The sequence below is a fragment of the Trachurus trachurus genome (genome assembly GCF_905171665.1).
Source record: "Trachurus trachurus genome assembly, chromosome: 16".
NCBI lineage: Eukaryota > Metazoa > Chordata > Actinopteri > Carangiformes > Carangidae > Trachurus > Trachurus trachurus.
In genome coordinates, this window is record NC_139902.1 from 33,049,652 (window position 1) to 33,171,998 (window position 122,347).

At 41.6% G+C, this 122,347-nt stretch overlaps 6 protein-coding genes across 9 annotated transcripts in view; 2 read left to right on the plus strand and 4 right to left on the minus strand.

Moving 5' to 3' along the window:
• Positions 1-9,681, minus strand: part of tmem116 (transmembrane protein 116) — a gene marked incomplete at both ends in the record, with an annotated part of 19,625 nt that extends 9,944 nt beyond the window's left edge. Inside the window, 4 exons of the mRNA XM_083990386.1 lie at positions 6,433-6,564; positions 7,450-7,513; positions 8,166-8,212; positions 9,619-9,681. Of these exons, the coding sequence (XP_083846512.1) occupies positions 6,433-6,564; positions 7,450-7,513; positions 8,166-8,212; positions 9,619-9,681 (306 nt within the window). The remainder of the gene's footprint in view (positions 1-6,432; positions 6,565-7,449; positions 7,514-8,165; positions 8,213-9,618) is intronic.
• Positions 9,682-11,624: 1,943 nt separating this feature from the next.
• LOC310999821 (uncharacterized protein) lies at positions 11,625-23,506 on the minus strand (the record flags this gene model as incomplete). Its single annotated transcript, XM_083990387.1, has 10 exons — positions 23,336-23,506; positions 20,870-20,989; positions 18,835-19,742; positions 16,520-16,687; positions 16,309-16,444; positions 15,219-15,517; positions 15,075-15,134; positions 14,386-14,566; positions 11,865-12,547; positions 11,625-11,738 (listed from the first exon to the last, which is right to left on the minus strand). Exons 2-10 carry the CDS (start codon positions 20,961-20,963, stop codon positions 11,625-11,627), a joined length of 2,643 nt encoding a protein of 880 aa, XP_083846513.1. The 5' UTR covers positions 20,964-20,989; positions 23,336-23,506.
• Positions 23,507-25,752: 2,246 nt separating this feature from the next.
• mrps12 (mitochondrial ribosomal protein S12) lies at positions 25,753-28,288 on the minus strand. 2 transcript variants are annotated; one of them, XM_083990218.1, is made up of 4 exons: positions 28,082-28,278; positions 27,985-28,044; positions 26,996-27,046; positions 25,753-26,183 (listed from the first exon to the last, which is right to left on the minus strand). In XM_083990218.1, exons 3-4 carry the CDS (start codon positions 27,042-27,044, stop codon positions 25,786-25,788), a joined length of 447 nt encoding a protein of 148 aa, XP_083846344.1. In that variant the 5' UTR covers positions 27,045-27,046; positions 27,985-28,044; positions 28,082-28,278; the 3' UTR covers positions 25,753-25,785. The 2 variants fall into 2 exon arrangements, with proteins under 2 accessions (XP_083846344.1, XP_083846343.1); XM_083990217.1 differs by having other exon boundaries at positions 27,985-28,288.
• A 2,532-nt stretch (positions 28,289-30,820) lies between these two features.
• On the plus strand, positions 30,821-40,753 carry LOC310999822 (ectonucleotide pyrophosphatase/phosphodiesterase family member 7; the record flags this gene model as incomplete). The annotated part of the gene is made up of 6 exons (XM_083990388.1): positions 30,821-31,076; positions 33,514-33,659; positions 34,577-34,936; positions 37,094-37,357; positions 39,517-39,955; positions 40,683-40,753. The coding sequence occupies 6 exons, from the start codon at positions 30,821-30,823 to the stop codon at positions 40,751-40,753; spliced, it is 1,536 nt and encodes a 511-aa protein (XP_083846514.1).
• Positions 40,754-41,760: 1,007 nt separating this feature from the next.
• On the minus strand, positions 41,761-112,730 carry LOC310999002 (sodium bicarbonate cotransporter 3-like). Of its 3 annotated transcripts, XM_083989286.1 has the most exons (26): positions 105,279-105,427; positions 99,799-99,880; positions 99,085-99,234; positions 98,178-98,316; positions 92,441-92,601; positions 91,158-91,346; positions 78,227-78,348; positions 75,497-75,637; positions 75,387-75,403; positions 74,732-74,819; positions 73,361-73,507; positions 71,829-71,932; positions 70,926-71,100; positions 69,194-69,327; positions 55,499-55,744; positions 54,778-54,883; positions 53,281-53,442; positions 53,068-53,181; positions 51,758-51,919; positions 49,744-49,995; positions 48,542-48,610; positions 47,353-47,526; positions 45,655-45,786; positions 45,437-45,501; positions 43,782-43,889; positions 41,761-42,389 (listed from the first exon to the last, which is right to left on the minus strand). In XM_083989286.1, exons 1-26 carry the CDS (start codon positions 105,333-105,335, stop codon positions 42,308-42,310), a joined length of 3,378 nt encoding a protein of 1,125 aa, XP_083845412.1. In that variant the 5' UTR covers positions 105,336-105,427; the 3' UTR covers positions 41,761-42,307. The 3 variants fall into 3 exon arrangements, with proteins under 3 accessions (XP_083845412.1, XP_083845413.1, XP_083845411.1); XM_083989287.1 differs by lacking the exons at positions 75,387-75,403; positions 105,279-105,427 and adding an exon at positions 112,518-112,730 and having other exon boundaries at positions 75,480-75,637; XM_083989285.1 differs by lacking the exon at positions 75,387-75,403 and having other exon boundaries at positions 75,480-75,637.
• Positions 59,541-65,440, plus strand: LOC310999149 (complement C1q tumor necrosis factor-related protein 4-like; the record flags this gene model as incomplete). Its single annotated transcript, XM_083989473.1, has 8 exons — positions 59,541-59,688; positions 62,388-62,438; positions 62,519-62,647; positions 63,742-64,021; positions 64,474-64,562; positions 64,661-64,711; positions 64,856-64,984; positions 65,157-65,440. The coding sequence occupies 8 exons, from the start codon at positions 59,541-59,543 to the stop codon at positions 65,438-65,440; spliced, it is 1,161 nt and encodes a 386-aa protein (XP_083845599.1).
• Positions 112,731-122,347: the final 9,617 nt, after the last annotated feature.

Here is a 122,347-nt window from a genome sequence, read left to right on the forward strand (position 1 = left end):
ACAGTTTGACCAATCAACTGTCTGAAGACTGAGATCAGTTGATTAAATGATTCAGGTCTGGTGCACTTCTGCTTAGCTGGAACAATAACCTGCAGCCACACGCACTTTGTGAAATACTTGCCCACGCTTGTTCTATTCCCATACCGGGAGTTGAACCTGGCCCATCTGGGTGAAAACCAGGAATCCTGACTGCTAGACCATATAATACACTGAAGGAACCAAGTGTAACACGTTACACCTTCAGTCTCCCATATGGTCTAGCGGTCAGGATTCCTGGTTTTCACCCAGGCGGCCCGGGTTCAACTCCCGGTATGGGAATGTCTGTTTAATACAAAGGCGTTACTTCTAGTTAACCACAGACAGAGGTCTGTAAGAACAGAACCACTGAGAGCTGTTTCCTACAACGGACAATATTGTTGCCGTATTCCATTGTCCACATAACTGTGGCAGCCGTTTGACATGGAACACCAAAGATTGACTGGAGGGGTTCTGAAAACCACCTCTACTATAAGTAAATTTGTGTTTGTGTTCCCATACCGGGAGTCGAACCTGGGTTGCCTGGGTGAAAACCAGGAATTCTGACCGCTAGACCATATGGGACACTGAAGGAACAAAGTGGAACAAGTTTCCTCGGACCACACAACTGAAACCTTTGACCAGAGTCCTATCATGTTCTAAAAAAAGTTTAAAGGTTACTCAACACAATAGTAAAATCGTTTGTTTTGTTACACTTCTTGCCTTATTAGAACATGATAGATATCTGCTCACTTAATTAAAGCCTTTAGACTTTTGGACCCAAGAAACTTGATCCACTTAGCACCAGCAGTGTCCCATATGGTCTAGCGGTTAGGATTCCTGGTTTTCACCCAGGCGGCCCGGGTTCGACTCCCGGTATGGGAATGCATGTTTAGTACAAAGGAGCTACTTCAAGGTCCTTGAAACAAGCACAGACAGAGGTCTGTAAGAACAGAACTATGATGAGCTGTTCCTCAGGACAATATTTGCGTTGTATTCCATTGTCCCTGTCTTGATAATCTTGTGGGAGCCACTTTGACATTTGACATACCAAAGATCAGATTGGACTGCATCTGAAACCTTGCTCCAGTATAAACTACTTCAAAGGTTCTTGTTCCATTGACGAGAATCTAACCCTGGGTGAAAACCAGGAATCCTGGCCGCTAGACCGTATGGAACATGAAACCCAAACTTAAGGTTTTTCAACACCTCTTATCTTATTAGGACATCATAGCTCATTGGTCAGTTACTTAAATCCTCCAGATGAATCAGTTTAAGACACTTGTTCCACTGGCATCCTTCAGTGTCCCATATGGTCTAGCGGTCAGGATTCCTGGTTTTCATCCAGGCGGCCCAGTTTCGACTCCCAGTATGGGAAAGCAAGTTTAGTACAAAGGACTTACTTCTAGTTACTTGAAACAACCACAGGCAGAGGTCTGTAAGAGCAGAACTATCATTAGCTGTCTCCTCAGCCAATGTTATCTTAATATTTTGTCTCCTGGTAGCAGCTTGTTCTGAGGAAACAGCTTTTGATTGTTCTGTTCTTACAGACTTCTGTCTGTGGTTGTTTCAAGGAACTATACAGTCGGTAACTCCTTTGCACTACACATACGTTCCCATACCGGGAGTTGAACCCGGGCCGCCTGGGTGAAAACCAGGAATCCTGACCGCTAGACCATATGGGACATAACTCTGGCTATGAAGGTTTCTCAGCACTTTAGTAAGATCACTGACCACCATGGTACACTTCTTGTCTTATTAGAACATGATTGATCTCTGGTTAGTTACGCAAAGCCTTTGATCGTTTGGACTCAAGGAACTTGTTCCACTTGCTTCCTTCAGTCTCCCATATGGTCTAGCGGTTAGGATTCCTGGTTTTCACCCAGGCGGCCCGGGTTCGACTCCCGGTATGGGAATGTATGTTTAGCACAAAGAAGTTTCTTACTTGAAACAAGCACAGATCTCTCTAAGAACAGAACTACCAAAAGCTGTTTCCTCAGGCAATGTTATCTTAATAGTGTGTCTTTATAATCTTGTGGAAGCAAGGTGAGATTGGAATACCAATCAGACTCGCTCTAGTATAAACAACTTCAAAGGTTCTTGTTCCCATACCGGGAGGTGAACCCGGGCCGCCTGGGTGAAAACCAGGAATCCTGACCGCTAGACCATATGGGACATAATGCTGGCTATGAAGGTTTCTCAGCACTTTAGTAAGGTCATTGACCATGGTAAACTTCTTGCCTTATTAGAACATATTAGATATCTGCTCACTTAATTAAAGCCTTTAGACTTTTGGACCCAAGAAACTTGATCCACTTAGCACTAGCAGTGTCCCATATGGTCTAGCGGTTAGGATTCCTGGTTTTCACCCAGGCGGCCCGGGTTCGACTCCCGGTATGGGAACATATGTTTAGCACAAAGACGTTTCTTGTAGTTCCTTGAAACAAGCACAGACAGAGGTCTGTAAGAACAGAACCACTGACAGCTGTTGTCCTATGGACAATATTGTTGCCGTTTTCCAATGTCTACATAATTGTGGCAGCCGATTGACATGGAACACCGAAGATCACACTGGAAGGGTTCTGAAAACCATCTCTACTATAGGTAACTTTGTGTTTATGTTCCCATACCGGGAGTCGAACCCGGGCCACCTGGGTGAAAACCAGGAATCCTGACCGCTAGACCATATGGGACACTGAAGGAACCAAGTGGAACAAGTTTCCTGGGTCCACGCAACTGAAAACTTTGACAAGAGTCCTATCATGTCCTAAGAAAAGTTTAAAGGTTACTCAACACAATAGTAAAATTGTTTGTTTTGCTACACTTCTTGCCTTATTAGAACATGATAGATAAGTGCTCACTTAATCAAAGCCTTTAGACTTTTGGACTCAAGAAACTTGTTCCACTTGCTTCCTTCAGTCTCCCATATGGTCTAGCGGTTAGGATTCCTGGTTTTCACCCAGGCGGCCCGGGTTCGACTCCCAGTATGGGAATGCATGTTTAGTACAAAGGAGCTACTTCAAGGTCCTTGAAACAAGCACAGACAGAGGTCTGTAAGAACAGAACTATGATGAGCTGTTCCTCAGGACAATATTTGCGTTGTATTCCATTGTCCCTGGTCTTGATAATCTTGTGGGAGCCACTTTGACATTTGACATACCAAAGATCAGATTGGACTGCATCTGAAACCTTGCTCCAGTATAAACTACTTCAAAGGTTCTTGTTCCATTGACGAGAATCTAACCCTGGGTGAAAACCAGGAATCCTGGCCGCTAGACCGTATGGGACATGAAACCCAAACTTAAGGTTTTTCAACACCTCTTATCTTATTAGGACATCATAGCTCATTGGTCAGTTACTTAAAGCCTCCAGATGAATCAGTTTAAGACACTTGTTCCACTGGCATCCTTCAGTGTCCCATATGGTCTAGCGGTCAGGATTCCTGGTTTTCACCCAGGCGGCCCGGTTTCGACTCCCAGTATGGGAAAGCAAGTTTAGTACAAAGGACTTACTTCTAGTTACTTGAAACAACCACAGGCAGAGGTCTGTAAGAGCAGAACTATCATTAGCTGTTTCCTCAGCCAATGTTATCTTAATATTTTGTCTCCTGGTAGCAGCTTGTTCTGAGGAAACAGCTTTTGATTGTTCTGTTCTTACAGACCTCTGTCTGTGGTTGTTTCAAAGAACTATACAGTCGGTAACTCCTTTGTACTACACATACGTTCCCATACCGGGAGTTGAACCCGGGCCGCCTGGGTGAAAACCAGGAATCCTGACCGCTAGACCATATGGGACATAATGCTGGCTATGAAGGTTTCTCAGCACTTTAGTAAGGTCATTGACCATGGTAAACTTCTTGCCTTATTAGAACATATTAGATATCTGCTCACTTAATTAAAGCCTTTAGACTTTTGGATCCAAGAAAATTGATCCAGTTAGCTCTAGCAGTGTCCCATATGGTCTAGCGGTTAGGATTCCTGGTTTTCACCCAGGCGGCCCGGGTTCGACTCCCGGTATGGGAATGTATGTTTAGCACAAAGAAGTTTCTTGTAGTTCCTTGAAACAAGCACAGACAGAGGTCTGTAAGAACAGAACCACTGAGAGCTGTTGTCCTATGGACAATATTGTTGCCGTATTCCACTGTCTACATAACCGTGGCAACAGATTGACATGGAACACTGAAGATCAGACTGGAAGGGTTCTGAAAACCATCTCCTAGTATAAATAACTTTGAGTATATGTTCCCATACCGGGAGTCGAACCCGGGCCGCCTGGGTGAAAACCAGGAATCCTGACCGCTAGACCATATAATAATAATAATAATAATTCTTTATTTATATAGCACTTTTCGCAGCACAAAGTCACAAAGTGCTTCACAAAACATAATAAAACAACACAACAAGAGCAGCAGAGACCTTCATGAAACATAATAAGACAATGCAGTATATACATATGGGACACTGAAGGACCAAGTGGAATAAGTTTCCTTGGTCCACACAACTGAAAACTTTGACCAGAGTCCTATCATGTCCTAATAAAAACTTAAAGGTTTCTCAACACAATAGTAAAATCGTTTGTTTTGCTACACTTCTTGCCTTATTAGAACATGATAGATATCTGCTCGCTTAAAGCAGAAGTGAGTGATATATTTGTGTTAATATAAGTCTTAAATAGTTATATCTTCCGACAGCAATCACTTACATAGAGTGTTTGGACTGAAACACGGGTCTCTCAGTCCCTCTGCTCTGCTCTGAGCCGAAGAGAAAACATTTATCGTATCCTACAGTTTTTATCCAATGAGGAGAGAGAACGGCATGCAGGGCTGTGTTTGCAGCCAAGGAACGCCGTGAATGTGGTGACGTAGCGACGAGGACTGTTATGGTGCGTTCAAGGAACCTCGTATTTTTCCGACCGTGAAGTGGTACCAGTTCGATCTGGTAGAGTTCACCGGTCGGAAGTTACGAGTGGCCGTTATAGTGACTTTCACCGGTAAAACAGGTCGGAAAAACACGAGTGGGTTGCCTGGAACGCTACAAAGTCGTAAGTTGTGACTTGAAGCTGTAATTTACGATTTCAAAAGCCTGCCTGGAACGCAGCATTAGCGAAAACGACCGGATCACTCACTTCTGCTTTAATCAAAGCCTTTAGACTTTTGGACCCAAGAAACTTGATAAACTTCTTAGCACCTTCAGTCTCCCATATGGTCTAGCGGTTAGGATTCCTGGTTTTCACCCAGGCGGCCCGGGTTCGACTCCCGGTATGGGAACATATGTTTAGCACAAAGAAGTTCCTTGAAACAAGCACAGACAGAGGTCTGTAAGAACAGAACCACTGAGAGCTGTTGTCATATGGACAATATTGTTGCCGTATTCCATTGTCTACATAATTGTGGCAGCCGATTGACATGGAACACTGAAGATCAGACTGGAGGTGTTCTGAAAACCATCTCTACTATAGGTAACTTTGTGTTTATGTTCCCATACCGGGAGTCGAACCCGGGCCGCCTGGGTGAAAACCAGGAATCCTGACCGCTAGACCATATGGGAGACTGAAGGAACCAAGTGGAACAAGTTTCCTGGGTCCACACAACTGAAAACTTTGACCAGAGTCCTATCATGTCCTAATAAAAGTTTAAAGGTTTCTCAACACAATAGTAAAATCACTTTTTGTCTTATTAGAACATATTAGATATCTGCTCACTTAATCAAAGCCTTTAGACTTTTGGACTCAAGAAACTTGATCCACTTAGCATCTTCAGTCTCCCATATGGTCTAGCGGTTAGGATTCCTGGTTTTCACCCAGGCGGCCCGGGTTCGACTCCCGGTATGGGAATGTAAGTTTAGTACAAAGGAGTTTCTTCTAGTTCCTTGAATCAAATAGGCTACTAGAGCAAAACGTCTGATCTTTCATTCATATTGCCTCCTACAAGATTCTAGAGACACAATATTAAGATAACATTGTCCTGAGGAAACAGCTCCTTACAGATGTCTGTCTGCTGCGTTTTACTCTCCCTGACTTTACAGAGCCAGAAACATGGATTTCATTTCTCTTGTGCAAGTTTCTTTATCAGTTCTGTATGAGCTTTGTTTGTTGTGGTTTTAGGTGCATTTCTCAGCAGGAAGTTGAGATTTTCCAATTGCGTCTTTGAATCAGGAGAGAGTTTATATAAAGGTTCTATTCCCCATTTTCAACTTTTGAGGAAACATCCAGTGGTATTTTAAACGCTCTGAAACTTTCCCTCAAAAAACCAACATTTGTCCTAAACAACCAACATGACTCAGACATTCTCACTGTTTACTACTGAAGACATTCATCTGTAAAAATAACCTCAGACATGTTAAATGTTATGTTTCTAAAGGTCTCAGAGCTGTTGATGGGGGCTATTTGAGTATGTGTGTGTGTGTGTGTGTTAGTTACCTGCTCCACAGTGTGCATGTTGTAACAGTGTGTGTTGAGGCCGTTCCAGTCTTTAGAGAAGACAGAGGCTCCGACCAACCAGCAGAGAGCGAGCAGCAGGTCGGACACACTGAGCAGGAACAGAGGCTGCAGCTGCAAACACACACACAAACACACATACAGGATGTTTAACTCGTTAATTCAGTTTCAGTTTTGCTCTAAAGTCAGACGTTTGTTGTTGCAGCTCCAGAACTACGGAGCGATCTGTCTCAACACATCAGCTTGAGGTCAGACTGTTTTTAAATCTCTTCTTAAAACCCACCTCTTCTCCTTGGCCTTTGTTCCCTAGTAAGATGTTGACTTATTTTATTGTTTTTTATTGTACGGCTATTATTTTTACCTATGTTGTATGCCTTTCAATTTGTTCTACATGTAATTTGATGCCTTATGTAAGGTGTTATGTCTTTTATTTACAGTATTATTCTGTGCAGCACTTTGGTTCACTGTGGATGCTGTAAAGTGCTCAACAAATAAAGTTGGTTTTGGATTGGATCGGTTACTTATTTAAGTTTCACTTTGTTAATCACATGAAAACAGCAAACTGAGACTGTGCAGGTAAAATCAGTGGAAGGGGACGGAGCCACAAAGACGATGACTTCACAGGGTCCAATCCGGCCCACAGGACAAATTTGCCAGTTGTGAAAATTATATAGTAGAGAGAAGAGACATAATGTTGTTGAAATTGCACATATCTTACTCAAGAAATTTCAAGTTGTGCATAATATGTTTTGTAAAAGGATAGTTAATTTAATTTAAATATCTTAATAATGTACTTTTTTGCACTAAAACAAAGGGAAAGGGTGAGAGTTCTCGTTATTTAAGGGTTATAATAAATCCTATTATTGTACCAGTCCGGCCCACTTGAGATCAAATTCCACGGTATGTGGCCGCTGAACTAAAATGAGTTTGACCCCCACTGGTCTAACATCTGGGAATCGAACCTGCGGAACAAAGAGCGTCACACAGCGAGCGACTCACCTCCGGCGTGCGGCTGAGTCTCTGTGACATCAAACAGATGATGATGGAGGCGGAGCCGAGGACGCTGCGGATCGGATGAGACAATAACACATGATGATGATGATGATGATGATGATGCGTGTTGTCATGGTACACTGCAAAAACTCATAATCTTACGAAGAATATTTGTCTTATTTCTAGTCTTCAATGTAATTTCTAACTAATCTCATTCCACTTAAAATAAAACTCATCATATTAAAAGCAGCTTGTTTTTAGACACTTTTTACTTCTTTCAAGCAGATTTTACCTTGAAATAAGTAGAAAAATCTGATAGTGGAGCAAGTTTTTCTTTCTTATTACAAGCACAAAAAACTTGCTTTCACTGGCAGATTTTTCTACTTATTTTAAGTGAAAATTTGTTTGAAACAAGTGAAAATGATCTAAAAACAAGTTAATTTTTAGATGATGAGTCTTATTTTAAGTGGAAAGAGTTTAGTTTTGACTAGAAATGAGACATTTTGACAAGAAATAAGACAAATATTCTTGGAAAGATTTTGAGTTTTTGCAGTGTAATCACATTATTTCATGTTGACTGGAACATTTCCCTCCATTGTCTGAGCGCCGTGACCTTTGACCTCTCACCTCTTTCCCACTGTGCTCAATGAACCCATAGAAGAAAAAAAAAAGCTTCGGATTTTACTGTAAATCTTTACGATCAGAACGAGATTCTCACTGACCTGAGCAGAGCCGCGAGCAGCTGGATCCACCGGACGACCTCGTACACCTGCAGAGAGGGGGAGGAGTCAGCACGTCACCACGGTAACACAGGAGGAGGAGAGGAGGAGGAGGGAAAGAAGAAGAGGAGAAGAAAAAGAAGAGGAGGAGGAGAAGAATAGGAGGAGGAGGAGAGGTAAAGAAGAAGAGGAGGAGGAGATGAAGATGAAAAAGAAGAAGAGGAGGAGAGGGGAAGAAGAAGAGGAGGATGAGGAGAAGAGGGGGAAGAGAGAGAAATAAGAAGTGGAGGAGGAAGAGAGGTAAAGAAGAAGAGGAGGAGGAGGAGAAGAAGATGAAAAAGAAGAAGAGCAGAAGAAAAAGAAGAAAAGGAGGAGGAGAAGGAGAAAAAGAAGAGGAGGAGAGGGGAAGAAGAAGAGGAGGAGGATGAGGAGAAGAGAGAGAAATAAGAAGTGGAGGAGGAAGAGAGGTAAAGAAGAAGAGGAGGAGGAGAAGAAGAATAGGAGGAGGAGGAGAGGTAAAGAAGAGGAGGAGGAGGAGGAGAAGAGGAGAAGAAAAAGAAGAAGAGGAGGAGGAGAGGGAAAGAAAAGGAAGAGGAGGAGAACAGGAGGAGAGGGAAAGAAAAGGAAGAGGAGGAGAACAGGAGGAGAGGGAAAGAAGAGGAGGAGAAGGAGAAGAAGAGGAAGAGGAGAAGAGAAGCAGCAGAGCAGCACCAGTGGAGCTGCAGATGTGAAATGTGAAAGTGGTGAAAAAGAGAAGCAGAAACAAACTGAAAAAACCCAGAGACCAGAAACCTGCAGCCGATCAACCGATCGATCAATATTCATCTGAACATCATGAATGCAAACTGAACAAGGAGTGAATTTCTTTATGCTTTTATACTTTATGCTGCTGTGTCACATTTCATTTTTTCTCTACTTTTTTTTTCTCTCTTTTAGAATATGACTGTTCAGTTTTCAGTTTGCATCATGTGAAACTTTATTGTGCTTTATAATTATAACAAAAATAAAAACAGAAACTATAGAAAAAAAACATAATTTGCACAATGGATTTAATGTGATTATTTATTGATTAATCGATTGATTATCTGTGACAAGCTGCTGTTTTACATAAGAAAGATAGATAGAACGATAGATAGAACGATAGATAGATAGATAGATAGAACGATAGATAGATAGATAGATAGATAGATAGATAGATAGATAGATAGATAGATAGAACGAAAGATAGATAGATAGATAGATAGATAGATAGATAGATAGATAGATAGATAGATAGATAGATAGATAGATAGATAGATAGATAGATAGATAGATAGATAGATAGATAGTGACAGTGCAGCAGCATTACACAGACACACAGTGACGATAACAACGTATAGTATAAGAATATAAAGAATAAACTCTACATAATAAAATATACTGCTTAGTTAGAATAACATGAATATTAATGAGTCACCTCGGTCAGGTCCTGAGCTCCGGTCATGTTCATGGTCTCTGGGCCGCTGGTGAAAACCTCCATCATGAAGCAGAGAGGGTCAGAGTCAGAGCTTCACCTGCTGCAGCCTCACACACAGCTGCTATTTAACCTGCAGTCCGCTGGCCACGCCCCCTCACTCTCACTGGCCACGCCCCCTGTCTCTCACTGACCACGCCCCCTCATCACTGGCCACGCCCCCTTCGGTCAGAGCTGGACTCAACGTCTCTGTGCTGCCACCTTCAGGACAAACGGTGGAACTAAAGGTGGCTTCTTCTTTATTTTACTGTAATATTTTATTATTTTGTGCATCTGAAGAGCTGAGGACTGAAATCTACAAGTGATCAATAGATAGATAGATAGATAGATAGATAAGTAGATAGATAGATAGATAGATAGATAGATAGATAGATAGATAGATAGATAGATAGATAGATAGATAGATAGATAGATAGATAGATATAGATATCTGTGCTGAGCACATCTCTGTGCTGCCACCTTCAGGACAAACGGTGGAACTACAGGTGGCTTCTTCTTTATTTTATTACCAGTTATAAAACTAAAAGATCAATTAATTATTTATTATAGTTTTTGTTCTTCTGTGCTCTTATTGTTCATTTCAACTAGAGAATGCATTTCCTGAAGGAAATACGGGTGAATGCTGCTGAATAAATAGTTAAAACAACGCTGAATTACGTGAAAAAACTGCCGAAGCAATCTTGAAGAGATGAAACAATATCTGAAGAGTAAAAGTTAAACATGCAAGAAGGAGGATGTATGAAATGGTTGGAAATTACTTGAATTGTTGAAGATCAGTATAAAGAAATTGAAAGGCTGAAGTCTACTCAACTGACAGCTTGAAAACATTTTAAACCATGAGTTATATAGATGAAACAATTTCTGAAGAGTAAAAGTAGAAAATGAAAGACGTAGGATGTATGAAATGGGCGGCAATTTCTTGAAATAGTATGAAGGAATTGAAAAGCTTGAGTCTACTCAAATAAGTTTAAAACTGACAGCTTGAAAACATTGTGGAACCATTACTAATATAGATGAAACAATATCTGAAGAGTAGAAGTGTAATAATATAGAAGTAGTTACAATCCTGTAAAGGGAAGAATACGTTGGAATAACTACATCATATCTGACGGCTATAAGAGTATGGAACAGTAGAAATGTAAAAAAAACTAAACTAAACTTAAAATAAAACCCATCGACTCACTTTTTTATTTTTACATTTATTCAAACATGTTCATACATTTATTACCTGGAATATTTAAGGATTTTGTTTGTTGGTTTTGTTCGTTGACGATAAATTAAAATGTCATTTCCTTGTTAGCCTAGCTTAGCATAGAGACTGGAGGTTGCTACGGAGACGCCCTGGACAACAAATCATATGTATTTCAATGTTTGTTTGGTACAAGATCCACAAACACCACTTCACCAGGTCCAGGTCCTTTAGGCCTCTTTAAAGGGATAGTTCAACATTTTGGCAAATTGGCCCATTGCCATAATCCCTATAGTCATAGCAGTAGGTTCGTTACCTTTAATTGTCGCTGCAAGCTATTTTTAGAACGGCGGAGCAGAGCTGTGAGCTGCTCAGAGCTACGCTACGGAGGCTCATTATGGGATTTCTTGGTTTCAGAGACTGTTGATGAAAAACTGTCCCTGAAGGCAACGCGCATCTGGGTTTTGCATGTATTTTATCTCATAGCGTGGTGAATGTGCAGCTCACAACTTGTCCACCAGAGCGTTGTGGAGTTGTTGGATTGTGTATTTGATGAGTTTGATGATGAGGGAAACCAAGAAATCCCATAATGAGCCTCCATAGCGTAGCTCTGAGCAGCTCTGCCGTTCTAAAAACAGCTTGCACCGACAATTAAAGGTAACGAACCTACTGCTATGACTATAGGGATTATGGCAATGGGCCAATTTGCCAAAAATGTTGAACTATCCCTTTAAAAGTGTGGCACTTGGTTCTGTCGGACTCAGTCTGACTCCGGCTCGTGCTGTGGCGTTGCTGTTGGGGACACCGTTGGCGACTCCGGCTCGTGCGTTGGCGACACCGTTGGCGACACCGTTGGCGACACCGTTGGCGACACCTTTGGCGACACCGTTGGGGACTCCAGCTCGTGCGTTGGCGACACCATTGGCGACACCTTTGGCGACACCGTTGGGGACTCCTGCTCGTGCGTTGGCGACACCATTGGCGACACCTTTGGCGACACCGTTGGGGACTCCAGCTCGTGCGTAGGCGACACCGTTGGCGACAGCGACAGCGTTGGGTCCTCGGCCTTGTGCTTCCTCATGTGGTTGCGGTAGACGCGGGTCCCGTGCAGACTCTTGTTGCAGACGCGGCAGACGTGCGGCGGCGCCTGCGAGTGCACCTCCACGTGGTAGGTGAGCTCCAGCGCGCGGCTGAAGCTCTTGCTGCAGACCGGGCAGCGGTAGCGCACGCCGCTGTGCGTCAGCTGGTGGCTCTTCAGCGAGCTCTGCTGCCGGTACGTCTTCTGGCAGACGTCGCAGCGGTACGGCCGGGCGTCGGTGTGCAGCCGCTGGTGGCGCCGCAGAGCGCTGGAGTAGGTGAAGGTCTTGTGGCAGGCGGCGCAGCTGTACGGCTTCTCGCCCGTGTGCGTGCGCTGGTGCTCCGTCATGTGCACCTGCTGCGTGAAGCTCTTCCCGCAGGTCGGGCACGAGAACGGACGCTCGCCCGAATGGATGCGCAGGTGTTTGACCAGCGCCGACGGCTTGTAGCACTCGCGGCCGCACACGGGACAACCGCACTTCCTCTTGACTTGGCCCATGATGTCAAAGCCGTCGATGCCGATGCCGTCGATGCCGATGCCGTCGATGCCGATGCCGCCGACGCCGAGGCCGACCGCCGGCTGCTGCTGAGGGCGTCCGTCTGTTCCTGTCAGAGAGACGCAGAAGTCAGAAATCATCATACAAACACAAACCATGTTTCCATCCACTTGTCGATAGGGCTGGGCCAAAAAATCGATTTTTATATTCATCGCGATTTTTTTTCGATTTCTTTTTATTTATTTTTTTGGGACGACCAATCTTTATTGTACGATCATGTATTCTGTGCCATTACACTCGACAAAGCCAAACCGGCCTGTTGTGTTCGTTTGTTCACAGATATCTATGTGAACAAAAGAACACAACAGACAAACTGGTGTGATGTGTGTATTGTTTTTTATGACTTGTGATGTATTGTCAAGTGTTGGGTTCAACCTGCTCTTGTTTAAGGAAAGAAAATCACAACAATTGAAATATAAAATCGCAATACTTGGTAAAATCGAATCGCAATACTTGTTTAATCAGAATCGCAATTTAAATCAAATCGGGACCCAAAAATCGTTGGAGAATCGAATTGGCACAAAAGAATATCGGCCCAGCCCTACTTGTCGATCAAATTATCTTATGAATGTGAATTATGGGTTGGGTCCGGGCTATTTTTTGGCAAATTTAGGCAAATTCTGAGCAACAAACAGGAGAATAGGAAGACAGGACAGTTAATCTTATAATGTTCACTTTGCACGAGGTGAGGCTTGAACCCACAACCTCTGGAACCAAAGACCTTTGTCTATTGCACTGAGCTAATTGGCAAGTGGCAGTTCAACAGTGGCTTCACAAATTGAGTAAACCATTCACTGTCGTGTAGACAGATTTTAAACCACTGTAAAAAGAAAATTCAGTTTTTGAGGTAAAATTCTGATATGTATAAACATCATCTACTATGACTCTAAGATCTTGTACATTTGTTTAACAAAAACCATCTAGTATTTTGATGTGTTATCATCAACTCCCTTGATGGGTCTTGAACCCACATCCTCTGACACCAGGAACCAGCTGCTAACTCACTGAGCTAATTGTCTGTGAATGAAACCTTCTGTGTGTCTTCTCAAATAGGCTCAGGGAGTCAGAGACCAGGCAGCCGTTGTAAAGGCAGATTTCAAAAATGGTCAAAATGTCACAAATTGTGTTTCTAAACAAAAATCTGATAATACATAAAATGCATCTAGACAGCATGGAAATGTTGGTGATTTGTTTTTAATGATAAGTGTTTTGCTTCACAAGAGAAAATGTGATGTTTAAAAATACCACTCTCTGAGACTGGACCTTTGTGCAAAGTTTGGTGAGCTTTCGCCCATGGTTCGGTCCAAGTTATTTGTTTTAATAAATTTAAAGGCTTGCTGTGTGATGCAACTATCAGGACTATTGTCTTGTGTTTCATGTTGAGGACATCTGACATTTTGATCATCATCATCATCTCCCTTGTTGGGTCTCCTAACTCGTTGAGCTAATTGGCTGGTAGTAAGACCTGCTGTGTAGCTTCATTTATCGACTCAGGGAGTCAGTGCCCGGGCAGCTGTTGTCAAGGCAGATTGAAAAATCGTCAAAATGTCAGAAATTCTGTTATCCGAAAAAAAAAATCTGATGAAACATAAATTGCATCTAGACAGTACACCATGGAAATGTTGGTGATTTGTTTTTAACTCTAAGTGTTTTGCTTCATAAGAGAAATGTGATGTTTAAAAATACCACTCTCACATTGCCTGCAGTTGTTCCCATGAGAGCAGAATTCAAAATGTTCTAGAAAATTCAGTTTTTGAGATAAAATTCTGATATTTGCCAAACTTCATCAACCATGACTCCAGAATATTGTCAATTTTTTTTCAGGAAGATTGAAAATGTATTTAGCTGGAGCTAAGGGACACATGGACAAGTGGTTGTTAAACTCACCGATGACCACAGCTTTCCACGCTTCCTCCTCTCCGTCAGAGTTGATCAAACCACCATTGTTGTCGTCTCCTCCTCCTCCTCCCTCTTCCTCCTCCTCCTCCTCCTCCTGCTCCTTCAACTGCTGTAAACTGCTGTGGTCGCCACGGTTACCAGGACTGGAGGCGGAGGTGCGTTCAGAGACCTGGAGGAGGAGGAAGAGGAGACGCAGGTTCAAGCTCAGAGTTCAAGGTCACAGCAGCTTTTTAAACCCAGGTAAAAAACATTTAAAATATTAAGTACTCTTACTTGTGTTACTACAAATCAATATTTCATATTTCAAAATTTTGACACACCAGAAATATTATATACAGACCAAATATTTGTTCTGAGACCGAATAATGTTACTTTTTTAGTCAATGTATGTTCAAATTAGGGCCAATGGTGGGAATTATTGGGGAAAAAAAGGGGGTAAGATTTCTAAAAAAAAAAAAAAAAAGATTAATATTTTCTAGAAAAAAGTGGTAAAATTTCTCAAAAAGTTAAAAAAAAAATCTTTAAAAAGTGGTAAAATTTCTAAAAAAAACAAACAAACAACAAATAATAATAACAATAATAATAATTTCTAAAAAAAAAAGTCTTTGTGTCAGACTTAAATCTGTTTCTTAAATTTCTTTCTTTCTTTTCATCATAACTTGTGGACGGCTCCTCACCTGCTGCTTCTTCTCCTGCCGACCTTCGTCCTGCTGAATCTTCATCTTCACCCAGAACTCCTGAAAACACATCACACATGAGACCATGACGACCACCACGACCACCTCTGGTTGCCGTGGTAACAGCCGCAGCGCTGCTCTCACCTTGTCCGCGGGGTCGGAGATGAGTCCGTCCCGGATGTGGACGCTCATGTGCCTGCGGAGCCGCGAGGGCTTGAGGAAGCGTTGGGGGCAGATGCTGCAGCGGTGCGGCTTGTCGTCCCGGTGGATTCGCTGGTGCTCACGCAGCCGCGACCCGGACGCGAAGGTCTTTGAACACACCGCGCAGCCGTGGCACCGTGGCTCCGTGGCTGTGGCGGCGTGCACGTTGAGGTGCTCCTTCAGCGTGTAGAGCCGCGTGAAGCTCTGGCTGCAGACCGAGCAGTGGTGCAGCTTCTTCTTCTCTGAGGGAGGAGGAGAGGAGAGGAGAGGAGAGGAGAGGAGAGGAGAGGAGAGGAGAGGAGAGAAGAGGAGAGGAGGAGGAGAGGAGGAGGAGAGGAGAGGAGAGGAGAGGAGAGAAGAGAAGAGAAGAGAAGAGAAGAGAAGAGAAGAGAAGAGAAGAGAAGAGAAGAGAAGAGAAGAGAAGAGAAGAGGAGAGGAGAGGAGGAACCACATGACTGTCTTCGTAACAAAAAGACACACCAAAAAGCTTCTTGAAGCTCCTCTTCCCGGTTTGTCAAATTTGGACGAACCAGGAAGAGGAGCTTCAAGAAGCTTCCGCTACAAACAAGCTTGAAATATAGACTTTTTACATTTTTTTCCTTTTCGGGGCTTTAATACAAGACGGACATTACAGACGAGCAGCATGGAGGTATCTGGATGTTTTTGGGTGTGTCTTTTTGTTACGAAGACAGTTGGTATCCATTTGCAACCGTCATATGGACATGCACTGCTACGCCGAGACCCCCTGTAACTCAGAGAAGCCACGGAGGACTCTGAAACTTCTCCCAGCCCTTAGTCCACATGAGGGGGAGGAGATAATGAAATTTCAATTTTGGCTGAACTATCCCTTTAATGTTGTTTTATATGCAATAACTTACAGGCTTTGTCAGTTTCAGGTTCAATATGTGCCATGAGGTCATTTCAATAAACACTGAACCAGTCCGGCCCTCGACTTGCACCAATTTCTTTTTATTTTGTTCCCCGTGTATTTCAGTTTTCCCCCTGTTGTGATGATGAGTCCAGAGTTTCTCACCGGTCAGTGAAGGCACCGCCTCTTCCTCATCCTCCACCTGCATCTCTTCATCAGCTTCTGACCTCAGCTCCACCTCCTCACCACCATCATCTTCATCATCACCTTTGTCTTCATCACCACCGTCCCGTCTGTGGATCTGGACAGAGCAGCTCGTTAACCTGCTGCTGCGGCTTTGGGTTATTATAAAACCATGACAACAACAGACACTCACCTGGTCGGAGCTGTGGGCGGAGCCAGAGTCGTGGGCGGAGCCAGAGTCGGGCGGCGCGTGGAGCTTCAGGTGTCTCCTCAGGCCTCTCCGAGCCGTGAAGCTCTTGCTGCAGACGAGGCAGGTGTAGGGCGACGCCCCCTGGTGGAGGCGGCGGACAGACGTCTCCTCCTGAGGACGGAGAGAGGGAGTTTAGAGACTATGGATGTCACTCTTACCCCCAATCAGATTCAAGTTTCTAACGCTTCTTATGTTAAATATTCCAATTATACTTGAATTTTTTAATGTTTTTTGTTTTTTTTAGCTCATTATATTCACCTATACCAGCTTATTATTACATCCTACATCCACTAGAAACAATGGTTCTCAAAGTGGGGTCCGGGGACCCTCGAGAGGGTTAAACTTTTTCTTGAAATTTTACCACTTTTTTCTAGAATTTTGTAATTTTTTTCTTTTTTAGAATTTTTTTTAACTGTTTTTTGAGAAATTTTACCACTTTATTTCTAGAACATTTTTAATTTTCTTCTTTTTTTTTATTTCTTTTTTTTTTTAAATCTACCACATTTTCTACAATTCTTAAAAAAAAAACAGTGAGAATTTTTGCCACTTTTTTTTTAAGTTTTGGAGAAACTGTACCACTTTTTTTTTTTTTCGAATATTCTCTATAATCTATCCAAAATTGGCCCTAATTTGAAAGTACATTGACTAAAAAAGTAACGTTCTTCAGGCTCAGAACAAATATTTGTGTATTTCTGGTGTTTGTTTCAAAATTTTGTCAAATTGGGGTCCGTGCTCTTTGATGTAAAAAGGTTTGAGACCCACAAGCCTGAAAAGTACTTTACAAATAAAGCCTGAAAGCCTGAACTGGAAACGGAAAAAAAACAACAACATAATAACATACAATTAAAAAAAAATAAAACCCAAAATACTAAAAATTGGAAACATTAGATTAACAAGATGAACTGTGGCTCTGGCCTGAGGCTCAGAGGTTTCCACGGCAACTTGAGGTGGTTGCCCACGACGATAGGGGCCCCCCAAGCTGAGGCAGACAGAAGCGTGGAGAAAAGGAGCGATTTTCTGCCACGACGATGGTCTCACATTTGGGCTTATTCCAACAAAACGGTAACTCCTATCAGAAGAAGAAGCAGACTGTGGTCGTAGTAAGGACTTCCTGAACGCTTTCATATGAATTTGGTGATTCTACAGTAAATACTTTGAAAACACTTGAGAGTTGTAAACAGTCCCTTCTGCTTCTCTCAGAAAATCTTTGTATTAGAGTCAATGAGGAGCAAGGAGGGACCTGGTCACACTGAGAGACTCACAGTTTAAATTCTGTAAGTCTCTCTGCTTTGTTGAGCACATTGTTAGAGAGAGGACAGGTTTGACCACAACTGTGGAAATAATCATGTGTGTAGAGTGTAAATTGTGGCCGGGAGGACGAAATAAAGAGAAAAGTTTCAGACAATTTCCGACAACTTCTCCCACTCTAGCTGATGATGTCACCCACTCTAGCCCGGACATTCTGTGCAATACACACCCATTATAATCTCTTATTTCTCGAAAAATGATCATGGTCATTGAACAGGAATTAATCAAAAACTATAATACCTATCGAAACGTGAATTGATACATCAATAGAAGAGACTTATATTTACATTTTAAAGTTTAAATGCAGTCTCTAGGTGAAAGTATGCCTGAGCAGTAGACGTTTGAAAAAGTCCAACAATTCTAACCCTTTCTCAGGAGCACCGTGGCCCCTAATTTCAATTTTTAGGGGCATAAGCAGAAGATTAATGGGCATAAATCAACTTGCAATCAACTTCACATTTCCTCTTCATTCATGATCCTCACACACATTGGTCTGACACCTGTGATGACAGATTCCTGATTTTTGAGTAGCCCCTTCCACATTTCACCAGTGTAAAACAAGAAAAAAAGAAAAAGAAGGTAAATTTACTGGGTGCACACATGTGAAAGTAGATGAAAAATGTACTTGCGTTCAAATTTTTGGGGCAAGATGGCCCCATTTAGGGGCAGTCTGGAGCCCTGGTAAGTATGGAAGTATTCGAAATTGAGACACGACTTTGGTGCCATCGCAAATGTGTGTTTTGTCTTACAAATGTATATTTATTAATATGTCTTTGGTATTTTACCTCATTGTTGAAATGCGATGAAAATTAGCTTTTTTAGCTAACTCGGGTGCATTTACATTTGTTTTTTACAATGTTTTATTAATGTACATTGTCCCTTGTCAATAAATTAAACTGAAACTGAAACTGAAACAAAGATGATCAGGGTTAAGAGACGACATCACTCACTGTTGTTTCTCCAGCTGTTTCCCCAGTGGTTGTTTCTCTAGCTGTTTCTCCAACAGCTGTTTCTCCAGATGTTCCTCCAGCTGTTTCTCCAGCAGCTGCTTCCCCAGCAGCTGTTTCCCCTGCAGCTGTTTCTCCAGCAGCTGTGTCTCCGGCTGTTTCCCCAGCAGCCGTTTCCCCTGCTGCTGTGTCTCCAGCTGCCGTTTCTCCAGCTGCTGCTGTGTCTCCGGCTGCGTCCAGATGTTCCTGCTGCAGATGTTTCCTCAGCAGCCCCGGCCGGCTGAAGCTGCGGCTGCACAGCGAGCAGGGGTGCGCCCGCTGTCCCGTGTGGACGCGGCAGTGGTCCCTGTAGGACGACGGCGTGGAGAACATCTTGTCGCACAGCGAGCAGCGCAGCAGCTCCCACTCGCCGCCGTGGAGCCGCTGGTGGTCCCTCAGGCCCATGCGCGAGGCGAAGGTCTTGGGGCAGAGCGCGCAGCAGAACGGACGCTCGCCCGTGTGCGTCCTCTCGTGCTGCACGAGGTGTCGCCGCTGGGTGAAGCCGCGGTCGCACGCCGAGCAGCGGAACGGCTTCTGGGGCGCGTGCTGCAGGCGGTGGCGCTGCAGGCCGCCCATCTGCGTGTAGCTGAGGCCGCAGTCCGGACACGTGTACGGCCGCTCGCCCGTGTGCACGCGCTGGTGCACGCCCAGGTTGGCCTTGTTGGTGAAGCCCTTCCCGCACACGGAGCAGCTGTGGGGTTTGTCGCCCGTGTGCGTGGACATGTGCTCGGCGAGTCGCCCCGGCCGCGTGAACGCCCGGCCGCACACGGAGCAGCAGTGACGCGGTTCATATGTACGGTTGCGCCGCCGACGCCGCTTCGGCTGCTGCGGCTGCTGCTGCTGCAGCGCCGCGGGCGACGACTCCACATCTCCTGCAGGAAACAATGAAACAACAAGTCACCGCACTGAACTCAGGCTCCACCCACTTCTGGTCCGTTCTGCTTCTCTCAGAAAATCTTTGTATTAGAGTCAATGAGGAGCAGAGACAGACGTGGCCGCACTCAGAGGCTCACAGTTTAAATTCTGTAAGTCTCTCTGCTTTGTTGAACACATTGTTAGAGAGAGGACAATTTTGTCTACAAATGCGGAAAAAATCATGTGTGTAGAGTGTAAATTGTGGCCGTGAGCAGCGTGGAAAGAGTAAATTTCAGTCAATTACAGACAACCTCTCCCACTCTAGCTGATGATGTCACCCAACATTCTGCGCAATACACACCCATTATAAACTCAGCACTTCTCCCTAAATGATCATGGTCATTGAACAGGAATTAATCAAAAACTATAATACCTATTGAAATGTGGATTGATACAGCAATAGACGAGACCTGTGTCTACATTTTAAAGTTTAAATGGAGTCTCTAGATGAAAGTATGCCGGAGCAACTGATGGTTGTTGGTTGGTTTCCTGCAGGAAACAACCAACAACAAGTCACCGCACTGAGACCGAGATCCAAACTAGACCTAGCTCCAACCTCCAGGTTTGATGCTAAACTGCTCTGCAGAGATGAATGAGCGCCCAGCGAGCTTTTTTTTTTTTTTTGAAGCTGACGTAACTGCGCCCTCTCAGCCTATCGGTGATCGACAGTGACCATGATCGAACGATCTGAAGATAGGGCCGATTTCCCATCCCTACAACTAAGACTAAATAAAAAATACAACTAAGACTAAATAAAAATTACAACTAAGACTAAATAAAAAATACAACTAAGACTAAATAAAAACTCTAACTAAGACTAAGACTAAATAAAAACTACAACTAAGACTAAATAAAAACTACAACTAAGACTAAAGACTATATAAACTAAACTAAAACTGAAAAAAATATATATAAAAATATATATAGAGGGACACGACCACGAGGAGGAGACTCACACTTCCTGCTGCTGCTGCTGCTGCAGGACTTTTATTGTGAAAGAACAGTTAATATGTTAATGTGTTTGAGGAGTTTTATGTTTTGTATTTATGACGTTTTAATGATGATGTCAGAGTGAACCTGTCACCTGTTTCTTCGTCTTCTTCCTCTTCCTCTTCTCCTCCTCTTCCTCTCGCTACTTCTTGTTCTTCTTGTTCTTCTTTCACTGTCACTCCGTTCATCTCTTCATCTTCTGACGGAGGAACGTCTGAGAGTCGAGAACAAGAAACGAGTTAAAATACTGACGGAGCTGAAGAAGCTCTGGATTCTCACTCTTTTAAACTTTTCTCTTCTCATGAACTCTGTTTTTTTTTTTAATTCTCCAGTTTTTTTTGGTTCTTTCTTATATTTTATCTGTTTTTATTACTTTACTCTTTTAACAGGCTGCAGCCCCTCACTGCAGCGATTCGATTCCCCCGGTGGCCCCTTGCTGCAGGTCATTCCCCCCCCCTCTCCCTCTGCCCCCGTTTCCTGTCTGTCTCTACAGCCGGCCCGTCCATTAAAGGCAAAAGAAAACAAATCTCTTCCTGTCTGTCTCTCCTTTGTTCCTTGTCTCCTGTTAAAACACCACAGTCAGTTATTGGTCTGTACGAATAAAGTTAATGTTATTTTAACACAAATAATAAAAGAACTAACTCGACTTTTATTTTGAAAAGCCAAAAACAAAAAGTGTAGGCGAACTGTTATTTATTTTTTAAAGGTGCATTGTGTAGGAATTCCTCCCATCTAGCGTTGTGGTTGTAGGCTATATCATCAAGCAACTCAGTCGTATTTTTCATGCTGCATTCACGTGAAATTGGGCAGACGGCAGACGGACGACAGCCAAAACAATACACGTGACAATATGTTGTCATGGCGATGTGGTATTGTTTTACCGTCTTTCTCTGGACTTCTGTGACTAAAATGACATCTGGTTTGTTAGCGACGGCCGTCTGCCCGACTGCAGGTGAATGCAGCATCAGTGTAACGCTCCATTCCTCCTCACTGCGTTACCGCGGTGACTTTTCACAGACGCCACCTCCACCTGAGCCGACAGCTCCGGTGTCTCCGCTGAGTTTCCGTGGTTACCTACCGTCACCATGGCAACACGACATGGCAGCCAGCACCGAGCTTACCCGCTCCATGTAGATATGAATGATATGAACGGCTCATTCAGAGCTGAAAGGAACACTTCAGTTTGTTGATGGGGGGATTACTGATTAAAGCCCCAGTATGTAACTTATTTGGCTTTTTATTATCAAAAATCAAATCTGTCTTCCATAAATCCGTATTTCACTGAAGTGGAATCACAGCTGCATACAAATGAAAGCTTTCTGGTACCTTAGAAAGAGTTGTTATAAGTCGTTACAAATACATAAGTGGGCGACGAACCGAACCGAGGCGGCCATGTTGCATCGCCATTTTTTTTAACGTTTTACGGAGGCATTCAGGTGCAGTCAGGCAGACAGCCGTCGGCAAACCAACCGGATGTCATTTTACTCCACGAGAGAAAGACGGTAAAACAATACCACATCACCATGACAACATATTGTCACGCCTGTATTGTTTTGCCTCGTGCTAGCGGACCACTTGTTTACATAGACGCTTGTTTATCCTGTTAGTCTGTCTGACGTCTGCCCGAGTTCACGTGAATGCAGCATCAAGAATACGTTCAGATATGCAACCGCACCGCTGGATGGGGGGAATTCCTACATAATGGGGCTTTAATGAAAAACATAGGTTTTGAACAAAATAATCAATTTTCATGAATAGATAACAGGAGAAGTTACACAATGTCCCTTTAACACAGCAGCTTCAACATTAACTCGACTTTTATTTTGAAAAGCCAAAAAAAAATTCTAACTGTTATTTATTTATTTATGAACACTTGATAATTGTTCACGTGAGATTCACTAACTGTTGGTTCAACAAAAACGAAACATCTGTATAGTTTTAATACAAACCAACATCTTCCTCTGTTTCCTGCCAGTTATCGATTACTGATCAGATGATGAACGGATCGATACCTGCGTTTCTTTGGGTCTGTTCACAACACTGTATGTTGTAAATCTCTGGGCAGGACTATTATGGGCTGGCGTTGCTAACGGGAGGAGTGCAGAGACTCTTCTACTGCAATTAAAGTACTTAGGGGCTATTTGGAGATCATACAACCCCACTTTAAAAAAAATGATACTATCCCTTTAACTCGACTTTTATTTTGAAAAGCCCCAAAAAAATGTAACTGTTATTTATTTATTTACTTGATAATTGTTCACGTGAGATTCACTAACTGTTGGTTCAACAAAAACGAAACATCTGTATAGTTTTAATACAAACCAACATCTGTTTCCTGCCAGTTATCGATTACTGATCAGATCAGATGAACGGATCGATACCTGCTACAGGCTGCTGCTCTGTCTGGGTCTGTTCGCTGCTGTTTGTGTGTCTGTATTTGTGTGTTTTTGTTTATTTGTGTGTGTTAACATCTCTATTTTGTGTCTATGTGACGTCACTGAGCCGTGTCACCGCTGCCGTTAGTTACACACCTGAACCGTTAATGAACCAGAGAACTCACCGACTCGCCGGAGGAACACGGTCCGTTTTTAGTCGCTGGTTCCCGGGGAGACAGACAGGAAGAGCTCCGGTACCGGTCCGGTCTGGTCTGGTTCTAGTTGCCGCCGCTTCTCTCTGGGGGACAGAGGCCGAGGCTCCGCAGCAGCAGCAGCAGCAGTAGTCCGGTGGATGTCCGGTGTCCGGTGGAGAGGAGAGAAGAGAGGAGAGAAAACACGGAGCAGCTGCGGAGAAGAACCGGTGAAACCAACATCCAACATGGAGGAGAGAGAGTTCCTGCTCAGTGCTGCCGCCGGCGGCCGGAGGGTGAACTGCAACAACAACGACTCAGAATCATACAGGTTTATCTATCACATTACTTTTGGGCAAATGCCATATACACTGTTGTAAATGGAAAAGTAAATCCCCGTCAATAATCTGTTTTAAAAATGAACTAAACAAATATTTTAGTTCCTTATATTTACTGGCAGATGGAAATGAAAAAATTAATGGTATGATGGAAATTGCAATACGATGCAATTTGTTTATTTGTGAAGAGTCCCAATAAGTACAATGCCTTCAACTTGTGTTATATCTTTTATTTTATTTTATTTATTTATTTATATTTTTTTCACACATTTAAAATAGCTGTCTTTGAAAAAAAAAAAGAATGCAACAGTTTTCCTGTTTGAGAATTGATGTACATTTTGAACACAATAAAGTTTGAATTTTTTTTTTGATCGACACAGTCCAGAGCTGTAAATATATACAGCTCTGGAAAAAATGAAGAGACCACTCCCAAAATGATCAGTTCCTCTGGTTTTACTATTCATAACTATGTGTTTGAGTAAAATGAACATTTTGGTTTCATTCTGTAAACTACTGACAAAATTTCTCCCAAATTGTCGGTTTTATCTATCACATGATGATCTTTAGGGGTTTTATAACAGTTATTTTTGTATTTTAAATAAATAAATAATTACTTTAAATGTAAAATATAATAATAGATTTTTTTATTACTAATATTTCCCCCTTGATGCAGCTACAGACACTGACAGGATGTTCTCTTATTCTGCCTTTGAGACCTTTGAGACAAACTGTTTGGATACAATCAAATGGGCTTTATGCACAGCTCTACTACTTCCTGAAATAAGCCAGCTCCTTTATTTCCTGTCTTTCATTATTGGACCAACTGATTAATCCATGTGTGTCTGACCTGCCAACAATGGTCAGACACACATGGATTAATCAATCGGCAATACTGCTAAAACTTTTGTCCACTTAAACTCTTTACAAATTATGAAGTCCATCACTCTGTTTTTTTCAATAACTGTAAAACTTTTAAAATGTATCTCCTCCCACAATTTTTGCTCAGTTGACACCAAACTTGCTACAGAGCATCTCCAGACCGTCCTCCACAAAACGTGTTTCTCGGATCATGAAAACGTTTGACTGTAAACCGTACTGTAAACATATACCATCCAATTCCTGCTAAATACATGTTCAATCTTCCTGAAAAAAAGAGAGAATGTTCTGGAGTCATGGTTGATGAAGTTTGGCAAATATCAGAATTTTATCTCAAAAACTGAATTTTCTAGAACATTTTGAATTCTGCTCTCATGGGAACAACTGAAGTCAATGTAAGAGTGACATTTTTAAACATCAGATTTTTTCTTGTGAAGCAAAACACTTATCATTAAAAACAAATCACCAACATTTCCATGCTGTCAAGATAGAATTTATGTTTTATCAGATTTTTGTTTAGATGACTGAATTTCTGACATTTTGACAATTTTTGACAACTGCTGCCCGGTCACTGACTCCCTGAGTCTATTTGCGAAACTCCAGTCAATTAGCTCAGTGAGTTAGCAGCTGGTTCTTGGTGTCAGAGGATGTGGGTTCAAGACCCAACAAGAGTGATGATGATAACACATCAAAATACCAGATGGTCTTTGAGAAACTAGTATAAAAATCTTAGACTCATAGTAGATGTTTGACAAAAACATATCAGAATTTTACCTCAAAAACAGATTTTTCTTTTTACTGTGATTTCAAATCTGCCTGCACGACAGTGAATGGTTTACTCAATTTGTGAAGCCACTGTGGAACTGCCACTTGTCAATTAGCTCAGTGCAATAGACAACGGTCTTTGGTTCCAGAGGTTGCAGGTTCAATCCTCAACTGGTGCGTATTGAACATTACAAGGTCAACTGTCTTGTCTTCCTATTCTCCTGTTTGTTGCTCAGAATTGCCTAAATTTGCCCAAATAGTAGCCCGGACCCGACCCATCGCTGCGCAGCAGCTGTAATTGTCAATCATACTTTTATGATTTGTTGCTGATACAAAGGAAATGACCATATTTGGAAGAAGATTTTTTGGAAGAAAAGAGAAACAGCCCAGAATCTGACAGTGTAACACACATTTATTAAACAGCTGACACACACACACACACACACTCTCTCTCTGTCTGAGTCTCTAATGTTTCTTCTTGACCACGTGGGCGCAGTCGTACTTCCCCCGCACCACGGTCAGCTTGACGCCGGGCAGGTCCTGCGTGCGGCCGCCCTGCACCAGCACCACGTTGTGCTCCTGCAGGTTGTGTCCCTCCCCGGGGATGAACACCACCGCCTCCTTCCCGTTGGACAGACGCACGCGCGCGCACTTCCTGTTGGCCGAGTTGGGCTTCTTGGGCTTGCGGATCATGGTCTTGAGGATGACGGCCTTCAGCTGCGGCCGGCCGAACGTGGCGCCCAGCGACGACTTGGCGGACGGTTTGGGTTTCCCCAGCTGGTGCCGGTGGATCTGGTTCAGGGTCGCCATGGTTCTGGAGAGCAGCGGCCCGGTCCAGGCCGAGGCCAAGGCATGCTGGGAGGCTGCACACAGGGAGGGAGGAGAAAACCTATAATACCTGCTCCTTTCTTAAAGGGATAGTTCAACATTTTGGCAAATTGGCCCATCCCTATAGACCGAATCGCCTTGTTGTTTACAACAAGGATCCACAAGGACTTCTAATCCTGGCTAGTTTTGTTTAAATATCTATGTGCACTGTTGTTTATGAATACTGTAGCTGTGCACGTTTGCGTATTGTGTATGTATGCGCAAATGTTCGTATATGTACATGTACATACATTTGAGTGTGAGAATGTGTGATGGTATGCATGTCTTCTTGTTTCTTGTACATGCGTTGTTTTTTTGTTTCTGTCTCTGCTCTGTGAAGCACTTTGGACAACTGTCACAGGACTTTTTAACTGTGCTATATAAATAAAAGTGAACTTGAACTTGAACAACTACTTCCGGGTAGAAAACCAGCACATAATTTGAATGAGATCAATAGTAACGAACGACAGTTTAGCTATACATATCATATTTTTCATTCCCATAATGAGCCTCCGTAGCGTAGCTCTGAGCAGCTCACGGCTCTGCTCCACCGTTCTAAAAATAGCTTGCACCGACAATTAAAGGTCTGTCTTCAATATAATATAATTTGTATAATCTACATGTCGTTCCTTAACTCAAAACACCAAGATTCCTTGTGAATAGAACATGACAGAAAAGGGATACGTATATCCTTGTGTTTTCCACGAGTAATTGATCAACAACTATCCAGGTTTTCAGGTTTTCCAGGACGTGTTCATGATGTGAGAGTGTGAAGTGTGAAGTTTGCTGCACCTGGACACACACTCACCTTGATACAGTGACGTCAGCGCCGGCCTCAGGCTCCACAACAACGACATGTCTGATACAAACACAATAACAGAAATACTCAATTAATCCCCAATACTATGAAATTAATACTACTTTACTTTTAATAATAATAGTAATCAGAATCACATTTATTTGCCATGTACGTGCAGACAGACAAGGAATTTGACCACTATTAACCACTATTTGTACTTTACTTTATTATTACTTATAATATGCCATTTTGCTTTGTTTTTATTTGTAACTATATTTATTTATGCAGGCTACATATGTATACTTATACTCTCTCATTCTTGTCAGATGTGTCATTTTATTTATTTTAATATATTTTATGGCTCATCACATCCCAGTCACAGACTGAACAGGTTGAATTATGATCAGAAACATCATCATGTGAAAGATAATCGATCATCAACACCGCAGTGAAGTTAGTTTTAAGTTGGATATTTGACAGACATTCGCTCCTTCTCAATACATTAAAAATGTATAGAAAATAAAAGATGTGTTTAAATGCAATAAAAACAGGTGTGTGTCATAGAGGAGGCTTAGCTCTACCACCCTGTGTTGATTTTGAGTCAACAGGTCACATGACCAGGGAGTTATTGAGCTATAAAGGCTCATATTTACTGTATAAAATATATTAAAAATTCATGTGACCTGTTGACTCAAAATCAACACAGGATGGTAGAGCTAAGCCTCCTCTATGACACACATGTCACATGTCTGTCAAATATCCAACTTAAAACTAACTTCACTGAGGTAGATGTGCAGCTCTGGTGAACCAGGACTGTTACAGTTCTCACCGATGACTCTCACCGAGGAGGTTATGTCGCTAAACCCAGCGTTAAACATATGAAAATTACGTGAATTAAAAAGCTGCTGACGTAACACGATCATAACCAGGTAAAAACGAACATTTGGTTATTTTAATAACGTGTTTTAAAGTGTTTTAATGAGTGTTACTAAACTCACCGGTGAGTCAACGGAGCAGCGTCACCAAGGTGCTAACAGCGGAGCTAACAGCTAACAGAGCTAACAGCTAGCAGCTAGCAGCTAACAGCCAGGACACAGAGGTGACAGGAGGTTCCGACCCACAGACCGGCTCACACCGCCCGGTACCGACACCGACACCGGCTCAGAGTCCGACAGAGTCCGGGAGGAGCAGCGGAACCAGAACCTGGTGAACCTGTAGCTGTTTATCGCATTTTAATGGAAAAAACAACAACCAAAGGTTTCTCATTCAACCAACGTGAGCAGCGACGTTCACCTCTGTGACCCGGATGTTGTCCCGTCGACGTCACACTGCTTCCGGATTCTGCCCCACCAAAATAAGAGCCGTCAGAACAAAATCCAACACTTTCTGTTCTGAACATATTGAAACATTTGTTCCATTTGTCTAGAGCCTGTGGATTGATGTTTGTAACTTAATCGCTAACAACGGTGATAGTGGTTTTAAGTTGTTTTGGAGGGATGTAGCTATTGTTCGGGCTCTTTGACTTCAACAAAAACAAAGAAAAATCCAACTGAACATTTATTATCAACCTCATCATACTGATGGCAACATTTCCTATTCATAAATGTAAATTTACATGAAGAAAACATTCTTTTGTTGCCTTTCAGTGAGCTCAGTCAATACATTGTTTCCATTAAATCTTCTAATGACCAAAACGCAATTAAGACTGTTATTATGTGAAAGCAAAAGAAGTATCTTTAAAATAATTCACAGATTTTACCCATCTGAAGTTGTTGTTTTTTTTTATTTTTACAACAATTCAAAAAAGATATAGATGTAAATTGCTCTTTCTGTGAAGGACACCCTGAGGATGTTTTTTCATTTATCTTGGTCTTGCTCTCTCTCACACACACACATTTTTCCTTTTGCTTTGAACATATATTGTTTGGCGAAATTGGCGTCATTGACTATCCATCTGCAGAAAAAAAAAAAAAATTCTAAAGGCCTATCATCAATTTTATTATAGCCTACATTTAACTGAATGGCATATCTACAAATGTTGATACACTAATCAAAAACCACTCCTTTCCATCTTTGAAAATGAGCTCAAACAACATATTACAACTATTAGACATTCCACTAATAAGAAAGCCATTAAGACTTTGGATTTATGTGCGCTTTTTAATGTATTTGTGTAATATGATATATTGAAATATCGCCTCTGAATGTTTGTCGCCCCTTGGCGGTTGTCATTGCACTGTATTGTATTTTATTTCTAGTTTCTAATATTTACAGAAACACTGCAGAAATAAATAGTTAAAGATCTTCTCTGAAGAATTTAGCATTAATTAGAATATATATATATATATATATAAGTATTAAATTAAATTATATATATATATATTAATTTTGTATATTCATTAATTATATAAATGAAATAAAACAAAGTAACATTTCAGAAATGAACGTTCAGATGTGTAATTTATTTTTCCTTGTGTTCATTTCTCACATCAAGTAGCCTACTTTTTTTTTTACATTTGTATCCAACATCTCATACAGTTCAGTTTAGTTCAGTTATCACCATGGTAGCAACATGGTCTGAATACATCAATTACAATAAAAACACAGTAGAAAAAACAAATAAGTATAAATAACACACAAAACGACAGAGGAAAAAACAGACAAGGATATGACAATTAGAAACTCAAATTTCACAATTTTTTTAATCCCATGTTTTAAAATAATATTCTACAGCGGCCCACAGGTTTCGTGTTTATTTATCATTACACACAAATTTATTACAGAAAAAAAAAATCCTTGTGTGAAAATAGCTGAGCATGAAGCAGCGGTTTCTTCCTCTCAGACAAGGCCACGTGACCTTGGCTCACTGACCATGAACCTGTTCCTGCTGCCGGGACACGGAGCTGTTCATTCAATTTATTTTATTTTATCTGTTGATTTATGACTCTGTAATAAACTTTAATTCATTCACAGCAAAAAACAGAACTGACTGGAATGATGCAGCACGTTCACCTGGAGCTTTGGACTTTATTACAGTAGGAAGCATTTACCGCATTTCAGTGGCAATTATGATTTTATTACAACATTTTATCTTTTTTTTAGTTCTGTCTTCTCAGATACTGTTCAAACACCAACATTACACCAGAGATTTCAAACTTTTGGGTTTTGTTGTGTGTTAAATGGTTTTGAAAGCTGCATATAAATCTAGATTCACTCACTGTCTCATGTTTCTTCATTTCAGTTTTGGTAACACTTTATAATGAGTGCATTAGTTTTAAGCAAAATTCTTCATTTATAAAGCATGGGAACTCATTAATATGTAGTTTATAAATAACTACTGTGAGTGCTTAGTAAAACATGTTTAAATGTGTTTATAACTGGGGTGTCAAACATGCGGTCCGTGGGCCAAAACTGAAACTAGCATTAATTCATGCTTAAGTAACTTTTTCACAGATGTAGGCCATAATTGTGTTTTCTGCAGAGACATTCATGTGGTGACCCTTCACATTTCCCAGAGGTCCGACCTCGGACTGGACTGAACTGAACTGAGTCTATGTGACGTGTAGCAGCAGCTGCAGCAGTAACGATGTGATACCGATCAGATACCGATAATCAATAATCAAAGGTCAGTGGTGGTAATGTAATAAAAACCACAGATAACTGCTTAGTGATGATGATGATGATCGGTGGAATCGGCAGATAAGACGCCGCCGCTGCAGTCGAAGGTCTCGTCCTGCAGCCGCCTCAGCAGATCTCTATCAGTTACACATTAACCAGCTGCAGGTGAGAGGCTGCTGTTGTCTTCAGTCTGTCTCAGTCTGTCCTCGGGTGAAGATGAAGCTGCAGCTCGTCCTCTTCCTCGTCCTCGCGGCTCTGAGCTGCGCTGCCTCGAAGCCTGTGAGCCAGGCAGCAGCAGCAGCGGTGAGGAACAAGCTGCTGCTCATCTCCTTCGACGGCTTCAGGTGGGACTACGACCAGGACGTGGACACGCCGAACCTGGACCAGCTGGTGCAGGACGGGGTCAAGGCCAAGTACGTCACCCCCCCCATGCTGACCATGACGGCGCCGTCGCACTTCACCACCATCACCGGTAAAAACACTCAACCGCACCACCACCAACCAACCAATCAATCAATCAATATTATTATCAATATTATAATTATCTTTAGAGGGATAGTTCACCCAAAATTGACATTTCTGCATGTCCATATGACGGTTGAGAACGGAGCTCACTTTTCTTCGTCCAAAAAGACACACCAAAAAACATCCAGATACCTCCATGCTGCTCGTCTGTAATGTCCGTCTTGTATTGAAGCCCCAACATGAGAAATTGTTCCAAAAAAATATAAATAAGTCTATATTTCAAGCTTGTCGAACCGGGAAGAGGAGTTTCTAGAAGCTTCCGCTAAAAACAAGCTTGAAATATAGACTTATTTAATTTTTTTTGGGACAATTTTGCATTTCGGGGCTTCAATACAAGACGGACATTACATACGAGCAGCATGGAGGTATTTGGATGTTTTTTGGACAAAGAAAAGTGAGCTCCGTTCTCAACCGTCATATGGACATGCAGTGCTGCATGGAGCCCCGAAATTTCAATTTTGGATGAACTATCCCTTTAACTAAGACAGAACCTGAGTGTTCAAAACTTTAATCTGATCAGATTCTGGATCATGGATCGGGTCAAATCTTGAAAATTGGTTGTTGATCAAAACTAAAAACTGTTTCTGAGAGAGTTTTCTTTCTTTTCTTTCTTCACTTCATCACAATCACCGGTAAAACACTCAACCTGCATCACCACCAATCAATATTATTATCAATATCACTGTTATAGGCTATAAGATTTAAGACAGAACCTGAGTGTTCAAAAGGTCAAATAAACATTTATTATGTAGTACATTTGCACCAGATTTTTAAACCATTACAATAAAATTTACTTTTTGCACCAATGAAGAACTGTAAATGATTCTGCAGTCCCATTTAACACTCGTTATCTGGATTTGTCAATCTTGAAAAGTTTGTATCTGGATCTGCCTGATCCAATCCAACTGAGCTTTGAACAATTGAGATAAAAGTAAAAACACATTACATGACCCTGGATGGAAAAACTTTAAAAATCTGGATCATGTTGGTCCAGATGAAACCTTTTGAACCTTCAGAGCTGCTTCACCCTGAGCTGGTTCATTTCTCCGATCATAAGTTTTGATCTTTATCTCTGTTGGTTTACACATTAATAGATATCACAGATTTACATATGTATATATAGTAGCCTATATAATAAGAGATGTGATGGAAAGATGAAAAATCCATTAAAGAACAGAAATGAAAAACTGAAATGATTCAACTCGGTGGTTTTTCAGCTCCTGGTCGGTTCAAATGTCCCATCATCGTCTTTAAATACAGGATTTGACTGATTCAAACAAGGCTTTTGAGAAGTGCTCGATAAATAAAGATTGTTATTGATCATCATCATCATTGACACTTTCTGTAGTGAGAGCGACATTAAACTCCAGCTAGAAATCAACTAATGAGCTACAAATTGTACAAACGTGTGAGTATCCAGGCACAGTTATTGACCTCAAACTGAAGTTTAGTGAGAATAGTGACGGCAGCAAATCAAAGAGTTGATGTGCGGAGGAAACTCAGCTCTCTTGATGTCTGTAACCTCGATGTTCTTTTTATTTTTACCTTATTATCAAACTTTTATTGTTTTTTTTCTTTCTTTTAGGTTTTATAGTTTATCTGTCAAGGACAAAATGTTTCTGAACAACCTCTGTTCTCTCTTAATAGACGAGTAATCCAGAAGGCTAATGGAGTATAGTGTTAGTGTACCTGCACGTAGAACAACTCATTATGCAAATTATTTTATTCCTTTACCTTCGGCCATAAATGCATAAAATGCAGAACAAGCAAAACCCACTGATCCTGGTTCTGGCATCTTGCTTCCTTATTGTGCGTCACTGGTTGGTGCTGGTGTTGTTGTGTGGATGATGCTGCTGTCAGGATGCCTGACAGTTGCTGAATTTATTGTTGTAGTCTTTAATTATACCATAATTGTACGTATTATGGGTTGGCTAATTGCCCTTTTGGGAATAATAAAGTATTCTGACTGACTGACATCCTGAAGACTCGGAGAAGAAACATGTTTCACATCATCAGGTTCTTGTTTAATGCTTTATGTGCGAGGACCGACTGTAACTACTGATCATGTTTATGATAAATTGGCTGACTGCTGGGCTCTGTAAGAAAACAGACCATTTTCCTTCTGTACATCGAGTCAGAAACGTTTTGTTGTTGTTTTTAGAAATGACGACTCACCAGATACAAGAAGTGAAGTGTGTTTATTGATTTAATGAATATGCAAATACGTAACACAAATGTATAAAATAATAAACAAAGGACAAGCCATAAAAACATGGCAGACAATATTGCAACAATATGCAAACCAAGTAAATAAGTTACAAAGGAGTGAGTAGAAGGAATGGAAACTTTTACTTTGAAATGACCCGTTGCTTCCTGTGTGTCAGGCCGGTGGGTGGAGGACCACGAAGTCGTCCACAACATGATGTTCGACGCCAAGACCAACCTGAAGATTCCTTTCAGACAGACGCTGAAGAAGTCCAAGTGGTGGGACAACGGAGTTCTGCCGTTGTGGATCACAGCTCAGGACCAGGTGAGTCCACTTCAACCGAGACCCAGGTCGGTTTTTATTGATCTCATGGATTTCATCATTTTAACATGGGAGTCTATGGAGACCAACTCCCTCTAGTGGCCAGAGGAGGAACTGCAGCTGCTAGCGGCCGATGCTAGTTGTTAGCCGAGACACTACAGGCAACTGATCAATTTTGAGATTTTTATGCTATTTTGCTTCCTTAACATGTCTTCTTTCAGATTAGAGGAAGAAATGATAGAAATCCACATTAAGTTTTTTTTATTGAAAAGAAATTGTAAATCATTTTGTCGATTTCTCGTAGATTCACCAAAAGTTATTCTGACCCATGTCATGTCAGGTATCATTGTAAAGCTCTCTCTCTCCTGAACAATGATTCCCATTTCCTTTGTATCCGCAACAAATCATAAAAGTACAATTTACATTAACAATCGATGTAATTTTACAGTCCAAGTCTTTAAAGAGCGTTTACTCAGAAAGAGTTTTTCAGACTCAGACTCTGAGCTAGAAATCTCCACTTCAGCAGCACTTAACAGACACCAAACCTTCCACTTTGATCCCTTTCTATATTCTGAATGCTTCTACAGATGGGATTGTTGATATATCATTCACAGCCTCATTTATACAACATTTTATTACTACAAACATGACAAAATTTAACTAACTAATTGTCTTAATGAGAGTGATAAACTTGGGAAGTTTCATGGCGATGTCTATTAGTTTAATGTTTAACCCTACTCACCTGTAGTGTCTCAGCTTTAAACCACAGATGCATCACGGATCAACAGCTCAAAGCTAAAATGTTGGTTTTTCACTTCTTCTAGAACAGAAGCTAAAGTCCTGGAGGAACCAGGTCTCATCTGAACCACGTTGGAATCAAACTGATCTCTGATGTCTCTTTGTGGTTCTTCTCGTTTCAGGGTCTGAAAACCGGCTCCTTCTTCTTCCCGGGGGGAGCGGCCAACTACAGCGGCCAGGGGGTGAACCGTGTCCGGACGCGGCCGCAGGACCACCAGTACGCCAACGAGACAGAGTGGCGCCACAACGTCGACACAGTGATGAGCTGGTTCTCCGAGGACGACTTCGACCTGGTGACCCTGTACTACGGCGAGCCGGACTACGTGGGCCACCAGAAGGGCCCGGACCACCCGGACAGGAAGATCATCATCCAGCAGATTGACCGGCTCATCGGATACCTGAGAATAGCTATGGACCGCCATGGCCTCACCGACTCCCTGAACGTCATCATCACCTCGGACCACGGCATGACCACCGTCAAGGTTTAGTTTTGCTTTTATGTTTGTTTGTTTTCTTGCTTGTTTGTTTTTTTCATATTGTAACAATGTTGGGTAGCTTTACTTTTTGTTTGTTTGTAGGGTTAGGGTTAGGTTTCTCTGCTATTTACAATATATTTAAATACTAGTCTACTTGCCAACAATGAGTACCCGGAAATGTTGAGTACCCCAAAGTTTTATGTTAGAAATAGATAGTATGGGTCCCCAGTATTCAGAAACTGCTGGATGCTAACTTATATATATTGGGCAATTAGCATAACTGACATAATTAGCATACATTAGCATAATTGCCTATATGGGCAATATTTCAACAAAATTGACTTGGCTAATCTGGGCAATATTGGAGTGGTTGTAGGGGTTATTGATGATGCTGAATCCATTTCTGACATTAAAAAAATTCAACATGGCTGTCTAAACCGGAAGTGACCAGATTTTAACCGCCAGTGGGCCGATTTTGATGGATTTCAAAATCTGGTCACTTCCGGTTTAGACAGCCATGTTGAATTTTTTAAATGTCAGAAATGGATTCAGCATCATCAATAACCCCTACAACCACTCCAATATTGCCCAGATCAGCCAAGTCTGAATACTGGGGACCCATACTATATATCAGTGGCGGCTGGTGACTGAAAAAATTAGGGAGGACAGGAGGAACACCAGTCCACGGCCTCATTTTATTTTATAGCACTACTTCTCCCTACTTTATTATATTCAATGAAAATTAAACAGTAAAACAATGTCTTACAAGATTTCTTAAAAACAACATAATTGTATTAAATCTTACTGTTTTCAGATTAACACAGGCCTAATGAAAAAGACAGAGCCATGATCTTGGATGTGGGATGTAAAAAAAAAAAAAAAGCAGGCCAGTGTTCAACACCTGTAAATGCCACAGTGGGGATTTACACCCTCTGATTTAAAAAGGAAAAACAAAAACCATGAAAATCTGTAATTATTAATAACAAAACAAAGTGTTCCACTCAAATTACATACATATTTGGCTTTTACCTCTTAGATATAGCTATGCTTTTACCTGAGCTGATGGCGGAGAAAAAAAAAAAAAGTCCGGTCGTGTCTTTGTTTACCCGTGCCCAGGTCACGTAACTGAAAACTATTAACAATCTCTCTGACTGCTTCTCTCTGATATCTCCTAACAGTTTATCCAGAAATCTGCTGATATTTCCTTTCAAATCGATGCCAATATCTCTGAAAACTCCGTATTTCTTGTGCTAGGAGCAGCATAAGCAGCACGGCTGGGAGTGAAAGTTTGGCGCACATAGCAACAGTAACCAAGGGGGGTTGGAGAACTGTCATTGGACCAACCTGCTGTCAATCTTGTGTTCTGATTGCTGATTGGTACAGAAGAGCCTCCTCCGTCATGACGTCATTTTACGTGTCTTAGCCAATCACAGGTCAGGATGAAGACATCCTAAATGCATTGAGTCAATGGAAGAAGATCCCGCCCCGAGGCCAGTTAGGGAAGTAAAAATCTTGCCACCTCCGTAGAGCCCCCACCTTCCTGCTCCCTGCTCCTCACACAGCCTGCTCTGTCTCCTGAGCCTGCTGGCGGCGCAGTTGAGCCGTTTTAAGTGGATTTTCTTCCAAAAAACAAACTTTTTTTATGATAAAATACATATATAATATTTTATAAATTATACTGAGATTTGGTAATGATTTATTTCAACCAGTTACTCTTTCTTAAATAAAAAATAAATTTTCCTTTTGCCTCTCAAAAATAGAGGAGGACCAACCTCCTCTGCCTCAATGGACCAGCCTCCTCTGCTATATATTTCTAACATAAAACTTTGGGGTACTCAACATTTCCGGGTTCACAATGGGGCCCTATGGGCTGGCAAGTAGACTATACTGGTAACCTTATTGGTTCCGTTTTTTTTCTTCTGTTTTTTGTTTGTTTGTTTGTTTTTTTTCCTCTGGTTTGGTTTGGTTTGTTAGTTTGCTTGTTTGTTTGTTAGTTGTTGTCTTATGTCTTATTTTGAGTTTGTTTGTTTTTTATATTGTAAGAAAGCTGGGTAGCTTAATTTGGTATTCTTCTGCCTGTGCCTTTTCAGTCACTATTTTGTCGATAATGTTTGCTATTGTGTGATGTAACTGAATAAAGAATTTTCAATTCAATCAATCAAGAAACGGCCGCTGGTGGATGAGATCGTCCTCAGCAACTACGTGAACCTGCTCAAGCTCGCCAGCTTCGAGATCCTGGACTACGGCGGGTTCGGCATCCTGACGCCGCGGCCCGGGAAGGAGCAGGAAGTCTACGACGCTCTGTCCAACGCGCCCAACCTCACCGTCTACAAGAAGAGTGAGATTCCGGAAAGCTTCCACCTCGGCCGGAGCGAGCGGCTGCCTCCCATCGTGGTCGTGGCCGATCTGGGCTTCAACCTGAACTCTGTGAGTCCTCGACCCTCTGACGAAGACCTCCGGTGCTTCGGCTCAGTCCAGATACTTCCATGTAGTACACCAAGTACACTACTTACTTCTGTAGTGCAGGGTAGTGTTGTCTCAAATCGAATACCAGAAATGATGATTCCAACATTTGCCCGTTGAATTGAGTTTTATTAGTAGAGTTGAGTTCTATTATTAGATGTGAGGTCAGAGGCTTAACAAGTTGTTAAATATTAGTGTGGCAAAGTGAAGAGGGCCCGGGCGGGGATTGAACCCACACCTCCCGGGTAAGAGTAATGCGCGCTTACCAGTCACCCAAAGGGACATCCCCTTGGCCAAGTAGCCAGGGCGCATGATCAATTGGAGGCATAGTGACGGGACCCTCAACTGTCACATTAGCATTAGTGTTAGCTCGGTGGGTATCAATCCAAAAAAGTAGTTAGTTTAGTAGTGTGGCGAGTAGCGGTACTGGAAGTAAACTCACTCACCCATAAAATATGTGCAAACCGTTTCGCCAAGTGGTCATTGACCTAAACGGCTTGCATTGTCGCCTGCGGTTCGATCCTCACCTAAAGCAGTCCGAACGGGATCATCCCTATGTTCCCCGGGTCCTATGTTCCCCACTTTGTATGGGACCGGGGAACATAGGACCCGACCCGGGGAACATGCAATTTTTGTACCCATACCTGGAAGTGGACTTGTGGGTGACTTGGCAGATTTTTGCCTATTTTTGAGTGAGAAGTTGAGTTGTGACTTTGAGTGAAAAGTGTAGGCTAATTGTCCCATTGGTTGGGTTTAGGCAATGAAGAAAGGAGTTGGTTAAGTTTAGTAAAAAGACCAGGTAGAGGTTAGACAGGCCAGATTGATGGAGAGAGTCCAGATAAGTAGAGAGAGTCCTTCGACCAGCAACAGTAGGGAACATATGTTCGATGTCCCCCAGTATGTATTGCGACCAGGGAACATAGGACCCTTTTTGGTAAAAACGGGGAACATAGGACCCATTTTCAAAAGAGGGTCCTATATTCCCTATATTCCCTACGCCGTACCGCACAAATGTGTCGGATAAAATAGAAACCATTATTGGGTTCATTTAGCCGTCTGACCTTAATACTGCCGATATGGTGTGTGTTGACTATCGCCAGCTCAACGTTACCTACCAAGCTACGCTAACGCTAGCTGTTGCATTTTGCGAATATTTACAACTTGTTAAGCCTCTGACCTCACGTCTAAAGCTTAAGTCTTCAACAGTGTAGACAACTTAACAAGCACAAACAACAAACATACGCCACAACAAATGCGGTAGCTACGGTTGATCAGCAGGTGATAGTCGGCAGCAACTCGATTCAATGGACAAATGTTGCGAACGGAATTTCTTGTCAAGTGATGATCACGACGACCATATTCGACACTAACTTGTCGGAATTTGCGCACTATGGTGGAGCAAGTACAACAGTACGCTGCGTCTCACTTCAATGCTGTACTATGCACTCATTGATCCGTACTTATCTTACTGTGTTGAGGTATGGGGGAAACACATATAAAAGCACTTTACAAAAGATTTGCATTTTACAAAAAAGAGTCATAAGGATGGTTCATCATGCTGGGTACCTTGCTCATACAAATCCGTTGTTTTTAAAATCGGGTATTTTAAGATTTGAGGACCTAGTCAAATTCAAAACAGGTCAGATTCTGTTTAAAGCCTGGAGTAGGTTGCTACCAATAAACATCCAAAAAATGTTTATGGTCAGAGAAAGCATGTAAAAATGTGGAATAGACTTAAAACAATTTAAAAGTACGTACAAACATACACTCTTGGACAGCTATAAAGAACATGACAGCTAATTTTATTCTTTTTATTTATAATCATGGCCTTATTTCATATTAAAGCAATATGTTTTTAATCTTCTGAATTGTATGGAACTATAGATGTATCACAATGTAAGGGGGGGCTGAACTTGATAAGCTTTGCTTCCTTCAGCCCCTTCTCAAACTTGCACAGTATCATTATTGTTTTTGTTTCTTTTTACATACTGTTTGTCTTTTGATGTGCTTGTTTGAGACAAATAAAAATCAAATCAAATCAAATCAAATACTTCCACACTCATGAGAGGAATGTCACTTCCTTGTCACATGGTCTGACGTCTCCTCCTTCCTTCCCCTTTCAGAGATTCATCGTCTACGTCAACAAAGGCGACCACGGCTTCCACAACGGGGAGATGGACATGAAGATGATCTTCAGAGCCTTCGGCCCCGACTTCAAGAGGAGCTTCCTGTCCGAGCCGTTCGACAGCGTCCACATCTACCCGCTGATGTGTCGGCTGCTGCAGATCCAGCCGGCGCCGCACAACGGCTCCATGGCCGTGACCGAGGAGATGCTGCTGCACGCCGTCCAGCCCACGGGAAAACCGACGGTCGAGCCGACGTGCAAACCGACGGGCGAGCCGACGGGAAAACCGACGGGCAAACCGACGGACGAGCCGACGGGAAAACCGACGGGAAAACCGACGGACGAGCCCACGGGAAAACCGACGGGCAAACCGACGGGCGAGCCGACGGGAAAACCGACGGGCGAGCCGACGGGCAAACCGACGGACGAGCCAGGAGGTGAGTGAATGAGTGACCGACCACCAGGGGGCGGTAGAGTCTCTGACTTATCATAATAATCTCAATGGCTGCGTTTGATGAGTACTTCCTGTGTACTAGAGTAACTTGATGAGTACTAGAGCAGTGTAAAAGAGAGTTAGGACAGCATTGGTCCAATGGAAGCGCCTCCTGGTGGAGGAATATGGGTTTTGCAAAAGCGCCCAAGAACTGACATCTCTGCATTGTTGGTGAATGAGCAAGTGTGGTGTTTTCAATAATTTAAGGACATTTATAGATCACCCACGTTAATAGAATCATTGAGGATCCTTTACAGAAAAACATTAACACATAGGATAGTAAAAAAAACAGTTGTCTACATTAATGTTTCAATCTACATTTTGTAATAAACAAATTATAAGTGTAATTTGATATGACCAAGACACCTAAAAACAAAAACACGGCCGTTTTCATCAATTTACCAGCAAGTGGGCAACACACATACATTGGAGTGAATGGGTTTTCTGGGCGCTTTTGCAATACCCATATCCTGCCACTAGGGGCGCAAAACCCTTAAACCCTTAAACCCTTAAACCCTTAGACCCTTAAACCCTTACCACAGGAGTCAATGGTGGTGTCGTTGTTACTCTCTTTTACAGTGCTCTAATGAGTACTAACCTGTGTATTTGATGAGTACTTCCTGTGTATCTGAGTACTTCCTGAGTACTGACAGTACCTGTGTCTGTTTCAGATGGATCACCCAGAGCAGCTGCGTCCGTTTCTCTGCTGCTGCTGCTCACGTTCATGCTCACCGCTCTGTAACCGGTCAGAACCGGTCCAGGTCCGGGTCCAGCCTTCATCGTCTTGTGTATTTACAGGTTTATTTACTTTTCATGCAGGTGAATTATTGATGCTAATATTTATACACAGTAACTTATGATCTGTTGCTTCTGCTGAATGTGATCTAATCTACTCTACTGGTCTTTACTGGTTTATTCTGGTCTCTACTGGTTTATACTGGTCTCTACTGGTCTTTATTGGTTTATACTGGTTTATTCTGGTCTTTATTGGTTTATTCTGGTCTCTACTGGTTTATTCTGGTCTCTACTGGTATTAATTGGTTTATACTGGTTTATACTGGTCTCTACTGGTCTTTATTGGTTTATTCGGGTCTCTACTGGTTTATTCTGGTCTCTACTGGCATTAACTAACATTAACTTCTCTCAAGTCACTGTCAATACAGCATTTTACTAATGTTTAATATATTTAATCTGTGCAATTTCTTAATCTAAATTTTGTAGCTGTGTTTATTTATTCATGATAACTATTCACTGTATTTGTATTATTGCACTTATTGTATTGAGTATCTTTTATTCTTCTTCAGCCTGACCAGGGACAAAGACTGCACAGTAGCTGAAGCTAGACGTCTCGTATGCATCGCATTTTTCATTCTTTGTGGCAATGTTGTATGTATCGTCCCTGTTAAATAAACATTAAAATAAATAAATTATTGGTTTATACTGGTCTCTACTGGTCTTTATTGGTTTATACTGGTTTACACTGGTCTCTACTGTCTCAGATTCTGGTTTTGTGCAGATTTCATGACATTAAATTAAACATTATTCATGTTTTTGTTCATTTTGTAAATAAAAACATTAGTGTTTGAACTGTTGTAACCCTGCAGCTCGTTGTCATTAACTAATTAAATAAAAGAGTTCAATTCTTCTTCTTCCTGTAAATATAAAATATTATTATTATTGATATTAAACATGAACTCCAGAGCTCGTTGTCGTCATCAAACTGATTTTATTTATTTATTAAAGCTTTGACAATAAACTGTAACGACGACTGTGACATTCAGTCGTCGCCGTAGGCAACACGGTGAGGTACGACAGTGACGGACACATACACACACACACACACACACAGACACACACACACACACACACACACTCAAACAGACACACACACACTGATCAGCATCATGATTAAATAAAACTCTGAGTGACGCTGCTTCATCAAAGCAGAGACTGAAAATTAAAACTAACTCCGACTGTTTTCACATCAGCTTGAAAATAAAAAGAAGAATTAAATCATCAGGCATCGAGTCTGTGCTCCGTTGGCCAATCACAGCGCAGCAGCAGCAGCCGAGGTTAAAAACCCCGTTCCTGTGGGCGGCGGCCATGTTTTTTTTGCTCCCAGAGTCTCCGTGTTTTCACCATAAAACGATGAGAAAATAAAAACGTCCACCTTCTTCGTCGGAGGAGACGATGAGGACGAGGAGAACAGAACGGCACGGCGAGGTGAAGCCTGATTGGTCGACGACCTTTCACCTCAGTTCACAGAGTTCACTCCTCCTCCTTCGCTCGTGGTGGATCATAGCGAAGTCTCGGCGTCCACAAACTTTTTCCCGTCCTCGTTCTCCACGCTGATCTGGACACTCGGCAGCTTCTCCAGGCTGGAAGAGACGAGACAGAAATGTCCAATTCCGAAAAACTCTAACTCCGAAAATCTAACAGATTAATATTTTTTTCAGCTTTTTTTTTTTGCATAAATCTCTTAAACCACTTCTCCTCTGTCCAAAACTACCAAATACACTGCAAAAATTCAAAATCTTACCAAGAATATTTGTCTTATTTCTAGTCAAAATAAATCTAATTATACTTAAAATAAGACTCATCACATAAAAAGTAGCTTGTTTTTAGACACTTTTTACTTCTTTCAAGCATATTTTTCACTTGAAATAAGTAGAAAAATCTGATAGTGGAGCAAGTTTTTCTTTCTTATTACAAGCACAAAAAACTAGCTTTCACTGGCAGATTTTTCTACTTATTTTAAGTGGAAAATTTGCTTGAAAAAAGTGAAAATGATCTAAAAACAAGTTCATTTTTAGGTGATGAGTCTTATTTTAAGTGGAAAGAGATTAGTTTTGACTAGAAATGAGACATTTTGACAAGAAATAAGACAAATATTCTTGGAAAGATTTAGAGTTTTTGCAGTGTATTCAATAATTCTGAGGATTTTAACCCTTGAAATGCCAGTTTGATTCCCCAATGTCACTGTTTTTTTTAAATGAAAAAAAAAAAAAAATCCCATTAAACCACATTTTTGAATCTAATTGTTTTTACAAAAAACAATTTTGCATTCTGTGATGTTCGGGTTTAGATTTGAAGAAAAATTGTCAATTTTTTTTTTCATTGTTACAGTTTACCAGTTTACCAAAGGCTTCATTACAAAAAGATGTGTTACTATCACCAACAGCAGATTTTTTGCTATGGTTGCACACGGAGACCTAGAGCTGTAAACTGCAAAAACCCCAAATCTCACCAAGAATATTTGTCTGATTTCTCATTATCCTTATAAGACTCGTCACATTAAAAAATAACTTGTTTTTAGATAATTTTCACTTGTTTCAAACAAACTTTTACTTGAAATAAGTAGAAAAATCTGTTTTCTTTCTTACAAGCACAAAAAACTTGCTTTCACTGGCAGATTTTTCTACTTATTTTAAGTAAAAATGAGTTTGAAACAAGTGAAAATGATCTAAAAACAAGTTCATTTTTAGATGATGAGTCTTATTCTAAGTGGAAAGAGATTAGTTTTGACTAGAAATGAGACATTTTGACAAGAAATAAGACAAATATTCTTGGAAAGATTTAGAGTTTTTGCAGCGTTACTTATATTAGAAAATGACCAGAATTCTCCTTTAAGATGGCAGCCAAAATTATAATTTAAAATTTTATAAAAACAAAGACATCAAGAAACTTTTTCTGTATTCTGTATCACATTAACACGACTGATAGCAACATTGATCTGGTTACCATGGTTACTAGTCGTCATGGTGTTTTACCTGCTGCAGCGTTTCACTGCTCGGCTGCTGTCACAGTTCATGGCCACCGACTTCCAGACCCCGCTCTTCGCCATTTCATCTGAGATGTTCACCTCCGACGGGTCCACGCTGCACACACACACACACACACACACACACACACACACACACACACACACACACACACACACACACACACACACACACACACACACACACACACACACACACACACACACACACACACACACAGTTAGTGGCTGCAGTGTGTGTGTGTCCTCTGGGATCACTCAGTACGTTTACATGCAGAGCTTAATCGAGCTCAAAATTCGATTTTGGCGTCAAGTCGGACTTCTGTCCTTGTCTCAGTTTACATGCAACTGAGAAAATCTAATAACTGACGGGGTCCATCGCCTCCTCATGCGGCGTCACCGTTGTTTCAGCAGGTTAATACGCCCCCCCCCCCCCCCCCCCCCCCGTCCTGTTGACTTTTCTTTTCTTACCTCGTAAAAAACTGAATGTGAACAACTTAGTAGCTTAATAATACATTCTCAACTGCAGTTCCCGACCAGGCGCGTGCGTTACGTAATTTAATCACAAAATTGACATAATTGTAATCTGTCACATTAGTGTTTTTTGTTTTTGTTTCGGTATATATCAAGCTTATAACCAAAAGGGTGTAGGTTGAAGCCAAAGCTTATATACCCCTACCTCTTTTACCTTAAAAAGTTAAAAATAAAAAAAATAAAAATATATATACAGTATATATACACATTAAAAACTTTCTTTTACTTTTTTGGGGGGGGATTTGACCACTTTTGAGAATTTTAAAAGTTTTTGGGAGAAGTTTTTTACCACTTTTTTTCATTATTGTAATTTTTTTTTTACTTTAACCACTTTTTCTAGATTTTTTTGTACATTTTTTTGAGACTTTATCAGTTTCTTTATCAAGTCTTTAAAAACTTTAGTTTTTTTAAAGAAATCTTACCACTTTTTTTTTTTTTGTAAATCTTACCATTTTTTTCTAGAATTTTTTTCTTTTTTTGGAATTTTTTTTTACCGGTCGAAGAGCTGGAGGAGGGACCAGGACCAGGACCCAGGATTTAATTACAAAATTGACATAATTGTAATCTGTCACATTAGTGTTTTTTTTTTTTTTTTTGAAAACTTTCTTTTACTTTTTTTTTTTGGGGGGGGGGGGATTTTACCACTTTTGAGAATTTTTTAAGTTTTTGGGAGAAGTTTTTACCACTTTTTTTCATTGTATTTTTTTTTTCTCAACTGCAGTTCCCAACCAGACGCGTGTTGCTGGTGGCGCTGTGTGAAATGCATTGAATCGGCGCTGATGTTGGGTTTTTTTCTTTACTTGGCCGGGTTCAGGCGGCTTCTCTGCTCCACTTGGTGCCGTCTCTACTGTTGTGGAGCATGAACACATACATTGTCCAGCTTCAGCCCGACTAAGGCGTATACATGACGGAGAAAATCTAATTCCAATCACATTATCTGGGTGTCTTAATCAGAGTTCTCCAACTCTCCAACGATTTCAGTCGGACTAAGGTGTTTACATGCACTTCAGTTGTGCAGTTATAGTCGGATTAAGGCCATAATTCAGTTTTTTCAAGTGTCATGTAAACGTACTGAGTGTGTGTGTGTGTGTGTGTGTGTCTCTAACTCACCGTCCCTTCAGCTTGAGGTCGTACGGCGCCTCGTCCTCCACCTCCTCCAGCATCCGCTCGGCATCCTGGGAAAACACACACACACACACACACACACACACAGTGATGTCACAGTGATGTCACAGTGATGATGAGGTGGAGCCAGAGTCATGTGTGTGTGTGTGTGTGTGTGTGTGTGTGTGTGTGTGTGGTGTGTTGTGGTGTGTGTGCGTCCTCGCCTCCTTCTCCCTCTTCTTCTTGTCGTCGTCCTTCTTCTTCTTGCTCTCGGGGATGAGGTCGTCCAACCAGCTCAGCTCTCTCTTGGTGAAGCAGAAGTCCAGAAGCTTCCGGATGAAGACCAGCGCCAGGACCTGAAGACGGAGTAAAAGTAGAATGTGTTAAATTATAGTTTTAAACATTTTCATTAGTTCTTATTTTTCCTTTATCCTTTATTCATTTAACCAGGTAAAAAAAACTAATTGAGATTTAAACACAAATATGTAGGCAAAAGTCCAAGAATAGATTTATTTATGCAACCAGTAATAAAACGCAAAGCACAGTGATATATACAGTATCCAGTTTCAACAGGTGCGTTCATAAAAAGCAGGTCTCCATAGTCCAACAAGGGTAAAAAAGTTGTGCTGATCAAGTGTTTTCTGACTTGCAATGAAAAACATGATTTATTCCTAAAAAAGACACCTAATTTCAATTTCAGTTTAGAAACAAGTTTATCGATGTGCAGTTTAAAGGACATAAAAGGTTCTCATCAATTAGAATGCCTAGGTATTTATAGGATGTGACCACTTCAATTTCAAACCCATGAACAGTTGATAAGTTTGGAAGGTCAGATGGAAGCTGCTTGCCATTTGAAAATAGCACGGTCTTTGATTCATCTGCATTCAGCACTAACTTGAGCTGAGTCAAACAGAATTGAACAGTGTCAACGGCTGCTGCAACAACTCAAGAGATTTTAAAGCTGAAAAAGATGAACAGTAAATTACTGTATCATCAGCATTTTTATTTTGTTTGTCAGTTGCATCCCATAATGTTTTGTGCATATAGAGCACTTAGATACTTTGTCATGTGTTTTTACATATAAGAGGCGCCTCTTTGTAGCAGGTCTGAGACAGTATGACGGTTTTCCTGATGTTCGATGTATCCAGACTGCTTCAAGTGTGTTGAATATATTTTTTAGTATGGTGTTTTGATGTGTTATTGTTCAGCACATCTAACACTCACTTGGTGTATATCTTATATTAATTTGAATGTTTATGCTACATTGTAAAAAAAAATTCTTTATTTTTCTATTGTCTCCAAACTCTACAATCATGTGGAAGTGGCATCAGCTGTGTGATCATGTGACCACTCACTCTTTAAAAATGGCGTCTCCCATTATTGTGTATGACCTGAGGAAGAGCAATAGCTCGAAACGTTGTCACCATTAAATTATATTTATAGGAGCCCTTGCAGTGTGCGAGCTTTTCTTCATTTTTTTCAGTCTTGTTTTTTGGCTCTGCACCTGCACACAGTGTTGTCTATGGATGTGCGTGCGTTTCTGCTACTTTGCATCCCATAATGTTCCCATCAGTCCTCATCAGGTCCCATTCACTCTTATCTACCTGTGGGTCGTACTCTTGGAAACACTTTTTTATACATTTTTATTTTTGCGAGAAAAAAAGTCATAACATTACGAGAATAAAGTCGTAAATTTACGAGAATAAAGTCGTAAATCTACGAGAATAAACTTGTACATTTCCTACGAGAAAAAAGTCATAACATTATGAGAATAAAGTCGTAAATTTACGACTTTGTTCTCAAAGATTATGATTTTTTTATTTATCAATGTGGCCCTGATACTCCGTCGTAGAAAACAGACTAAAGGTGAAGTGTGTGTGTGTGTGTGTGTGTGTGTGTGTGTGTGTGTGTGTGTGTGTCACCATCATGGGGAAGACGACGGCGGCGGCCGAGGCCTTGATGGCCCAGAGGACGATGAGGCAGGTGAGCTGCACCACGGTGAAGACGTGGACCTTCCACAGGGGAACGTAGCGCAGGTAGATCAGGTCGGGCTGGTGCTTCGCCGGCATCCCGAAGAGTCTGATCCGGTCGAAGAGCTGAGGAGGGAACACAACCGGGACCGGGTCAGAACCAGGACCGGGATCAGGATCAGAACCAGGACTGGGTCAGACCAGACCAGTGTTGGGGAGTAACTAATTACATGTCACTGCGTTACGTAATTTAATTACAAAATTGACATAATTGTAATCTGTTACAATAGTGGGGGAAAATGTGTAATCAAATTGCAGTTGCTTTTGGAAATTCCCATTATTACAATTTTAGTTACATTTGAAAAATCACCACAAAAGCTCAAATCAGAGGAGGTGGAGAAAAAAAAGTTTTAAAAAAAATTCTAAAAAAAAAGTGGTAAGATTTAAAAAGAAAAAGAAAAAGAAATCTCAAAAACGATTCTAGAAAAAAAAAGTGGTATAATTTCTCAATTTTTTTTTTTTTTTTTTCAAAAATTCTAGAAAAAAGTTAGGGCCCCCCACCTTGAACCCTTTCAAGGACCTGACTTATCGTCATAGGTGACCCATTTCCAAATTAAAATGGCGAATCGCCAAAAAGCGACTTGTTTGCATCCCTGATTATATCGTCTTTGTGTCGTCTAAAGTTGCTGCTGGAGAGTTAAAACTCTCTCAACAGTTGAGAGCGTTCATTCAAAATTAAAGGGATAGTAGCATTTTTTTAAAGTGGGGTTGTATGATCTCCAAATAGCCCCTAAGTACTTTAATTGCAGTAGAAGACTCTCTGCATTCCTCCCGTTAGCAACACCAGCCCAAAAATTATATTCTAGCGAACAATGGAACTGTGTATTTTTTTTCAGGTAAAACCTCTTTTAGGCCGTGAAAATAGGCCGTTTCTTTGGGTCTGTTCACAACACTGTATGTTGTAAATCTCTGGGCAGGGCTATTATGGGCTGGCGTTGCTAACGGGAGGAGTGCAGAGAGTCTTCTACTGCAATTAAAGTACTTAGGGGCTATTTGTAGATCATACAACCCCACTTTATAAAAAAAATGCTACTATCCCTTTAAGAAAAGTGATCAAAACGTGGCGGACGGCGTGACGGACCTGGATGCCTTTGAGCGAGGACGCGCCCATGTAGAGGAAAACGCCGTAGAGAACCGGCATCGGGATGAACTGAAGGAAGAGAGAGAGAAGGAGAAAATAAAACTCGTCAGTTCCCTGGTAGTCCAGTCATTTTATGAGAAAAGGTTAAACTCCTGATAGGGGAAAGTTTAGAAAAACACCCAAACATATCCCATTTATACGCATGTAAAACATTTTTTTCACATGAATAGGGTAAAATTTTTAACCTTTAGATATCTCCATGAAAATTACTGAGTTGATTACTTACATTGAGACAAACAAAAAATGTATTACAAGTTTTTTGAAATTCTTTGTTAACATGGGCAAATTTGCATAAATTTGCACACATTTGCATAAATCCCACAGTTTTGACGGCACATGTCTAACCCAGCATGAAAATTGGAATGAGTTGACTACATTGGTCAACCGACAAGTTAACCACTTTAAATTTCAAGATGACTGCAATTTTTCAAGATAGCCACATCCTTAGTAGAGCAGGTATGACATGAGCCAACAGTGCATAATCCAATTATCTATGGCTAATTTGCATATTGGGTAGAGCAGGTGAAAATGTCTTGTTCAATCTTGTTAACATATTACAGTTAAAAAACTTAAGGAATGGAACCAATTTAGGCCCATGAGCATTAATAGAGACGGAGCATGTCATACCTGCTCTACTAAGGATGTGGCTGTCTTGAAAAATTGCAGTCATCTTGAAATTTAAAGTGGTTTCGTGTTGGTTGACCGATGGAGTCAACTCATTCCAATTTTCATGCCGGTACCACCACAGCAACTTCATATATACATGTGCCGTCAAAACAGTGGGATTTATGCAAATGTATTCATGTTAACAAAGAATTTCAAAACACTTGTAACTTGCATTTTTTGTTTGTCTTAATGTAAGTAATCAACTCAGTAATTTTCATGGAGATATCTAAAGGTTACAAATTTTACCCTATTCACGTGAAAAAAATGTTTTATGCGTATAAATGGGATATGTTTGGGTGTTTTTCTAAACTTTCCCCTAATGGGATTCTTCGGGGCTTTTTTTCCCTCACTTGAGGAGGATACAAAACCAGTTGAATTTGCTTCTGTTGCAATTTGTTTAACGTTGACCCCTTTTTTGGCCTAAAATTACTGGACTATGGTCTTGTCCAGCGTTTCCGTGGCGACCGATGACTGACCTTGAGGACGGAGGTCATGAAGACGGAGCAGCCCATCAGGATGAAGATCATGAAGCCGGTGACGCGCTGCTCCCTGATGCCCAGGAACTTGGGCTGCTCTCCGGGCGCGGCGCAGCCCGACTCCAGCTTCAGGCTGTTGACGTGGGAGATGGAGAGAACCGTCGCCGCCACGAACCACGGCAACCCCATCACCGAGCACACGCCCAGCATCACCGCCACCACCAGCAGGTCCAGGTGGTAGCCACAGCCCTTCTGCACACACACACACACCAAACACACTTATCGTCACGGCGCTCTGACTCATGCAGTATGTACAAAAGGTCGTCCCTCTGAGCATTATTCCTTTAAGTTTGTTGATATTTCAGGGTATATACAGGAATCTTGAAGTTAATTTCAACACCTTTTTAAGACTTTTTCAAGACCTTCTCAATATTTTTTAACACCTCACCGCCACTTCAAGCTGTAACCATTTACATCAGTGACACTTATAACTTAACAGTTCTAGTTTGTGATAAAGACTAGAGACCACTATGATACAACATCATTCATAATAGGCTGGGATAATAAATCAAAGGCAAATTTTATCAAAAAACAAAACAAAAAAACATCGCTCCACTCAAAAAACAAAAACAACAATCTTCTTTTCTTTTTTATGTACCGGTTCATCTTTGGTTTTTAATAATAGTCTACTTGCCAACAATGAGTACCCGGAAATGTTGAGTACCCCAAAGTTTTATGTTAGAAATATATAGTATGGGTCCCCAGTATTCAGAAACTGCCGGATGCTAACTTATATATATTGGGCAATTAGCACAATTGACATAATTAGCATAAATTAGCATAGTTGCCTATATGGGCAATATTTCAACTAAATTGACTTGGCTGATCTGGGCAATATTGGAGTGGTTGTAGGGGTTATTGATGATGCTGAATCCATTTCTGACATTTTCAAAATTCAAAATGGCTGTCTAAACCGGAAGTGACCAGGTTTTAACCGCCAGTGGGCCGATTTTGATGGATTTCAATCTGGTCACTTCTGGTTTAGACAGCCATTTTGAATTTTGAAAATGTCAGAAATGGATTCAGCATCATCAATAACCCCTAAAACCACTCCAATATTGCCCAGATCAGCCAAGTCAATTTTGCTGAAATATTACCCATATAGGCAACTATGCTAATTTATGCTAATTATGTCAATTGTGCTAATTGCCCAATATATATAAGTTAGCATCCGGCAGTTTCTGAATACTGGGGACCCATACTATATATTTCTAACATAAAACTTTGGGGTACTCAACATTTCCGGGTTCACAATGGGGCCCTATGGGCTGGCAAGTAGACTATAAAATGAATAAATTCACACACTTTTACAATGTTTTTTAGGACTCAAACTCTTGGACAGCTAATTCAGAAAAAATACCTTGAAAATTTAAGACTTTATAAAGTCGTGAAAAGACTTTTTAATACTTTTTAAGGGTCTTAATTTTCCCAAAATTGATTTATCACCTTTAAATTTTTTTTCAAGACCCCGCGAATACCCTGTATTTGTTGTGCATGTGAATTCCCACGCTGCTGAGGTCCTTGAACGCACCACATAGGCATTGATCACCTCAGAGAAGACATCGGCTGAACATCCTCTACAGTGTGTGCGTCCATCGAGCCGTGAGTTATGTTGTTGTATTCATATGTTACACTATGTTGATATTTGTGTTTTATTCATGAGTCAACTGATGACTGTAGTAGTTTTTACCATCAGATTTCATTATGTGATAAACACTTAGCCACTAATGAGTGTCAAACAATTAGCCGCTAACTAGCAATAGCCTGAGTGCCTTATGCTAGGCTACTGTATTACTAATCTTTGATGTTTAAAATACTGTATATTGCATATGCTTATTCTCTGTTTATTGAGTAATGATTACTTTAAGTTCATAGTTGTTATCTGATTAGAGATAGATATCTAGCTCAGTATATTTTATATATACTAAGTTGTACTTTATTTCTAAGTCCTCACCTTCAGCTTGTTCTCCTTCCTGTTGACGATGACGGCCGTGATCTGCTGGTCCATGAAGATGAGGATGGTGCAGAGCAGCGCGGGGACGGCGGCGGCCAGCAGCGTCCACCACGGGTTCGAACCCAGAGGAGAGATCAGCCAACCACGAGTGTTGGACGTCGGCTGGAGAGGACGGACACGGAGACAGAGACGTTACTATGGTGACGCAACACAGTCGTCAACACAGTCCGCCAAGGCTTCAAGGGGCTCCCTAACGTTTTATTAAAATTTTTACCAGTTTTTTATAGAATTTTTAAAAAACGTTTTATGTATTTATTAATTTTTTTTTAGAAATTTTACCACTTTTTCTAGATTTTTTTTGTAATTTTTTTGAGAATTTTTCACCAGTTTCTTCTAGAATTTTTAAAACTTTTTATTCATATATTTATTTTTAGAAATTTTACCACTTTTCTAGAATTCTTTAAAAAACTTGTTTTTTTAAAGAAATCTAGAACATTTTTTTGTAAATCTTACCATTTTTTCTAGAATTTTTTTTTACCACTAATTCACGCCATTGAATTAAAAGTTGTCCCTAACTTTTTCTTAAAATTGTATTTTAGTTTTTTGGAGAAATATTGTTACCACTTTTTTTTATTATTATATTTGTTTTAACTTTTTTTTTTTTTTTAAATATTACCACTTTGTTTTGGGAGAAATTTTTACCAGTTTCTTCTAGAATTTTTAAAAAACTTTTAATTTATCTTTTAGAAATTTTAACACTTTTGAGAATTTTTTTTTTGGGAGAAATTTTTACGAATTATTTTCATTATTATAATTACTTTTTCTAGATTTTATTTTGTAAATCTTTTTGAGAAATTTTTACCAGTTTCTTCTGGAATTTAAAAACTTTCTCTTAATTTTTCTTTTGCATTATTGTAATTTTTTTAATTTTACCACTTTTTCTAGGTCTAATTTTTTTTCTTTAGATTTTATCAATTTTTTCAAGAATTCTTAAAAAACTTTTGTTTTTTTTTTAAAGAAATCTTACCATTTTTTTCTAGAATTGTTTTCTTTTTTTGGATTTTTTTTTTTTTTACCACTAATTCACACCATTGGCCCTAGTTTGAATGTACATTGACTAAAAAAGTAACATTCTTCAGTCTCACTGGTGTTTGCTTCAATGGGAGTCTAATTTGTGTCAATTTAAAAAACTTTGTAAACTTTGTAAAAACTTTTGAGAACCATTGGTCAATACAACTCCAAACATCCTCAGAGAGGTCAGGGGTCAGAGGTCAGGGGTCGGGGGTCAGGGGTCAGGGGTCGGCCGTTACCTCAAAGCGGTCGGGAACGTGGAGTTTAGGTGACGGAACTCCGACCAGGTAGTCGACCACCACCATGATCATGATGGTGAGGAAGACGGCGAAGTCGCTGATGGTCGATCGAACCTGTGAACACAATGACGTCATCAGTACTGTCTCAGTGTGTGTGTGTGTGTGTGTAGGTGTGTGTGTGTGTGTGTCTGTGTGTGTGACAGGTGAACACACCCTGGTGGGGAAGTATCTCCGGGTCTTGAACTGTTTGAGGAAGGAGGAGAGGAAGAAGGTGGTGAAGAAGAGGATGACCGACCAGAAGAGGACGTCGGGCACGTAGGGACCGTCATGGCCGCACGCCGCGCCGACGAACTGACCACGGAAATCCACACACTCCTGAGAGAGAGAGAGGGAGAGAGAGAGGGAGAGAGGAAGAGAGACAGAGGATGTGAGGGAGCTGCAGTTCCTCTGATGTCCACCAGGAGTCTCAATGTTTCCATTCAATCAGGATAGAAAACTACGACTGAGTATTAGGGCCACAATGAGAAAAAAAAAACACACACAGAGAATAAAGTCATAAATTTACGAGAATAAAGTCGTACATTTACGAGAATAAAGTCGTGAATTAACGAGAATAAAATCGTACATTTCCTACGAGAATAAAGTCATAACATTACGAGAATAAAGTCGTACATTTACGAGAATAAAGTTGCAAATTTACGAGAATAAAGTCGTACATTACATACGAGAAAAAAAGTCATAACATTACGAGACTAAAGTCGTAAATTTACGAGAATAAAGTCGTAAATCTACGAGAATAAAGTCGTACATTTACGAGAATAAAGTCGTAAATCTATGAGAATAAAGTCGTACATTTCATACGAGAAAAAAAGTCATAACATTACGAGAATAAAGTCGTAAATCTAAGAGAATAAAGTCGTACATTTCCTACGAGAAAAAAGTCATAACATTACGAGAATAAAGTCGTAAATTACGAGAATAAAGTTGTAAATTTCTTACATGAAAAAAAGTCATAACATTACGAGGATAAAGTCGTAAATTTACGAGAATAAAGTCGTAAATCTAAGAGAATAAAGTCGTACATTTCCTACGAGAATAAAGTCGTAAATTACAAGAATAAAGTTGTAAATCTACGAGAATAAAGTTGTAAATTTCTTACATGAAAAAAAGTCATAACATTACGAGAAAAAAGTCGTAAATCTACGAGAATAAAGTCGTACATTTCATACGAGAAAAAAAGTCATAACATTACGAGAATAAAGTCGTAAATTTACGAGAATAAAGTCGTAAATCTAAGAGAATAAAGTCGTACATTTCCTACGAGAATAAAGTCGTAAATTACGAGAATAAAGTTGTAAATCTACGAGAATAAAGTTGTAAATTTCTTACATGAAAAAAAGTCATAACATTACGAGAAAAAAGTCGTAAATCTACGAGAATAAAGTCGTACATTTCATACGAGAAAAAAAGTCATAACATTACGAGAATAAAGTCGTAAATTTACGAGAATAAAGTCGTAAATCTACGAGAATAAAGTTGTACATTTCCTACGAGAAAAAAGTCATAACATTACGAGAATAAAGTCGTACATTTACGACTTTATTCTCAAAGATTGTGATTTTTTTATTTGTCAATGTGGCCCTGATACTCGTCGTAGAAAACAGACAAAAGGTGAAGTGTGTGTGTGTGTGTGTGTGTGTGATGTCAGACCTTCACACTAAGCTCCTCCCACTGGATGTCCCCTGACGTCAGGTTCCTCCGGCTCCAGATCTGCTGCAGCTCAGCGGAGACGTTGGAGGGAGGAGAGCACTGACACCTGCCACGGGGATGACATCATCAACGACATCATCAACCACATCATCAACCGCATCATCAACTAGAGAATGCATTTCCTGAATGAAATACATGGTGAATGCTGAAAGCTGGACGCTGAATGAACGATATCTACAATTTGCTTCTGACTAGTCATAATTCCAGTTCAAGATATCTTTAATTCACCTCAATTAAAGATATCTACATGTCCCTTTTCAGATATCTGTAATTAAGTTTTGACTAGGTGAAATGAAGTTGTAGATATCTCAAACTGGAATTAGTACTAGTTGTAATTCAGTTACAGATATCTGTAATTCACATAGCGGATATCCGCAACTGAATTGTAGTTATCTGTAATGACAAACCCCATACACATGCATGGCAAAAGTGACGTCATTTGTCCTAGGAAGAACGTAGTTGCAGATATCTGAAATGTTCTTTTTGACTAGAGGCAAAACTGAATTACAGATATCTTGAATAAAAAATCCAACTATTCAAAATGTAATTACGACTAGTCAGAAAGACGTTGTTGATATCTACAATGTTAATTCCGGAGAGTCAAACTTAGCTTTTAAATGTTAAAATGGCTTGCCATAAGGTGTCTGGTTCTGGTCCTTACGTGTACTGGGTGAGGTTGTCCAGGTTCTGGTCCATGTTGACCGGGTAGACCTCCCCCAGGTGGACCAGCTTCTCCAGAGCCTCGTAGATGAAGATGAGGCAGATCAGAGCGGCGAACGCCTCCTCGGTGAAGCGCGTGATGTAGCGGACCAGGGAGCTGGCGTCGGTCGCCACCAGAACCAGGCACAGGAAGGCGGTCCAGAGTCCGATACTGGTCCTCAGGGACAGGTAGGACAGGCCGTAGTCGCTGGGGTCAGAGGTCACAAGTAGTTTGTGTTTTTATTTAGTTTTTCAGTTTAGTTTTAGTTCGTTCAACAAGTGATGAACCAGTTTTTATTCAGGTCGCTTTCACACCAGAGATGTTTTATTTCGCCTTCAATATTCAACATTTTTGTCAAACTGGCCCATTGCCATAATCCCTATAGTCATAGCAGTAGGTTTGTTACCTTTAATTGTCAGTGCAAGCTGTTTTTAGAACGGCGGAGCAGAGCCGTGAGCTGCTCAGAGCTACGCTACGGAGGCTCATTATGGGATTTATTTTATTTTTTTATTTTATTTTTATTTAAGGAGGACAATGCACATTAATGGACATAATAAAATGTAAAAGTGCCAGTGTTAGCCAACGGCTAGTTTCCGACTGTAGTCCTCCTGGCAAGGTGTTAAAAGCCATTAAAATAAACACAAGGACATAACAACAGAATTCATAAAACAGGAAAAACACACATGTATCCAACAGAAACCAACAGACAAAAAAACTACAAAGAGAGACAATTAACATGACGCTACTACGACAAAAGAAAAAACAAAAAAAAAGACTGTTTATGGATGGATAAGATGGATGAAGATGCAACAATGCAAGACCAGGACTTTCTTGGTTTCCCTCATCAAACTCATCAAATACACAATCCAACAACTCCACAACGCTCTGGTGGACAAGTTGTGAGCTGCACATTCACCACGCTATGAGATAATAACACAACGTTACCACACAGAGTTGTTTTAGAGGGAAATACAGAGACTGCTTGATGAAAAACTGTCCCTGAAGGCAACATGCACCTAGCCAGGCTAGCGCCGCCTACTGGTTCCGGCAAATTTCATTTGCCTCAAACATGTAGTCAGGACACTAGCAATGCGTTTCGGTTTGCTCCGTCCGCTCCAATCAGCGAACAGACGGGTAAGTGAAGGCGATGACGTTGAACTCAAGCGCTCAAGATTAACCTATGAGCTTAACCGGTGTATAGCACACGTGACCACCAAGCAGCAGCGATTAGTTGAAGCAAATGTAAGCAACCGCCTCCCGGAAGCAAACGAATCCCTATGGCTCGTGTTCAGACGCTTTTTGAAATGTAATGAAATAAGCGGCTGATGCATCAGGCTAACATGCACCAGAGGTTTTGCATGAATTTCCCTCTAAAACAACTCTGTCTGGTAACGTTGTGTTATTATCTCATAGCCTAACCCAGGGATTCCCAAACATTTTCATGGTTCGGTCATTGGGGGTGCGTCAGCCAAGTTGGGAGGTAGAAGGTGGTGCGCGGCATGAAAAGTTTGGGAACCGCTGGCCTAACCCATCCAGATTTAAAACCACTTTTACAAAATGTTTTGAAAGTTTTTCTTCCTCTTTTTCCTTTTCAATTGTTATTGCTCTGGTTTTCTCTAATTTTCCAACAGGACCTTAAACACTTCGTATCCAACACTGAACACTGTGTCGACACTGCAGTGGGTCCATAGAGGCCAGTGACCGTCGGTTGGTGAACTGTCTGGAGGTCACAGATAGATAAGACGTCCTGACCTCTGAGCCAATCAGAGAGCAGGATTTATCAGTGGCTGAACACAGAGTTAACCAATACTCCACCAATCAGTAACCACCGATGACTCAAGTGGCCCAATTCAGATTTTTTCCACTCAAGTGGCGTAGATCGGACTTGGGACAAATACGCATGGAATCAGATGTTGTCAGATCAGATTAGCCCCCGTTATTTGTGGAAATAAATCAGATACAAAGCACCAGACTCTCCTTCCTTTATAATTATTATTCCAATTATAACGTGACCTAATAAATCTCCCGTCTTTAACAAAGTTCACCATCTTATTTCATCTTCAGAGGGTGGGAGCCGGACGGGGCGCGCCATGCCCATTGGTCAATTTCTATGCAGGCCCACGGCTGATAGACTGAATGGATTTTTTTGGTTCTTTTTGCTATTTATATTGTGTATATCGGACCACAGGACCATAATCGCTGTATAAACGATGTTAATAATAATTACCAATGCTCCAAATCGTAGACCATAGCTTTAAACAACTGTATTCTATACATTCACTTAGTCGAATAAAAATTGAGTTCAAATAAAATGCAGCATATAAAAATATCTGAGTGGGCGCATCTTGATTGATGGCCACGAGTCGCCAGAAATTTGTGATGTCAAAATGGGGTCACGAGCCAAAAAAGGTTGGGAACTGCTTTAGTGTTGAAAGAGGCTGTTAGTCATCAATTAAAAGTGACTTCAACCTGAGTGTTCTCAAAAGACTATTTGCAACTCAGATTTATTGATTCTAGTTTGAAGCTATTTTTCATTTGATGTGTTCTTACTAATAGATGTTGTCAAATTAAAGAGCAACTAAACTCCTCAGTTTTGGATGACGTGCTCTAAGCTTGAAATTAAAAAAAATGCCTTGATTATGGGCGGGACTCCAGGAGCACTCTCCGATCCGATCCCCCCTCCCCCCTGCGCCGCAGTTACACCCACAAATCACACGAAGGAGAAAAAAAAGTAATAAACACACATCGACACTTCTGCTATAGCGCTCGGGGCAGAGCCGCTAACGATTCCCATCCAGGCAGCTGCAAGCAGCCGTTAGCCGCAGCAGAGCAGCTAGAGTGCCTAGAGCACTGGAAAAGAGAGTAAGGACAGCATCGGTCCAATGGCAGCGCCTCCTGGTGGAGGAATATGGGTTTTGCAAAAGCGCCCAAGAACTGACATCTCTGCATTGTTGGTGAATGAGCAGTGTGGTGTTTTCAATGATTTAAGGACATTTATAGATCACCCACGTTAATAGCATCATTGAGGATCCTTTACAGATAAATATTAACACATAGGTGAGTAAAAAAAAACAACAAAAAAAAACAGTTGTCTACATTAATGTTTCAATCTACATTTTGTAATAAACAAATTCTAAGTATAATCTGATATGACCAAGACACCTAAAAACAAAAACACGGCCGTTTTCATCAATTTACAAGCAAGTGGTCAACACACATACATTGGAGTGAATGGGTTTTCTGGGTGCTTTTGTAATACCCATATCCTGCCACTAGGGGCGCAAAACCCTTAAACCCTTAAACCCTTAAAACCTTAAACCCTTAAACCCTTACCACGGGAGTCAATGGTGGTGTCCTTACTCTCTTTTCCAGTGCTCTAAGTGCCTAGCAGCCATTAGCCACAGGCAGCAGCCGGTGCCGATTGGGAGCTGGTGGCCGATGACGAAAGCTGCCTCCAAAACGTCATCTGCCTCCATCTCAGCCAATAGAAAAATGTGATTGTAATAGCCGTGTTTCAACCCATAGAGGGCAGTCACTCTGACATTTTTACTACAAAATACACCAAATTGAAATATTTTGACTAAAATGTCAAAAGTTGGACCAGAATCAATCGACAACACTACTTCATACCCAAATATATTTGTTTTCAGCAGAAAAAAGTGGTTTAGGAGTTTAGTTGCTCTTTAAATGGCGTATCATTATACAGTCATTCTGTAACTATGATACATTTGGAATTGGGTGGGGGCCTCTAAATAATATTGTGGTTGGAGCTCTGCCAAGTGGAGTAGAGTGGAGCTGGAACTGTATAGTGGAACAGGGGATCTGATGCAGCTGCATCCCCCCTGGAGGGCGACGGCCTTTGACTCCCGGTTCAATTTCCAGAGTCAACACCGAGGACAAACTCTTCAGCCAATCAGCCGAGGCCATTGATCCAGAGCTGGTGTCTATAAGAAGCAGCTTGCCCCTCCTGTCTCTGTCTGTCTCTGTCTCTGTCTCAGACATCATGCGTCCCTCCTCCTCCCCCGTTCTGCTGCTGCTGCTGGCGCTGGCCGGCCTGGCCTGGCTCGGCTCGGCTCTGCCGGTGGACGACATGTCCGCCGAGCTGAAGAAGGTCCAGACCGTGGTGGAGGAGCTGAAGGCCCAGAGACGAGGTGAGAGACACCTGAGCTGTTCCCAACCCTCTGAGGTCAGGGGGGGGAATTATGTTTTACTGCATCAAGGGTTTCTCCAGACTGCTGAAGGGTAGCCACGTAATTCTCCTTTTTTAAATCGAAAAGGGGACATTTCAGCCTTTCAGACGAGCTCTCCAGTCTTAAAATCCAGGGTCCAATAGGAGATCCGTGCATCAGGATTTTCGGAAAAAATCAGCCATAAATGTAATAAATAAAACGTAGATTTACAATTTGTGCATTTTCCTGAACTGGGAGGATGGATAAAATAAATTATTTCACATTTTGAAACAGAAGTTGAATAGAGAATTGAAAATATAGAAGAAATCTATACTAGGGATGGATCGATTTTTGGCATGGCAGATAATATCAGCCAATATTCGACATTTTTCGGTCGAATCGGTATCATCCATTTTTTTTTTACTGATGACCGATGAAATAAATGTATGTTTTAAATGCACTCCTTTGGCTCTGATGTAGCCGTCTATCTGCCTGAAGTCACCACTCTTGGGTATAAAACAATGTCCCGCCCACTGAAACAAGATCTGTGTTGGAGTTCTAAAAAAATGTAAGGTCCTTTTACCACAGATTTTCACAAAAGAAACAGTTTCCTGTATTCAGTATAATTCCAGGTGTGTTATTCTAAACTCTGACACCAAAGTTTCTTTTGATTTTTACCACAGATGAATATCGGTTCTAATTATCAGTTATCGGTTTCCTTAATTACTAATAATCGGTGCTCTGTTGCTTTGTATGATCGAGATTATCAGACAATCAGCGTAAATGCAATAAAAAATGTGTATATTTACCATTTGTGCATCTTACTCAAGCTAAGACCAAGACATGGGCCTGATATCAGTCCCTCCAGGAATTTGCGATGTTGCGATCGCAAATTCAGCCAATCCCCTCGAATTTTTGCGATCTTGCAATTTTGTACAATCACCGCAACTTTTCCGCAAATTGGACCAATTGTCGGTGCTTTCCGCGAGTTACGCAGCAGAGAGTGCGAGTCTGGACGGAGCGGTGGTTGAAAGTGAGTCCACGGAGGAACAGTGTGGCTGGGCTGATGGCAAGAAACTTGATACAACGTGCACAAAGTGATAAGTAAAGGAACACAAGCTGAGTTGAACATGTTCAGTGTGTGAGTTGTCCTGGTTGACCACCCGAGGCTGTGTCAACCCCACAGCACTCGCCGAGAGGGAATCCAGTGAGTGCGCCACTGCAGGGCCGGAGCGGAGCAGCCGGCGGCCAGGTGCCCCTTCCCCCATCCTAAGGCCCTGGCCCTGGACTTGAGTAGCCACCCTCCCCTTTTTATTCAAAGACTGGACTGTTTTAATGGCATTTTAAACAGTTCTTTTACCACGATTTTTAAACAGACATTTTAATTAAAAGTAAAACAACTTTCAACTCTAATTTTCCTGTGCCTTTCTTAAAGCAGAAGTGAGTGATCCGGTCGTTTTCGCTAATGCTGCGTTCCAGGCAGGCTTTTGAAATCGTAAATTACAGCTTCAAGTCACAACTTACGACTTTGTAGCGTTCCAGGCAACCCACTCGTGTTTTTCCGACCTGTTTTACCGGTGAAAGTCACTATAACGGCCACTCGTAACTTCCGACCGGTGAACTCGTACCAGATCGAACTGGTACCACTTCACGGTCGGAAAAATACGAGTTTCCTTGAACGCACCATAACAGTCCTCGTCGCTACGTCACCACATTCACGGCGTTCCTTGGCTGCACACACAGCCCTGCATGCTGTTCTCTCTCCTCATTGGATAAAAACTGTAGGATACGATAAATGTTTTCTCTTCGGCTCAGAGCAGAGCAGAGGGACTGACAGACCCGTGTTTCAGACCAAACACTCTATGTAAGTGATTGCTGTCGGAAGATATAACTATTTAAGACTTATATTAACACAAATATATCACTCACTTCTGCTTTAACAAGTGGAAAATTGCTGGTATAACAGGACCTAACATTATTTTGTGACATCTCAAAGTTTTCAATTTTCCTTTGATTTTTAATTATTCAGAACAAAACTGCAACTTTTTTTTGCAACTTTCGCTGTTTCCCGCAATTTAATCGCAACAAAAGCACTTAAAACATCGCAACATTCACCGCAATTTTTTTCAAAATGTGGCCGCAAAATCAGGCATTTTAGGCCGCAACAATCACAAAAAAAGCCAGCGAAATCCTGGAGGGACTGTGATATGGAAGGAGAAAGTTTGTTCTCTGCAGGACACAAGACCAAAAAGCCTCTGCACCCAGTGGAAAAGTCAGGCTTGTTTTCTTGTCGGGCATTTTTGTAAATAGGCTAATGTAAATAATATATTTTGTATCAGAGTTAGAGCCCTTATTCTTTCCCCTCTGATCCCCAAGACCTCAAAGTACAGTTATATAGTGTCTAAAAACAAGTTTAGAATAATTTTCTGTGTGAAATTTTGTTTCCGTTTTTTATTTTCCTTCCTTTTTCTGATCATTTAGCTATTCCTACGTTCATATGACAGCACTACATCATGGATATTCTGAAAGCGCAGGTTGTCCTGAATAAAAGGATGTCAGTAACTTGATGGTACATCACAGGGCTGAGGTTTTATAAGGGTTAATACACAAGGAGACCAGGAGAGAGAAATGCAGAAGAACATGTCACAGACTCTGACTGTGGTCTGTCTCCTGTCTGACAGAGATGAGCGAGCGTCTGGAGGAGGCCGAGAGGGAGCTGAGGACAGTCCGAGGTGAGATCCGACACACAAACATGTAAACGGTAAAACAGAACCTCAACGATTGGACGACTGGGTTGTTTTGTTTTGTACAGAAACACCTAAAGTGGCCTTCGCTGCCTCGCTGGGAGGAAACGGCCTGGTGAAGACCACCAACGGGAATCTGGACCTCGTCTACAAGGACATCCTGACCAACGTGGGCGGGGCTTACAACTCCGAGACAGGTGAGGTCACTGCTCTATAAACCAAGATGCCCCATGAGAAGCTGCTCCAATGATATGAAATGGTTCAGCTTCACTTCCTGTCTCCTAAAGTGGGCGTGGTCACTGTCCCTCCACCTCGTGTTGTTAACGTGTGTGGATTTATAAAAGTTGTCAGTAGAGGAAAGTGAGATATTTATATTTTCTTATGATAACATTAAATATTCACACAGCTAAAAGTCATTTTCCACAGTCCTATTTAGCATGACGAAAAGTCATTTTTGTGGGCGTTCGCAAACGTTTGTTTGACGTTGCCTAGGAGATCTGTGCCAAATCTGGCGAGATAAGAGTGTGTTGTTGAGACAGAGACAGGTCTGGAACAAAGTTCATTTTCTCCTGATGTGTCCGTCTGAAAATTGCCATTTTAGTGTCAAAATGGTCAGAAGAGATGTGGTTTGTGAAAAATGAGTCCAATATTTACATAGGTTAGGCTACTATGGGGCAAAAGAATCGACCGTAATCTGTGTTCAGATCCACTTCTCTCATTGGAGTGAATAGAGTCTAGACTACGCTGGTCCCCTAAAGGGGGAGGAGTCATGGTCTGCTGGTCTCCTAAAGGGGGCGGAGTCACGGTCTGCTGGTCTCCTAAAGGGGGCGGAGTCACGGTCTGCTGGTCTCCTATAGGGTGCGGGGTCATGGTCCCCTGGTCTCCTAAAGGGTGCGGGGTCACGGTCCGCTGGTCTCCTAAAGGGGGCGGAGTCCCGGTCTGCTGGTCTCCTAAAGGGGGCGGAGTCACGGTCTGCTGGTCTCCTAAAGGGGGCGGAGTCACGGTCCGCTGGTCTCCTAAAGGGGGCGGAGTCACGGTCCGCTGGTCTCCTAAAGGGGGCGGAGTCACGGTCCGCTAGTCTCCTAAAGGGGGCGGAGTCACAGTCCGCTGGTCTCCTAAAGGGGGCGGAGCCATGGTCTGCCAGTCTCCTAAAGGGGGCGGGGCCGTGGAGAAGCCCAGTGACATAGATACAGGAAGCTGATTCATAGTGGAGCGTCTTGGTTTCATCTTCAGTCACTCCGTCGTCCACATCATCGCCCCCCCCTCACTTCCTGTCTCCTCGTCCCTCCAGGTGTGTTCACAGCACCGATCCGTGGAGTTTACTACGTCCGCTTCACAGCCAACGCTCCCACCGACTTCCCCATGAGCGCCGTGCTCTACAAGAACGACGCCACCGCGCAGCTCATCGTCCACGAGCAGCCGTCAGGAGAGGGCAGCGACACGGCGTCCAACGGCGCCACCCTGCTGCTGGAGCAGGGCGACACGCTCAGGATGAGGCTGTGGCACGAGACTCAGATCTGGGACAACAGCAACCACCACAGCACCTTCAGCGGCTTCCTGCTCTTCCCCATGTGAGGAGAATCAGACCGGACCAGAACTGGACCCGGTCCTGGTCTTTGGTCCTTGTCCTGACAGCTTTAAATGTTCATGTCAAATTTTATTATTGTGCCATTCATACATCCATATGCCCCGCCCACATGGGCTTGCAAAACACCAAGAAAACAATCAAGGACTAGAGTACACCATCAGCAAATCAATGAAACAAACAAACAAAAATACAATCAGATCATCTTTAGAGGAAAGAACGAAGAGAAATCAATACCAAGCTTCAAAGGAGTTGATCAAAGATTAATTAAACAAACTATCCTGTCTTCTTTTCCAGGCTTTAGAAATAAAAATTAGCAGACATTGAAATAAAACAACAATTCCAGTTTTTTGAAAACATTAATCTGTCATCAGTTTATTGACCTGAAAAGGATCAATACCAAGACATGAAAACATCTGTGTGTGTGTGTGTTGACAGGGTGGATGAAGCTCCAGCTAAGTCTGATGCTGAAGCTGAACTCAGATCTCTTCAGGAGTCGGTGAAGCAGCTTCAGGCCCAGAACCTCGGTAAATTCATCTGATTTAATCCCAAGAGTTTTTCTTATATTTAATTTAATATTTACATTAGTTTCATCTTTAACCCGTGTGTGTGTGTGTGTGTGTAGGGGTCAAAGAGCGTCTGGAGTCCACAGAGAGTGAGCTGAAGGCCATGAGAGGTCAGTGACTGTGTGTGAGCTGTGGAGGAGCAGCGCAACCCAGTGGAAATTGCTTTTAAATAATGAGACAGAAACATGGATGTTGTGTTATTTCTAATATCCTTCTTGTTTTGGTAACAAATCAGTTTTTTCTTTTTCCTGCAGAGGTGCCGAAGGTGGCGTTTGCAGCTTCCCTCGGAGGAAACGGTCTCCAGAAGACGACGTCAGGAAGCAAATACCTCATCTACAAAGACGTGCTGACCAACGTGGGACAGGCGTACGACTCTGAGACGGGTCAGCAACAAAACACACTCAAAACCAAACATGTTTCATCGTGTTTAAAAATCGCAAATATTTCCACAAGACGAAAATCAATTCTTTTTTGTTTTGCCTCAAAACTAATTTAGCTCAAATTTAAACCAGAACAGGTTTTATTTCCCTGTACATTAACTCCTCGTCCCTCCAGGTGTGTTCACGGCGCCGATCCGTGGAGTTTACTACGTCCGCTTCACAGCCAACGCTCCCACCGACTTCACCATGAGCTCGGCGCTCTTCAAGAACAACGACATCGTTCAGCTCATCGCCCACGAGCAGCCGTCAGGAGAGGGCAGTGACACGGCGTCCAACGGCGCCACTCTGCTGCTGGAGCAGGGCGACACGCTCAGGATGAGGCTGGAGCAAAACACTCAGATCTGGGACAACAGCAACCACCACAGCACCTTCAGCGGCTTCCTGCTCTTCCCCATGTGAGGAGAACCAGACCAGACTGGACCAGAACTGGTCTTCGGTCTCGGTCCTGACAGCTTTAAATGTCCATGTCAAATCTTCATCATCACTGTGTGAAGCTGTCTGATGTTCAGGTCTGATTAAATGACTAAGCTTCATTGAGACAATAAAAACAGCCTCAGACTTTCTGTTCAAACACAAACTCTCTGAGTCTTCATCAAACCTGGACCGAACTGATCCAACTCTCCACACACACACACAGACAGAGTAGACCAGTGTGAACAGAGCTGCCGACTGTTGGCCGGTCAAAGTACTGCAAGTGGGCCAACCAATCACAGCGCAAAGCTGGTTAGAAACAAGACGATCAGTGACATCATTATCACTGAGGTGAGGAGTCATTGTTCAGCCTCCATACTGTTCTGGGGTCAGATGTCAGAAACAAGCAGAGATGAATATAATGTCTCCTCCCTGTATCCAGATCTACTACACTACTACACTACTATACTACACTATGTTATGCTTTTCATTACTATACTACCCAACCCTACGCTACCCTACACTACACAACCCTTCATTACACTACCCTACCCTTCACTACCCTACGCTTCACTACCCTTCACTACCCTACCCAACCCTATACTACCCTTCACTACCCAACCCTACACTACCCTTGACTACCCTTCACTACCCAACCCTTCACTACCCAACCCTACACTACCCTTCACTACCCTGCACTACCCAACCCTACACTACCTTTCACCACCCTGCATTACCCAACCCTACACTACCCTTCACTACCCTTCACTACCCAACTCTTCACTACCCTTCACTACCCAACTCTTCACTACCCAACCCTACACTACCCTTCACTACCCAACTCTTCACTACCCTGCATTACCCTACCCTTCACTACCCTTTACTACCCTTCACTACCCAACTCTTCACTACCCTTCACTACCCAACCCTACACTACCCTTCACTACCCAACCCTACACTCCCCTTCACTACCCAACCCTTCACTCCCCTTCACTACCCTTCACTACCCAACCCTACACTACCCTTCACTAACCAACCCTACACTACCCTTCACTACCCAACCGTACATTACCCTTCACTACCCAACCCTACCCTTCACTACCCAACCCTACACTACCCTTCACTAACCAACCCTACACTACCCTTCACTACCCAACTCTTCACTACCCAACCCTACACTACCCTTCACTACCCAACCCTTCACTACCCTACACTCCCTCTTACTACCCTTCACTACGCTACACTACCCAACCCTACACTGTTCTTTCCCATGTGAGGAACCACACTCACAACTATACTACTACTATACAAGTACAGTACTACTCCTCCTACTACTAAACTACATATAATACTAGTACTCTAGTACTACTTCTACATTTCTACACTACTACCTGCAGTCTCAGATTTAATTAGTCAATCTTTTTTTTTTTTTTTTTTTTAAATCTCCTTGAATCTTTACTTCACTTGGTTCCTGTCTGCAGAATGCAGATAATCAGGAAATAAACTTGAACCCCCGTGACCTTTGACTTGTGAACTCCTCTCCTGGTCCATTTACAACGGTTTGTATTTCAATTAATTGTCCTCACTATTAAATCACTTTGTGAATTATTTGGCCTAAAAAATATCCAGAGGCTTTCAAATGTCTCAGGACAAAGGAACGTTGGATGTTTAGACTGAAATATTATCTGTCGATCCGCTGATTATCGGTCAGAAACACTGCAACAGCAACTGCATCAGCATCTTCTCCTCTTGAATAACTCTGACGTGTTTTCCTGGAAATATTTGAGTTTTGAAACACAGACCCAAAAATAAAAACCAGTGTGATATAATCAGCTGGGGAAATGGAGCAGGTTAAAAAATAAGGATTTTATGTAAGTGTTACAAAAGATTTTTTTTTTGAATAACAAAAAGCCTTTATAATCCTCAGCCAAAAAAAACAATAAAACAAGACAATAGAAACTCCACTCAAATGTACAGTGGCTCTTAAGCCAATTACACAGCTGATCCACAATAATCTGTGACCGCTGACCCCCCAACAGAACAAACACACCGAGGCCTAATTCTGCTCTTATTTCACCAACTTCCTAAAAACATAAAAACACGCCCGTCTCGTACTCAGGGTCACGGATGACGACGTTGAGGTACAACAGTGACGCCAGAGCTGAGTGTAAAAAAACTGAGTGTTAATCTGTTATGAAATGTTGCCACTGACATGAAACCAGGGGATAAAACACATCCGCAAAAATAGGTGAAACTCTTTGACCAGAGCGACGGAAACTAGAAACTCAACGTCAGGTTTTATCCAGACTGACTGAACTGAGATCAGTCGGGAAATACAGCGATTCACTGACTCAGGTCTTTTATTTAAGGTTCTGCACGGAAACCTTGGAAGGTTTGATCATCTGTTAAAGTTATATGTTGACACATTCACACACTGACGGAATAAAATGATTCAGTTCCTGTTTCAAATTTGATCTTCACAGCAAAGAATAATAATTAATGTCCTGGTTTAAACTGCAGCGACGCTCACCTGTCCCACTGAGGTTTTTAGACCATGAACTAACCACAGATACTCACCTGTCCCATTGTTAATAAGGCAGTGAACTATCCACCTGTGTTTCCCATTAATTAAAGAGACAGTGGCGGCCCGCCACAGTCTCTCACAGAAAAAAAAAAAACGTATTTTTTTTTTTTCAAATTTTTTTTTTCCTCACGTGTGTCTACGTGCGGTGCGCCCGCACGCGAGAGAGGCGACAGTTTGAGAGGCTGACTGGCGGAGATGAGAGCTGGTGAAACACTAGCATGGTTATTTAAAACACCATCTCTGATCTCTGCCTGCACATAGATACACAGACACGGGCGCACGCTAAATGCGCTATATCGCGCTAATTGCTCAGCTGCGGCGCTATATCGCCCCCCCCCCCCCCCCCCCCCCATCGGACCAACGACCCATCACACTCACCTCACGGTAAAAACATTGATTAAAATGCATTTAAATGCCAAAATACATTAAAACGTTCTTTTTGATTGTTTTTGCGTCCTTTGTAATGTTTTAAAGACCCCCTCCCATGAAAATCATGTTTTTCGTGCTTTTCACATGTTCCTGTGGCATTTTTCTTGTGTTAGAGCACATATCAGCAGAAAAGGAAGTGCAAAATTGCATTTCTGAGTTTTTCTGCCTTCAAACTGCTGTGAACCAATGGCAGACGCAAACCGGCAGTTTCAGGGAGACTGGAGCTGACGTGTCACAGCTCCAGGGGAGGGCACTAGTGCTACAAGCTCCCGCCCCGCTCTGCATCTGGCTCAGAGGTGAAAGGCTTGGCAGCTCGGTGTAGTGGTCAAGGTATAACAGGTATAGCTCACCTGGTAGAGCAGCTTGCACTGTGAGCAAGGACTATGCTCCAGTCTGGAATCGAATCCCAGTGTGGAGTTTGACGCTACACGCTCTGAATCTGAATCTGTAATTGTACAATGTCCAGCTCTCAGCGAGCGGGGGGTGGGGTGCGAGGAGGTGGCTGGGCGGGTGCAGAGCAGCGCAGTCTCCGCCCCCTCCAGAGGTGCATTGCTAATGAGCTGGTTTTAAAATGACCAAAAAGGGTCGCGGGAGGGGGACTTTAATGCCTTAACTACGTGAAGTTTTTTTGTAACTGGGTGATTCTGGGAGTTGTGAGTCGAACGCAGCGTAACCACCGATCGCGATGGTGGTCACCGTGGTAACCGGAGCGGAGTGATGGAACTCACCAGCAGAACTTGAAGAGGATCTTCTCAAAGACCAGGACCGGCCCGGTGCTGCCCAGGATGGTGAGCGGCTGGCCGGCGAACAGCGAGTAGGCCACGCCCGTCAGAGACGCCCCGAACAGAGACTCTATGGCGCTCTACCAGAGAGAGAGAGAGAGATCAGCGTCACTATGAGAGCAATGTCAATAGGGGTGTAACAGTATATGTATTCGTCCCGTGCCGTCACGGTACGCGGGTCACGGTTCGGTGCACACGGTCACACGACGAATACGTCTGAATGAATATTAAAAAAAAACAAAAAAACAACCCAGGTGGCGGTAATGAGCCTCGAAGCTGCTGCAACCGTCATAACAGACGAAGAAGAGAAGTGATGGGAGAGTGAAGTTAGAGGAGCTGCTGCCTCGTTTATGTCCCCGTGTGGCTTCTCAATAAAACACAACGGCGGCGACGGCTCGCGACCATAGACTGTGTAGCAGCTCGTGACCGGTCGACCGGACAAAGTCCGTCGGCGATATTTCACGGAAGCGCGCTGCGTGTGTTCAACCCAATCACTGATGCAAGGAAAAAGACAAGTTGTGTGCAACAACTTATCCCGCGGCTTTTAAGCCTCTTGACATGAACACAGAGAGGTGAGGAAAAAAGGAGACCGGACACTATCTAGCTACACATTGTCTGATGAAGGGCTGACGCCCGAAACGTCACATGTGTGAGTGACATTAAACTGTCACGGGAGCTTTTAACTAGTGTGCGGTCTCCTTTTTTCCTTACCTGTGTCTTTCTTAGTGGTCCAGCACCTAGTCTTCAGTTTTTTTGGGATGTGTGTGTAGCTGCCTCTGTTTTATGAACACAGACAGGACCAGAAACATCACCAAAGCAACTGGCATCTAGTCTAAATTAACTGTGTAAACCAACATGTTAGTTTCTTGTTTTTTTAAAGCAGATATCAGCTTCACGGCCGTTTCGGCTAATGCTGCGTTCAAGGCAGGCTTTTGAAACCGTAAGTTACAGCTTCAAGTCACAACTACGACTTGGTAGCGTTCCAGGTAACCCGTAGCTCGTGTTTTTACCATCCTGTTGTCTGTGAAAGTTCCCTATAACGGCCACTCGTAACTTCCGACCCGTGAACTCGTACCAGATCGAACTGGTATGACTTCACAGGAAGGAAAAACACAAAGTACGAGTTTCTTTGAACGCACCATGAGTTAGCAGCCCCCGCCCTTGTCAGGCATCAATTGGTCCTCGTGCTACGTCACCACATTCACGCGCATCCCTTGGCTGCACACACAGCCCTTCATGCCGTTCTCTCTCCTCATTGGATAACACTTGTATCCCACAAGGAAAATTTTCTCCTCGGGTTACAGCAGAGCAGAGTGACGGAGAGACTCGTGTTTAGGCTGAAATACTTCATGTAAGTGATTGCTGACGGAAAATAGGACTATTTAGGACTTATATTAACAAAAACATTCCACTGATATCTGCTTTAATAATAGTTGTCTGTTGTCAAGTGCAAGTTTTTTTCCCTCTAGAATTAATGAATGGCATGATAACACTCCTAATGCACTTGTTTAATTTTATATTCTATTTTTTATTTTTTTTTAAAACTTTTATAACACAAGACAGATTTTAGTTTTACATTCAATTAGTGTCTGTTGTACCGAAACCGTACCGAACCGTGACTTTTGTGTACCGTTACACCCCTACTAATCAATAATCAATAATCCCAGAGAGTCCTCACTATGTTTCCCTTGGTGGCCTCTCCCAGCAGCCCCCCGAAGGTGATGACGGGCGACATGCAGGCGCAGTACAGGAAGAGCACGGAGGCCAGGCACTGCAGGCTGACGGCGTCTCTGACATCACTCCACAGGAACGGCAACTTCCTCCGCACGTCGTTCACCAGGCCGCCGAAGATCCTGATCAACCGATCAATACATCAATCAATCAATCAATCAATCAATCAATCAATCAATCAATCAATCAATCAATCAATCAATCAATCAATCAATCAATCAATCAGTCAGTCAGTCAGTCAGTCAAACTACTGGGTTACACTTTACAATAAGGTACACAACAATTGGAGAAGTTACTGAGGAACTAAGGTACACAACGATAGTAGAGTAGTTACTCATTTTGATGTCTCACTTTACTTTAGGGTACAGAAAAATGGTAACTAATGACTAAAATAGTTAGTTACTCATTAGTTCCTCAGTAATTTTATTAGCAGTTACTGAAGAACTGACCACGTTCATGGTAAGTTCTTCAGTAACTACTCATTAGTTCCCTCAGTAACTACTCATTAGTTCCCTCAGTAACTACTCATTAGTTCCTCGGTAACTACTCATTAGTTCCTCAGTAACTACTCATTAGTTCCTCAGTAACTACTCATTAGTTCTTCAGTAACTACTCATTAGTTCTTCAGTAACTACTCATTAGTTCTTCAGTAACTACTCATTAGTTCCTCAGTAACTACTCATTAGTTCCTCAGTAACTACTCATTAGTTCTTCAGTAACTACTCATTAGTTCTTCAGTAACTACTCATTAGTTCTTCAGTAACTACTCATTAGTTCCTTCTTGTTCCTCAACAACTACTCTAATTGTTGTGAACCAGCTCTGGACCAATCAGCTTCAGCCGTCACTGACCTCCCGGTCCTCTGCAGCTCCGGTCCGGTCTGATGCTCCGCCTCCTTCCCCGTGTCGGCGCTGCAGGCCGAGCCGTTGGGCGCCGACGGCATCTTCCTCTTCTCCTGCACAGACACACGGGTCAGCTGACCAAGAGTCTCAGGGTGCGCTACCAGCTTATTACTGTATACTGTAAATTCATACAAAACTGCTGATGCGTGTTGCCTTCAAGGGATAGTTCACTGCTCTTCCTGGTCCGTCCAAATCTCGCGTGATTTGCACTGACGCCGGCGCAAATCGCGCGAGATTTGGACGGATCAGGAAGAGCAGTGCTGGGAGCTTCCACTACAAACAAGCTTGAAATATAGACTTATTTAATTTTTTTCGAAATAATTTCTCATGTCGGGGCTTCAATACAAGACGGACATTACATATGAGCAGCATGGAGGTATTTGGATGTTTTTTGGTGTTTCTTTTTGTTACGAAGACAGTTGGTATCCATTTGCAGCCGTTACGCCAGGTTCACACCGGACGCGGAAGCGCCATGAAGCGAAGCGGCCGCGGAAATCGCGCGCGAGCCGCGTCCCTCCAGTTCACACCAGACGCTGATTTCTCCGCTGCGGTCGCGAGCGCCTCTGCTCCTCAGCTGTTGTTCACTCACATTCAGAGCTGTGTTTTTTACATCATGGATAAGTAAATAACCTCATATAATTATAACACCGTGTGCTGTGGGTCAAACAACTCCCTGTACTTCACTTCCAAGATTAATTTCACGTCGTCCAACTCGTCTCTGCCTCCTCCCTCTCTCTCTCTTTCCCTGTTTGTTTGTGTGTTTTGACCCCCCCCCCCCCCCCCCCTGCAGCCAGCCCACTCCGTGTCTCCCTATCCTGTGTGTGTGTTTTCATCTCTCTTGCTCTCTGTTGAGAGTCTGACAAATATAAATACGGTCGCATTTGTCAATCGCTGTATTTTATTTTGAAAAGTGTTTTATTTTGAAAATTGACCGGATTCTCTCGTTGTTTCATGTGTGACTTCCTGCCAAGATTGACGCGATTGCTCGCGGCTCGCGCACAAAATAGAACAGACGCCGAAACGATAACTGCACGGCGCGAGCAATCGCAGCGCTTTGCGGCGCGTCGCCTCTGGTCTGAACTACACTACCTGTTAACTTGGGCGCCGAAGGGAAGCGGTCTCCGTTCCGCGGCTATTCGCGGCGCTTCGGCATCCGGTGTGAACCCGGCGTTATATGGACATGCACTGCTACGCCGAGACCCCCTGTAACTCAGAGAAGCCACGGAGGACTCTGAAACTTCTCCCAGCCCTTAGTCCACATGAGGGGGAGGAGATAATGAGGGAAATTTCAATTTTGGGTGAATCCCTTTAAAAACAGTCAAAACTACGCTGACGGACGCTGTTGGGGGGCAGTTACCTGAGAGGGGACGCTCTTGGGGGGCAGTTACCTGTGAAGGAACACTCTTGGGGGGCAGTTACCTGAGAGGGGACGCTCTTGGGGGGCAGTTACCTGTGAAGGAACACTCTTGGGGGGCAGTTACCTGAGAGGGGACGCTCTTGGGGGGCTCGATGCGGATGCTGGGGTCCCATTCCCCCGGGGGCAGCACCGTCACCTGGTCGAGGAACTCGTCGATGCCTGACAGCAGGTCGGTCCGGTCCCGAGCCTTGTAGGCCACGTCATGGAAGATCTGGGGGGGGGGGGTTAATATCTTACAACACACGTATGTATATGTATGTATGCTCTGTCTGTAGTAAGTGCAACATTAAAAAAAGAAAACAAAAGGCCTAAGTCATAATGATGAATGGAGAAGAAGATCTGTCTCTCTTCTGAGGCTGTAGTTCCCTGAGCAGCCTGAAGGAGGCAGCAGCACCACTCTGGTGAAACAGCAGAGGGAGTCTACTCCTCCTCTATCCCTCCGCCCCCCCATTATCTCTCCTTCTCCTCCTCCTTCTCTCTTTCTTTCTCTCTCTTCCTCCTCCTCCTCCTCTCTCTCCTATGCAGCACAGGGAGTCCACTCCTCCTCTCTCCTCTTTATCTCCCTGTCCTAGTTTTTCTCTCCTCTTCCTTTCCCACTTCCTTGTCTTCTCCTCTTTTCTCTCTCCTCCTCCTGCTTCTCTCTTCTCCTCTTTCTCTCTCCTCCTCCTCCTCTCTCTCCTCCTCCTCTCTTTCTCTCCTCCTCCTCTCTCACTCTCCTCTTCCTCCTCTCTTTCTCTCTTCCTCCTCTTTCTCTCCTCATCCTCCTCCTTCTCCTTTCTCTCCCTCCCTCCCTCTCTGCCCCTCTCTCTCTCTTCCTCACTCTCTCTCCTCCTCCTTCTCTCTTCTTCCTCTCCTCCTCCTCTCTCTCTTTTTCTCTCTTTCTCCCTCCATATTTGCCACCTCTCTCTTTTCCTCACTCTCCCCCTTTCTTTTTCTCCACCTCTCCCCCACTTCCTCTCTTTTTCTCCTCCCCTCTATCTCTTCCTCTCCCTCCATCTCTCTTCCTCCTCTCTTCCTATATTTTTCTCCTCTCTTCCTCCCTCTCTCCCTTTCTTTTTCTCTGCCCCCCTCTCTCTTTCTCTCTCTTTCTCCCTCCCTATCTGCCCCCTCTCTCTTTTCTCCTCTCCCTCTCTCTCCCCTTTTCTTTTTCTCCCCCACTTCCTCTCTTTTTCTCCTCTTCCTCCTCTCTTTCTCTCCTTCCTCCTCTCTCTCTTCCTCCTTCTCTCTTTCTCTCCTCTCCCTCCTCCTCTTCTCTCCTCTTCTCTTTCTCTCCTCTTCCTCCTCATCTTTTCTTTCTCCTCTTTCTCTCCTCTCTCTCTCTTCCTGCTTCTCTCTTCTCCTCTTTTATCTCTCCTCTTTCTCTCTCTTCCTCCTCCTCTTCTCTCTCCTCTTCCTCCTCTCTCTTCCCATATCCCCCCCCCCCCCCCGTCCTCACCTCGTCAGTCATCAGCGTGGCGATGGAGCGTCCTATCTCGTGGTACTGAGGTCCTTTACCGAACGGACCGAGCAGCAGGAACAGGAACCTGAACACACACACACACACACACACACACACACACACACACACACACACACACACACACACACACACACACACACACACACACACACACACACACACACACACACACACACACACACACACACACACACAGGGCTGGGACGATATGCTTTTTATCTGCACACAAATACTGTAGGAGCCTATAAATTAACATACTCCATTATAAAGTGAACTTAAACCCTTTTCAAAACCTGAACCCTCTGTATGTAAAAAAGGCTAACAAATGCACATTGCACAATATTTAAAAAAACTAAAAAAAAAAACATTCTTAAAAAAAAAAAAAAACGATTTTTGAAAAAAAAAATTGACTTAAAAAAAATCGTCAAAAAAGATATCGCAATATTCTTAAAAAAAAAAAAATTCTTCAAAAAACAAAAATCGACTTAAAAATTGTCAAAAAAGATATCGCAATATTCTAAAAAAAATAAAATTCTTCGAAAAAAATTAAAAAAGAAAAATCGACTTAAAAATCGTCAAAAAAGATATAGCGATATTTATGTGCATCGATGTTTCCTCCCAGCCCTACTACCTGGTGGGCACGGGGACCTTGGTGAGGCCGGTTTAAATAAAGGTTATGAATGAATGAATTAATTAATTAATTAATGAATGAATGGTCCGGTACCTGGTGGGAACGGGGACCTCGGTGAGGCCGGTCAGCAGCACGGCCGGTGCCAGGCGGATGAAGGCGATGATGGGTCGATCCAGGAAGTCGACTTCTCCCACCAGGACGTTGGAGGCTTCAGCTCCAGGAGGAATCTTCCTCATGAAGCTCATGTCCACCTGGAGAACACAGGGGGGGGGTTAGGGACTGGGACTGGGACTGGAGCTGGACCAGGACCAGGACCAGGACCAGGACCAGGACCAGGACCAGGACCAGGACCAGGACCAGGGACCAGGACCAGGACCAGGGTCAGGACCAGGACCAGGACCAGGACCAGGACCAGGGACCAGGACCAGGGCCAGGACCAGGACCAGGGACCAGGGCCAGGACCAGGACCAGGACCAGGACCAGGACCAGGGACCAGGGACCAGGACCCGGACCAGGGACCAGGGACCAGGACCAGGGACCAGGACCAGGACCAGGACCTGGACCAGGACCAGGACCAGGACCAGGACCAGGACCAGGACCAGGGCCAGGGCCAGGGCCAGGGTCAGAGTTCATTCAGTCCAACTCTACAACCTGAGGCTGTAGTTCCCTGAACAGCCTGAAGGAGGCAGCAGCACCACTCTGTTGGAACAGCAGAGAGTCCACTCCTCTCTCTGCTCTTCCTCTTTTCTTTCTCCTCTTCCTCCTCCTCTCTCATCCTCTGCTTTCTCTCCTCCTCCCCCTCCTCTTTTCTTTCTCCTCTTCCTCCTCCTCTCTCATCCTCTGCTTTCTCTCCTCCTCCCCCTCCTCTTTTCTTTCTCCTCCTCCACTTTCCTTTCTCCTCCGCCTCTCGCTCTCTCCTCTCCCTCCTCCTCTTTTCTTTCTCATCTTCCTCCTCCTCTCTCTCTCTCATCCTCCTCTTTCTCTCCTCTTCCTTCTCCACTTCCTTATCCTCCTCCCTTTTCTCTGTACTCCTCCTCCTCTCTCCTCTTCCTCCACCTCTCGCTCTCTCCTCCTCCTCTTTTCTTTCTCCTCTTCCTCTCTTCTTCGTCATCCTCTCCCTCTCTCCTCCTCTCTCTCCTCCTCTTCCTCCTCCTCTCTCTCTTCCTCCTCTTTCTCTCTCCTCCTCCTTTCTTTCTCCTCCATCTCCTCCTCTTCCTCTCTTCTTCCTCCTCCTCTCCTCTCTCGCTTACTCCTCTTTCTCTCTCCTCCTCCTCTTTTCTTTCTCCTCCCTTTCCTCCTCTCTCTCTCCTCTTCCTTCTCCACTTCCTTGTCTTCCTCTCTTTTCTCTCTCTCTCTCCTCCTCCTCAGCTCAGGTAACAGCAGCCGTCTGACACATCCAACACACATCACAAAACATAAGCACGACGACACGGAGGAACACGCTGCATCACCACGACAACGACAATGACCATGACAACGACCACAACAACAGCGCAGGCCTCTGATTGGTCGACCGGCGGTCAGACTTACGGCGGGCTTCCTGCCGGCCGCCGGCAGCAAACACACGCAGTCGCAGTCCTGCTGAGAAACGACAAACACAGCCTCTGATTGGCCGCCGCACAGGTCGCTCAAACCGACCAATGACGGGCGGCCGGGCGGCTCGGACCGAACCCACGACACCTTCACTGACCGACGGTAAACGTGGGACAAAGCGGCGCCTCAGCTGCACTCACACTACAGGTGAATAGGGTAAAGATTTAAACTAACAGATTTCACCATGAAACTTCCCAAGTTCATCACTCACATTAAGACAAATATTTTTTGAATTACAAGTTTTTCTTAAATTTTATGTTTAAATATGTAAATGAGACTATATCTAATTAAATATGCGCTAATTTGCATATATTTCTAGTACAGAAATCTGAACAATGGATAAAGCTACTTTTTAAAACAGTTTTTAAAAATTATAAAAAATCAAAATAAAAAGTTACAGAATTTCTAGAAAAAAAAGGTAATATGTCTCAAAAAAAAAAACATTTTCAAAAAAATTCTAAAAAAGAAAAAAGTTCCAAAAAATTGGTAAAATTTCTCCCCAAAAAGTTTTAAAATTCTCTTTAAAAAAGGAAAAAAAAAATAAAATAAAAGTTTAAAAAGATTCCGTAAAAAAAAAGTTACAAAATTTCGAGAAAAAGAAAAGTTTAAAAAAATTATTTGTTCTATTTTGTTGACATATTAGAGTCTTTAGTTTTTCCAGAGGAGGATTCTGGATATCTCTTTTTATCACTGTGTAAATGAGAAAATACTGTCAACAGCGCTTTAAAAAAAAAAAAACATCTAATGTCTCCATGTTTTTAGTAATAAAACGTTGTATAAATGAGGCTGTGAATGATATATCAACAATCCCCTCTGATCCCTTTCTATATTCTGAAGGTTTTTACAAAGTGGAAGGTTTGGTGTCTGTAAGTGCTGCTGAAGTGGAGATTTCTAGCTCAGAGTCTGAGTCTGAAAAACTCTTTCTGAGGAAACGGCCTTTAAAGACTTGGACTGTAAAATTACAGAGATTGTTATTGTCAATCCTACTTTTTCGATTTGTTGCAGATATAAAGGAAATGACACCATTGTTCAGGAGAGAGAGAGCTTTACAATGACAATGTGAAATTTAAAGACGAAAGAGACAAAATGAAGTAAAATAAAAACCTTAATGTGGATTTTCTACCGTTTCTTTCCTCTGGTCTGAAAGAAGACATGTTAAGGAAGCAAAACAGCCCATAATGAGAAGTGTGTGATGTCTAGAGCAGCAGCAGCAGCAGTGCATCATGGGAGCTGTAGTCTCTGCCCACCTTGCTGAATCCCACCGTGCTGTTCTCTCTGCTGCCGCTGCCGTTGATGCGACTCTGACTCTCGCCGCTCTTCCCGTTGGTGTCCAGGTTTCCCGGAGCGGACTGGGGGGACGCCAGCAGACCTGCAGGACGCAGAGAGAGGACGTCAGGACGGACACACACACACACACACACACACACACACACACACACACACACACACACACACACACACACACACACACACACACACCTGTCACCTACACAACAACACACACTCCTCCTTGTGTTAGTTCACTTCACTAGGCTTCTGCTCAGCCACGCCCCTTTAGGGAGACCAGAGGCAGCATAGGGTGTATTGACTCCAATGGGACAATTTAACGTGAACACCGATTATGGTCTGTCCTTTCTCCCCACAGTCACTGAAGTAAATTTTGGACTCATTTTTTTTCACAAGCCACATCTCTTCTGAACAGTTTGACACCAAAATGGCAACCTCAACCTGAGACACACACACGGACTACCTGTCCCTGTGAGGACACGAACCCCTAAAACCTAAACCCGGGTCATGAGGCCTGAGCAGGTGTCCTTCAGGTCTATAACTCAAACTGGCGCGCGCACACACACACACACACACACACACACACACACAGAGACACACACACACACAGGTTCCTGTTACAGTGTGGATTTCCAGAGCTGATGTTAAATGTCACTGTGACTCTCAAGAAGCTTCTTCAGTCCCGATCCAAAGCCACAGCCTGAACTCGTCTGCTGCTGGAGCCTGAGACTCGGTAACGAGGCGTCGACCCGTCAGTCACCACGTCAACACACCGATTAATGAACGGGGCATAACGGTGTGAGTTTAACTCGTGGTCTAACGCAGTGGTTCTGAAACTTTTTTACATCAAGGACCCTAAACTTACACAAATTAGACCACAGATGCCAACTGGACAAAACTTTGAAGAAAACAACAGAAACACACAAATATTTGTTCTATGACTCAATAACGTTACTTTCTTGTCAGTTCACATTCAAATTAGGGTCAATGGCCTGAACTTTTGGAAAAGTTCTAGAGACATTTCTGGAAAAAAAAAAGTGGAAAAAACTTCTTAAAAATTCTTTTAAAAAAAAGTTACAAAATTAATAGAAAAAAAAATGGTAAAAAATTCTAAAAAAAAAAAATAAAAAAAAAAGGAAAAAAGAAAAGGTTTTAAAAAAAAATCTAAAAAAAAAAAAAAAAAAGTTACAAAATTTCGAGAAAAAAATGGTAAAATTTCGGGAAATAGTTTTTTAAAAATTCCACCCAAAAAAAGGGCCACAAAAATTCTAGAAAAAAGAAAAACTGGTACAATTTCTCACCAAAAAGTTTAAAAATTCTAAAAAAAAAAAAAAAAGATTTAAAGAGATTCTTAAAAGAAAAGGTAAAATTTCTCAAAACAAATTCTAGAATAAATGGTAAAAAAAAAGAGGCCCCCCCTCTCAAGGGCACCATTGGTCTAACGCAGTGATTCTCAAATGGGGGTACGCGTACCCCTAGGGGTACGCAGTGGTACTGCAGGGGGTACGTGAAAGGACGAGGAATAAAATAAAATAAAAATGTTTTTTTTTATTTTTTATTTTTTAATTATACATATATATTAAAAACATGTTTACACGTGAAATATCGCCTTCCAAAAATCGGGAGTACTCCTGTTATGAAGCAATCTAAGGCCACCTCACTAGTGATGCATGTTGTGAACCACGATCAAGTGCGCATTTATCAACCACCGAAGAAGAAGAAAAAGAAAAAGACGAAGAAGAAAAAAAAGAAAAAGTCTAAACAACTTGAATGAGAATGCAAAACCGTGGGTAAAATATGGAAAAGTGGCTTCTTAAACGAGGGTGTCAAAGAAATGATGAAGAAGAACCAGAAAAAAAGAAAAAAGGGGAATTACAGAAATGCCGCCAGTTCCGTGACGAGTACATCGGGATGGGGTTCACCTGCACATCACAGGATCCCCCGCTAGCGCAGTGTTTTTTATGCGGCGAGCTAAAGGCTAACAGCGCAATGAAGCCATCCCACCTTCAACGACATCTCCGGACTAGACACCAACCATACGTTGGTAACACAATTGACTTTTTTAAGAGAAAACTCAGTGAATTTAAGTCATCACAAGAGAAAATGCAAAAGGCTACAACAACATCAACAAAAGCGCTGGAAGCATCATATTCAGTGTCGTTACTTTTGGCAAAAGCCAAAAAACCATTCAGTCTTGCTGAAGAACTTATTGTCCCAGCAGCGGCTGTGCTTGCAGAGACTATGGTGGACAAAGCAGCGGCTGCAAAGGTCAGGACTGTACCGCTGTCAAATGATACGGTTTCACGGAGAATTGACAAGATGGGGACAGATATCGTGGCGCAAGTTGTGGAGAAGCTCAGAGCTGGTGAGTTTTCATTGCAGCTCGATGAGTCAACCGATATCACCGGACAGGCACAGCTCGTTGCTTTCGCAAGATATGTTGACAATGATGACATCCAAGAACACATTATTTTCTGCAAACAACTAGAAGGGACAACAACTGGTCAGGACATTTTTAACATTGTTAATTCTTTCTTTTTGGACAACGGAATTGACTGGAAGTCCTGCATCAGTGTGTGTACAGATGCAGCAGCAGCGATGACAGGCCGTGTCAAAGGACTCATCGCACACATAAAGAAGGAGAACCCTGATGTGATATGGACACACTGTGTTATCCACAGAGAAGCCCTGGCTTCAAAGAAGATGAGCCCAGAGCTTCATTGTGTTTTGAATGACGCCGTCTAGGTGATCAACTTTATTAAATCCAGGCCGCTAAATTCACGCCTGTTCCGGAGATTATGTGAAAACATGGGAGCAGAACATACGCAGCTCATCCTACACACAGAAGTACGTTGGCTGTCCAGAGGCAAGGTGCTGAACAGGCTGTTTGAACTACGGAATGAGGTATGTTGCTTTTTGTCAGAGAGCGCGTCTCCTCTTGCCGCCTTGTTTGATGACACCCAGTGGCTTGCAAAGCTTGCATACCTCGCGGACATTTTCGCAAAATTTAATGAACTGAATGTCAGTCTGCAAGGCAGGGACAGTACGGTTTTAAAACTATATGACCGAGTCAGTGGCTTTCTCAAGAAAGCAGCACTATGGAAGAGATGTTGTGCAAAAGGTGACTTCAGCTGTTTTCCTCAGTTTGATGGCTTCATCTCCAATGAGCAGACACAGAGAGAGGCAATCAAAGTCGTTGTGGATGGCCACTTGACTAACGTAATTGCCAACTTCAAAACATACTTCCCTGACCTAAAAGAGAAGGCAGAACAGCTAGACTGGGTTCGAAACCCATTTACAGTGTCTGAAAGCAACTCTGGTTTGCTACCTGTTCACGTGAGGGAGGAACTAGTGGACGTGTCCACAGACCGTGGTCTGCAGGATAAATTTAAGCACAGTTCACTAACTGAGTTTTGGGTGTCTGTGAGGAGGGAGCACCCCGAGTTAGGAAAAAGAGCTCTGGGACAGTTGCTCCAGTTTGGATCTACATACCTATGTGAGGCTTCATTCTCAGCAATGACACAGATAAAAACAAAACAAAGAAATAGACTCTGCCAAGGGCTTGAAAATAGCCTAATAACAGCTGTGGCTTCTCTGCCACCGAGAATCTCAAAACTTATGGAAGAAGCACAAGGCCATGTGTCACACTAAAATGGATCTGCAGTGTTAATCCAAATGAAGTTACTGTAAAAAAAAATCCTGACTATTACAACTGTTATTGAATACAAAGCTATACTGGTTTGCTGATATGTTGTGTGAATGATCTGCAAAGTGTTAATGAAGTTAAAAAAAAACCTGACTATTACAACTGTTATTGAATACAAAGCTATACTGGTTTGCTGATATGTTGTGTGAATGATCTGCAAAGTGTTAATGAAGTTTAAAAAAAACCTGACTATTACAACTGTTATTGAATACAAAGCTATACTGATTTGCTGTTATGTTGTGTGAATCTAATGATATGCAAAGTGTTAAGTTAAAAAAAACCTGACTATTACAACTGTTATTGAATACAAAGCTATACTGTACTGATTTGCTGATATGTTGTGTGAATGATCTGCAAAGTGTTAATGAAGTAAAAAAAAAAAAAAAAAACCTGACTATTACAACTGTTACTGAATAGAAAGCTATACTGATTTGCTGTTATGTTGTGTGAATCTAATGATATGCAAAGTGTTAAGTTAAAAAAAAAACCTGACTATTACAACTGTTGTTGAGTAGTAGAAAGCTATACTGATTTGCTGTTATGCTGTTTTGTTTGTAACACAATGACATCAAAACGTATATGTTCACAGAAAAATAAATCTGCTGAGGGCAATAACTTCAATCCTTTCACTCCATTTTTATTTGTAATGTTACATTCTTAAAAGGTCAGTTATTATTCATTGCTAGCTATGATTTTCTCTTGCCGTTTTCTAAGCAAAATATTGTAGTAAAGTAAAGGGGGTACTTGGATTCAGATATCAGGGAAAGGGGGTACTCAAGCCAAAAAAGTTTGAGAACCACTGGTCTAACGCACCATCAGACCCAGTAGAACCCAGTAGACCACAAACTTCTCTAGTTGTAGCGACTTCAGCTCAGACAGCCAGATGGAAACACACTGCTGTCTATGGAGCCACCAGCCAACCTCCATCAAAAAGCTGCTCACAGGCACAGATAATGTTCAGAACAGCATCAAACTACATCAACAGCACAAACAGGGTCCCATCCCATAATACCAGGCAATCGCAATATACGGCGCCGTTCACCGCTAGCGTTTGACGTCGTAGACCTTTATCACTGCCACACGGCGTCATCAGAGTTCAGTGCTTCAGTGGTTAAAAACGTGCCAGGCTAGGATGACGAAGTGTGTAGTAGGTGACTGTGTAAATGATCAATAATCAGTATTATTGGCAGTAATAGATAGTAATAGTAATAGAGGGCCACTATATACGATCTAGCTTACTCATACTTACTCATTTTTTCCTCAGTCTCACTGGTTTTCTGTTTTTCAGTGTCAGTTTTCTTTTCTGAGGTGTTAAGTTACTGGCCGGGTTTTGTGGTGGGGGGAAGGGACTTATAAAGGGACTGGAGTAGTGAGCAAAGTAAATCATAACCAACCTACGAAGCTAACATGTCAACGAGCTAACATTAGCCACTGACTCGTGTTTCTTTTTACTATTACACACATAAGTACAACCGGCCAAATTCTGTTTCCAATGCCAAATTTTACTGTCAGGGATCCAGCTCCATAGATATCAGATGGTTAGAGATTGGAGTTTAAGATGCACAAATATCACACGCATTATTATATTTCAGTACATCACAATTATTCATTGTTCATTTGCAAACACATGCTTCTAATATATATAATTTAATCAGGCAAAACACCGTATTAGAAAACTCTTAACCTTCGTCTTGCGTCAGCTTTCTGCTGCCATCTATGGTGTTAGGATCAGTTTTGACCTGTGTTTTAAATCAGCTGTAAAACACAGTAAAAACTTAATTTTTTTTCTCCATCCAATTTGTTTTTCATCTCTTAGTTACATTATTCGACTTCCTTATCCATGAAAATATTGGACTTAATATTTTTTGGTGTGGTGCCCTGGGACTGTTTTGTCAGTTTACCCCTAGTCATCAATTTAACCTTCCTCTTGTTAGCTTTCTGCTACTGTAAAACACTAAAAACAATTATTTATCATCTCGTTTGTTTCTCATCTCTTGGTTACATTGTTAGGCTTCATGAAAAGGTTGGTTTTGCACTCATGATTTCAGTTTTAACTCTAAGTATTGCTCTTATTGTTACAACACAAATGTCATAATTTTAACCTGAGTCTTTTGAGGAGGAGAGCGCACACAAACAAACAAAAAATGAACAAAGGAAGACATTCCTGATCCCTGACAAAGACCTCTTTGTTGGTTGAAACGTTGGTTTTTAAGCTTGAATAAATATTTTTGCATCCGAGGCTACGGAGTGTGCCACATTTCCCTTTTTTTCCATAATTTCAACCTGAGCATTTTAGAATTTTGTGAAATTTTTTTTGTTGTTTTTTTGGTTTAAATATTAGTTTCCTGACAAAGTCACTAAGCCTTGATGATTTTAGGGTTTTTAATACTTTTATACATTAAAAACGGATTAATGGCATTGGTGACCCTAACACAAGAGGAAGGTTAATTGATGAAGTAATAGTAGTATCAGTCATCGCAACCCTTGAAGACAACCCAACCAGGTTTGTTCAGTGTATTGCGCTCATATTTAACACATTTAACTTGATCCTTTCAATCAAAATATAACGAATGAGCTTAAAACCAGGCTGAAGCGTCCTGTTTAATGCCTGCAGCATCAACAGCCTACAGGTTGTTATGGTTACACACCGACGAGCTACGACCTTCATCATCAAAAACTAAAACAACAACAGAAACCAAACCAAACCATCATGCGGTGTCAGTGTTCGAGCCGTTTCACGCCGTGCACGGATTTGCCTGTTTGAGCGACCTAACCCAAGTTGAGTTGAGTATATAATTAGTAACGTCATTATATTTTGACTATAATTGATTTGTATAATAATTTTGAGTATTTCTCTGACAATAATCGTACCAAGAAACTCTATAATCGTGACATATTATCTACTCTCTATGCTGCGTTTCTCTGATCAACTGAAACTGTGTCTATAGCTCTGGAAAAAACCTCTCCCAAAATGATCAGTTTCTCTGGTTTCACTATTTATAGGTATGTGTTTGATTAAAATTATATTATTTTTTTTTGTTTTACTCTATCAACTACCGACAACATTTCTCCCAAAATTGAAAAAAAAAAAATAATAATCGGTAACACTTTATAATAAGTACATATTATTAAACATTAGCTAAGCATGAATAAATACTGAATTCTTCATTTATAACATGAATACTCATTAGTAGCCTATGTAGTTTATTAATACAGTTAGTGCTTATCAATGATGAGTGAAACATTTTTAACTGTGTTTATAAACTACATGCTAATGAGCAGTGGCGCAAAAAGTGGGTATGCACTATATGCGGCGCATAGGGGCGCCGCGCTAGAGGGGGCGCCAAAGCGATGGGGGAAAAATGATTTTGAGTCGGCATTTTCTGTATTTAACAGCTGTTTGTGCATGTGTAAATGATATGATCAATAACAGAGAGGCATGTCACTAGTTAGGCGCCCCTCCCCTCCCTCACCCCCCCCTCCTCTCAGGGCCGGTTTTAGCTATGGGCAATATGGGCCCAGGGCGCAATGTTTGTGAGGGCGCACGAGCGCTCTCCAAAAAAAAGATTAAAAAAAAACTCGCCAGTTTTCTTAACTACCGCTCATTTCCACGTCAAGTTAGTGGAGTGGGCGCCCTATGTCACCTTGCTGCTGATAGTCATGTTGTGTGTGTGTGTGTGTCAGAAGAGGCAAGGGGTTGGGGGGGCGGGGGATCAACTTGCGACTGCTGAGGTTGTATCAGTCTCACGTCGGATGCTCCGCCGGCCCAGAGGGTTAAGCGCTAAACTCCTCCGCTGAAGTTGGCTTCATTTTGGTAATGTAGCTATGGGATGCCCAGCAGCAATATTCCTCTTCTTCCTCTTCAGTGTCCGGTCTCTGGTCAACAACATGAATAAACTGCAACAGGATCACGTTGTTAAACGGATCCTGGACTGTCATGATGTTTATAATGAGCGCAGTTTAACCGCAACGTCACGCTGTTTCCAAAACCACACCGACTTCAGCAGAGAAGTGAGTTTAGGTACAGTAAGTTTTTAGAGTTAGCCTACAGGTTTAACAGTGGCTCCTGTCATTGCTTTATTTTCAAAATATCATGTTGCTGGCCCTACACTCACAAACAAAACCTATTTTAAATTGTGTATTTTTTTGAGGGTATTCTTGTATTAGAGGTTCAGAGGCTGTAGTCTGGACTGTGAGCAGAGAAAGCTGCCCAGCTTTAATATAACCTAAGCCTGATTGGCTATTTAAAAAATCATTTAAATATTATTTAATTTAAAGGAGCCACTGTAGCCTATAAGATCATGTGTAAGATTAAATTCAGTGTTAAAGGCGCCCAGCAGGGCCGGCTCTACGCAGGGGCAAGAGGGGGCAGCGCCCCCTCAAATAGAAATGTTTTGCCCACTCAAATCAAAATTTTAGAAGTTGAGAAAGCACATTTTTATATAGGCCTACTCAAAAAATGTGTACATTACAAGTTGACAAAATTATCTGCAGTAGCACAAAAATCCGCCGAAAAAGGGACACTGTCCTGTTCTAAAATGTTCTGTTCTTTTTTTTTTTTTTAGTATTCGTAAGACTAGCTTTCCGTTTTGTAAATCTTGACCATAGTAGAACCCCCCCCCCCCCCATCTCAGAGTACACCAGAATGCTTCACTCACATGTTAAAATCACAAAAATTTTCTGGGGGGGGATGCCCCCAGACCCCCCTACAGGGGTTTAGCTACTGACCTTTTTCACCCCTCTGGGTTTGCAATGCATCTTCAGGTATGCACCCCTAACCCCCCATATAATGTGGCTCTTTACATTACGACAGTAAGGACACCCCGGCCCCTAGTTGGACAGGTCTGAAGGTAGAGGCCTGACAAGGTGCAATCCACTTCTCCAGGTTGGGGTTGGACACATAGCCAACAACCCAATTCAATGAAGAAAACACTGTTACTATCAGCACGGAGGCAGGCGGTTTTGAAGTAAGAAGTAATCCAATAAGTAGCCTATTCAGAATACATTACTTTGAGTCATCCAAATATTACCGATAACAGATTTTGTAATCAGTAATCTGTAGGGGAATACATTTTACAAGTAATCCTCCCAACACTGATTGTAGGTTATATAATAAAATAACACAAATAATATAATATATTCTTGTGTTTGTTTGTTGGTGGGGCGCCAAGAGATTGTTCGCCCACGGGGAGGGGGGGGGGGGGGGGGGGGCGCCTGTGATATGTCTGCATACCCCCCAGAAAGTAGGTAGTTGCGCCCCTGCTAATGAGTATTCATGTGTTATAAATGATGAATTCAGTATTTAATGCTTAACTAATGCTTGATAATGTGTACTTATTATAAAGTGTTACCAAAAAATCGATTTAAAAATCGTCAAAAAAGATATCGCGATATTTATTATGTGAATCGATTTTTCTCCAACCCCTATAACAGAGCCTACAGGTTGTTATGGTTACACACCGACCAGCTACGACCTTCATCATCAAAAACTCACAACAGAAACCAAACCATCTAATCGTGCGGTGTCAGTGTTCGAGCCGTTTCACGCCGTGCACGGATTTGCCTGTTTGAGCGAGAGGAACCTGCAGCTCCTGATCTTCCTCCTTCTTCTCCTCTTTCACCTCCTCCTTCACCTCCTCCTCCTCCTCCTCCTCTCCGGGGGGGTCGACCACCACCTCAGGGATGCGTCCACACAGCCGGTCGGGAGCGGAGCTGAGACGAGGCCGGTGCCGGTGCCGGCCGGTTTGATCCGGTCGGAGGAGCAGCGGGGAGTGGGCGGGACTCGGCTCGGACAGGAAGTCGCCGTGGGGATAGAGGGCGGGGGGAGGTGAGGGGGGGAGGAGGTGTCCCAGCGGGTCGGAGGAGCGGCGGTAGGAGGAGGAGAAGCCCTCCCCTGAGAGAGGAGAGGAGAGACGGTGAAGACACGGAGATGACGGCGATGGACGGAGACAACGACCGACCGGATCAAACCAGTTCACACCAGCTTCATGCAGCAGCAGCAGGTAAAGGGTTAAACTTCCTGAACAATGACCCGTCCAGACTGAAGCAAAGATTGTTTTATTTAAAGGGATAGTTCAACATTTTGTCAAATTGGCCCATTGCCATAATCCCTATCCACCACTTTCCAGAGAACGACACTCCATTCATTACATTTTAGATTAGCTGGGCTAACCGTTAGCTGTTTGCCGTTAGCAGTGTCTTAAATAACTCAATAATTAATTAAGTTAATTACTTAATTGATTCATTCATTCATTGTTATTCTCTCTTTCTCCATTTTGTTATTTCGTTATTCCTAATATGTTATTTAATATTTCTATTCTGTTAAATTGAATTGAACACATTCTACATCACGGAGGCGACGTCTTTCCACTTAGGGCTTCCTTCACCTCTGAAACGGGGCAGAGCTCCGTGGGAAACACCTGCCTGACACAGCAACGTAGGGAACCGTGCATGTCCGCGGCGCACAGCTCCACGGACATGCACGGGGCTACATTTGAAGAGACTGTTATCAGTATAATCAGACAACCATGAATGAGTTCGCCTCAGTTTCACGTGATTGTCACTGTCGGCCTGTTAGAAAAACATTTTACTGACCCAGCTGAGCCTGAGATGCTGAGACCCCCCCTCCCCTCAAAAACAAAAACTCTTCGGATCTGAACGATTCACACAAGTCACCTAATTGGTCGTGAAAAAAGCGCTGTTTGCATCCCTGTTTTAACATTTTATTGACCAAACAACTTATCGATTAATCGTTTAAATAATCGACAGATTAATCGATAATGAAAATAATTGTTAGTTGCAGCTCTATATAAGTGTAAACCCTTTGTCCTGTTTCTCATTATGAACATTTTTACTGACATAAACATTTTTGTTGAACACTATTTTAATAAAGCAGTGACCACACGTTGCACAGCTGTGAGCAACTTGTTAACCAAGACACACACACACACACACACACACACACACACACACACACACACACACACACACACACACACACACACACATCAGCAGAATTAAAACAGGATTTGTGAGTGCGGATATTAAAGCGCTGACGCCGACACGACGTTAGCTGCTGATTAGCTGCACTCAGGGGTCAGAGGTCAGAGGTCAGAGGTCGGTGCCGACGCAGCAGGAAACACAGGACACGGCGGGAAAATTATTATTAAACAGTTCAACGTCCAGGTCACATGACTCACTGCACCACATGCAGCAGCAGCACGATGCACGATGCACCAATCAGAGGCCGGGGTCGTCTTGTCACTCTGTTACCTCGAGGCTCTGAAATCTACCCGGCAACAGACGACTCAAGACAAACAGACACCTGGATTTAACATTAACAACAACAACTTATTAACAAAGATAATAAATAAATACTTTAAACGTTTCTTCATCATCGTCTCCGTCGTCAGACAGTAAACAACCTGGAATAAAGACGTTAATAAACAGAAAACACACGTTTACACTGTAAAAACTAAACACATGTTTACACTGTAAAAACTACATCGTTCTGATTAAACTCAGAGTCTGTAACATGTTCTTCTGTATTTCTCGGTCTCCTTGTGTATTAATCCCTGTAAATCTCATTCTCAATCAAGTAACTAACATCCCTTTTTTTTTTTAGGACAACCTGCGCTTTCTAAATATTGACTCTGTAGTGGTGTCATATGAATGTAGAAAAAGATATGCGATCAGAAAAAGAAAAAAAATTGAAATAATACATATATTTGGTGGAAACACACAGTAAATTATTATAAACTTGTTTTTAGATGTCATTATATTTTGACTGTGTTTTATTTTTATTTTTACTTATTGTTTATTCAGATTGATGTTACTTTTCTTTATTTACTTTTTTCTTTCTGGTTTGTTACTTTTCTTTTAATGACATGTATTGACCGAAATAAACTAAACTAAACTAAAAAAAAAACTAAACTATTTTTACAAATTCACAATGTTGTCAAATTATTTAATTAAGCAATATATCACGACATGCCGTGGTATATGCTCATTATTCCATGGTTAACAACCAATCAGATCGCCAGATTTCACCTTTCTGTTTTATAATGCATAATAATCTAGTGAGTATTTCTCTGACAATAATCGTACCAAGAAACTCTATAATCGTGACATCTCTACTCTCTACGCTGCGTTTCTCTGATCGACTGAAACTGTGGCTGTTTTCTAAACCGCATCCTACCCTACTGCCTACTACATACTGCGTTAATACTACATACTGAATGTGGGATTCAGTTTGCTACTTCAGCAGACCGACACCGTGCACACCGCAGTATGCAGTATACAAGTTTCCCAGAATGCATTTCACGGCAACCAGTAGCGGTAGTTGTAGAACAGGCAAAAAGCTGTTTTATTTCTCGCTCTAGCGCTGTTATTATGTAACTTTATTAAGTTTTAATATGTTTTCATGTGAGAAAGTAACTGTTTAGATCCCAAATATACGGCCAGTTTATCCAAACGACGGCTGTTTAGAAGTTTGCTCCGATGTTTTTCGGAGAAGTGAAGCTCCGCAGCGACCGGGACATCACAGAGGCAGCAGCCGGTCTGCAGAGCTGCTCGGCCGGCCAACCTCCGTCGTCATCCCGGGGGGAGAAAACAATCACTAATTAACTTACCCGCAGGTTTTTAGAGGTTTACCACCGGCTGGTTAAATTATTTTTAGGAGATAAATGTTGGTCTCATTGATGAAATCTAACAATTGTGGCAGTAGCATTAGTTTTATGTAAAGTGAAGCCTTTGTGTGTAAGCAGCGCTGCCTCGGGGCTCTGGAGCCTAACGTTACGTACAGAAATCACCACATTTACAAAAAATAAATAAATATTTTACAATGAACCGATCAGTCTGCATTAAGTTTTATTTGATTAAACTATAGTTACGGTACACGGCTACACTACCGTCTTTGGTTCATGCATACTGGAAATATTTTCCGAATCAGTACGACATCCGGGAACTTTTCGCATACTGCAGATTTTGCTTTTGTTTGCATACTGCATACTACATACTACATTTTGGCCAAATCAGTACGTACTAGCAGTATAGTATGCGGTTTCGAATACAGCCTGTGTCTATGTCTAATTACCCATGAGTCCCTGGGGCTCACAGGCTCCGCCCCCTTCCCCCCCCGTCGCCACGGCGCCCGGCAGAGCCTCAGAGTGACAGGACGTCCTCACCGTTGCGCTCCAGCAGGTGCGGGTCCGAGTGTTTCTTGCCTATGTCGGCGAAGGAGCGGACCAGCGGGATGCGGTTGCTCAGCTTCTTCTCGTTCTGGTGGTGATGGCGTTTCATCATGGCCTCCCTCACCTTCTCCCGCACGCTCTCCTCCAGCTGCCCCGACGCCACCATGCTGTCGATTACCATGTCTACAGGGACACCACACCACATCGTCATTAATACGCCTGCACTTGATAATAATAATAATAATAATAATAATAATAATAATAATAATAATAATAATAATAATAGATTTTATTTGTATGCCGCCTTTCATGGCACTGAAGGTCGCCTCACAGAAAAATATATACATACAGAACATAGGGCTGGGACGATATGCTTTTCTCCCGATTCGATTCTTCTACGATTTTTTTGGATGGCGATTCGATTTAAGTTGCGATTCTACGATATTGCAGATTCTCTCGATTTTTAGTCTGCATTTTTAACATTTATCTGCACAAAAAAAAGCCAACAACTGCACATTGCACAATATTTTAAAAATTAAAAAAAAAATCGATTTTTGAAAAAAAAAAAAATCGATTTAATTAAAAAAGATATCGCGATTAGGGGCGGGAGAAAAATTGATTCACATATATATCGTGATATCTTTTTTGACGATTTTTAAATCGATTTTTTTTTCCAAAATCGAATTCATTTTGAAAAAAAAGAAATTTTCAGATTTTTTTTTTTTTTTTAATATTGTGCAATGTGCATTTGTTCACCTTTTTTACATACAGAGAGTCCAGGTTTTGGAAAGGGTTAAAGTTCACTTTATAATGGAGTATGTTAATTTATAGGCTCCTACAGTATTTGTGTGCAGATAAATGTTAAAAATGCTAAAGACTAAAAATCGAGAGAATCAGCAATATCGTAGAATCGCAATTTAAATCGAATCGCCATCCAAAAAATCGTAGAAGAATCGAATTGGGAAAAAAGCATATTGTCCCAGCCCTAATCACGATTTTTATGTGAATCTATTTTTTCTCCCACCCCTAACAGAACATCTCATAATAATAGTGCAAAAGACACAGCATAAAAACAGCACATATAAAATATTAAAAACAGCATAAAAGCACCAAGGAAAAAAACAATGAAATGAAATAAAACAAGTGCAGTGAATTAGATGTGATGAGCAAGTCGGAACGGGTGAGTTTTGAGTTGGGATTTAAACAGATTTATAGATGTGATGTTACGGAGGTTAGGAGGGAGTGACGCAGCGAGCGGCGAGCGGCGGCGTTCAGACCTGCGATCTCCTCGATGGTGTTGGCTCTCATGTCGAGCAGCACGGTGCCGTTCAGGATACAGGACCGGAGCTCGAACAGGGAGTGGAGCGACAGCGTGGCCACGTAGGGTTTACTCCACCGCTCTCCTCCGTCCTCCACGTCCTCCTCAAACTTCAGCCACCTGCACACACACACGCACACACACACACACACAAAAACGCAGAGTCTTTTATTTTGAAGGGCTGATCCATAGAAACCATCTCAGTGTAGTTTTCTCCCTCTGCTTCTCTCTGGAGCTCTAGTAACAACAGGTCGGTGTCAGCCAATCAGAAGAGAGGAGGAGGCTCTGAGCCTCCTTCTGCCTCCTTCTGATTGGCTAAATCAGTGGTTCGGAAACTTTTTTTTACATCAAATAACCCTTAATTGACTTAAATTAAACCATGGATCCCCAACTCCAGAAATATACAAATATTTGTTCTGATAACATTACCTTCTTAGTTAGTGTAAAATTGGGGGCAATGGTGTGAAAAAAAATTTAAAAGTTTCAACAACAACAAAAAAAAAGTGTTAAAAAGAAACAAAAAAAAACTTGTAAGAGAAATTTCTCAAAAAAAAAAAGTAAAATAGATCAATAGATCAAAATGGATTTAATAAAAAAAGGTTAAAAATTCCACCAAAAATCTTCCAAAAAAAAATTCTTCAAAAAATTGCAAAAAAATATTTCCTAAAAAAAATTCAAACCAAAAAAAATCTGAAATATTTCCAAAAATGTTTTTTCAAAAATGAAAATTCACAATATGTTCCAAAAAAAATTTTCTCAAAAATTTCAAGCAACATTTTTCAAAATTTTTTCAAAAAACCTGACAAATTTCTGGACAAAAAAAATTCTCAAAAAAAAGAAAAAAAAAATCTAGAAAAGGTTTTAGAAATTCTAGAAAACAAATTGATAAAATTTCAAGTAAAAGTTGGGGACCCGCTTGAACCCTCTCAAAGACCCCTGGGGGTCCCCGGACCACAGTTTGAGAACCACTGCTCTAAAATGATCCAATAAAAAAAATAGAGCAGATTTCAGAATAAAACACTCAGAGAAACCAAATCCTGAAAAGTTGTTATTGGATGGTCCAGGTGGTGAGGGGGCGGGGCTTAGTTGTGACATCACAAAGTGACAGGAAGTCCTGACGGCTGGTTTTAAGGCTCAGTTTCTGAATACAGGCTGTGTGCATTTCTCTGTGGACTGAGGCTTTGATACTTTCACAGTGTTAATATAGAACCTAGAGCTGCTTTATAATCACACTACACATGGACATCTACCTTTATACTGTATGGAGCTTTAACACAAACATCTACCTTTATACTGTATGGAGCTTTAATACAAACATCTACCTTTATACTGTATGGAGCTTTAACACAAACATCTACCTTTATTTTGAAGGAGCTTTAACACAAACATCTACCTTTATACTGTATGGAGCTTTAACACAAACATCTACCTTTATACTGTATGGAGCTTTAACACAAACATCTACCTTTATACTGTATGGAGCTTTAACACAAACATCTACCTTTATACTGTATGGAGCTTTAACACAAACATCTACCTTTATACTGTATGGAGCTTTAATACAAACATCTACATTTATTTTGAAGGAGCTTTAACACAAACATCTACCTTTATACTGTATGGAGCTTGAACCTACCTTTACCTACTGTATTTACCGTCTGTCTCAGCTCATATTTGCTCTACAGTGTAAATATGATGTGAAATGTTTAGTTTTTTAACACGTGTTTCTCTTTCTCTTGCTGTAAATCAGGTGATTAAAGACTTAAAGAACAAACCCAGAGGATTATGTACGAGCAGCAGACAAACCGACAGCGACTCAGCAGACTTTAATCCTGAATAAATACTGTACGTGCTCATCAGTTCAAACAGCGACGGATCAGTGAGTTTTATCACGTCAGGACAAAGACGAGTAAATATTTAATCAGCTTCTTAAAGTCAAGTCTGACGGTTGTGAAATGAAAAAAGGCTGAGGCTGCTGTTTTCGTCGTGTTGGGGTGTTAATAAAGTTGGCTCTATGGCTGGCCGATTAAAACAGAATCTATTTTTGAAACTTGTTTAAAAGTTTAAAATGTATGGGAAAAAAGGATGATTTGTTACATATAACTCTGAAATTATTATGAGTTTTGTTCTTTTCTTTTGTTTTTACTTGAAAAAAAAGAAAAGGCTAATTACGCACTTTATTTTTTTTTACACTAATATAATTTATTTTAATGGAAACAGTTTAAAGCGCTTAAGCATTAATATTTTGTTGGTGCTTGAAGCAGTGTTACGTTTTAGTATTTGTAACTTGTCTGTTTTATTCATGGTTTTATTCTATTTTTTTCCTAATATTTTCTTTTAATCATATCTTGTTTTTAGCAAAAATTGTTTTAAGTTTTGTTGTGTTGCTGTGAATTTGACTCCTCCGCGATGGTCTTTTGAGATAAAATAAAGGTTTGATAATTGAACCTTATACTATATAGCCATTTTAAGGCGGAGTCACTTTACCTCTTTTTGTTGTTACAAAAAGAGGTAACAAAAATAGCGAATCGAAAATAGTCCGGAAGAGGACGAAGAATAATAATAAGTAAGAAAAAATCCACACAATAACAGTAGTGCCCGGGCTTAGCTGTTGGGACCAGTGCCCGGTGCGATGGCCCGTGGCCCTAATTAATTAGAGCGAAAAAGAAAGAGAGAGAGAGAAAAACATATACAAATGGGAAAGAAATAGTTAGTCATCACAATCAGCAATATAATTCTAGAGGAAACATGATAAATTGAGTTCTTCGTTGAGTCCGTGTGGTTCCACGGTGTCATCAAGAAACTCCTCAGAAGAGAAGCCCACTGGATCTACACACTCGACACCGTGGAACCACACGGACTCAACGAAGAACTCAATTTATCATGTTTCCTCTAGAATTATATTGCTGATTGTGACGACTAACTATTTCTTTCCCATTTGTATATGTTTTTCTCTCTCTCTCTTTTTCGCTCTAATTAATTGTTTGTATTACAGGCTATTTTGTATTTTGTTTGTGTAGCCTATTCTTGGTGGGTGGGCCTAAGTTGCCCTTTGATCAAGTATCGCCCATTTGGTGAGTGTAAGAATGAATGAACTCCAGGTAGTGACCATATAACCAGCTGTGTCACCCTACGTTCGGCTTACCTCTGATGAAGACGCACGTTAGGTGTTGTGCACCTTTATTAAATCTCTGCATTATATCGAGTGCTCCAGTTGTTTCTTTTGGGTTTAATCCTCGTTGAAGTGACCACATAGGCCTATTTCACGAGATTCGGAAGTGACGTCACACAGGGTAAATCTACATCTGGTCCGGTCATCTGCGGCTAGAGCGATTGACAGTGTGGCGACACTTTTCATTCAAACAAACTAATACGACCGCCACAAAAGATTTCATCAGTGAGACTAACATTAATCTCCTAAAAAAAGTTTAACCAGTCAGCGGTAAACCTCTAAAAACCTGTGGATAAAGTTACCTGGATGTAGCTACGAGCATCTGCCTACTAGCCCCCGGTTGCTGCTCCCTTGTTAGTTGTTGTTACAGTTGTTACCCAGTTGGGTATTATTGGCTCCCTTTGCATTTCTCCCAAAACAAGCACATTTCCTAACGGGCAATATCTGGATAAACTGACAACAGGCTGCGGATTTAACGGCGATGTTCTCGCATTATAGTCCAGGCAAAATAGCGTTTTACGACAGACTAATTGTCACAGAAGGTTTTTCACCATACATCATTTCTATGAGGTGTCTAGAACAACATACTAAAAGTCCTAAGAAATCCTAGTTGGGGAAATATGTTTAATTCGCATCATTATTTACTGTATAAAGTCTATGGTGCCGACAACAATACACCCCAATGGGGATATTTTTTCCCTTTACTCCTATCACAATGAAACTTTACACAATGAAAGTATCCATGAAATGTAAAATTTTTTGTATTACAAGTTTCTTTGAAAATGAATTTGAATATGCAAATGAGCCTTACACTAATCAAATATGCCCAAAATACACCCGAATAGGTTTCATTTTTTCCTTTACTCCTACCACAATGAAACTTTACACAATGAAAATAAACATTAAAAGTAACATTTTTTGTATTACAAGTTTCTTGGAAAATGAATTTGAATATACAAATGAGCAATACGCTAATGGAATATGCCCAAAATACACCCGAATAGGCTTATTTTCTTCCTTTACTCCTACCACAATCACACTTCACACAATAAAAGTATACATGAAAAGTAACATTTCTGTATTTCAAGTTTATTGGAAAAATAATTTTAAATATGTAAATGAGCTCAACACTAATTGACTTATGGTCAAGAAGCCATAAAGCCACAAGCAGCAACAGGGGCCAAATAACTAACACATTCATGTACATTCAATAAGTTAACCTATGCACCGAGTGCTGTCACTTGCCACACTTGACTTATGCATACACACATGTCACTTGCCACACTTAAAAGACCTATATTGACCTTAAGAATTAATTGCACAGTCTTGTCTCAAGTTGCTTTCTAAATTCTTTTTTTTTTTATTAGCGAACAAGCCTTACCTAATGACTTTCCTCCCAGTTTGCAGAGAACATCAGAAGAAAGTCAGAATTCATCAAAGTCGTTTCAACGACTTTCATGGATACTTTCATCATGTAAAGTTTCATTGTGGTAGGAGTAAAGGAAGAAAATAGCCCCATTGGGGTGTATTGTTGTCGGCACCATAGACTTTATACAGTAAATAATGATGCGAATTAAACATATTTCCCCAACTAGGATTTCTTAGGACTTTTAGTATGTTGTTCTAGACATCTCATAGAAATGATGTATGGTGAAAAACATTCTGTGACAATTAGTTCTATTTTTGGGTCCAAAATGAGCTAAATTGCCTGGACTATTAAAGAATATTAAAACTTTTAGCAGCTTTACTGCTATCACTGTCAGTTGCTGCTGAACGGCGATAGCGATGCTAATTTGTTAGCCCGTCGTTAGCATTAAGCTAACGGACTTTATGCTTAGTAGTGGTACTGGCTGTGTGTGGTTTGAAGGTTGTTTCAAATAATGTGGGTTTGAGTGAACATCTTTGATAATTAAATACATATTGCTGCTTAATATGTTTTATGTATGGCATTATTACAGTAGGCTAATGATTAGCCGCTAATCTTCCATTTGGACAGTGACAAATAAAACCTTGAAGCAAGAAGGTTTTGTTGGAGAACTGACATTGATATACAGTAATTCAGTAACGGTTGTAAACCAGTGTACGGTTTAGTTTTAATATTTTGCCGTTCAAAAGCAAGCTAAACAAAGTCTTTTCCATCATCTCTTAGTATAGCCTAACTTACCCTGCTAGAAAAACCAGCATGGAAATGATGCTGGTCTATGCTGTTTTTGTTTTTTTAGCAGTAGCCAAAACCCACTTCTTCTGTAAGGCTTCTGTAAGTACGGCTGTTTTTGTCTAGAATTTGTACACTGAGGTACGCAGCAGAAGCTTTTATTTTTGGATTCAGCCATTGCGCTTCCGCGACTGGTAGTAGTAGTTTTACCCTGTAACGGAAACCGGAAGTACCTAAACCCGGAAGTCGTGAAATAGGCCTACTGCACCTTCCTACTTACCGGTCCTGTCTGAGAGCACCGAGTTACCGGCTGAAGCGCAAGAGCACCTCTCCTTTTGGACATGATAAATATTATATTTTCCTCCTCACCTGGCCGTCTCCTTCCACTCCTGCACCTCCCCGTCCCTGAACGCCAGCTCGTCCAGCTCCGTGAACAGGTCGTGGGGGATGTGCTCCTCGTCGTCGTCCTCCGTCCCCAGGATGAACTGGACGCGCTGAGACGGCGTGTCTACACACACACACACACACACACACACACACACACACACACACACACACACGTCATCATGACATCATCTGATCTGACCCATGTGCTCAAAAAAACAATTTTTTTAGAAAAAGTTGTAAAATTCCTGAAGAAAAAGTTATTAAAAATCTAGAAAAAAAGGAGTAAAATTCCTCAAGAAAATGTTTGAAAAATATTCTAGAAAAAAGTGGTAAAAAATTTCCCAAATACATTTTTTTTTAAAAATTCTAGAAAAAAGTAGTAACTTTTCTAAAAAAAAAAACGTAGTACATTTCCTAGGAAAAAAAGAGGTACAATTTCCAGTAAGAGTTGGGGACCCCCTTTAACCCACTGACGGACCCCCGAGGGTCCCGGACCAGACTTTGAGAACCCCTGGCCTAAAGGCGCCGTGCTCTTATTTTGAAATTCAGAAAAAATACCTTCAATATTTAAGACTTTATAAAGTTGTGAAAAGACTTTTTAATACTTTTTAAGGGTCTTAATTTTCCTAAGATTGATTTATCACCTTTTAATACTTTTCAAGACCCCGCGGATGGATACCCTGTTCCATGTCTCTTCGTCTTGGCGTTTCTTTCATGGGAACATCCGTACGCGGCACAAAAGTTTGGTATTTTGCCAGATTCACAGCTGTCAAACCCTCTGACTGTTGACTGTTGACAATGCGGCATCTACGTGTTTATATCTACGATCTGACCCGTCTCTCTCTGCTCTGTGTTGAACTGTCAAACGGACTCGGACTCTGACTCTGACCGTTGCTAGGAGACTCTCGTCCGTCGTCGCGGTCCGACCGGTCCCGCCGTTGCTTGCTGCGGTGGTGACGGTGTCCACGGTGACGGTGGCGTCTCCGGCCCTGACGACCACCCAGAGGGACGTGGACGCCCACGTAGACCGCCCGGTGACCTGAGAGAGGAGAGAGAGAATATAAGCACTGCCTTGTCATGTTTAAATAAAGTTATTTAAATTGAAAAAAAGAATGAGAGAGAGAGAAAAGAGGAGAAGAGAGATGAGAAGAGAAGAAAAGAGAAGAGGAGAGATGAGAAGAAAAGAGGAGAGAAGAGGAGAAGATAAGAGGATAGAGCAGAGGAGTGAAGAGGGTAGAGGAAAAGAGAAGAGAAGAGGATAGAGGAGAAGAGGAGAGAAGAGGATAGAGAAGAAAAGAGAAGAGAAGAGGAGAAAAGATGGTAGAGAAGAGAAGAAAAGAGAAGAGAAGGTAAGAGGAGAGAAGAGGATAGAGAAGAGAAGGGGAGAGAAGATGGTAGAGGAGGAGAGAAGAGGATAGAGGAGAAGAGAAGTGTGAAGAGATAAAGAGAATCTGAGTTTTATCAGATCACGTATTCAGATCTGTGTGTGTGTGTGTGTGTGTGTGTGTGTGTGTGTGTGTGTGTGTGTGTGTGTGTGTGTGTGTGTGTGTGTGTGTGTGTGTGTGTGTGTGTGTGTGTGTGTGTGTGTGTGTGTGTGACTCACTCTCCAGCTCTTCCTTCTCAAAGTTGGTGTGGAGGGTGGAGCTGGTCTTCCCCTGGTCCAGCACCGCCTCCTCATCGTTGCCCTGCAGCACACACACACACACACACTCAGAATAAACAGGTGGAATAACCCTTTTCTCACTGGGGACGTGACGAATAAACAACACGAAACTGAGAAATATTTGGCGGCGAATATTTTGCATCGAAACCGTTCACACTTTTTTCCCTCACTCAGGACATGTTGAGGATACAAAATCAGTTGAGTTTGCTTCTGTTGCAATTTGTTCAACCTTTTTTCATAAAATGACTGGACTATTAAGCAATATGTGATATTGGTTTTATGCAACAGTTTCAACAATTCCATCTAAGCATGGATAAATGTTTAAAACTCAATAAAAGAAGTGAAAAAGACACTTTAGTCGTTCTGTCTTGCAAAGCAGACTGGAGTAGATCATGAGGATCCTTTACACACCGACAGACTGAAGAGAAGAGAAGAGAAGAGAAGAGAAGAGAAGAGAAGAGAAGAGAAGAGAAGAGAAGAGAAGAGAAGAGAAGAAAAGAGAAGAAAAGAGGAGAGGAGAGAAGAGAAGAAAAGAGAAGAGGAGAGAAAAAGATAGAGAAGAAAAGAGGAGAGGAGAGGAGTGAAGAGAAGAGGATAGAGGAGAAAAGAAGAAAAGATAAGAAAAGAGGAGAGGAGAGGAGAGCACGACACACAATGCTCCATATAAACAGCTCAATCAGAATAAACAGGTGGAATAACCCTTTTCTTACGGCCTTTCACACCAGGGACGTTATGAATATACAACACAAAATTGCAAAATATTTGGCGGTGAATATTTCGGATTGAAACCGTTCACACTGGCAACGGATGCAACGTCGTTGAACACAACTACTCGTTCATTCTCCCTCATGTATTCACCACCTTGTCTTGTTGAGTCGTGTAACACACATGCGCAAAAACTTTACCCTGCTTTGATCCACTTTGTATGGATCTATTTTAGGAGCAAAATGTGAATGAAAGGTTTTTTTTTTTATTATTATTATTATTAACTTTTTTATTTGAATTTCAAATGCAACAGATTTAATTCAATTACATTCCACTTTTAATATGAACATTTTAACCCGGAATTCCCCCCTCCTTCACCCACCACCACCACCCAGCAGTGTGCTAGTGCAATAAGAGATCTGTTAGGTCAGATATAAAGATTCATCCATACTGCAATTGTGTTTATCCTTGCTGTTGAAAGTTCCAGGTATGCAATGTCCAAGAAGCTTCCAAGCCAGTGAGTTTTTGAGATGTCATGGGGAGGTTTCCAGCGTTGGACAATGATTTTCTTTGCCGCTGTCAGACCTGCCAACCAGATTTTACGTGTTTTTCCCCCAAGGGAGAGCTGGGAGTCATCATTAAGAAGGTGTATCGCAGGTTCCCTTGGTAACTGTACCCCTGTTAGCGCTGCTATCGTACCAATTACCTTCTCCCATAAATCTAAAATCCCCGGACATTCCCATACAACATGTGCAAAAACGCCAAAGGTTCCCTGGGGACAAAATGAGCAATATGTGACCCGCTCTGGCGAAATGAGTCGGAAGTCGCAATGTTCTATTTTTAGATAATCAGCTGATAACGTGGAAAATCAATAAAAACTCCCAAAATTTCTTTTTGCTAATTTCAAAGAAATGACATTCAAAAACACTCTCCCAAAGTTTCATAGTCCAGATAATTGAGGAAAGGCACGTAAATGACGATTAAAGTTGACTTACAACTTTTAACGCTCTAGAGAGGAGCACAACATGAGGCTAAATAACTTCTGAGCCTGATAGGGACGAGCTGTAAACTGCATATGAGGGTCCTTGAATGGTGCATTTATGACAACAAGGGTAGCCACGTGAAATCACGTAGTACGGGGCCAGATGCTCAGCTGAGCGGTAGCAGCGATGCTAAACCGAGCGTTAGCATCGATGCTAAACCGAACGTAGCATGCTAACGCTTGCAGATGTTTTACAAAACATGAAATATCTTCTGAACCGTTTATGATAGAGACGAGCTGTAAACAGCATCTGAATAGTTCCATTCTGCCTTCCGAGGGTCATTGAATGGTGCCTCTACAAGGTACGTGTAATCACATGGTACGGAACAGACGCCAGATTCACGGAAGGCTTTAAACCCATGGATGTATTATATTAGATCCATGTTTAAACCAGAGACGTTCTAAATTGTTTGAACGCATTTTTCTCAGGTTTTCAATCGAAAGCAGTGAGTGGAAGACCATAATTAAAATCGCCATATCTTAAAAACTATCCAATGTATGACTTTGACTAGGGTATCATTTTAAAGCTTATTTTCTCCTCTTTCCATTGATACCAAAATCTCAATTTTGAAATTTGGGTCACTGCGACTCATTTTGCTGGATCAGGTCACATATGAGTTCGTAGTTAATCCCATTTGATGTCTAGTTCTAGGTGTTAGATTTGCTCTGTGACAGAATTTCAGGTGTATATACTGATGATTGGGTTTTTTTTGATGCTCTAATAACATTGTCCCAAATCGTCTTCCAATCGTCTAAGTTTTGCCCTGAATCAGATAAATTTCTCTCCCAGGCTTTCATTCCCGCTGTGGGCATATATTTCTGGGAATTCAGTTTATCATAAATGTATGAAACTGTACATCTGGGAGCATTCTGTATCCATTCCAAGATGGGGTGGTCTTTTAATTCTGTCCCCCAGGGAACCCGATAGGCTTTACAAGCTGATCTGATCTTATTCCAAAGTAGAAAAACTGGGAGTTTTTGCTAATACCATAACGTGCTACCATTTCTTGGAAGTCAAGAATGAATGAAAGGTTTTGGGTTTTTTTTTTACTTGCACAGTCTATTTTTAGGCGCACAGGCGAGTGAAATGCTCAGCACTGTACAGCCCTGATATTGACATGTGACACACACAGTGATGTGAACAGGAAGTGATCTGACAGCTGGAGGAGCAGGACCCTGCAGCTGGACGGAGACCACACACACACACACACACACACACACACACACACACACACACACACACACACACACTCTAATCCTCATTGTAGCTGTGAATACTGATGTAAACCAACAGGGATTAAAGTTACACACACACACACACTTCACCTGAGTGTCCAACACACTTGAAGATGCCGTGAGTCTGAGTAGAAACGATGTAGATCAATCAATAATCACTTTAATCAATCAATTCATCAATAATCATGATAATAAAACTCCTCAGGAAGCCCCGCCCACTGAGTCGATGACCTCATTCAACCCTCCAGTGTGTGTGTGTCCATCCGGTCTGTCAGGGTTAATGTGGATTTCACACTCTGGTGAACACACACACACAGCACAACAACATCTGTTATCACACTCACACACACACAAACGCGCGCGACCTCGGTGCCATGACGACCAACAGGACAACAGGAAGTGGACACGTGGGCGGAGCCGCCAGCGATCTAAAGGTCAGAAAAACCCTCGACAGGAAGTTCATCGTCACGTGACACAGGTGACGAGCCAATCAGGAGCCACCGACACATTCCTCTGGAGCTTTTCAAAATAAAACAACACGGTCTGCTTCGTTTTTCAGTTCCGGCTTTAAAGGGATACGCCAACATTTTTTTTTTCGTGTCTTGCCTCACTCCCGAGTCCATGACCAGCAGATAGACACCATCCTTTCCACTGTGCGTGCAGTAACCATGGAGATAGAGCCGTATCGCCGTAATTAGCTTAGCTCAAACACTGGAAGTGCGTAAAAAAAATGGAAAAAAATATTACTCATAAAAACAGACTAAATATTACAAAAAAAAAAAGGAAAAATATTACTTTGAAAAATGGAAAAACAAAAAAAAAAACTCAGAGAAAAACAGAGAAAATATTACTAAATAAACCCTGAATCCTGATGCTGGACCAGATTGAAAACTTTCAGCTTCAGCTTCTAAAAATAAAAGTCGCCTTGCAGGAATCTGGTGCTGGTTCTGGTTTCTGGATCAGGTTTCACACACACGGAGCAGAACCCGACGTCCCATGATGCTCTGCTCCGCGTGTGTGTGTGTGTGTGTGTGTGTGTGAGACCTATCGACAACCCGAGGTCACACACAGGAACGCTATGAGATGAATCCAGTTCGGTTCATGGAGAAAAACACAGGATCAAAGAGTTCGTTTTTCTCATTCATCAACTGTAGAAACGACGCGAAGCTGCTCAACGACTTCTACACCTAAGTTTATATACTTAGATATTATGTAGTTTATAAATATCATTTATATATAGTTCATTATGGAAGCGTATTGCATTCACTTTAAAAAGAGACATTAAACTCTGTTTTTCTGAGTAATTATTTTTTTCATTTTTCAAAGTAATATTATTTTCTGGGGTTTTTTTTGTAATATTTTGTCTGTTTTTATGAGTATTTTTTTTTTTTTTTTTTTGTAATATTTATCTTTTCTTTCATTTTTCAAAGTAATATTTTTTTCTTTTTTTTAAAAATATTTTGTCTGTTTTTCTGAGTCATATTTTTTTTTCCATTTTTCAGAGTCATATTTTTCCTGGGTTTTTTTAGTAATATTTTTTCTATTTTTATGAGTAATATATTTTTCCATTTTCCAAAGTAATATTCTTTTTCTGTTTTTTTTTTTTTTAATTAATATTTTGTCTGTTTTTCTGAGTCATATTTTTTCCTGTTTTTCAAAGTAATGTTTGTTTTCAGTTTTTTTAGTAATATCTTTTTTCTGTTTTTCAGAGTAATATTTTTTTCTTTTTTGGGAGTAATTTTTTCCCCCTATCTTAACGAGATTTCAAAATCCCGCAAGAAGCTCCTAACGGCTGCAAATGGATACCAACTGTCTTCGTAACAAAAAGACACACCAAAAAACATCCAAATACCTCCATGCTGCTCGTATGTAATGTCCCTCTTGTATTGAAGCCCCGAAATGCAAAATTGTCCCGAAAAAAATTAAATAAGTCTATATTTCAAGCTTGTTTGTAGTGGAAGCTCCGAGAGGAGCTTCTCTGGACATGCTGTTATATGGACATGCACTGCTACGCCGAGACCCCCTGTAACTCAGAGAAGCCACGGAGGACTCTGAAACTTCTCCCAGCCCTTAGTCCACATGAGGGGGAGGAGATGCGTGAAATTTCAATTTTGGGTGAACTATCCCTTTAATATTTCTCTGTCAGACAACAACAGTGTTGAAGTCGTGAACAGATCAACATCACAACAGATCGTATTTGCAGAGGCAGGATGTTGTGTCTGTGTGTGTGTTTTGTTTTGCACATTTCACTTCACTTCACTTCTATCACTGAGCCGTTTCCTGTTTTACCGTCTCGTTTCCTCAAACGTTTGATGAAGTTTAACTCACCGCATGTCTGTCTGTGTGTGTGTGTGTGTGTGTATCTTTGTCTGTGTGTGTGTGTGTGTGTGTGTCTCTCTATGTGTGTGTGTGTGTGTGTGTGTGTCAGGCTGCCCACCGTCGTCACGGCTCGGTTCACCCTCTGACTGGCGATGCCTCCCCAGAAGTCTCCCATCGTCCTCCACCGACACCGAGCGACGGCTTCAAAATAAACTCCTCAAAGTCCAGAGAACAGAAGACGGAGAGAAAAGAGACAGAAGACGAGTCCAGAGAAAAGAAACGAGTCCGTAGACAGAAGACGAGTCCAGAGGGGACGTAGACGTGAGTAAACGCAGCGTGTGTTTTGTTCAGACAGCAGAGAAGAGATCTGGACCTGCAGCCCGTCAGTATCACACACACACACACACACACACAGTTGGACTCTGGGCTCTGGTCCATGTATTTATAGCAGAGTGTGTTAGTGTGTGTTGGTCCAGTGATCCAGGAGGAGGAGGAGGAGGAGTGTGACCAAACCACCGAGAGCAGGAACAGTTCACACATTAGAGCTGCAACTAACCATTATTTTCATTACTGATTCATCTGTCGGTTATTTATACGATTAACCGATTAGTTGTTTGGTCAATAAAATGTTGAAAAATGTTGTAAAACCAGCAGACGACATCGTCCTCAAATGTCTTGTTTTGTCCACAAACCAAAGAGAGACTCAGTTTATTGTCATAAAGGAACAAAGAAACCAGAAATATTCACATTGAAGAAGCTGAAATCACAGAATCTGGACTTTTTTTTTCTTTAAAAACGACTCAAACTGATTATCAGATTTATTATCAGAATAGACAATTAATTTAATAAATGATTATTGTTTGATTAATCGATCAATTGTTGAATTGACTTTTTTTTAGTCTTAGTTTAGTTTTTATTTAGTCTTAGTTTATGACGGAGTATTAGGGCCACATTGACAAATAAAAAAAATCACAAACTTCGAGAATAAAGTCGTAAATTTACGACTTTATTCTCGTATTTCTATGACTTTTTTCTCGTATGAAATGTACGACTTTATTCTCATAAATTTATGACTTTATTCTCGAAGTCTCTGTTTTGTTTTGGGTTTTTTCCATTCACTCTCATCTACCTGTGGGTCGTACTCCAAGTCTGTTATCTGACTCTACTTTACTTTACTGCAGTTTAGCATCCACACCTGGAGGTTGGAGCTAGCTCTAGTTTTTATTTCAGTTTAAATGACTTTTTCACTGCTAGTCTTCGTTTTAATCTTAGTTTTAGTGACCTATAATAACCCTGGTTCAGACCCGAGTCACGTGCTACAAGTCAAATCCAAGTCCAGGATCAAAACTCTGAAGAAGTCTGAAGATAAAGACCAGGACCAAGAAGTCTGGATCAAGATCAAGATCATCAGTTAAAAGTCTGATTCAGAACCAACAAGGAGAGCTTTTCAAAATAAAAGCAGAGGTGGACCAACGGAGCGCAGCAGCAGCCAGAGAACGGACCGCGATCAGGATTCATGTCCAGTTATCTGTGAGCGTGGGCGGCCATGTTGGCTCCTCACGAGGAGGAAGAGCACAAATAGTTCAGAGTTTCCAGTTTTACTTTTTCCCTCAGTAAACAGCAGATGATTACACACACACACACACACACACACACACACACACACACACACACACACACACACACACACACACACACACACACACACAAAAACACACACACACACACACACACACAGACACACACAGACACACACACACACACTCCTCTGACTGAGCCTCAGGAATCCTAATGAGAAACAGCAACAAGCTACAACACACACACACACATATAAAACACATGACAGACGAGGTTTTACATTTCCTCTTCTGTTCAAACACACACACACACACACACACACACACACAACTCCACTCAGCCTCAGGCTCAAAAGAAAAACTTTGACTACCGTATATAAAGGTAAATGTTTGTATTAAAGCTCTTTCAGAATAAAGGTAGATGTTTGTGTTAAAGCTCCTTCAGAATAAAGGTAGATGTTTGTATTAAAGCTCCTTCAGAATAAAGGTAGATGTTTGTGTTAAACCTCCTTCAGAATAAAGGTAGATGTTTGTGTTAAAGCTCCTTCATAATAAAGCTAGATGTTTGTAAAGTTCCTTCAAAATAAAGGTAGGTGTTTGTATTAAAGCTCCTCCTTCAAAATAAAGGTAGATGTTTGTATTAAAGCTCCTTCAGAAAGTTCAGCAATATGAATCCTAATGTACATAGAGTGAAATATGGAAGTTCAAAGGACTTTTATTCTGAAATTCCGCATCAGATTGGCCTGATTTTTCCTGGTTGTCATCCTGAGGTCGAGTACTATCAGTCTGGAACGGTCCAGTAATAACGGGGATTTTTTAAAGAAATATTAATCTTAATGTAGAACAACTTTGCAGGATTTGGTTTCTCTGAGTGTTTTATTCTGAAATCTGCTACATGTTATATTTTATTATTTGGATATTTGACCAAAGATCTTAGCTCAACTCTGATACATTCAGACAGCAGCTGTGTGTGTGTTTCCTCTGTAAAGACACAACAACCACAACCACAACACACACACAGTGACGTGGAAACACAGCTGATGCGACAAAGAGAGGAAACGACTTCACAGTGAACTAGTTTCTACACAGAACACCTGAAACCGAGGAGAGAGCAGCTTTTATTTTGAAAATCTGCGGCAGGTGCAGGTGGTCTCTCATACACACACTGATAAAGATCTGAACAAATACACACACTCGTGCTAGATCAACACAATCTGCTCACAACTCATTTTTATTGGTGCCGAGCGACAATAAACCCATTCATGGCAGGAAGTAGGTCTGAACCGCCAAAATAAAAGTCACCTGCTGTGATTTCTCTTCCTGCGATTGTGTTTGTTTGTTTAGTTTTTTTTTCTGTTTCAACTTTCTGCAGCTTCTCAACGTCACACGATAGAAAATCAAACTATGGATCAAACTGTTGATCGGTTTTCAGTCAGATTGATGTTGAGTTATTAATAAAAACAGAGAATATAGACTAATCAATAATCTGAACACTCATTTTCTATCGATTCTGTGATCAATTAATCAACTAATTTGTCAGTTTTGAGGTGATTAGTGAATCAATCTATCGATCAGTGATGAAAATAAACACACATTGTTAATTTCCATCAAGGAGAATTAAAAAGTTAAAAATAGAATTAACTCGTATTAGAGGAAGTTAAACAGCACGTACACACACAGACAGACACACACGCTGTCCCTGCAGCTGGAGAACATCTGGACCAGACGCTCCTTTACTGAACACACTGTGGGAAAATTCACAAACACACACACACACATACAGGTCACGTCAGGTCAGACTTGCTAACGGTGACGTCAGCCAATCAGAACGCAGCGATGAGCTCCCACAGTGTCCAGTTCAGACTGGGACCAAACAGGAGGTCGTGACCTCGGACAACGACTCACATCAAACCGTCACTGGTTGCTGTTTTGTTTTATTTCATTGATTTAGTTTGATTTGTTGATTTGGTTTTATCTAGATTATATTATATTATATGGTTTGTTGTTACTTTAATAACTTAATTACTTAATTAATAACTATATTAATATATATTAATAACTTAATAACTGTGAACACATAAGCTGTGGGACGGAGTAAAGCCGGAATAAAGCCAGAGTTCGGCCGGAGTTGAGCCGGAGTTGAGCCAGAGTAAAACCGCAGTAAAGCCGGAGTCAAACCGGAGTAAAGCCAGAGTAAAGCCAGAGTAAAGCCAGAGTAAAGCCGGAGTCAAACCGGAGTAAAGTTGGAGTCAAACCGGAGTAAAGCCGGAGTTCGGCTGGAGTCTGACCGGAGTAAAGCCAGGGTAAAGCCGGAGTAAAGCCAGAGTAAAGCCGGAGTAAAACCGGAGTAAAGCCGGAGTAAAGCCAGAGTAAAGCCGGAGTAAAGCCGGAGTAAAGCCGGAGTCTGACCGGAGTAAAGCCAGAGTAAAGCCGGAGTCAAACAGGAGTAAAGCCGGAGTAAAGCCGGAGTAAAGCCGGAGTCTGACCGGAGTAAAGCCAGAGTAAAGCCGGAGTAAAGCCAGAGTAAAGCCGGAGTAAAGCCAGAGTAAAGCCGGAGTAAAGCCGGAGTAAAGCCGGAGTAAAGCCGGAGTCAAACAGTTTTGCCTCGTGCTGACGGACCACTTGTTTACATAGAGGCTTGTTTATGCCGTTACCTGCAGCGGCTGTCGTCCGTCTGCCGTCTGCCCAATTTCAGGTGAATGCAGCATGAAAAATACGACTGAGTTGCTTGAGATATACAACCACAACGCGAGATGGGAGGAATTCTTACACAATGTACCTTTAAAGCTTGATATAAAAATAACAGTTTGCAGCAACACAAAGCCGATCACCAATCAATCAATCAATCAATCAATCAATCAGTTGATCGATCAGATGACAGGTTACGGGGCAAATGAGCTCGCACATATCTGATTGGTCGCCTCTGGGTGACATCATCACGAGTCACAGAGACTCATGTTGTCTGGTCATCGACTGAAACCTGCTGCAGATGTTCACACGCACACACACGCACACAACCAGGAATAAACAACTTGTGTGAGTGTGTGTTTCCATCCGCATGACCACATTCAACGATCAAATGCTCTAATAAATGTTGTTTTATTGTGGAGGGGCAACTTCCTCCTGCACCGGCACCAAACAAAGAGCTGTTGCAGCACACACACACACACACACACACACACACACAGAGTCCGTGTTGGTCCATTCGTTGACAGATCGGATCCGTTTGAACGGAGAAAGTGAAAAGTTTCACCTCAGTTTCCATGGAGCATCCGCAGACAGGAAGCAGCAGGTTCACACACACACACACACACACACACACACACACACACACACACACACACACACACACACACACACACACACACACACACACACACACACACAAGGTCCAACTACAGAGACACACACGCACAAACCGACTGCAGCCAAACCCCAGAACAGCAGTCAACACTTTCCCCAAATAATAATCATCAATATTCATTAGTGGGGGCGTCGCGTGGCGTAGTGGTTAGAGCGGGCGCCCCATATAGAGGCACAGTCCTCGCTGCAGTCGGCCCTGGTTCGAGTCCCGCGTCGGGCGCCATTTACTGCATGTCATTCCCCCTCTCTCTGCCTCCCCGTTTCCTGTCTGTCTCAACTGTACTATCCATAAAGGCATAAATGCCCAAAAAATATACTTAAAAAAAAAAAAAAAAATATTCATTAGTGACGTCACCATTATAGGTTTTCTTGGTACCATTATTGTCAGAGAAATTATCACAGTATTACGATTATCACGATTATTATGCATCAATTAATTTCACAACACTATGAATGTGTAAAATCAAATATAGACAAAATATAATTACATTACTAATCTCTAAATAAAGGACCAGTTAGTTATGAATCCCCCAGGGGAAGTGCTTGAAATATTTAAGTCATTAATTGTCATCTAGATACCAAATGTTGAAGTTTATTTTAATCATTTTTTTAAATTAGAAATGACACTCTAACATTTAAATTCCTACCAATTCAATGTAACATTAATTAAACGGACCAGTATCTGTGCATTTACCTTTACTTTGGTGCCACATCTGCTGATACGGTTCCAATATAGCCTAATCTTTTTTGGAAAGTGACGGTATTTAGGAATCTTTAAGATCAATTAATTGTGGTGTTTAATACCACGATTAATTGTGAAATCCCTAGTATACATCAATAACCATGTTTTAGTCTGGGGGAAGAGGAGGAGGAGCAGCGACGTGACATTTCTGGTCGGACCAGAAACATTGAGAGACATTTCTGTCAAGCTGCAACATGACTAAGACTGAAGAGATCAACAGGAGGAGGAGGAGGAGGATGGGAAGAAGGAGAAAAAGAAGGAAGAGGAGGAGAAGAGGAAGAAGGACGAAGAAGGAGGAAGAGGAGGAGGAGGAGAAGACTGATTCACACCGACTTAGCAGCAGAAGATCCAATATATAGATTATTGATTGGTTATTACCTGGACCACAGCTCCGTGTGGTCACAGAGAAAAGACCCAGAGTGACACATCTTCACTCACAAACAAACCATCTTCAATCAGTTCAGACACATCGATCACCAATAATCTATCAATCAATCAACCAACCAATGAGTCACTGAAAACCATAAGCTCATCAGTAAACAGTGGAGAAAGAAGTGGGTGACATGTTCAATGAGGATTGTCAATAAAGTTTTTCAACCTGGCCCTGACTCCTGTCACGTCTCCACGGTAACGGCAGACACACAGTCTCCAGGTGCCTGCCTTGCTCGTTAACACGTCAACACGCTGAGAGTTTAATATGAGACTTTTTTTTTATTGTCGCAGAATTTTGGTTCTGCCGATGGAGAAACTCCTCGTTGGCCCTTTTAAAGTAACAAAAAGTTACTTTCTCAGTAACACATTAATTCTTGTTTTAAGTGACTGAGTTACTTTTTAATAAAGTAACTAGTAACTGTAACTAGTTACTATTTTTCAGTGACTAGCACAACACTGTCTGTCACTTGCACCAACAAACAGAAGAATAGCCAAAACGACCGGATCGCTTACTTCTGCTTTAATATGAGACTTCTTTATTGTCGCATTTTGGTTCTGCCAAAGGAGAAACTCCTCGTTGTCCCTTTAAAGCAGATATCAGTGGAATGTTTTTGTTAGTATAGAATCTGCTTTAAAGTAACGAAAAAGTTTCTCTTTCTCTTTTCTCAGTAAGGCATGTAGGTATTATCTAATTTGTGAATTAATTCTTTGTAACAAGGGGAAGACAATATAAGTTTGCTTCTTTCTGCCCCCTTTCATTCAAGAGTTACAGTATTGTCATTGTTTTTTATGAGTTTTATTTTATGTTTTTATGCTCGATAAATGAATGAAATAAACTAAACGCATTACTTTTTGTTTCAAGTAACTGAGTTACTAACTGAGTTACTTTTTTAATAAAGTAACTAAGAACTGTAACTAGTTACTATTTTTCAGTAACTAGAACAACACTCTCTGTCACTTGCACCAACAAACAGAATAATCTCATGTGTCTGCTGTTTGTGTTTGTTTTGTACCGAGGTTCCCTGAAGGGGTCTCTCACCTCACGAGCATCGTCAGTTAGTTCACTTCCTGGCTCTAAACTAACGTGGTTTCCCGCCGCTAAAACTGACATTTTACTTTACTTTAGTTTACTTTACTTTAGTAGTGACAGCGGACTCCATCTTAGAAAGAAGAAGGAGGAGAAGGAGGAGGAGGAGGAGGAGGAGAAGGAGGCTAACAACAAGCAGCAGGTAACAGCACTTACAGATGTGAGGAGCGGTCTCATCTGCTCGCTCTGGTCCTCCGCCATGTCCGCGGCTGCTGCTGCGTCTCTGTGACCGAGGAGCAGCTACTTCATCCGGCTGTGAGTGAGAGGAGAGCACCGGTAGTATCCGTCTTCTCCTCCTTCTCCTCCTTCTCCTTTTTATCCGTCTTTCTTCTTGTTTCACAGCTGCTCTTCTTTCTTGTCTCCGCCACTTCTTCACAACTGCCCTGGACTACATCAACTCCAGGCAGCTGCTCGCCCCGCCCACACCGGTTTGATTGACTGACAGCGAGATCCTCCAATGAGGAGGCGGCGCTCGGTTCTCTGCAGCCAATCAGCGAGCGGGGAAAGTGTAGTGGGCGGGGCCATGACGGTAACAAAGCATGGGAGCTGTTTTCTCTCATATTCATCTCAGTTCAGTTACTACAACAAACTTTAACATCATAAAATATAAATATATTTACTTTAAAATAATGTTTAATGCTTTATCTTGAGTTATCATCATTTTCAATGTTTGTCTGTGCAATATATCTGACCAAAATTTTTTTTCTCTATTTAAATAATGTGTTGTATTGTTTTATATACATATTTGTACATAGGGCAGAAGATTTTTACACAAGTTACTGATGAAAACCGATGTTTGTTTTATTTTATGTACATTTATTATATATTTATTTTCATATTAATTGATCATCTTTCTTTCAAACATGTCAGCATGGCATTGGTCCACCCATTACTGATAATTATAATCAATAATAACAGCTATATTAATGTAAAGAAACCAATAAAACCAATCAGCGAGCGGGGAAAGTGTAGTGGGCGGGGCCATGACGGTAACAAAGCATGGGAGCTGTTTTCTCTCTCATTCATCTCAGTTCAGTTACTACAACAAACTTTAGACTTTTAGATTTAAGACTTTTATTTATTTGCACATAAAAAATAAAACAAAACATTTACTTATCTCTCTGACTAGTAAGAAAGATACGATAAAAGAAATGTGCAGGTGAGGTCTGAAAAGAAAGCGAGACAAAAGAAGAGAACTAGTACAGAAGATTTTACACAAGTTACTGATGAAAACAGATGTTTGTTTTATTTTATGTACATTTATTATCTATTTATTTCCATATTTGTATATTAATTGATCTTTCTTTCAAACATGTCAGCATGGTATTGGTCCACCCATTACTGATGATAATAATCAATAATAACAGCTATATTAATGTAAAGAAACCAATAAAACCAACAATAAGTATAAAAACATTTTAAAACAATTGAAATTAACAATATCAGTATATATAAGTGTAATATTTACAGGTTTGTTTGGGTTTATTTAAATAATTTACAACAACAGAAGTCACAACACAACATTATAAAAATACTTTGTTTTTGAAAATGTCACTTGCATGAGAGTAGAAAAGAATATCTTGTTTTACCAGTTTTATTATGGGATGTTTACACGACTCTGTGTGAACTTCATGTTTCATTGTTTTGTTTTTTTTACTCTTGATTATTAGTTGCTGCTTCAAACCTGCACTGACTTCCTGTCAGTCACCTGTTGACCTTTAACCAACCAGCTGTGTCCAGCTGTTTCACTGCTGACAGCGTCATTTTCAATGCTAAGCTAACAGGCTAATGCTAAGCTAACAGTCCGTGTGATCAATACCATGTGAATCATGTGATATTGACATTTTAATAAACCAAACAAACTCTGGCTGTATTCAAAACCGCATACTACCGTACTGCCTACTACATACTGCGTTAGTGTGTACTGTATACTACTGAATGTAGGATTCAGTATACTACTTCAGCAGACCCACACCGTTCACACCGCAGTAGCAGTATACAAGTTTCCCAGAATGCATTTCACGGCAACCAGTAGCAGTAGCTGTAAAACAGGTTAAAAGCTGTTTTATTTCCCGCTCTAGCGCTGTAATTACGTAACTTTATTAAGTTTTAATATGTTTTCATGTGAGAAAGTAACTGTTTAGATCCCAAATATAATAATACGGCCAGTTGATCCAAACGACGGCTGTTTAGAAGTTTGCTCCGATGTTTTTCGGAGAAGTGAAGCTCCACAGCGACCGGGACATCACAGAGGCAGCAGCCGGTCTGCAGAGCTGCTCGGCCGGCCAACCTCCGTCCTCATCCCGGGGGAGAAAACGATCGCTAATTAACTTACCCGCAGGTTTTTAGAGGCTTACCACCGGCTGGTTGAATTATTTTTAGGAGATAAATGTTGGTCTCATTGATGAAATCTAACAATTGTGGCAGTAGCATTAGTTTTATGTAAAGTGAAGCTTCCTGTGTGTATTGGACAGCAGCCTTGGGGCTCTGTATGTACAGAAATCACCACATTTACAAAAAATAAATAAATATTTTACAATTAAAGCAGAAGTAAGCGATATTTCAGTGTTAATATAAGTCTTAAATAGTTCTATCTTCCGACAGCAATCACTTCTTTTTTTTTTTTCTTTTTTTTTGGGCGTTTTTGCCTTTATTTGATAGTACAGTGAGATAGACAGGAAAGGGGGAGGCAGAGAGAGGGGGAATGACATGCAGGAAAGGTCTGCCCGACGCGGGATTCGAACCGGGGACGCCTGCATTGAGGACTGTAGCCTCTACATGGGACGGCCGCCTTAACCACTGCGCCGCGCCACGCACCGCCCCAGCAAGCAATCACTTCTATAGAGTGTTTGGTCTGAAACACGGGTCTGTCAGTCACTCTGCTCTGCTCTGAGCCCAGGAGAAAACTTTTCTCGTATCCTACAGTTTTTATCCAATAAGGAGAGAGAACGGCATAAAGGGGCAGTCCTCTCTGTTTGTGCAGCCAAGGGATGCGCCTGAATGTGGTGACGTAGGGACGAGGACCAATAGATCCATGACGAGGGCGGGGGCTGCTAACTCCATCGGCTGACAAGACGTTATGGTGCGTTCAAGGCAACTCGTAACTGGTGTTTTTCCGACCTGTGAAGTCGTACCAGTTCGATCTGGTACGAGTTCACGAGTCAGAAGTTACGAGTGGCCGTTATAGTGACTTTCACCGGTAAAACAGGTCGGAAAAACACGAGTGGGTTGCCTGGAACGCTACAAAGTCGTAAGTCGTGACTTGAAGCTGTAACTTACGGTTTCAAAAGCCTGCCTGGAACGCAGCATTAGCCAAAACGACCGGATCGCTTACTTCTGCTTTAACCCAGATATTAACCCGGATGTTGACAAGCGTGGGTAGGCGAAGAAGAAGGGGGCCCATTTGTGTCCGCAGCTGGATGATATTGGTGTGGATGGGTGAATGCGATGTATGATGTAAAGCACTTTGGGTATCGTTACAGGTATAGTAAAGTGAAATAAAAATACAGACCATTTACCATTTACCATTTATTGTGACCGGTCCCTCACTTTATCGTGTCCCCAGACTGGTCCCTCGTTTGACTCCCTGATGAAGGCTTGATGCCGAAACGCGTCATAGTCATTTTAACCATGTTATTGTGACAATGCCAGAGTTATCAAAGGCGTTTTTATTAACTCAAGAGAGTGCCTTTGAGTTTTTCTTTGTTTTTCCACATCCCTTGGATCCCTCTCCAAAGAGCGCCTCTAGTTTTGAGAAAGAAGTCCACGTAGCGCTCCTCGTTTTGAACATTTTTTGGTCCATCGCTTTATCGTGCCCCTAGAAACACTTCCTGTTTAGTTGGGTGTTTCTGCAGCTCGTGTGTCGTCATCACAGTGATGAAGCAGTTTATTGAATTCGTTGCACGTTTGTGTCTTTGTGTGTTTTTCCGTAGTTGAGTTCTCATTGCCATCTTTGTGAGAAACACTAAACACTAAACCACAATGAACACAAGCACAACACACACGCACAAACACATTGTGCAGAAGAATAACGTATTGATACCTCTGTGAAAACGAGAGTGACGAAAAGGGAAGTCATTTTTTCCCGGGTCCATGAATGCAGCATTCCTTCCTCCTCCTCCTTGAGTGAGAAACATCATGACCAGGTTGATGTGACGGTGAAAAACAAAACCGTATCAAACAGTGTGAGTCTGCATCAGTCAGCAGCTTATCTGTGATTAGCAGCTTCGTGTGTGTGTGTGTGTGTGTGTGGTGTTTCCTGCTGCTGCTGCTCTGTAATCCTGACTGATCACTGCATTACACACAACGCTTTGTTGTTCTCACAAAGGAACGCCGCGTCGCTGCGCCGCGTCTCCAGGTCCGACGCTGTCAGGGTCACGGGGTCACAGGGTCAGAGTGTAGTGGGTACGGAAAGTATTCAGACCACCATTTGTTATTTTGCAGCTTTGTTAAAATAGAACAAATTCATTCTTTTCGTCATCAATCTATCCACCACTTTCCGGAGAATGACGCTGGGTGTTGCCATGACACTCCACTCCACCGTGACTGTATTGTTGATTGCATAGGACGAATCGCCTTGTTGTTTACAACTACTTCCGGGTAGAAAACCAGCATGAGAACAATAGTGACGGACGAGAGTTTCACTATATATATCTAATTTTTCATGTCACCATATCGCCGTTTAGATCTAACATCTAATCTGATGTTTGTTAAGTCTATAAAACCAATGATTGGACAAACATTACTATTTACGTGTGCACATTTTTGTAATTAGTCATGGTTATCATAGATTAGCCGGGCTAACGGTTAGCTACCTGTTTAACTTTAATAACTCAGTGACTCAATAAACGCTCCATGAAAAAATATTTTTTCCAGTGGATATCTGAGTTCCAACATGACTGAGCTTCATGTCGTGTCCCACAACGGGAGGGTTTTAACAGCTGACGTCCTGCTGTTAGCTTAGCTACCGCCGTTAGCTTAGCTACTGCTGTTAGCTTAGCTACCGCCGTTAGCTTATACCGTTAGCTGTCCCTGTCAGCTGCAGCCACTGATGCTTTCTAGACACTGTGTTCCCCCCAAACTGAATAAATACAACACATAGCAACACAAAACACACACACAGAAATAGTAATGTTTCTTCAATCATTTAATTCAGATTTGTCTAAAGTTACGTTACAAGTGTAATTTAACACATATGTTGGATGATCGCGCTGTTTTATAACTTTGAACGTAAGTTGACATGTGTCTCAAACGCCCCACCTATGCGGGTCGTTTGAGACACAGAGGAGGGACGGTTGAAACAGCATGTTTTAAACAGAAACTACTGACATTACTCTCGTTTTTATGCAGCATATCAGACAACATACTAGTGTACTAGTTATTGCCAAAATGTCACATAATTTCTCCGCATCAAGATCAAGATCCGCATTTCGATTAAACTCGCCTTTCTTCTTTTGTACGAGTTGTTGGACGACTGCATTTTCATTTCATTTACTGATTTCCCTGTCCTAAGTCATGTTTATGGATACACAGTTGAACTTATTGTCATTTTACCCTCGGCATTTTCCCCTCACTTTGCTGAATATCTGTTGATTCACGTCATAAACACGAACATTAAAAATATGTGGTGTTTATTAAAAATACATGTTGGTCATTCAAATCGGTTGTTGTTCATTGCAAAACAGTTAGGCTATTAATTTGGTGATTTATATACAGATATTGATCGCGCAGTGTGACCACAATCACTACGCACGGTGGCGTGAGGGACATTTGAAACAGCTGTATCAATCGTCCCTGCAGCGACTACTGACACTTCAACCTGTTTTGCCTCTAAACTTCAAAACTATGACATTTCATAATTTAGGACCTGTTTATGTACGAATTCATCTGTTGTTAGGTCATATTATTATTGCATGAAACACACAATACAACTTTTGATCACAAAAAAACTACCGCACCTAACATTTTACTTTCCGTAGTCAAAAACCGGTTGGCGCTAATAACTTTTGAATGGTGTGACGTAATTTCACAAGCTTTCCCAGGATTGGTCGGTGTTGAGTGCTGAACATAGTGACAAAATCTGACGGCTCAAGCTTGTGTGGTTTTCGAGGAAATCGCTGTGTATCAATCGTCCCGTGTATCAATCGACCCGGCTCTCCCCTATATGAAATTGAGAATGTTTTGGGGATGATGGATTGCGGAGGCGATGAGAGTTTTTCAATGAATTCTGAGTTGAATAAGGTATTCCCTGCCTTAAACTTTTTTTTGTCTTATTCTAAACTAAATGTATATCCCTCATCTGCAAAACCTTCAATAAAAAGAGAATTAAAAATTCAGTTTCTTATTGTTTTTTAATTAAAAATTGTTTTTAAAAAATGATAAAATTCTGGGTTTGTGCTGTCATGATGGGGTGGTGAGTGTAGATTGATGAGGAAAAAAGTTTTTTTCCCCTGATTTTATCCTGAAGCGGCAACATAACAAATGGTGAAAAATCAAAGGGGGTCCGAATACTTTCCGTACCCTCTGCATACATACAATATATAACCATATAAAACATGTGTCACGTTTAGCAGAGGACTGGAGATCACACAGGAAGACAGGACACTGAACTTCAAAATAAAACAGGACTAAACAGGACAAGAGACACAAACGGTTAATGTATTAAACAGTGTTAAATAAAGGCAGTGAAACTATTTAATCATGAAAGAATGGGGCCTCTGCGTTGTAATGTGTGTGTGTGTGTGTGTGTGTGTGTGTGTGTGTGTGTGTGTGTGTGTGTGTGTGTTAACATCAGGTGTGTTGCTTCCTGCTGGTTTTCATTAACGGAGCAGATTAACAGCTGATCCATCAGCAGGAGACGAGGCGGCTCTCTAATTAATATTTGAGACGACCTTTGACGTCCTGTGTGTTACGTAACTCCGCCCACAACGCTGCTGCTGCTGCTGCTGCTGTTGTTGTTGTTGTGTTTGTTCAGAACACAGCTTCTGTACTAACAGGTGTTTCAGGTGTGTGTTTAAATCCAGATGTTTCATACACTCATCATTAAAAGTTAAAGTTCAGACCTGTCAGATCTGATCAGAGTGGGTCAGTTAACATTTTATATGATTCAAAGTTTTAAAAGAAAAGTCAAACTCAAAAAAAAAAAGTCAAACTCACTGTTTCCAGAACAGTGATGGGAATAACAGCGTTATAAATAAACAGCGTTACTAACGGCGCTACTTCTTTCAGTAACAATAATCAAAAAAGTTACTGTTTCCCCCGTTATAACGCCGTTACCGTTACTGACAATAAAATGTGCCGTTACTTGACTCAAGAAGTGGAAAGAGTAGGCTACTGAAATATTCTACTCAAGTAAAAGTTCCATTACTTTGAAATGTAATTACTGGTCTAAAAATGTACTCAAGTAAAAGTAAAAAGTGGCTTGTTTAAAAAATTTTCAGCATAAAAGTTACTTAGTTAGATACTTTTTTGGTAACACTTTACAATAAGATACACAAAAGAGTAGTTACTGAGGAACTAATGAGGAACTAACTATTACTCAATCATTAGTTGCCCTTTTTGTGTTCCCTAAAGTAAAGTGAGACATCAAAATGAGTAACCACTCTAATTTTGTGTACCTTATTGTGAAGTGTTAGCACTTTTTTTTAACGGGGTTGCGGTTCTTTCTTGTGTAGTGCAGAAAGGAGAGGAGGTGAAGGAGCGGAGTCTGCTACTTCTGCTACCTCCTGAGATGTTTGACCTTCTCCATTAGTCCATGATGGGCCAGAAGTTGGTGCCACATACGGTGCAAAAGGTTGTTTATAGTTTTTGAAAACATCCATGTTGCTGCATGAAGTCAAAGTCCATTTCCTGTCATTTCCATAAGTAAAATGAACAAACAAATACTCCAGCATGACGGTTACAGACTGACCCTAAACGGAGGCGTTTTGCCCTTAAAACCTGAGACAGTGCAAGTACATTTTTTTGGTTGTTTGGCTTTTACAGTTGTGGTTGCTTCATGTGCAGTGCTTCGTGCATTTTGGATGGATATACGAGCTATTTTGCAGTTTGGGTGTCTGGTTTTGTGAATTGTGTTAAAGCAGAAGTCAGCGATCCGGTGGTTTTGGCTAACTTCCCGTCAGCCGATGGAGTTAGCAGTCCCCGCCCTCGTCCCTACGTCACCACATTCACGCGCATCCCTTGGCTGCACACACAGAGAGGACCGCCCCTTTATGCCGTTCTCTCTCCTCATTGGATAAAGGTTGTAGGATACAAGGAAAGTTTTCTCCTGGGCTCAGAGCAGAGCAGAGTGACTGACAGACCCGTGTTTCAGACCAAACACTCTATAGAAGTGATTGCTGTCGGAAGATATAACTATTTAAGACTTAGATTAAAGCAAACATTCCGCTTACTTCTGCTTTAATCATTAGTTACCCTTTTAGTATAGGCTACCCTAAAGTAAAGTGAGACATCAAAGTGAGTAACTACTCTAATTTTGTGAACCTCAGTTCCTCAGTAACTACTCATTAGTTTCTTATTAGTAACAATCGCACCAAGCACTACTGTTATTGTGTTGATTTTTTCCTACTTATTATTTTCTTATTTTTTCATCTTCCGGACAAATTTCGATTCACTACTTTATAAGAATACAGTTAGGGGGGAGTGTCATTGTTTATCTCGTATGAACTGTGTGTGAGTATCTGGGTTTTCTTTTATTGTTTATTTTATATCTTGTATGGACTGATTTTACATGGCTGCTACCTTGGCCAGGTCTCTCCTGTAAAAGAGTTCTCACATCGCAATGGGATTTCCTGGTAAATAAAATAATGTCCAACAACTACAGCTCCCATGATGCTTCAGGAGGAGTGTGAGTAATAACCAATAAACAAACAAACAACCACAGAAACTGAAGCTTGAAATTATTGTTTCTAAATTTATTTCAGAAAAAAAGACAAAAATCATCTAGGAACAAAAATATAAACAAACATCTTCGTCATCATCATCAGTTTAACATCTGTCAGGATATAGCTAGCTTAGTTTAGCATAGCTTAGCTTATCTTATTTTAGCTTAGCTTAGTTTAGCTTATTTTAGCTTAGCTTAGTTTAGGTCAGTTTAGCACACAGTCTGGAAACAATCTTTCACCTTCGTATTGATTTATTGATCCAAAGTGATCAGATGTGGACAACTGCAGCTCGTTAGCTTGTTTCTACAAGAGTTCACATCAAACAACGACAACAAAGAGCAGAATAAAAAGAAGAAACGCTGCTAATTATCTCTAAACGATCTGTGATTAGCTACAACTTATTGATACTGAAGATAAAACCGTTGATTCAATCTTATTTTTTAACTTATTCATCTGCTTAAAAAACAAACGTTGACATTAAAAACAATGAGCAGACCGTTAATAATCAAACCTGAACTTTAAAGGAATAGTATCATTTTTTTAAAGTGGGGTTGTATGATCTACAAATAGCCCCTAAGTACTTTAATTGCAGTAGAAGACTCTCTGCACTCCTCCCGTTAGCAACACCAGCCCTTCTTTATTTCAGGTAAAACCTCTTTTAGGCCGTGAAAATAGGCCGTTTCTTTGGGTCTGTTCACAACACTGTATGTTGTAAATCTCTGGGCAGGGCTATTATGGGCAGGCGTTGCTAACGGGAGGAGTGCAGAGAGTCTTCTACTGCAATTAAAGTACTTAGGGGCTATTTGGAGATCATACAACCCCACTTTAAAAAAAATGCTACTATCCCTTTAATTAATTAACATTTTAATGAACTTGCAGCTACAAGCGTCCAAAACTCTGCTCTAGGCCCCGCCCACAGTCCGCTGAGGGGGCGGAGCCTGTGGTCGTAAAGGTGTTGGTGCCTCCGTCACCGTCTGGACCCGGCGGCGCCATCTGGAGTCATCACCTTCATCATCACCTTCATCATCATCATCATCATCATCCTGGCTGATGGACAGCAGCTGTGTGAGGTCAGACCGGGAAGCGGAGCTCCCTCTGGTGGGC

Coding starts and splice junctions, on each gene's coding strand:
- mrps12 (XM_083990217.1), bottom strand. CDS start 27,044: ATGTCGTTGTTGTGGAGCCTGAGGCCGGCGCTGACGTCACTGTATCAA. Junction 26,184..26,995: donor GCTGACGTCACTGTATCAAG/GTGAGTGTGTGT, acceptor CCCTGTGTGCAG/CCTCCCAGCATGCCTTGGCC.
- LOC310999002 (XM_083989286.1), bottom strand. CDS start 105,335: ATGGGAGACTTCTGGGGAGGCATCGCCAGTCAGAGGGTGAACCGAGCC. Junction 51,920..53,067: donor ACGTTCCCGACCGCTTTGAG/GTAACGGCCGAC, acceptor CGTCCTCTCCAG/CCGACGTCCAACACTCGTGG. Junction 47,527..48,541: donor CCTCGCTCAAAGGCATCCAG/GTCCGTCACGCC, acceptor TTCCCTCCTCAG/CTCTTCGACCGGATCAGACT.